Below are 142,393 nucleotides of genomic sequence, written 5' to 3'. Positions count from 1 at the left end.
CAAGCAAATGAAGTTCCCAAGGAGACTAAACACATTCCTGCACCTGCTGCCAAGGACGAATCCCTTAAGAAAATCATGCCTGCTCCAAAATACATGTAGGATGGATCCACTGCAGTGGCGGAAAAGCTTGAAGAGGTAAACCTAAGTGATGATCCCTCTATGCAAAAATTGAAATCTATTATTGTTTACTTATCTGTCAAGGAAAAGAAACAATTAGTCAGTTTGCTAAAGGAGTTCAAAGACATCTTTGCCTAGAGCTATGAAGAGATGCTTGGCCTTGATCCGAATTTAGTGTGCCACATGCTAAATACACAACCTGAGATCAAGCCTATTGTACAACAAAGGAGGAATTTCCATCCGAAAATAGAAGCTAAAATCAAAGTTGAGGTAGAAAAGCTTCTGGCAGCCGGATTTATGAAGTCTATCAAGCACCCTTTTTGGCTAGCCAACATCGTCCCAGCAAAGAAGAAGAACACTGTCCAAATCTGGATATGCATAGACTACCGGGACCTCCATGCAGCATGCCTAAAGGATGAGTTTCCACTGCCCAACATAGACATCAAGATTGATTCTACCTCAGGGTAAAGAAGTGGAAGACTAAGTGGACAACCTCATCGTGAAATCCAAGACCAGGGAAGGGAATTAGGAAGTGCTAAGGAAAGTGCTAATGAGATATCGAGCATATGGATTGAAGATGAACCCTAAGAAATGCACATTCGGTGTTTCCTTGGGCATGTTCCTATGCTTTCTACTACATTAGCACGTCGTCGATGTAGATCCAGACAAGGTGCGCACCATTAGAGTTCTTATGCCTCCGTTAAACGCCAAGAAGCTGAAAAGCTTGATGGGGAAGCCGTCATACATTCAACGCTTCATCCCAGGATTAGCAGCAATAATAAGAGCCTTCGCCCAACTGCTTAGGAAATGGAAGAAATTTGTATGGACCAAGGAATACGAAGAAGCCTATCAACGGGTCCAACAACTAGTCACCAACCTTCCTACCATGAAGGCATCAGTCCCAAGCATTCCGCTTAAGCTCTACTTAGCCGCAACAAGCACTGCCGTTGGAGCCCTACTTGCCCAGGACAATCCAGCATGGAAAGAAACACAAATCTACTATATCAGCAGGTAGCTAAGAGGTGCCAAAACCCGCTATGAAAAGACGGAACGCCTCTGCTTAGCTTCTGTCTACGCATCACAGTGACTACGCCACTATTTCCTAGCCCATAAGTTGCACCTTATGGTAAAGTTTAACCCAGTAAGGTACTTACTCACTAGACCTATTGCACTTAGGTATAGAACTTTAGGCCCCAAAATCTCTTCCTCATCCTCCTTAGGACGGAAGGGATCTCGTTTAGCATCAAGAGTCCGAACGACCATAAGAGTACTTGAAGGTTTTATCCTCATTAAAACATCGCAACACCTTTTGGGTGTAGTTCGATTAATGTACTAGGATTCTATCCGAACAATTCTCGATCTCCAAGCCAAGATAATACCAAGTTTTCCTAAGATCATTCATTTAAAATTCCGATTTCAAGTGAATGGCAATTTCCTTAAGCTCTACAGGAGTTCCGATGAGGTTCATGTCATCAATGTAAACTGCAACGATCATATATCTAGGATGTGACTTCTTGATGAACACGCATAGGCATAGTTTATTGTTCACATAACCCTGACTTGTCAAATATTTACTCAAATGATTATACCACATCCGCCCGGATTGTTTTAATCTGTAGAGTGATCTCCTTAATCTAATCGAAAGAGTGTTCCATTGTCTAGAACTATTTGCACTAGTCAATGAAAGTCCTTCTGGAACTTTCATGTAGATTTTCGTATCTAGATCCCCATAAAGATACATAGTTACCACGTCAATAAGCTGCATATTTAGTTTTTCAAAAACAACCAAACTGATAACTTAGCGGAACGTTATGATGTCCATTACTGAGGAATATGTCTGCTCGTAATCAATCCTAGGACTTTGACAGAAGCCTTGAGTTACGAGGCGTGCTTTGTATCGCACTATTTCATTCTTTTCATTACGCTTCCTTACGAAAACCCACTTGTAGCCCATGGGCTTCATATGTGCTGGAGTAGGAGCTACATGCTCAAACACCTTACGTTTCATAAGCGAATCAAGTTTGACCTGGATTGCTTGTTTCTAGTTTGACCAATCCGTTTAACATCGGCATTCATCAACGGAATGTAGTTTAATGTCATCGCTAAGCATGACGTCAATAGCTACTGTGTATGTAAATGCATCATCGACGATCATCTCATTCTGATTCCAAACCTAATCTAATACTGCATAATGGTCTGAAATCTTGCGATTCTACCAGGCCGTATGGGAGGTGAGGCCGCCCCATATTCGAGGACGATCAGACCTTCCAAGGCAGTATTATGGCATACGTTAAGTATGTACATCCTTGCAGGTGGGTTTGCAGCAAGTATTATATGATCTTGTTACTTTTGCTAGATCATTAAAAGCATCTGACATGCTTTGAGCAATGCCCTGAAGATCTAGAATACATCGCACTTCAGTTTTAGACTGAGAATTGTAGGGATTTAAATGAGACATAGTGGAAGTAATCCACGATAATTCGCAGCGTTCGACAAGAATGTTAGTGATCTTATCTCCTAATGATGGGAAGATTGTCTCATCGAAACGACAATTCGCAAAACGTGCAGTAAAGAGATCTCTTGTCAAGGGCTCTAAGTAGCGAATAATGGATGGCGAATTATAACCGACAAAGATTCTCATTCTTCTCTGATGATCCATTTTGGTATGTAGTGACGACGCTATTGACACATAGACTACGCACCTAAACACATGTAAATTCAAGATGTCAGGCTCGTATCCAGCAACCAACTATAATGGTGAATGAGGTTGGGTAGTGGTGGGCCTTAGGCGGACCAACATAGTTGTGTTCAATATTGCATGGCCCCAGGCAGATACCGGCAATTTGGCTCGTATAACCAAAGTTCGAGTTATCGTCTGAAGGCACTTTATGAAAGCTTCTGCCAAGCCGTTTTGGGTGTGAACATGAGGTACATGATGTTAACTTCAATCCCAACTGACATGCAATAATCATCAAAAGATTGTGATATAAACTCTCCAGTATTATCCAGTCGAATTAACTTGATCGGATAATTAGGGTGGTGAGCCCTAAGCTTAATGATTTGTGCTAGGAGTTTCGCACACGCATCATTGCATGTGGACGATAAGTAGACATGTGACCAATGTGTCGATGCATCAACCAACACCATAAAATATTTAAATGGTCCACATATTGGTTGGATAAGTCCACAAATATCCCTATGAATCCTCTAAAGAAACTTACTCAGGTCGTGAATAAGCTTTGTAATTAAGGGTTGAATGTTCAACTTCCCAAGTTAGCATGCCTTGCAAAGTGAATGACCAGGATAAGATTTAAGGTGATGCCTATGTGATACTTTGAGGATACGACGCATCATATCTCATCCGGGGTGTCCCATTCATTCATGCTAAAGCAGGAGAGTGCTCTGGAACCCAGGCATAGGGCTAACCACATGGTGGGTCTCCACATATCGAATGGTTGTTATGTACAACCCACTCGGGAGATGTTGTAGCTTTTCGTGAATACGCTTCTGGCCATATTCGTAAAAAGTGATACAAAGAAATTCAGAACCATTTTCTTCAGTGGTTTGAACATGATATTGATTATCTAAAATATCTCTAAAACTCAGCAACGTTCTTCATGAATGGGGAGAATAGAGTGCCTCTTTAATGGTTAATTTAATTCAGTACCATTAGATAACATTATACGGGTCTTCCCGTATCTTTCTATCAAGTTGGATAGGCCTGAGAGGATTGTTAGAGGTGCATTTTTAGGTACGAAGTTAGTAAAATAGTGTTTCTCACACAAGATGGTGTGCATGGTAGCAATATCAGCCAGACAACTAACTTCCCCACTAGTCATACCTAGAAATAAATTAATTGAATCGGTCACATGCATAAATATAAATCCATTCATTCAATTAATTAATCGAGAAAATAATGTCCCTAAAAATAATTATCCATAATTCAAAACAAACCAAACCAAACAAATAATTCCAAAGACTTAGAAAAATTGTCTGAAAATTAAACCATAAAACTAAAAAAATTAGGGGGCTTCCACCACTCCTAGTGGGTTCAACCACTAGGGGTAAAAAGCACCCTAAAAACATGTCTAGAAGAATAAAACTTATTCTTCCATAGGAGCTTATGTCTCTTGAAAATCTGATATCTCCATATATGTAGTAGCATCTTCGGGATGTTCCATATGCCCAAAGTTACTCTCACGACAGGAATGATACTTGGCAATAGCCTCGAGGGTAGCTCGACATACGCATGACCAATGATCTTTTGATCCACAATGGTAGCACATGTCCATTTCAGTAGAAGTCGATTCAACGGTAGCTTTTCCCATGTTCTTCAAGTTTGGGGCCTTTGGGGCAAAGGGTTGGCGCTTATAGGTCAAATTTCCTCCCTTAGGTGGGCCTTTGCTCTGTTGACCTTGGACCCGTGGTGGGGCCTGCCTCCCATTTCCATAGCCACGACGGGGTTTCCATCGGTTGTGGCTGCTAGAATTAGTCGCATACGCTTCAGGCGGAGCATTCGAGCTAGTAGGTCGAGCTTGATGATTTCTCATCAAAAGCTGGTTCTGCTTTTTAGCGAGAAGTAAAACAGAGATCAAATCCGAAAATTTGGTGAACTTATGTTCCCTATATTGTTGCTGGAGGACAATATTGGTGGCAGTGAAGGTCAAGTAGGTCTTCTCCAAGAGATCCTCGGCTGTTAAGTCCACTTACAGAACTTGAGTAGTGATCGGATTCTACAAACTTCAGAGTTGTATTCATTCACAGACTTAAAGTCTTAAAAGCGTAAATGCTACCAGCTGTGTCTTGCTTCAGGCAATTAAACTTCTTTCTGGTGATCGAAACGATCGGCCAGAGCAAGCTAGAGGGTGCGTAGGTCTTCCTCAACAAGGTAGTCAATCTACAGTGCATCATGGATGTGTCTTCAAATGAAGATCATTGCAGTAGCTTTCTCAACTTCGTCGATGGGGTTGTCATCTGTAAGTTCTTGATGGTGGCTCTAATACCCTTTTCGGTGAGATGGAGCTTCACGTCTTGAACCCACTTCAAGTAGTTTCTTCCAGATACTTCTAGAGCGATGAAATCGAGCTTATTCAAGTTCGACATGTCCCTAAAATAGAGGGTATAACAAAAACCTGGTTAAGCATATGGAAAGCCATAGACATATATCGTAGAAGAGGTGGAGTCTATAGCATGTGTGTGTTAGTCTATTTGCATGCAGGTGGCAAGTCTTTGAGGTATTTGAAGTGCTTACTCATCAATCTAAAGGAATCTTAATCATTTGGACAATATTCTCACTCCAATACAACTCTATCAAGCTTCCAATTATTCTAATGATATGATAATAAATGAGTTTCAGATGCCAATGGGGACTTAAGCGGCCAAGTAACAACAAGGGATATGATTACATTTTGTATAAATTAAGGAGAAGGTTAGGGCTGTAAGGCTTTTATTGGTCTTACATCTATTTAGAAGTCCTAATTGATTAAGAATACAAGATAGGAAGTAATATTTGATTATCCCAGATTACTTGACGGTGAAGTAAAGCAATAATTAATGGGAATATCTATCCTATTAGGTCTTGGATTCTAGAGGTGCTAAAGATATGTATTGGCTTTTCTTTATGGGCAAGAAACCTAATACTCTCACCTATAAATATAAGGCTTAGGTCCCCACTCTTATACACAATATTCTAGCACAAAACCCTACCCCATATAGGAGTACATAAGGCGTGCAAAGAGAGGGGAAGATCTTTGCTTGTTGCTGCCGTTTGTGATTCATCATTGTGCTTCGATATAATGGCTTCTGAAGGTTAGTACTTTTAGTGTGCATATTATAGATCAACTTACATGTGGTATCAGACCATAGGTTATATGCATCTAGAAATCTAAAATAAAGATAAAAACCGTGAAGCATGATAGTTGATTAAATCCATATCTGCGCATATACCATCACTATAGTTTCTGCAGCCATATGTTCTGATATTATTACAGATTGATATACATGTTCCTTCATCAAAGAGTCTTACGACATGTACTTATTTAATTGCTCTTTACATGCTGGTGATTTTATTTGTCATGAGTTACATAAAATTACATGATTTACTTACTGCCGTTTCTCATATTAATAAGAAGGATTTGTATACTGATTAATCAAGATCTTATACACGCATGAGAATTGAATATTTAAGTTACTACAGAATTGAATATTTGACTTGCTACTTTGCATATGATGATGATGATGATTACTGTTAGTTTGCTAAAGAAATCTAGGCATATTGGCATTAAGTATTCTGCTGCCTTGCCTATTCAATTGCTAAATGTTTGATTTTGAAAAGTTTGTAAAGTTGGCTGCGGCACATACATGTTGAAGTTAATTGAATGACTTAATGTCTTGCACATGTAATTTATCGTTGGGTTTAATTTGTTTGGATTTTGACATAGAGCATGTTTAAACTACTTGCGGCATATATTCATATTTATACATCTAACCTGCGGCATACAATTTCAGTTTTCAATTTTAATAGTGTATGCAATATTATAGTTCTGGTGCGTATGCAATTGAAATTGAATAAGAAACGAAATTAGCACCTTCAAGATTAAATTAGCATATTCTTCCTCTCACCTAAAGTATGAATAGAATTTTACAGGGTAAATTGTCATTGTATTCCTGATTTGAAATATATATATATATATACACACACACACATACAATTCATGTTTCATAAGGAAACAAATAATAAAAGACTATCCTTCCTAATAAAGGACTCTTAGTATTTACAATATTTACGTTCACTTTTTTCCTAACATTGACTCACAATTTACACTCCCCCTCAAGTTGGTGCATAGATATCACACATGCCCAACTTGACAAGTGAGCCAGCAAACTTTCGACTACGCACAGCATGAGTAAGAATATCTGCAAGTTGCTCATCTGAATTCACAAACGGTATGGACACAATCTTCTTCTCAAGCTTCTCTTTAATAAAATGTCGATCAACCTCCACATGTTTTGTCCTATCATGCTGCACTGGATTATCAGCTATATCTCTTGCTGACTTATTATCACAATATAGTCTCATGGTCTTCTTTGGTTTGAACCCCAGACTCCAAAGACATTTTTGAACCCAAAGAACCACACAAATGCTGTGGGCCATGCCTTTATACTCGACTTCAGCTGAGGATCTCGATACAACCTTCTGTTTCTTACTTCGCCATGTAACCAAATTTCTTCCCACAAAAGTAAAATACCCAGAAGTAGATCATTTATCACTTACATTTCCTGCCCAGTCAGCATCTGTGAACCCCTCAACCCTTAAATGTCCATGATTCCCATATAGTACTCATTTTCCTGGTGCAGACTTCAGATATGCTAAGATACACATAACAGTAGCCATCAATATCATCTCCAGTGATAATCATGTCATCTACATAGATAATTAATGCTGTCACTTTTTCCTGTCTTCGTTTCATAAACAACGTGTGATTAGAATGACTCTGATGATACCCAATCTTTTTCATAACTTGAGTAAACCTATCAAACCACGCACAAGGTGATTGTTTAAGTCCATAGAGAGACTTATGCAAGCGACATACTCTGGTATTTCCACTAGCACTATACGCAAGAGGAAAATCCATATATACTTCTTCCTCCAAGTTCCCATGGAGAAAAGTATTCTTCACATCAAACTGTTTTAATGGCCAGTCCATATTTGCAGCTAAAGAAATCAGAACACATACCGTATTCATCTTGGCAGCCGGAGAGAAAGTTTCCTGGTAATCTACACCATATGTTTGGGTGTATCTTATAGCTACTAACCTTGCTTTGTACATGTCTATTGATCTATCGGCGGCTTTGTATTTGATCGTAAATACCCATCAGCATCCAACTGTTCTCTTTCCTTTTGGCAATGACATCACCTCCCAGGTATTACTCTTCTGTAACGCCAACATTTCTTCATCCATTGCTTTTGCCCACTTTGGATCCTTTAGAGCTTCCTCCACACGGGTTGGTACCTGAACAGATTCCATATTGTCCACCAAAGTTTGGCGCTTTGGTGAAAGACCATTGCATGAGACATAGTTGGATATTGGATACTTCACTTTTCCTTCCGAAAAGAACCTGACAGGTGGCACACCTCGATTTTATCTCGATGGCGACTTATATGTACTTACATCATTACTTGCATTAGTTACATAATCATCCATAATATTTACCTCATGTATATCTAAAGAAGACAAATTGGGCAGCACAGTGGAGCTAGAGAGAGAGAGGGGCACATTAGCAGATTCGGTAGGTGGTTGCTGTGACTGCATACTACTCTCAGTAACAATCTGCCGTGGCTACTCTAACAATACTTCAGCAGATGCAGGCTCCCGAGCCCTACTATGTACGACAGAAACTGACTTAACCACTTCAGGTGGCTCGGTAGAAGCCATCTGTAACTCTAAGTCCTTCTCTGCACATGCTTCTTCACTAGGAAGCTCGACACATACTTCTCCACTAGCAGGTGCGGTCTCTGCAATATTATCTCCCCCTAGGTCAAACCATTTCAGATCACCTTTAGCGCTCTCCCCCTGGTAATCTGAAAAGGAAAATACAAGAGCATAAAAATACTATGATTCCAAAAATGCCACATCCATGGTAACATACATATGCCGAGTTTCCGGGTGATAACATTTATATCCTTTCTGGTGAGGTGAGAAATCGACAAACACACATCGTAAGGCACACGGATCCAACTTAGTACGATAGATTTTCTAAATATGCACACACGCCACACACCCAAATACCCGAGGAGTGAGAGTATGAGTAGACACCACTTGAACGTGTTGAGTGAAGACTTGGAGAGGCGTTCGAAAGCCAACAACCCTTGATGGCATACGATTAATCACATAGACTGCATAAGTGACAGCTTCAGGCCAAAACACCTTAGGAACAGATGCCCCAAGAAGGAGAGCACGTGCTGTTTCTAAGATATGGCAATTTTTCCTCTCAGTAACCCCATTTTGTTGTGGGGTATGAGGACATGTCATTTCATGAAAAATGCCTCGATCACGAAGAAACTCTGACAACTCAAAATTAATATACTCACCACCATTATTGGAACGTAGAACTTTAATCACAGACAAATATTATGTCTGAATCATCCGAGAAAAAGATCGAAATACCATACCAACATCACTTTTACACATATAGCCAAGTCATACGAGTGCAATCATCAACAAATGTAACAAACCATTTAATCCCAAAAGAAGTAACAACAGGAGAAGGCCTCCACACATCAGAGTGCACACGTTTAAACTGCAAAGCTATTTTATTCATACTAGGAGGAAACGAAGCACGATGGTTTTTAGCAAGAATACATGCTTCACAATGTAAGTCTGATTCATTTATTCTACTAAATAGACTAGGTAACATATGCCGTAAATATCTAAAAGATGCATGCCCTAACCGACGATGCAATAACCACACTTCTTGTAGATTACTAGAACGAGATCTTTGAATGACATTAGCTCTGCCAGGAACAACGTCATCCACATAGTACAACCTCTCTCTCTTAGTACCATACCCAATTATCTACTTGGTCTGAATATCATGAAGTCGACAAAAAGACGGATACATTAGAACAACATAACTTAATTGTTCAGCCACTTGTGGTATGGATAACAAGTGATGGGATAAACTAGGAACAAGTAAGCAACGATGTAAAGGGAGAAAGAGGGTGAGATACACGGTGCCCGTGCTACACACGGGTGCCATGGTACCATTGGCAGTTGTTATGTTTTTCTTATGAGACGTAGTCATGTATTGAAACATTTTTTTTTATCATATGTCATGTGATCCGTTGCACCAGAGTCCAGAATCCAACCTGTATGTTGCTCAGTTTTGGAGGCTAACAGAGCATGTCCCATAGTACCTGTGTTGGAAGACGAGTCACCCTGAGTACGAGTCAACAAAGTTTGATAAGAATCACCAGAACTAGGCTCGGCTGCCTGGACTATTGGTGTAACCACTGCAAGGGAGGCACGACCTCCACCGGATCCTGCTGCTCCATGTTCTTTGGCACGCAATTTCTTCTTAAATTCAGGGAGCCAATCAGGCACGCCATGCTTAGTGAAACATGTTTCTTCGGTATGACGGGTTTGACCATAGAAAGTACACTTCAAATCATCTTTATTTTCTTGTGTAAAGGGACGAGAATTAAAAGATTGATTAAAAGTATTAGGACGGGAAGTTGCAGGTGGCCGACAAACCATAGCCATGGACGGTAGCCCCTTTTGGTTATTACTCCCACCCATCATAGTGGCATGTCGTTGTGCTTCACGCCTAACAATAGAAAAAACCTCCTCGACAGATGGTAAGGGTTGAGTACGTAGAATATCACTATGTACTTTATCAAAGATGTCATCCAAACTAGCCAGAAAAGCATGCACACGATCAACTTGAATTTCTTCTCGAAGTGTCTTGAAATCAGTAGCACATTCCATCTTGATTGCTCTTCGTTGATCCAGCTTCTACCAAACGGACTTAAGGTCAGCGTAATACATACCCACTGGTCGGCCCTTTTAATGAAGCCTGAATGACTTAACCTTCAATTCCTTAATTTGAGAGATACCCGAACCATCATAATAAGTCCGAGCCACCTCTTCCCAAACTTCTTTAGCAGTACGCAGGTGAATAAAAAATCTCATGATAGCAGGTTCCATGGAATTGATCAACCACCCTTTTACTATTGCATTCCCTATTTCCCACGTCTCATACTCAACATTATCCTCAGCAGGTTCCTTGATACTCCCTGTCACGAAGCCCTTTCTACCAAGTCCAACAATATGCATCTCCAATACCTTAGACCAAAGAGGATAATTTGATCCATTCAACTTCACGGTATTTGGTACGGCAAACGCATCGTTCTAAATAACAACGGGACTCGGTACCGAATTATTGGTTGGTGCGCAGGAACCACCTTCCAACTTCAAAAGTGATTCATCGCCTACATTCGCCATCATGACTTAGTGAGAAGGGGAGGAAAAAACAACGCACAATTACACTAGAGACTCACGGACACAGCAACAAATAACAACAAACTCCTCTGCAAAACACACGACACACACATAGCACAGCAGCAAGACTGTGTGCTGCAATTCCAGGGTGCAGCGTAGACACGTCAAAGGCAGCGGCAGCGGAAGATACAGTTTCTAGGGTTACAATAAGGTTACGGCAACTTGGCATTGATGCCAAATAGAATTTTACGGGGTAAATTGTCTTTGTATTCCTGATTTGAAATATATATACATACAATTCATGTTCCATAAGGAAACAAATAATAAAAGACTATCCTTCCTAATAAAGGACTCTTAGTATTTACAATATTTACATTCCCTTTTTTTTTTCTAACATTGACTCACAATTTACAGTATGAATATGTTAAAATTCCGCATAAAGAATTATGACCCATAAAGATGTCACGATTGAGGGATGACCTAGCTTACCGTCTAGCTACAACTATCCAATAAGAAATACCGTCTTTTCAATCCAACGTTGTAGTGACATAATTGTATTATAGACACTACCAGTTAGAGTTTTCTGTCTACAAATGTAAACTTTTAATTGGGCATAATCTATAATGGAACAAGGTATTACATTGACTTATGTGAAGATCAGGCTCTTTTCAGTCTACAGATATAAAGGGTTTTGATAAAAGTTTTTCATGTTAAGTTCATTCAGTAGCCTTGTGAAAGTATTAAACGCATGTTGATATTCTGTCCCCAGATGTTTATCAATTATGTATAAAGTTTTTGGGGTTAAAGATTAATAAAATTGCATATTCTGTGTTTTCCAGTTTTAAATCCCCTTTAAGAGATTGTAACAAGATATGGGATAAGAAATGTTACGTCTTGTTCAAGTTAAGTGTATTCTAGAACAGTTTATGTGAAGTGTTTGAATGAAGGACTAAATAGATCATGCTATCAACATAATCAAACGGGAAAGAGGTTAAGCTTTTTACCATGGTGCCTGCAAGTGACACTGAAGGAGTTTGAATCTGAAAAAGTGGTTTTGGTTGAATTGTTAAGACTATTAAGGTTTTGCGGACATATAATGACGTTGCGAGTATGTAAGATTGAGTCAATGTGGTAAACACCTGTTTCTTTTTATCTGAAAAATCTTATATGATAAAATAGATTGCATTTCAGACTTTCCATTGGCTCAAGACAGAAAAAATATTAAGATTCTGGATTGATTATGGTTCTTCAAATTCAGTTCGGCGTCACTAATATTTCCTAACAGTTATAATTATAAGGTTTATATTAAGTGAAGGATCAATGTAACAGTTTTTGGAATAACCTGAAATTTAAGTATGAAGAACTTTAATATGTCTCATATTAACCCGTGAAGTTTCGTTGTGATGCACTATGTGGATTGTTTATTTCATTTTTTAAAAATGATATATCTAGGCAAGAGTCAAGTTTAACGGGATTGGTTATATGGGCAACTAAGGATTGTAACGCAGTCAAAGGGAAAAAGAGCGTCCCGCACCAATAAAATTACATAGTTAGCTATCCTTTATCAGGAGGTTCAAAATTACATCTGGAGGTTCCTCAAACCAAATTCATTTGTGATCGAAGGTAAGACCCCATTGCGCCAATCTGTGAGCAACCTTGTTTGCCTCTCTAGGAGCATGTCTTACTCTGACCTGTGGAATAGACCTTAAGGAAAATCTTGCCTCATTAACTATACATTGCCCCACAATGAAGTATTATCCTCGGCCTGCAAGTTTAAAGCAGCAAGGACCAAAGCAGCATCACCCCTAGCTGCTCCTTTTGCATATCTTTCACCAGCGCGATGGCTGCACGTGCTGCCTCCAATTCTGCCAACCATGGTGAAGCTATATCGTCTAGATGCATCGCTAATGCAGCCAAAAATCTTCCCTCGTCACTCCTAAATACTACTCCAATTCCTCCCTTGTTATCCTTATCCTTCCATGTCCCATCAAAATTACATTTGATCCAACCCACCTCCCGTTTCTTCCATTTTTCTACAACCCCCATTTGTGTGCTGCTTTTGATTTGTTGCCCATGCCATTTTTTATATTCTGCCAACCAAGCTTGAGCATTATAATTGATATCCAGTGGGTGCCTTGTCGAGCCTTGCCACACTAACGCGTTCCTTTCCTTCTAGATATGCCATATCGTCATTAGTATGAGATCGAAATTGTCTCATGCCAAAGATCGTGCCAAACTTGCAATCCAATCCACCCATGCAATATTTCTGGCTTCGTGAACTCGAAAGCCCAACGGACTAGAGAACCAAATGCTTGCCGCCATTGTACAATGCCCGCAACACATGCTCAATCGTTTCTCCTCTACCACTGCACAAACTACAAGAGGCGTCTTGAAGGATTTTTCTCCCGATCAGGTTGTCTTTCGTGGGCATTGCATTCATACAGCTCCTCCATACACAGATTTTTATTTTTCCTGTCACACACGCTCTCCACAGTGCCTTCCACAAAAATTTAATCTCATTTTCCATCGACGATCCGCTCGCAACCCGTGCACTCTCCTCTCCACACGAACGTGCCAAATGATATGCACTCTTGGTGGAGAACTTACCATTCTTTTCCGCATGCCAAATGAGCACATCCAGTGGTTTAAGAGAACTAAGTGGGATGCTACAAATTAAGTGGACTTCCTCTCCCAAAAGATATCACATAAAAGAGCCATGTCTCAAGAAATACCTCTTTCGTCAAAAAGCAGGTTGTTTACCGTAAAAGAGTTTATCAAGGTGGTTGTTCAAGCCATCCCTGCATACCCTATGAACATTTTTAGATTTCCAGATACTCTTTGCCAGGAGATTGACTTTGCGGTGGCACGGTTCTGGTGGGGTCAAAAGGAGGGGGAGCAGAAGATCCGTTGGGTGAAATGGGAGACATTGGGAGTGGGTAAAAGTGATGGCGGCATGGGTTTCAAGTCCCTTGGTTAGTTTAACTTGGCTCTCCTTCACAAGCAATGTTGGAGACACAGCAATGAGCCCAACTCACTCTGGGCTCAAGTTCTCAAGGGAAGATATTTTCCTAATTGCTCGTTCTTGGAAGCAAAACGTGGGAGTCGGGCATCTTGGGCTTGGGTTAGTCTCTTGGCAGGAAGAGAGATCATTATCGCTGGATCTCATTGGCAGATTATGAGTGGGGACCAAACGATATTGTGGGTGGATCGATGGATCCCGCCACTTACCCCAGGCCACCCAACCCCCCTGTTGGGCGCAAATACTGATTGTAATCAACTGGTCTCCACCGTCATTTGCCAAACTCTCGCTGCTGGTAGATCAACTCCATTAGGGGTGGTATCTCGAAAGGTGACCGAGCGGCGATTCTGGATACTCCTATCGGGGATGGTGCTAGGAGGGATAGGCTTATCTGCGCAGCGGATTGGCGAGGGCGGTATGCGGCCTCTGGCGGGTTTTGAGTACGGTAACTACCACAAAGCTCGAATCCCATCTTCATCTGTGCGGGTTCTGAACAAAGACGGGCTACCTTGCCCTCCTAGTTAGCGTTTTGTAGATCGTAAGGGATTGGCGTGAATGTGTTTCGTGCCTTTGTACCTTCCTTACTTCCAGTTATTTTACTATGTTTCTACCTTGCCCCCCACACATTCCCACCCCCCCCCCCCCCCCCCCCCCCCCCCCCCCCCCACGGCACCACACCTTTATACTATTGCCATCCCCCACACGCCATATCGCCCCCTTTCGGGTATAACCTTCCGAGCCTCCACAATGCTCCTCCAGCAAAAAGATCCATTTGTTTTCATAGGGGCACTCATGACATCCGTCTTCAGGTAGTACTTGGCTTTGAATAACTAAGCCACTAGTGAATCCGGCTGTTGAAGTAGTCTCCATCCTTGCTTTGCCAATAAAGCCAAATTAAAAGCATACAAATCTTTGAACCCCAAACCTCCCTCACTTTCCGTTTTACATAATTTTTGCCAACTAATCCAATGAATCTTTCGCCTCCCTTGGTTTCGGCCCCACCAAAATTGGACAACCGTTTGGTTCAACTCATTACAAAATGTTTTAGGCAAAAGAAAAGTATGCATAGTGTACAGTGGTATTGCTTGTGCCACTGTCTTAACAACAACTCCTTGCCCGCACTGCTCAACAAGTTGCCCCGCAATCCATTCCATTTTTTCCATAGGCGATCCTTTATGTAAGCGAATGTAGCCTTCTTTGCTTTCCCCACGAAAACCGATAAACCCAAATAGCAGTCATGGTATGCAACTCGAGACACGCTTAGAAAATCGGCAAGTACTTTCCCATCAATCTCCATGAGATTTCCACTGAACGCTACGCAACTCTTTTCATAGTTGATTGCTTGGCCCGAATTCATAAATCTTGTGCAACGCCTTGACCCTTTGACATTCTTGGAGCTAACTTTGAGCGAAAATAAAACTATCATCTGCGAACAAAAAATGGTTGACACTTGTCTGTAGTTTGAATCTATGCAATTTGGGAGTACATATATGTAACTTTGGAACAAGAGTAGGTTGATTAAGAAAAGGACTTACGGTTTGATTAGAAAGTACTTATTCGTTGAATTAGAAGGCAACTTGACTTGAAGATTGAAATGTTGAATCCAATAGGGGAGAAGAATATTATTGCAAAACTTAGGCAAAAACTTACAGTTTGAATTATCTAAGATAACCCTGAAGGTAGTGGATTGTTATTTTATTGGTTACGCAAAACAATTAAGGTTTTATGTTTTTTCGGATCATAAACATACCATAAGTAGGAACTAATTACATAGAATGTGAGGACAATAGTGTGTGAATAAAGAATTTGTTTTGAAGAAGGAGAGGAGTTAAACACACCAATGTTGTAAACCTACAGAAAATAGACCAAAAGATGCTGTAGACGATATCGAATAAGAAGAAGATCAAGATGGAATCTCTATCGAAGGCCCTACAACAGAACAAGAGCCAAAGAGGTCTGAAGGTAATAAAGTCATCTACATGATTCAATTTTGTGTACTAATAAAGAGGTTATTTCTAATTCACATTTTGGAGGAGGGTTGAAGCTATATAAACTAAATTAGAGTTCATGAAAAACAATAAAGCGTGGGACTTAATGGAACCAAAACAAGGTATTGGGTCAATAGGACGTAAGTGAGTATTTAAGTGTAAGAAGGATTGAAGGAGCCAAAAACCTTGAGATATGTATATGTATATTAAGGAGGTTGAGTTTCGATGACAAAATTCTCTTTACAGGGAAAGAATATATGTACTTTTCGGTTCTTGCTTAATGTATGAATTGTTTTGGTTGATTGTCTTGACAGTTGATTCTCTTTTAGAGCAAACTGGGATTGTAAACCAAGAAATTTGGAGGTTTTAAAGAAGTAGGGCTTAGTAATGCTTAAGGGATTATAGTAAGAGAAAAGGTGAGAAAGCTCATTACTGTTAGCAAATTATGACTAAAGTAGTCGTGCTATTAGAAGTTGGACAAAAGAAATTTTAGAGCCTTGAGGTATTCAAGAGATTTGAAAGAGTAGAGATTAAGCATAGGCCATATGCAAAAGAAAATGTTGTGCTATCTCAAGGGTCAATCTAAAAACACATACTAGTTTTCAAGAGGAAAGAAAAGTTGGAAATAAATGGTTTATTCAGATTCCAATTTTGGTAGATTATATATTTCTAAAGTCAATTTCTAGTTTTGTGTTTGTATTAGAAATGGAGGTGCAAAATTATAGACAAATGTTATGCAATCAACAGTTATTTTTCTTTACTATGTATATATACTTAATTCGTGGATGTTGTGGGGCTCTAACGCATGCAGGGTGGTTAAAGTTTTCTCCATACCTGATGCCCTCAATATTTGCTAGAAAGAGGAAGAGTGAGGAAATGATATACAAGTGTTGATTATATTTACACTACAGATATGACTACATATATATTAATAGAGTTATTCCTTACTTAGTTTCTTTAAAGCATGTCACTAGAATGGGAGAATTATCAAGCTTTAAAGATGCCTAAAATTAGTGGGAGCTATTTTGCTTTTCAATTAAAACTTCATGGATATGCATTAAGGATTGATGTGTTTTATTTCTAAATACTAGTCATTACAGCTAGCCAATTTTGAAGATTGTCTTTTCGACATAGGGGCTTATTTTAAGCATTAAGGAAGATCACGTTGTGATCGTAAAGAAGACCATGTATGTGTTAAGTGTGATACTTTATGTTCAAAGAGGACAACGTATCATATATATATATATATATGTTTGTCCACGACTTGTTGGTACTTTATGTGAATGTTGTTGCTTGTATGTGATTATAGAGGTACACATCCGCCGTATTGGATATCGTAGTCTATAGTCCTACGAGCTAATGATATTTGACACTAAGTTTGAATAGATATTGCTATCAAATAATCTTCCAAAGTTGTGCGTATCAAGAAATTTATTCTTGATCCAGAGAGCTTCTTGAATAGATGTCACGTCCAAGTGGAAGAATGTGAGACTTTTATTGGGCTTACATCTATTTAGGAGTCCTAATTGTGAAACAAATTAAGATGTAATTCTTAATTCCAACTGACAAAGGAAAAAGAAAAGAAAAGGCCATTGCGAAGTGAAATTCTCATTCCTACACGAGTTGGTAACGTTGGTAATATTTCTCATTCCTATACAACTACGGGTTGTGTGATGAGCTAGTTTTTTTTTTTTTTTCCTTTTTTTTTTCTATTTTTTCTTTTGTTTTTTTTTTTTAATAAATCAAAACTCTACTATACGAGGGATATTTTATTGATAACGAAAAAAATTTATACCTAGTCAGGGGTTGACATAAACCTTACCCCTCATAATACCAAGAAAAGAGAAAAAGAACATGAATAAGAAGGGGGGACATAAACCTTACCCTCTAGAAACAAAAACAAAAACGATACAAGGAAAAGAGGGGGGGACATGAAACCTAACCCCTCTAAAGCCAAACCTAAAGGGTCTAAAACCTGCAAAACAGGTCAAACAACACCACCACAAGGTTAGGAAAAAACAAGAAATGAAGACATACCTGCATGGTGAGATGCACATTAGGTTGAGAAGTGGAAGCCAGGCACGCCTACATAATCTGAAAACAAAGCATCACGAGCCAACGGCATAGGGGAGTCATGCCACACCAAAGTTGGAGAACACAAGTCCGTGTTAGCAAATTTATCCACAACAACATTTCATTCACGATATATGTGAGAGGTGTAGAAGGTCATATTCCGAATGCGGTCCAGACAAATAGATCATTGTGTACGAAGAGGTCAAAGAGGATCAAAATCGGTTGATTGGATAGCAGAAGAGTCACCTTCCAACCAAAGGCAATGCTATCCCACCTGATATGCAAACTCGACACAATAATAGTTGCTAATAATTTTGCAAAAAATGAGTTGCAATGACCAATCCATTGGCAAAAACCACCAAGAAACTAAACATGGTAATCCCTAAAAACTCCTCCACATAAATTATAAATTAAGTGTGATGAGAATATAAGAATCTAATTAGTAAGGTGATTGGTGAGTTACATTTTCGATTTGTATAACCATCAATGTTTGTATAATGATTTCATTGTTATGTGATTTTCAGTTAAAGACTAATTTTGTTTTCCTATCATGTTCACTTAGTGGTGTTATGCTAGAGTTGGAAGGCACTATAGGGGTAGAATTGCAATCTTCTTGACATGGAAAGGTAGTCTCCGTGCAACCACTCTAACCAAATACTTTACTAATGCTTTTCAACTATTACTATAATATTTGTGATATATTTTTTGACGTCTTTTAGATTTGTTTACCTTACCAATGCAACAATTAAGGTGTTACAAATTTGAGGACGAAATTTATTTGAAAGAGGGTACATTGTAATACCCCGTATTAAAAAAAAAAAATTATATATATATAAATGTGTGTGTGTGTGTGTCTAAGTAATTATTTTTATTTCAAATGTAATGACTTTATTGGATTTCTTTATATACGTTATGAGTACAAAAAAAACCTCGTATTTTTCTCATGTAAGTTAGTAGGAATTTTTCACTACAAGAATAAATTAAAGCTGGCTAGTACTTTTAGGGCCCGTTTGTTTGATAGGATTAAGGAGGACTGGACTGGACTGGACTATAGTCCCTTGTTTGGTCTGCTGCAGGATTTGGTTTAATGGGATTAGGTGGGATTCGCTCGGATTAAAGACCTCCTTACGAGGTCTTAAGCAGGATCCCCAAAATTGGGCGGACTCGTAAGCCCAGAGAAAATCGCGAGGGTGGCTTCCTGCTCGTCCTCCTTGCCGTCACTCATCGTCGTCTTCCCTCATCGTCATCTTGCCCTCGCTCATCGTCGTCTTCCTCACCCTCATCTCTGCGTCTTCCTCATCTGCATCTGCTCGCCCTCATCTGCTCCGAGTTGTCAGGTAAACTTCGAATCTTCGATTTATTTCGTCATTTGTTTTGCAGATCGTGATATTACTGAACTTTATTTGATTTGTTGTTTTGGGTTTGAGAAATTTTGAATCCTAGACCTCTGCACTTGAACAAATTAGGGTTTTGATTTTTAGGTCAAATTGAGATTGATTAGAGCATCTGAACTTCACTAAAATTCACTGTCAATCTGCAACCTTGGTAGAAGTAGCCTGCTTAGCATGTTGGGTATGTTGATTATGATGTTGTTAGGATTCGGAAGTACATTGGCTTTTGTGGGTTTTATTTGGCTTAAGAAATGGTTATCGGCTTGGTAAATGGTTATCTGCAACCTTGGTAAATGGTTGTCGGGGCTTAAGAAATCATATGTGGGTTTTATTTGGATTAAATCCTATTTTAGGAGTTTGCTGCTGCAAAAGCAGATGTAAGTGAGATGAAACATGAAACTGGGTTTGGCAGTTGAGAATTGAGCTGAGAAAATGGGGTAGTGTTTCACTTCATCATCCTTTTGTGTTCAATCTGATGTTGTTAGGATTCGGAAGTACATTGGCTTTTGTGTTTTGGTAGTTATAATGCTTTGATTTGTTCGCTTTAATTTTGGATTTCCATATGAATGTTCATCTGTTGAATGCAAATTATGTTACTTTTGGTAAATGGTTATTGGCTTAAGAAATCAAACTGGCTTAAGGATCAACTTTGTTGTTATAAAATTGCCTTTGCTAGGTAACTCGTGTATACAACTTACAAGTACTCCTATATTAATTTGTTTAGTGAATATGATAAATTGTTGTATATTTACCAAAACCAGCAAAAAATGCCCAATTAGATTCAAAGAAATCCAGCCTTTTTTCAAGACGAACTTCAGAAAAATTCCATTTGTACCTAAAAGAGTTCAAAAGGAGCATTAGCACACACTTATCTAGGAAATTAGATTAAGCCAAAAAGGTATATGCACCACGTACTCGAAACAGTAATAGGCATACATCCAGGACAGAAGCAGAAAATTTACTGCCTTCCCCACATATGGTATATATCCAGTCACATATACCTGCAGAAGCCATCGATTCTGTCATCCAAAAAGTGGCACATAAGCCATGGAGCATATTGCAATTTGAATATAAACTCCTCTCTCTCTATCGTTCTCTAAGTCTAATAAGTATGAAAACTAAATCCTGTTCCTCCCTTTATGAATCCATACACCCAAATAAATAAAGAATAAAAGATATCTATACCTCTAGGAAGAAACAGGTCAAAAGAAGTACTGAATACACCTGCTCTCCTATACCAATCATGACCCTGCAGATTAAACAGATGCATACACAACTCATGAGATACATAAATATCTATTCAACAAGAAATGTCTGAAATAATAAATATATAAAACAATAACAATAATAAAAACCTTAAGCTCTATTTAAGAATAAGTTAATTACCCTTCTACGCCAGCAGGTCTTTCCAAACCAACATCATTTTGTCTGACAGGATCCAATGTGGTTGGCGTGGATCTCCCCATTGCAGAAAATCCATACTTAGCAATGTCATTGTACCTTTAGTTAAAATAAAATTGTAGATTTGGATAATCACATAGTAGAAATTGGAAAAAGAAAGACATCGGGAAGTGGAAATGTCAAGACATGCAGAACTTTAAACAAAATATCATATATTAAAAACTATTGTCACTCCAATCAGAACTTTAAACATTCTGCATTGCAAGAAATAGATGTATACCTTACCTGTGCTCAGTTCATACCTATGGTAATTAAAACAGAATCAAGTAAATAACGTAGCCGAAAACAATTAAGCAAAAGGGGATAATTTGGTAGTACCAGAGGTTGCTCAGGATAATGCTGAATATGTACAGTGGGTAGAACCAAGTTACCTGCAAAGCAAAAATAAATAAATGAAAATTATGTATTCCGTGAATTGAGAAAGGAATTGAATCCCTTCAGTAATTCAGGCATCTATAGTGATAAAGAAATATTTTGTAAGATAACAAACAAACCAAGATTACATACCAGTACAATAATCAGAAACAAGAGAATTAAACATCCAATATTACATGACACATACACTTTCTTTAGCCATATCACGAAGATTACAAAACTTAATGAGGCAAAACATTACACAAAAAATGCATATTCATCCATTTTGCCACTAAGAAATATTCAATAGAATGCCATCCATGCACAAAGTGAGGATCTTAAATTGGCTGCATACTTACATAAAAGAGTTGTACGAGTCCATGCCGCAAGACGGAATAAAATTTCAATGTACCAACAAATGAGCAGAGCTCTTGAGAACTATATTCTGGGCATCTATCAGGTAATATCCAGTGTAGAGTTGGGATGATGACTGAGTTAAGGATAATTATACTGCAAAGAGACAGAATAAGGAATTTGAATGTCAATACAGCATGCAGATTTAGAATGCACTTTGTCCAGCAAAACACTGAAAGCACTTTTATATGTAGCTTCTACGTTATGTGATGTCTATGTAGAGGTAATACTGGGAAATGGAAACTAAGATAACCAGATATAAGCATCTATAAGCATCTAAAAGCTATTATCGATTTTATATTACATATTCATCCATGATTCGTACAATATCAGTACTTGCACACATTCTTTCTTTCACATCGGAGTAAGTTAAGCTTTTGAGAACAGCATGTCATTGAAAACTCATGTTCAGGTAACGTTGCAAGGTGGTGTCCAAACCAGGTTGAACTAAAATTTGTGGTCAGGAGCTGTATCTTTGTCCATTTGTTTTCACCTATGAGGAAATGTATCTGATATTTTGAACATTTCTGAATCTATCAGTGGCTATGATTTATGCATTGTTGGAAGAGATGTTTCTCTTAGTCTAGTTGTGCAACTTCCTTTACTGATATTTGGAAAATGTCTTGAGTTTGAATCTTCATCCCTAGTTTAAAACTGCTCGAATCTTCTGCTTCATATTATCTGACAGCTCTCATTCAGATTTGTTTGACATGTTTTGTTTGAACCTCTCATTCAGATTTTTCGTACATATTTTTTAAAACCCTCTTCTCTACACCCCGAGTTGTATTTTAAACTAAAACACTGCACGATTGATTAGTTCAAGTGCAACTTGTCATTTCCCTACCTATTTTTCCATGATTTCTGTTTTTCTAGGTATAAGTATACCTAGAAATTTTGTACTTGTTTCAGTTTGCTTTTGATATTTGCGGTAATGTTGTTTTATCAGCTGATATAGCATAGTTGGATTATATTATTTGGTTTGTTCTTTGTGCCAGATGGAAAGCATGCAGTAGCATAATGTCCTTAATATTTTTTTCCTTTTTTTTTTTGTTTGGATAGATATGGATCGAAGGAAGCTTTTATTGATCTTATTGTTAGAGAAGTCTCATTTAGAGACGATTTGCATTTGTACGATTCTTGTGTTGCTGATGCTAAAGGCAAAACAGAGACATGTTGAACGACGCACCTTGACTAACCGTTCACTTGTTAGACGAGAGATTAGTTTGTGTTATCTGAATGGTATAATCGGGAATACTGATGTTGAATGTGTCAACGAATTGAGAATGGATAGAAGGACTTTTGGCATATTATGTGACTTACTTCGTCAAGATGGGAGGGTAAAAACGGATGGTTTGGTCTCTGTAGAGGAGCAGGTGTGTATGACTTTACAAATACTAGCACATCATACTAAGATTCGTAGTGTTGGTGGTAGATTTTATAGGTCGGGAGAGACTATAAGTAGGTATTTCAATAGTGTATTGCAAGGAATTTTGCGATTACAAGGTATCCTACTAAAAGTCCCTCAACCTGTGCCTATTGATTCTACAGGTCCTAGGTGGCGATGTTTTAAGGTATGTTGATAATTATTTTCATTTTCCCTAAGCTTTAACTCTTCATTCCCTTTGTATAAATTAACAAAAGCTTAATTTTTTTTTAGAATTGCTTGGGAGCATTAGATGGAACACACATTGATGTGCATGTACCTGAAATTGACAAACCAAGATACCGAACTAGAAAGGGTCGAGTCGCAACTAATGTATTAGGTGTGTGTTCAGGAGATATGCAGTTCATATATGTGTTTCCGGGGTGGGAGGGTTCCGCATCAGACTCTAGAGTGCTACATGATGCAATTACTAGGCCTAATGGTTTTAAGGTACCAACGGGTAAGATTATTAGTTAGTCTCAACTTTGTAAGTTAGGTCTAGTTTTGTTTGTGAACTACAAAATACTAATATAAGGTCTTTTTTTTTATTAGGTTATTATTACCTTGTAGATGGTGGTTATACAAATGGTGAAGGATTCCTTGCACCCTATAGAGGAATACCTTATCATTTATCTGAATGGGAAGGACGAACACCTTCTAATAAGGAAGAATATTTTAACATGAAGCATTCTAAGGCAAGGAATGTAATTGAACGTTGTTTTGGCTTGCTAAAAGGAAGGTGGGGGATACTAAGGAGTCCATCTTTCTATCCGATAAGGACACAAGGTCGAATAATTACCGCTTGTTGCCTACTACACAATCTTATTAGGCAAGAGATGTCTGTAGATCCAATGGAGAATGTGCCAATAATAGAAGATGGACAAAATACAGAAGAAGGTGAATATGTTGGTAGTGTTGAAACATCTGACCAGTGGACTGCAAAGAGGAATGCCATGGCTCAGGAAATGTATAATGAGTGGAGAGCAATTAGGAACCAGCAACCGAACTAGCTATATGTGTTAATGATAAGATTTTATTTTAGTTTTCCTTTTTATCATGCATATGTTGGATATTATTAAAATGATTGGATATTATGCAAATTGATTGGATATTATGCAAATTGATTGGATATTATGCAAATTGATTCTTTGTATTGTATTTTAGTACATTCAAATATTTTTTGTTTAGGTATGGATAACCACAATAATTTGAATGCTTCTCAAGAGCCAAAGGAAGAAGGTGTAAATGGGAAGCATTTGAGGAAGAAGTATTACTATCCGTTCTTGAGGATTTTGTTGCTCGGAAGCAACGATGTGACACAGGTGCTTTCAAACAAGGTACTTTGATTGAAATAGCGAAAGCTGTCAATGTTTTATGTCCTAATTCAAATATAAAGGCAACTCCACATATTGAGTCAAAGTTGAAGAAATGGAAAAAAACATATAGTTTGGTCCTTGACATGATAAACACAAGTGGATTTGCATGGAATGATGTCAAAAAGTGCGTTGAAGTTGACAGTGATGACGCATGGCTTTCTTATGTGCAGGTTCATATCCTATTTTATTTATACATTAATTATATTCTTACTGCTATATTTGTTATGCATGCTAAATTTTAGTTTTGCTATGTTCATATAATTTTAGAAAAATAAAGAAGCTGATGGATGGAGAAGCAAACCTTTTCCACTGTACGATAGATTTGCATATATATTTGGAAAAGATCGGGCTACGGGTAATGTAGCCGAAACCCCTGCTGAAATGATGGAGGAACAAAGTCATGATCAGGTTGGTGCAAGTGATATTGGAGGTGAAAATGTTGTATCTTCAATGAACCAACAAAGCCAACAAAGCACCCCGTCTGAAAATAGCCAAAGAAAGAGGAAAAGAGCTATGGGAAATTCAAGTGATGGAACCGAGGCAATTATTAGTGGACTGAAAGAATTTTATGTTGAAAGTGGGAAGAGGATGCAAATGGTAACTGAAGCTTTAGTTCAAGGTACTGCAAATCATACTGACATAGCTAACGAACTTGAAGCAATGGGTCTTTCTCCTATGGATCAAATTGATGCATTGACTCTTATTTTGGAAAAACCACAAAATGTGGGAGTGTTCAGGGCAATCAATTCGGGACTCAAGAAAGTGTTCGTCCAAAGGCTTTTAAGCGACAAAGCAAGCGGATGAGTATATTATGTGGTGCCCTTAGACATGGATGTATTTTATTAATCGTACAATCTTAGGTTATGGCTTCTAACTTAGCTTTGCACTATGACGTATTTTGGCTAATGTTAACTAGGATTTTGTAAAGTATGGAGATCTACTTTGGAATGCTATACTATAGTTAACTGGCATTTTGTAAAATATCCTGGATGAAAATGTAGTGAATGATGTATTTGTCGGACTAAGAAATCCTTGGATCAAGTTATGTTGATATAAGTATTTGATGGCTAATGACGTTTAATGTGTGATAAGAAGACAAATTAAATCAACTTTTAAGGGCAAGTTGTGGATTGATTACAATAACAATTCAAGAGATTAAACTCAGGGCAATGTGCCCAAATATTTGTAGTAATTTGTAAGATTGTTACTCCCATTTCAATTTCAATGCTGCTACACCTATGCCAACCCCAATTCCAATTCCAAACCCTCCAATTTTTAGGGCGTTGGACACATGTATTGGAGCTATTAAAATAGAACAATAATGTAACCTAGTCTAAGCAAACACAAATATGGTGAATAATCCTGTTTTCATTATCCTGCTTCTTAGTCCGACACTGCACCAAACGCTTCACTAAGTTAGTCCAGCTTAGTCTAGTCTAAGCCAGTCCAACTTAGTCCCTGCAGCTAGTCCAGTCCGAGACAGTCCGGTGCAACAAACGCACTTAAGGTTTTGCGGACATATAATGACGTTGCGAGTATGTAAGATTGAGTCAATGTGGTAAACACCTGTTTCTTTTTATCTGAAAAATCTTATATGATAAAATAGATTGCATTTCAGACTTTCCATTGGCTCAAGACAGAAAAAATATTAAGATTCTGGATTGATTATGGTTCTTCAAATTCAGTTCGGCGTCACTAATATTTCCTAACAGTTATAATTATAAGGTTTATATTAAGTGAAGGATCAATGTAACAGTTTTTGGAATAACCTGAAATTTAAGTATGAAGAACTTTAATATGTCTCATATTAACCCGTGAAGTTTCGTTGTGATGCACTATGTGGATTGTTTATTTCATTTTTTAAAAATGATATATCTAGGCAAGAGTCAAGTTTAACGGGATTGGTTATATGGGCAACTAAGGATTGTAACGCAGTCAAAGGGAAAAAGAGCGTCCCGCACCAATAAAATTACATAGTTAGCTATCCTTTATCAGGAGGTTCAAAATTACATCTGGAGGTTCCTCAAACCAAATTCATTTGTGATCGAAGGTAAGACCCCATTGCGCCAATCTGTGAGCAACCTTGTTTGCCTCTCTAGGAGCATGTCTTACTCTGACCTGTGGAATAGACCTTAAGGAAAATCTTGCCTCATTAACTATACATTGCCCCACAATGAAGTATTATCCTCGGCCTGCAAGTTTAAAGCAGCAAGGACCAAAGCAGCATCACCCCTAGCTGCTCCTTTTGCATATCTTTCACCAGCGCGATGGCTGCACGTGCTGCCTCCAATTCTGCCAACCATGGTGAAGCTATATCGTCTAGATGCATCGCTAATGCAGCCAAAAATCTTCCCTCGTCACTCCTAAATACTACTCCAATTCCTCCCTTGTTATCCTTATCCTTCCATGTCCCATCAAAATTACATTTGATCCAACCCACCTCCCGTTTCTTCCATTTTTCTACAACCCCCATTTGTGTGCTGCTTTTGATTTGTTGCCCATGCCATTTTTTATATTCTGCCAACCAAGCTTGAGCATTATAATTGATATCCAGTGGGTGCCTTGTCGAGCCTTGCCACACTAACGCGTTCCTTTCCTTCTAGATATGCCATATCGTCATTAGTATGAGATCGAAATTGTCTCATGCCAAAGATCGTGCCAAACTTGCAATCCAATCCACCCATGCAATATTTCTGGCTTCGTGAACTCGAAAGCCCAACGGACTAGAGAACCAAATGCTTGCCGCCATTGTACAATGCCCGCAACACATGCTCAATCGTTTCTCCTCTACCACTGCACAAACTACAAGAGGCGTCTTGAAGGATTTTTCTCCCGATCAGGTTGTCTTTCGTGGGCATTGCATTCATACAGCTCCTCCATACACAGATTTTTATTTTTCCTGTCACACACGCTCTCCACAGTGCCTTCCACAAAAATTTAATCTCATTTTCCATCGACGATCCGCTCGCAACCCGTGCACTCTCCTCTCCACACGAACGTGCCAAATGATATGCACTCTTGGTGGAGAACTTACCATTCTTTTCCGCATGCCAAATGAGCACATCCAGTGGTTTAAGAGAACTAAGTGGGATGCTACAAATTAAGTGGACTTCCTCTCCCAAAAGATATCACATAAAAGAGCCATGTCTCAAGAAATACCTCTTTCGTCAAAAAGCAGGTTGTTTACCGTAAAAGAGTTTATCAAGGTGGTTGTTCAAGCCATCCCTGCATACCCTATGAACATTTTTAGATTTCCAGATACTCTTTGCCAGGAGATTGACTTTGCGGTGGCACGGTTCTGGTGGGGTCAAAAGGAGGGGGAGCAGAAGATCCGTTGGGTGAAATGGGAGACATTGGGAGTGGGTAAAAGTGATGGCGGCATGGGTTTCAAGTCCCTTGGTTAGTTTAACTTGGCTCTCCTTCACAAGCAATGTTGGAGACACAGCAATGAGCCCAACTCACTCTGGGCTCAAGTTCTCAAGGGAAGATATTTTCCTAATTGCTCGTTCTTGGAAGCAAAACGTGGGAGTCGGGCATCTTGGGCTTGGGTTAGTCTCTTGGCAGGAAGAGAGATCATTATCGCTGGATCTCATTGGCAGATTATGAGTGGGGACCAAACGATATTGTGGGTGGATCGATGGATCCCGCCACTTACCCCAGGCCACCCAACCCCCCTGTTGGGCGCAAATACTGATTGTAATCAACTGGTCTCCACCGTCATTTGCCAAACTCTCGCTGCTGGTAGATCAACTCCATTAGGGGTGGTATCTCGAAAGGTGACCGAGCGGCGATTCTGGATACTCCTATCGGGGATGGTGCTAGGAGGGATAGGCTTATCTGCGCAGCGGATTGGCGAGGGCGGTATGCGGCCTCTGGCGGGTTTTGAGTAGGGTAACTACCACAAAGCTCGAATCCCATCTTCATCTGTGTGGTTTCTGAACAAAGACGGGCTACCTTGCCCTCCTAGTTAGCGTTTTGTAGATCGTAAGCGATTGGCGTGAATGTGTTTCGTGCCTTTGTACCTTTCTTACTTCCAGTTATTTTACTATGTTTCTACCTTGCCCCCACACATTCCCACCCCCCCCCCCCCCCCCCCCCCCACGGCACCACACCTTTATACTATTGCCATCCCCCACACGCCATATCGCCCCCTTTCGGGTATAACCTTCCGAGCCTCCACAATGCTCCTCCAGCAAAAAGATCCATTTGTTTTCATAGGGGCACTCATGACATCCGTCTTCAGGTAGTACTTGGCTTTGAATAACTAAGCCACTAGTGAATCCGGCTGTTGAAGTAGTCTCCATCCTTGCTTTGCCAATAAAGACAAATTAAAAGCATACAAATCTTTGAACCCCAAACCTCCCTCACTTTCCGTTTTACATAATTTTTGCCAACTAATCCAATGAATCTTTCGCCTCCCTTGGTTTCGGCCCCACCAAAATTGGACAACCGTTTGGTTCAACTCATTACAAAATGTTTTAGGCAAAAGAAAAGTATGCATAGTGTACAGTGGTATTGCTTGTGCCACTGTCTTAACAACAACTCCTTGCCCGCACTGCTCAACAAGTTGCCCCGCAATCCATTCCATTTTTTCCATAGGCGATCCTTTATGTAAGCGAATGTAGCCTTCTTTGCTTTCCCCACGAAAACCGATAAACCCAAATAGCAGTCATGGTATGCAACTCGAGACACGCTTAGAAAATCGGCAAGTACTTTCCCATCAATCTCCATGAGATTTCCACTGAACGCTACGCAACTCTTTTCATAGTTGATTGCTTGGCCCGAATTCATAAATCTTGTGCAACGCCTTGACCCTTTGACATTCTTGGAGCTAACTTTGAGCGAAAATAAAACTATCATCTGCGAACAAAAAATGGTTGACACTTGTCTGTAGTTTGAATCTATGCAATTTGGGAGTACATATATGTAACTTTGGAACAAGAGTAGGTTGATTAAGAAAAGGACTTACGGTTTGATTAGAAAGTACTTATTCGTTGAATTAGAAGGCAACTTGACTTGAAGATTGAAATGTTGAATCCAATAGGGGAGAAGAATATTATTGCAAAACTTAGGCAAAAACTTACAGTTTGAATTATCTAAGATAACCCTGAAGGTAGTGGATTGTTATTTTATTGGTTACGCAAAACAATTAAGGTTTTATGTTTTTTCGGATCATAAACATACCATAAGTAGGAACTAATTACATAGAATGTGAGGACAATAGTGTGTGAATAAAGAATTTGTTTTGAAGAAGGAGAGGAGTTAAACACACCAATGTTGTAAACCTACAGAAAATAGACCAAAAGATGCTGTAGACGATATCGAATAAGAAGAAGATCAAGATGGAATCTCTATCGAAGGCCCTACAACAGAACAAGAGCCAAAGAGGTCTGAAGGTAATAAAGTCATCTACATGATTCAATTTTGTGTACTAATAAAGAGGTTATTTCTAATTCACATTTTGGAGGAGGGTTGAAGCTATATAAACTAAATTAGAGTTCATGAAAAACAATAAAGCGTGGGACTTAATGGAACCAAAACAAGGTATTGGGTCAATAGGACGTAAGTGAGTATTTAAGTGTAAGAAGGATTGAAGGAGCCAAAAACCTTGAGATATGTATATGTATATTAAGGAGGTTGAGTTTCGATGACAAAATTCTCTTTACAGGGAAAGAATATATGTACTTTTCGGTTCTTGCTTAATGTATGAATTGTTTTGGTTGATTGTCTTGACAGTTGATTCTCTTTTAGAGCAAACTGGGATTGTAAACCAAGAAATTTGGAGGTTTTAAAGAAGTAGGGCTTAGTAATGCTTAAGGGATTATAGTAAGAGAAAAGGTGAGAAAGCTCATTACTGTTAGCAAATTATGACTAAAGTAGTCGTGCTATTAGAAGTTGGACAAAAGAAATTTTAGAGCCTTGAGGTATTCAAGAGATTTGAAAGAGTAGAGATTAAGCATAGGCCATATGCAAAAGAAAATGTTGTGCTATCTCAAGGGTCAATCTAAAAACACATACTAGTTTTCAAGAGGAAAGAAAAGTTGGAAATAAATGGTTTATTCAGATTCCAATTTTGGTAGATTATATATTTCTAAAGTCAATTTCTAGTTTTGTGTTTGTATTAGAAATGGAGGTGCAAAATTATAGACAAATGTTATGCAATCAACAGTTATTTTTCTTTACTATGTATATATACTTAATTCGTGGATGTTGTGGGGCTCTAACGCATGCAGGGTGGTTAAAGTTTTCTCCATACCTGATGCCCTCAATATTTGCTAGAAAGAGGAAGAGTGAGGAAATGATATACAAGTGTTGATTATATTTACACTACAGATATGACTACATATATATTAATAGAGTTATTCCTTACTTAGTTTCTTTAAAGCATGTCACTAGAATGGGAGAATTATCAAGCTTTAAAGATGCCTAAAATTAGTGGGAGCTATTTTGCTTTTCAATTAAAACTTCATGGATATGCATTAAGGATTGATGTGTTTTATTTCTAAATACTAGTCATTACAGCTAGCCAATTTTGAAGATTGTCTTTTCGACATAGGGGCTTATTTTAAGCATTAAGGAAGATCACGTTGTGATCGTAAAGAAGACCATGTATGTGTTAAGTGTGATACTTTATGTTCAAAGAGGACAACGTATCATATATATATATATATATGTTTGTCCACGACTTGTTGGTACTTTATGTGAATGTTGTTGCTTGTATGTGATTATAGAGGTACACATCCGCCGTATTGGATATCGTAGTCTATAGTCCTACGAGCTAATGATATTTGACACTAAGTTTGAATAGATATTGCTATCAAATAATCTTCCAAAGTTGTGCGTATCAAGAAATTTATTCTTGATCCAGAGAGCTTCTTGAATAGATGTCACGTCCAAGTGGAAGAATGTGAGACTTTTATTGGGCTTACATCTATTTAGGAGTCCTAATTGTGAAACAAATTAAGATGTAATTCTTAATTCCAACTGACAAAGGAAAAAGAAAAGAAAAGGCCATTGCGAAGTGAAATTCTCATTCCTACACGAGTTGGTAACGTTGGTAATATTTCTCATTCCTATACAACTACGGGTTGTGTGATGAGCTAGTTTTTTTTTTTTTTCCTTTTTTTTTTCTATTTTTTTCTTTTGTTTTTTTTTTTTTAATAAATCAAAACTCTACTATACGAGGGATATTTTATTGATAACGAAAAAAATTTATACCTAGTCAGGGGTTGACATAAACCTTACCCCTCATAATACCAAGAAAAGAGAAAAAGAACATGAATAAGAAGGGGGGACATAAACCTTACCCTCTAGAAACAAAAACAAAAACGATACAAGGAAAAGAGGGGGGGACATGAAACCTAACCCCTCTAAAGCCAAACCTAAAGGGTCTAAAACCTGCAAAACAGGTCAAACAACACCACCACAAGGTTAGGAAAAAACAAGAAATGAAGACATACCTGCATGGTGAGATGCACATTAGGTTGAGAAGTGGAAGCCAGGCACGCCTACATAATCTGAAAACAAAGCATCACGAGCCAACGGCATAGGGGAGTCATGCCACACCAAAGTTGGAGAACACAAGTCCGTGTTAGCAAATTTATCCACAACAACATTTCATTCACGATATATGTGAGAGGTGTAGAAGGTCATATTCCGAATGCGGTCCAGACAAATAGATCATTGTGTACGAAGAGGTCAAAGAGGATCAAAATCGGTTGATTGGATAGCAGAAGAGTCACCTTCCAACCAAAGGCAATGCTATCCCACCTGATATGCAAACTCGACACAATAATAGTTGCTAATAATTTTGCAAAAAATGAGTTGCAATGACCAATCCATTGGCAAAAACCACCAAGAAACTAAACATGGTAATCCCTAAAAACTCCTCCACATAAAATTATAAATTAAGTGTGATGAGAATATAAGAATCTAATTAGTAAGGTGATTGGTGAGTTACATTTTCGATTTGTATAACCATCAATGTTTGTATAATGATTTCATTGTTATGTGATTTTCAGTTAAAGACTAATTTTGTTTTCCTATCATGTTCACTTAGTGGTGTTATGCTAGAGTTGGAAGGCACTATAGGGGTAGAATTGCAATCTTCTTGACATGGAAAGGTAGTCTCCGTGCAACCACTCTAACCAAATACTTTACTAATGCTTTTCAACTATTACTATAATATTTGTGATATATTTTTTGACGTCTTTTAGATTTGTTTACCTTACCAATGCAACAATTAAGGTGTTACAAATTTGAGGACGAAATTTATTTGAAAGAGGGTACATTGTAATACCCCGTATTAAAAAAAAAAAATTATATATATATAAATGTGTGTGTGTGTGTGTCTAAGTAATTATTTTTATTTCAAATGTAATGACTTTATTGGATTTCTTTATATACGTTATGAGTACAAAAAAAACCTCGTATTTTTCTCATGTAAGTTAGTAGGAATTTTTCACTACAAGAATAAATTAAAGCTGGCTAGTACTTTTAGGGCCCGTTTGTTTGATAGGATTAAGGAGGACTGGACTGGACTGGACTATAGTCCCTTGTTTGGTCTGCTGCAGGATTTGGTTTAATGGGATTAGGTGGGATTCGCTCGGATTAAAGACCTCCTTACGAGGTCTTAAGCAGGATCCCCAAAATTGGGCGGACTCGTAAGCCCAGAGAAAATCGCGAGGGTGGCTTCCTGCTCGTCCTCCTTGCCGTCACTCATCGTCGTCTTCCCTCATCGTCATCTTGCCCTCGCTCATCGTCGTCTTCCTCACCCTCATCTCTGCGTCTTCCTCATCTGCATCTGCTCGCCCTCATCTGCTCCGAGTTGTCAGGTAAACTTCGAATCTTCGATTTATTTCGTCATTTGTTTTGCAGATCGTGATATTACTGAACTTTATTTGATTTTGTTGTTTTGGGTTTGAGAAATTTTGAATCCTAGACCTCTGCACTTGAACAAATTAGGGTTTTGATTTTTAGGTCAAATTGAGATTGATTAGAGCATCTGAACTTCACTAAAATTCACTGTCAATCTGCAACCTTGGTAGAAGTAGCCTGCTTAGCATGTTGGGTATGTTGATTATGATGTTGTTAGGATTCGGAAGTACATTGGCTTTTGTGGGTTTTATTTGGCTTAAGAAATGGTTATCGGCTTGGTAAATGGTTATCTGCAACCTTGGTAAATGGTTGTCGGGGCTTAAGAAATCATATGTGGGTTTTATTTGGATTAAATCCTATTTTAGGAGTTTGCTGCTGCAAAAGCAGATGTAAGTGAGATGAAACATGAAACTGGGTTTGGCAGTTGAGAATTGAGCTGAGAAAATGGGGTAGTGTTTCACTTCATCATCCTTTTGTGTTCAATCTGATGTTGTTAGGATTCGGAAGTACATTGGCTTTTGTGTTTTGGTAGTTATAATGCTTTGATTTGTTCGCTTTAATTTTGGATTTCCATATGAATGTTCATCTGTTGAATGCAAATTATGTTACTTTTGGTAAATGGTTATTGGCTTAAGAAATCAAACTGGCTTAAGGATCAACTTTGTTGTTATAAAATTGCCTTTGCTAGGTAACTCGTGTATACAACTTACAAGTACTCCTATATTAATTTGTTTAGTGAATATGATAAATTGTTGTATATTTACCAAAACCAGCAAAAAATGCCCAATTAGATTCAAAGAAATCCAGCCTTTTTTCAAGACGAACTTCAGAAAAATTCCATTTGTACCTAAAAGAGTTCAAAAGGAGCATTAGCACACACTTATCTAGGAAATTAGATTAAGCCAAAAAGGTATATGCACCACGTACTCGAAACAGTAATAGGCATACATCCAGGACAGAAGCAGAAAATTTACTGCCTTCCCCACATATGGTATATATCCAGTCACATATACCTGCAGAAGCCATCGATTCTGTCATCCAAAAAGTGGCACATAAGCCATGGAGCATATTGCAATTTGAATATAAACTCCTCTCTCTCTATCGTTCTCTAAGTCTAATAAGTATGAAAACTAAATCCTGTTCCTCCCTTTATGAATCCATACACCCAAATAAATAAAGAATAAAAGATATCTATACCTCTAGGAAGAAACAGGTCAAAAGAAGTACTGAATACACCTGCTCTCCTATACCAATCATGACCCTGCAGATTAAACAGATGCATACACAACTCATGAGATACATAAATATCTATTCAACAAGAAATGTCTGAAATAATAAATATATAAAACAATAACAATAATAAAAACCTTAAGCTCTATTTAAGAATAAGTTAATTACCCTTCTACGCCAGCAGGTCTTTCCAAACCAACATCATTTTGTCTGACAGGATCCAATGTGGTTGGCGTGGATCTCCCCATTGCAGAAAATCCATACTTAGCAATGTCATTGTACCTTTAGTTAAAATAAAATTGTAGATTTGGATAATCACATAGTAGAAATTGGAAAAAGAAAGACATCGGGAAGTGGAAATGTCAAGACATGCAGAACTTTAAACAAAATATCATATATTAAAAACTATTGTCACTCCAATCAGAACTTTAAACATTCTGCATTGCAAGAAATAGATGTATACCTTACCTGTGCTCAGTTCATACCTATGGTAATTAAAACAGAATCAAGTAAATAACGTAGCCGAAAACAATTAAGCAAAAGGGGATAATTTGGTAGTACCAGAGGTTGCTCAGGATAATGCTGAATATGTACAGTGGGTAGAACCAAGTTACCTGCAAAGCAAAAATAAATAAATGAAAATTATGTATTCCGTGAATTGAGAAAGGAATTGAATCCCTTCAGTAATTCAGGCATCTATAGTGATAAAGAAATATTTTGTAAGATAACAAACAAACCAAGATTACATACCAGTACAATAATCAGAAACAAGAGAATTAAACATCCAATATTACATGACACATACACTTTCTTTAGCCATATCACGAAGATTACAAAACTTAATGAGGCAAAACATTACACAAAAAATGCATATTCATCCATTTTGCCACTAAGAAATATTCAATAGAATGCCATCCATGCACAAAGTGAGGATCTTAAATTGGCTGCATACTTACATAAAAGAGTTGTACGAGTCCATGCCGCAAGACGGAATAAAATTTCAATGTACCAACAAATGAGCAGAGCTCTTGAGAACTATATTCTGGGCATCTATCAGGTAATATCCAGTGTAGAGTTGGGATGATGACTGAGTTAAGGATAATTATACTGCAAAGAGACAGAATAAGGAATTTGAATGTCAATACAGCATGCAGATTTAGAATGCACTTTGTCCAGCAAAACACTGAAAGCACTTTTATATGTAGCTTCTACGTTATGTGATGTCTATGTAGAGGTAATACTGGGAAATGGAAACTAAGATAACCAGATATAAGCATCTATAAGCATCTAAAAGCTATTATCGATTTTATATTACATATTCATCCATGATTCGTACAATATCAGTACTTGCACACATTCTTTCTTTCACATCGGAGTAAGTTAAGCTTTTGAGAACAGCATGTCATTGAAAACTCATGTTCAGGTAACGTTGCAAGGTGGTGTCCAAACCAGGTTGAACTAAAATTTGTGGTCAGGAGCTGTATCTTTGTCCATTTGTTTTCACCTATGAGGAAATGTATCTGATATTTTGAACATTTCTGAATCTATCAGTGGCTATGATTTATGCATTGTTGGAAGAGATGTTTCTCTTAGTCTAGTTATGCAACTTCCTTTACTGATATTTGGAAAATGTCTTGAGTTTGAATCTTCATCCCTAGTTTAAAACTGCTCGAATCTTCTGCTTCATATTATCTGACAGCTCTCATTCAGATTTGTTTGACATGTTTTGTTTGAACCTCTCATTCAGATTTTTCGTACATATTTTTTAAAACCCTCTTCTCTACACCCCGAGTTGTATTTTAAACTAAAACACTGCACGATTGATTAGTTCAAGTGCAACTTGTCATTTCCCTACCTATTTTTCCATGATTTCTGTTTTTCTAGGTATAAGTATACCTAGAAATTTTGTACTTGTTTCAGTTTGCTTTTGATATTTGCGGTAATGTTGTTTTATCAGCTGATATAGCATAGTTGGATTATATTATTTGGTTTGTTCTTTGTGCCAGATGGAAAGCATGCAGTAGCATAATGTCCTTAATATTTTTTTCCTTTTTTTTTTTGTTTGGATAGATATGGATCGAAGGAAGCTTTTATTGATCTTATTGTTAGAGAAGTCTCATTTAGAGACGATTTGCATTTGTACGATTCTTGTGTTGCTGATGCTAAAGGCAAAACAGAGACATGTTGAACGACGCACCTTGACTAACCGTTCACTTGTTAGACGAGAGATTAGTTTGTGTTATCTGAATGGTATAATCGGGAATACTGATGTTGAATGTGTCAACGAATTGAGAATGGATAGAAGGACTTTTGGCATATTATGTGACTTACTTCGTCAAGATGGGAGGGTAAAAACGGATGGTTTGGTCTCTGTAGAGGAGCAGGTGTGTATGACTTTACAAATACTAGCACATCATACTAAGATTCGTAGTGTTGGTGGTAGATTTTATAGGTCGGGAGAGACTATAAGTAGGTATTTCAATAGTGTATTGCAAGGAATTTTGCGATTACAAGGTATCCTACTAAAAGTCCCTCAACCTGTGCCTATTGATTCTACAGGTCCTAGGTGGCGATGTTTTAAGGTATGTTGATAATTATTTTCATTTTCCCTAAGCTTTAACTCTTCATTCCCTTTGTATAAATTAACAAAAGCTTAATTTTTTTTTTAGAATTGCTTGGGAGCATTAGATGGAACACACATTGATGTGCATGTACCTGAAATTGACAAACCAAGATACCGAACTAGAAAGGGTCGAGTCGCAACTAATGTATTAGGTGTGTGTTCAGGAGATATGCAGTTCATATATGTGTTTCCGGGGTGGGAGGGTTCCGCATCAGACTCTAGAGTGCTACATGATGCAATTACTAGGCCTAATGGTTTTAAGGTACCAACGGGTAAGATTATTAGTTAGTCTCAACTTTGTAAGTTAGGTCTAGTTTTGTTTGTGAACTACAAAATACTAATATAAGGTCTTTTTTTTTATTAGGTTATTATTACCTTGTAGATGGTGGTTATACAAATGGTGAAGGATTCCTTGCACCCTATAGAGGAATACCTTATCATTTATCTGAATGGGAAGGACGAACACCTTCTAATAAGGAAGAATATTTTAACATGAAGCATTCTAAGGCAAGGAATGTAATTGAACGTTGTTTTGGCTTGCTAAAAGGAAGGTGGGGGATACTAAGGAGTCCATCTTTCTATCCGATAAGGACACAAGGTCGAATAATTACCGCTTGTTGCCTACTACACAATCTTATTAGGCAAGAGATGTCTGTAGATCCAATGGAGAATGTGCCAATAATAGAAGATGGACAAAATACAGAAGAAGGTGAATATGTTGGTAGTGTTGAAACATCTGACCAGTGGACTGCAAAGAGGAATGCCATGGCTCAGGAAATGTATAATGAGTGGAGAGCAATTAGGAACCAGCAACCGAACTAGCTATATGTGTTAATGATAAGATTTTATTTTAGTTTTCCTTTTTATCATGCATATGTTGGATATTATTAAAATGATTGGATATTATGCAAATTGATTGGATATTATGCAAATTGATTGGATATTATGCAAATTGATTCTTTGTATTGTATTTTAGTACATTCAAATATTTTTTGTTTAGGTATGGATAACCACAATAATTTGAATGCTTCTCAAGAGCCAAAAGGAAGAAGGCGTAAATGGGAAGCATTTGAGGAAGAAGTATTACTATCCGTTCTTGAGGATTTTGTTGCTCGGAAGCAACGATGTGACACAGGTGCTTTCAAACAAGGTACTTTGATTGAAATAGCGAAAGCTGTCAATGTTTTATGTCCTAATTCAAATATAAAGGCAACTCCACATATTGAGTCAAAGTTGAAGAAATGGAAAAAAACATATAGTTTGGTCTTTGACATGATAAACACAAGTGGATTTGCATGGAATGATGTCAAAAAGTGCGTTGAAGTTGACAGTGATGACGCATGGCTTTCTTATGTGCAGGTTCATATCCTATTTTATTTATACATTAATTATATTCTTACTGCTATATTTGTTATGCATGCTAAATTTTAGTTTTGCTATGTTCATATAATTTTAGAAAAATAAAGAAGCTGATGGATGGAGAAGCAAACCTTTTCCACTGTACGATAGATTTGCATATATATTTGGAAAAGATCGGGCTACGGGTAATGTAGCCGAAACCCCTGCTGAAATGATGGAGGAACAAAGTCATGATCAGGTTGGTGCAAGTGATATTGGAGGTGAAAATGTTGTATCTTCAATGAACCAACAAAGCCAACAAAGCACCCCGTCTGAAAATAGCCAAAGAAAGAGGAAAAGAGCTATGGGAAATTCAAGTGATGGAACCGAGGCAATTATTAGTGGACTGAAAGAATTTTATGTTGAAAGTGGGAAGAGGATGCAAATGGTAACTGAAGCTTTAGTTCAAGGTACTGCAAATCATACTGACATAGCTAACGAACTTGAAGCAATGGGTCTTTCTCCTATGGATCAAATTGATGCATTGACTCTTATTTTGGAAAAACCACAAAATGTGGGAGTGTTCAGGGCAATCAATTCGGGACTCAAGAAAGTGTTCGTCCAAAGGCTTTTAAGCGACAAAGCAAGCGGATGAGTATATTATGTGGTGCCCTTAGACATGGATGTATTTTATTAATCGTACAATCTTAGGTTATGGCTTCTAACTTAGCTTTGCACTATGACGTATTTTGGCTAATGTTAACTAGGATTTTGTAAAGTATGGAGATCTACTTTGGAATGCTATACTATAGTTAACTGGCATTTTGTAAAATATCCTGGATGAAAATGTAGTGAATGATGTATTTGTCGGACTAAGAAATCCTTGGATCAAGTTATGTTGATATAAGTATTTGATGGCTAATGACGTTTAATGTGTGATAAGAAGACAAATTAAATCAACTTTTAAGGGCAAGTTGTGGATTGATTACAATAACAATTCAAGAGATTAAACTCAGGGCAATGTGCCCAAATATTTGTAGTAATTTGTAAGATTGTTACTCCCATTTCAATTTCAATGCTGCTACACCTATGCCAACCCCAATTCCAATTCCAAACCCTCCAATTTTTAGGGCGTTGGACACATGTATTGGAGCTATTAAAATAGAACAATAATGTAACCTAGTCTAAGCAAACACAAATATGGTGAATAATCCTGTTTTCATTATCCTGCTTCTTAGTCCGACACTGCACCAAACGCTTCACTAAGTTAGTCCAGCTTAGTCTAGTCTAAGCCAGTCCAACTTAGTCCCTGCAGCTAGTCCAGTCCGAGACAGTCCGGTGCAACAAACGCACTTAAGGTTTTGCGGACATATAATGACGTTGCGAGTATGTAAGATTGAGTCAATGTGGTAAACACCTGTTTCTTTTTATCTGAAAAATCTTATATGATAAAATAGATTGCATTTCAGACTTTCCATTGGCTCAAGACAGAAAAAATATTAAGATTCTGGATTGATTATGGTTCTTCAAATTCAGTTCGGCGTCACTAATATTTCCTAACAGTTATAATTATAAGGTTTATATTAAGTGAAGGATCAATGTAACAGTTTTTGGAATAACCTGAAATTTAAGTATGAAGAACTTTAATATGTCTCATATTAACCCGTGAAGTTTCGTTGTGATGCACTATGTGGATTGTTTATTTCATTTTTTAAAAATGATATATCTAGGCAAGAGTCAAGTTTAACGGGATTGGTTATATGGGCAACTAAGGATTGTAACGCAGTCAAAGGGAAAAAGAGCGTCCCGCACCAATAAAATTACATAGTTAGCTATCCTTTATCAGGAGGTTCAAAATTACATCTGGAGGTTCCTCAAACCAAATTCATTTGTGATCGAAGGTAAGACCCCATTGCGCCAATCTGTGAGCAACCTTGTTTGCCTCTCTAGGAGCATGTCTTACTCTGACCTGTGGAATAGACCTTAAGGAAAATCTTGCCTCATTAACTATACATTGCCCCACAATGAAGTATTATCCTCGGCCTGCAAGTTTAAAGCAGCAAGGACCAAAGCAGCATCACCCCTAGCTGCTCCTTTTGCATATCTTTCACCAGCGCGATGGCTGCACGTGCTGCCTCCAATTCTGCCAACCATGGTGAAGCTATATCGTCTAGATGCATCGCTAATGCAGCCAAAAATCTTCCCTCGTCACTCCTAAATACTACTCCAATTCCTCCCTTGTTATCCTTATCCTTCCATGTCCCATCAAAATTACATTTGATCCAACCCACCTCCCGTTTCTTCCATTTTTCTACAACCCCCATTTGTGTGCTGCTTTTGATTTGTTGCCCATGCCATTTTTTATATTCTGCCAACCAAGCTTGAGCATTATAATTGATATCCAGTGGGTGCCTTGTCGAGCCTTGCCACACTAACGCGTTCCTTTCCTTCTAGATATGCCATATCGTCATTAGTATGAGATCGAAATTGTCTCATGCCAAAGATCGTGCCAAACTTGCAATCCAATCCACCCATGCAATATTTCTGGCTTCGTGAACTCGAAAGCCCAACGGACTAGAGAACCAAATGCTTGCCGCCATTGTACAATGCCCGCAACACATGCTCAATCGTTTCTCCTCTACCACTGCACAAACTACAAGAGGCGTCTTGAAGGATTTTTCTCCCGATCAGGTTGTCTTTCGTGGGCATTGCATTCATACAGCTCCTCCATACACAGATTTTTATTTTTCCTGTCACACACGCTCTCCACAGTGCCTTCCACAAAAATTTAATCTCATTTTCCATCGACGATCCGCTCGCAACCCGTGCACTCTCCTCTCCACACGAACGTGCCAAATGATATGCACTCTTGGTGGAGAACTTACCATTCTTTTCCGCATGCCAAATGAGCACATCCAGTGGTTTAAGAGAACTAAGTGGGATGCTACAAATTAAGTGGACTTCCTCTCCCAAAAGATATCACATAAAAGAGCCATGTCTCAAGAAATACCTCTTTCGTCAAAAAGCAGGTTGTTTACCGTAAAAGAGTTTATCAAGGTGGTTGTTCAAGCCATCCCTGCATACCCTATGAACATTTTTAGATTTCCAGATACTCTTTGCCAGGAGATTGACTTTGCGGTGGCACGGTTCTGGTGGGGTCAAAAGGAGGGGGAGCAGAAGATCCGTTGGGTGAAATGGGAGACATTGGGAGTGGGTAAAAGTGATGGCGGCATGGGTTTCAAGTCCCTTGGTTAGTTTAACTTGGCTCTCCTTCACAAGCAATGTTGGAGACACAGCAATGAGCCCAACTCACTCTGGGCTCAAGTTCTCAAGGGAAGATATTTTCCTAATTGCTCGTTCTTGGAAGCAAAACGTGGGAGTCGGGCATCTTGGGCTTGGGTTAGTCTCTTGGCAGGAAGAGAGATCATTATCGCTGGATCTCATTGGCAGATTATGAGTGGGGACCAAACGATATTGTGGGTGGATCGATGGATCCCGCCACTTACCCCAGGCCACCCAACCCCCCTGTTGGGCGCAAATACTGATTGTAATCAACTGGTCTCCACCGTCATTTGCCAAACTCTCGCTGCTGGTAGATCAACTCCATTAGGGGTGGTATCTCGAAAGGTGACCGAGCGGCGATTCTGGATACTCCTATCGGGGATGGTGCTAGGAGGGATAGGCTTATCTGCGCAGCGGATTGGCGAGGGCGGTATGCGGCCTCTGGCGGGTTTTGAGTACGGTAACTACCACAAAGCTCGAATCCCATCTTCATCTGTGCGGGTTCTGAACAAAGACGGGCTACCTTGCCCTCCTAGTTAGCGTTTTGTAGATCGTAAGGGATTGGCGTGAATGTGTTTCGTGCCTTTGTACCTTCCTTACTTCCAGTTATTTTACTATGTTTCTACCTTGCCCCCCACACATTCCCACCCCCCCCCCCCCCCCCCCCCCCCCCCACGGCACCACACCTTTATACTATTGCCATCCCCCACACGCCATATCGCCCCCTTTCGGGTATAACCTTCCGAGCCTCCACAATGCTCCTCCAGCAAAAAGATCCATTTGTTTTCATAGGGGCACTCATGACATCCGTCTTCAGGTAGTACTTGGCTTTGAATAACTAAGCCACTAGTGAATCCGGCTGTTGAAGTAGTCTCCATCCTTGCTTTGCCAATAAAGCCAAATTAAAAGCATACAAATCTTTGAACCCCAAACCTCCCTCACTTTCCGTTTTACATAATTTTTGCCAACTAATCCAATGAATCTTTCGCCTCCCTTGGTTTCGGCCCCACCAAAATTGGACAACCGTTTGGTTCAACTCATTACAAAATGTTTTAGGCAAAAGAAAAGTATGCATAGTGTACAGTGGTATTGCTTGTGCCACTGTCTTAACAACAACTCCTTGCCCGCACTGCTCAACAAGTTGCCCCGCAATCCATTCCATTTTTTCCATAGGCGATCCTTTATGTAAGCGAATGTAGCCTTCTTTGCTTTCCCCACGAAAACCGATAAACCCAAATAGCAGTCATGGTATGCAACTCGAGACACGCTTAGAAAATCGGCAAGTACTTTCCCATCAATCTCCATGAGATTTCCACTGAACGCTACGCAACTCTTTTCATAGTTGATTGCTTGGCCCGAATTCATAAATCTTGTGCAACGCCTTGACCCTTTGACATTCTTGGAGCTAACTTTGAGCGAAAATAAAACTATCATCTGCGAACAAAAAATGGTTGACACTTGTCTGTAGTTTGAATCTATGCAATTTGGGAGTACATATATGTAACTTTGGAACAAGAGTAGGTTGATTAAGAAAAGGACTTACGGTTTGATTAGAAAGTACTTATTCGTTGAATTAGAAGGCAACTTGACTTGAAGATTGAAATGTTGAATCCAATAGGGGAGAAGAATATTATTGCAAAACTTAGGCAAAAACTTACAGTTTGAATTATCTAAGATAACCCTGAAGGTAGTGGATTGTTATTTTATTGGTTACGCAAAACAATTAAGGTTTTATGTTTTTTCGGATCATAAACATACCATAAGTAGGAACTAATTACATAGAATGTGAGGACAATAGTGTGTGAATAAAGAATTTGTTTTGAAGAAGGAGAGGAGTTAAACACACCAATGTTGTAAACCTACAGAAAATAGACCAAAAGATGCTGTAGACGATATCGAATAAGAAGAAGATCAAGATGGAATCTCTATCGAAGGCCCTACAACAGAACAAGAGCCAAAGAGGTCTGAAGGTAATAAAGTCATCTACATGATTCAATTTTGTGTACTAATAAAGAGGTTATTTCTAATTCACATTTTGGAGGAGGGTTGAAGCTATATAAACTAAATTAGAGTTCATGAAAAACAATAAAGCGTGGGACTTAATGGAACCAAAACAAGGTATTGGGTCAATAGGACGTAAGTGAGTATTTAAGTGTAAGAAGGATTGAAGGAGCCAAAAACCTTGAGATATGTATATGTATATTAAGGAGGTTGAGTTTCGATGACAAAATTCTCTTTACAGGGAAAGAATATATGTACTTTTCGGTTCTTGCTTAATGTATGAATTGTTTTGGTTGATTGTCTTGACAGTTGATTCTCTTTTAGAGCAAACTGGGATTGTAAACCAAGAAATTTGGAGGTTTTAAAGAAGTAGGGCTTAGTAATGCTTAAGGGATTATAGTAAGAGAAAAGGTGAGAAAGCTCATTACTGTTAGCAAATTATGACTAAAGTAGTCGTGCTATTAGAAGTTGGACAAAAGAAATTTTAGAGCCTTGAGGTATTCAAGAGATTTGAAAGAGTAGAGATTAAGCATAGGCCATATGCAAAAGAAAATGTTGTGCTATCTCAAGGGTCAATCTAAAAACACATACTAGTTTTCAAGAGGAAAGAAAAGTTGGAAATAAATGGTTTATTCAGATTCCAATTTTGGTAGATTATATATTTCTAAAGTCAATTTCTAGTTTTGTGTTTGTATTAGAAATGGAGGTGCAAAATTATAGACAAATGTTATGCAATCAACAGTTATTTTTCTTTACTATGTATATATACTTAATTCGTGGATGTTGTGGGGCTCTAACGCATGCAGGGTGGTTAAAGTTTTCTCCATACCTGATGCCCTCAATATTTGCTAGAAAGAGGAAGAGTGAGGAAATGATATACAAGTGTTGATTATATTTACACTACAGATATGACTACATATATATTAATAGAGTTATTCCTTACTTAGTTTCTTTAAAGCATGTCACTAGAATGGGAGAATTATCAAGCTTTAAAGATGCCTAAAATTAGTGGGAGCTATTTTGCTTTTCAATTAAAACTTCATGGATATGCATTAAGGATTGATGTGTTTTATTTCTAAATACTAGTCATTACAGCTAGCCAATTTTGAAGATTGTCTTTTCGACATAGGGGCTTATTTTAAGCATTAAGGAAGATCACGTTGTGATCGTAAAGAAGACCATGTATGTGTTAAGTGTGATACTTTATGTTCAAAGAGGACAACGTATCATATATATATATATATATGTTTGTCCACGACTTGTTGGTACTTTATGTGAATGTTGTTGCTTGTATGTGATTATAGAGGTACACATCCGCCGTATTGGATATCGTAGTCTATAGTCCTACGAGCTAATGATATTTGACACTAAGTTTGAATAGATATTGCTATCAAATAATCTTCCAAAGTTGTGCGTATCAAGAAATTTATTCTTGATCCAGAGAGCTTCTTGAATAGATGTCACGTCCAAGTGGAAGAATGTGAGACTTTTATTGGGCTTACATCTATTTAGGAGTCCTAATTGTGAAACAAATTAAGATGTAATTCTTAATTCCAACTGACAAAGGAAAAAGAAAAGAAAAGGCCATTGCGAAGTGAAATTCTCATTCCTACACGAGTTGGTAACGTTGGTAATATTTCTCATTCCTATACAACTACGGGTTGTGTGATGAGCTAGTTTTTTTTTTTTTTTCCTTTTTTTTTTCTATTTTTTTCTTTTGTTTTTTTTTTTTAATAAATCAAAACTCTACTATACGAGGGATATTTTATTGATAACGAAAAAAATTTATACCTAGTCAGGGGTTGACATAAACCTTACCCCTCATAATACCAAGAAAAGAGAAAAAGAACATGAATAAGAAGGGGGGACATAAACCTTACCCTCTAGAAACAAAAACAAAAACGATACAAGGAAAAGAGGGGGGGACATGAAACCTAACCCCTCTAAAGCCAAACCTAAAGGGTCTAAAACCTGCAAAACAGGTCAAACAACACCACCACAAGGTTAGGAAAAAACAAGAAATGAAGACATACCTGCATGGTGAGATGCACATTAGGTTGAGAAGTGGAAGCCAGGCACGCCTACATAATCTGAAAACAAAGCATCACGAGCCAACGGCATAGGGGAGTCATGCCACACCAAAGTTGGAGAACACAAGTCCGTGTTAGCAAATTTATCCACAACAACATTTCATTCACGATATATGTGAGAGGTGTAGAAGGTCATATTCCGAATGCGGTCCAGACAAATAGATCATTGTGTACGAAGAGGTCAAAGAGGATCAAAATCGGTTGATTGGATAGCAGAAGAGTCACCTTCCAACCAAAGGCAATGCTATCCCACCTGATATGCAAACTCGACACAATAATAGTTGCTAATAATTTTGCAAAAAATGAGTTGCAATGACCAATCCATTGGCAAAAACCACCAAGAAACTAAACATGGTAATCCCTAAAAACTCCTCCACATAAAATTATAAATTAAGTGTGATGAGAATATAAGAATCTAATTAGTAAGGTGATTGGTGAGTTACATTTTCGATTTGTATAACCATCAATGTTTGTATAATGATTTCATTGTTATGTGATTTTCAGTTAAAGACTAATTTTGTTTTCCTATCATGTTCACTTAGTGGTGTTATGCTAGAGTTGGAAGGCACTATAGGGGTAGAATTGCAATCTTCTTGACATGGAAAGGTAGTCTCCGTGCAACCACTCTAACCAAATACTTTACTAATGCTTTTCAACTATTACTATAATATTTGTGATATATTTTTTGACGTCTTTTAGATTTGTTTACCTTACCAATGCAACAATTAAGGTGTTACAAATTTGAGGACGAAATTTATTTGAAAGAGGGTACATTGTAATACCCCGTATTAAAAAAAAAAAATTATATATATATAAATGTGTGTGTGTGTGTGTCTAAGTAATTATTTTTATTTCAAATGTAATGACTTTATTGGATTTCTTTATATACGTTATGAGTACAAAAAAAACCTCGTATTTTTCTCATGTAAGTTAGTAGGAATTTTTCACTACAAGAATAAATTAAAGCTGGCTAGTACGCGTGACGAGTTTTGCCCGACTATTCTTTTCTGACGAACCTCTGTTGGGTAAAGTTTCCAGCAATAAGTGCTCCTTTTATCCAACAAAGATTTTCCCTCTGGCAAAGTGTTTTGTGTGTGTGTGTGTGTGGTGTGTACTGGAGATATGCATGCAGCTGCTTGAATTTGGTTGATTGTTGTTATCATTCATTATTGTGTTTACACCTCTTGAGAAAAATAATTTCTGCAGGATTTTTGCCAAAACGATGTGTGAATTTGCATCACATGTCAAGAGACATGCTAGTTTGATCAAAATAGGGATTAGTAGTGGGGCTCACTTCACATCGAACATCACCGATCGAAACCGTTTATTTTTCAAGTTGCATTTTATAGATTGTCCTTGAAAAATATTAGCCAAATCGAAGATGTTCGAGACATCTAATTGAGTTCAAAGAAATTGACGAACACTATGTTCCAAGAAACATTTAAATTTTATTATGACAATAAAATTAGTAAATGGTTTCGGATTGAATTGATTTTTTTTCAAGGATGATCTATAAATGAAGACTTACAAAATAGACGTACGGATTGTTGAAGTTCGTTGTATAATTGACCCTATAACCAATGGCGGATTCAAGATTCGAACATCGGGTGGTCCTAATCAAGCTACGCTAGGTCTAAGTCGGGCGGCGGGGTGGGGCTTAGTGCCTAAGCGCCTTGACAAGGCCTAGGCAGGGGCATAGCCATGTATTCGGCGGATTTAAGTAAATTATTATATGTCACATATAAATAAAATGCCTATTTACACTTAAAAACTGTACTTGTATTGAGAATTTGGGTTTATCATTTTGATTAGGTTTATTATTTAACATGTAACATACAAAATATCAAAAAAAAAATTCTTTAGTATTTTTGTGAATTTGATGGTACGAGATGAATGTTAAAGTGATTACGAGTTCATAATACTTGATGAAATAGTTTTCAAAGTTGAATGTTAGCTTTGGGCCAGAAGTTATGAGTTTCCGTTGTGGGCGAGAGCCCAGAGACTTCAGCCGGTTCGTTCTTAACAGAAAGGACGACGTCGTATCGCCCTCCTCTTGTACTCTGTTCTGTTGGTCTTTCCCTCCATTTCCCACTTTCTACTTTACGAAGCAAGGAGCAACGCTGCTGAGAGAGAGAGAGAGAGAGAGAGAGAGAGAGAGAGAGAGCTCAGGAGTCGGAAGTGAGGATTCGTAGTCGCACCTCTAGAATTTCGTCCCGAACCGAAAACGATCAACATCTGTAAGCTTCTTAGTCCTTATCTCAGATTCATTAATTCCTGATACAGTTTGTTTATAGTTTGATTTTTTCTTGGAATTGAATTTTCTTGATGAGAATATTTTCAAGAATCGAATTGCTTGATTGATTAGGAGAATCTGAGTAGGTAGTATAATGTACTTCCCTTGTGTTTGATATGATGAAGCATTTCTTGAACCGGAGGAAATTGTTGCGTTTTTTTTTTTTTTTCGATTGCAGCGTTGCAATTTTTATTTGGGGCAATTCTTCTTTAATTTAGGGTTGAAAATTTATGCCTGCACTATAGCCTCCCAGTTGATAACATAAAATCTTGTATAAGTAAGATTAAAGAAAACTTAGAAAACGACCAAGAATGGGGTTTGAGGACCACTCATTTATGGAATATATGTGTATACTGTATTTGTAGACTAAGAATTTGCTCCTGCACTTTCCTAAAACCGCATACATTTTGGGGATTAATTATAAAATTCCTCTTATGGTAGTTAATGATTAGAAGGGCAAGGAGTTGATAATGTGACTGTATTTATCTTGAGAGCATGCTCGAAAGGAGCGGGATGTCGAGGGAGTAGAAAGTACTCGGCTCAGACTTGTCCATTTTCATGGTTCATGCATATGTTTATAAAATGGAAGCCTATTGGAAGGCTGGAGAACCTAGGAGATCCATATAAAATGAAAGCCTATTAGAAGCTTTTTACGGGCATATCAGATCATACATAAGATTTTTTTTTTACTCTTGCAGGTTTTGGTTCAATATGGAGGTGCATATTCAGCCCATAACATGCCCCATCACAAATATCGTCATTTGGGAGCCTAAGATTGAAGAAAATGCTAAAAAGTTCTCAAGGTATCTCTCAGATTATGAAGAGTTGCAGATTCTTGGCGAAGGGTCCTATGGGGTTGTAGCGCGCTGCAGGAACTTATTAGACAACAAAGTCTATGCGGCAAAGAAAATTACTCTAGGGGTTCATTCTTTGGACTTTGAGACCATCCAACGGTAAGAAAATAAGAATTTGGAATTTACCGTGAAATTATATTTGTATTTTTAGGCTATTGTATTCTTCTCGTTTAACTAAAAAGGCATTCTATGTACGTATGCAGCGAGGTTGACATTGTATCGGGATTAAAACACCAAAATGTGGTGCAATACTACACCTCTTGGACTGATCTGACTTTTGCTGGTGAGAAAAGTCAACTTGAGCTGGAAGAAGGCCGAAATATGGATGATGATGGAAGTAACAGTTCCCTTGAAGAAGGACCTGGGAATACGAACAAAGACAAAGAGAAGCAGCAACTTCCATGCTTGTACATTGTACAAGAATGTTGTGAAAGGTACCAGATTGAGACTACCTAAACATATGTGTTCTGTATTTTTTTTCTTATGTTAACTTTGTTTGGTTAATCCTCTTTTGCAGAACTTTGAGTGAAGAGCTATTGAAGAGGGGGGTTAACATGACATGGGATGAGGCATCGACTGTTTTCACAGACATAACAAGAGGGTTGCTGTACATCCATGGAAACAATATAGTGCATGGAGATCTGAATCCGTTAAATATACTGGTAAAGGACAACAATTGGAAGATAGGAGATTTTGGGATTGGTAAGTGTTTCGAATTTGTTTATTAGTAAAAGTAAAAGATTGTGTAAACTTTTGGAAAATAATGTAACGCACGTGTTTATGCAGCACGAAAGCTGGTGGGTAATTGTTTCGGGGATGAGGAGATAGAAGAAGCATTGAAAGGTCGGACGTATGATGCCCCCGAAGATAAAGTGGATTTCAAGAGGGACATTTTCAGTCTCGGTATGATTCTCGTGGAGCTGATTGCACAACCAAGGACCCTGCAAAGAGGCCTTCGGCGGTAGAGGTTTTGGGTCATATCACTGTTTAGGACGCACATGGACATAACTGTTTTGTAGTTGTATAGTGCTACTCCACACATTCACTCACTCGTCCACAGCATGCTGAAGTAGATATTCAATGTCGTGATATCAAGGAGTTTCTTGTTATTCAAATGTTTCATGTTTTGGTTATATACTTGATTGGTTGGTTGAAATTGATCACAATATATAGAATGAAATTGATTGGTTGCATGTATGGTGAAGGGCAGTACACATATATATAATCTTGTAGAGTGTTTTGACGTCCATGATTAAATGTGTTTTTAGTATTCTATCGTTTGGGATACTCGTCGTATGAAATTAGCAATCTAAAATTAAGCTATTAATTACATGTTTTAAACTCGCAAGTACACATGATCAAACACATAGTATAGAAACCAAGTATGAGGTCATTCCAACGAGGATTGCACTAATATGTTTGCACTAATATGTTATCTACCCAACAATTTAAATTAATTCTTTCACAAAAGCTATCAAATATGCACAAAAATGATTTAACAAACTCGTTTGAGATGACTTGAATCTAAAAGTATAAAAACACAATTTTTACAGAACTAGGCAAAGAAAAGTTGGCAACAAGGGTTTTGAAAATAAAGTCTGAAGGGTTTTAGGTTTCAATCACTTATCTTTTTCACCTAAGCAATCGACACATACAATGACACAAAACAAATTTAGATGCTTAACGTTTATCAACCTAAAGGCATGATTGATTTCCCTAAACAACAAAGTAGGCATTGGTGTCTACACTAGCTCTTTTCATTCTCGAACTATATAGCATGGTATCTACTAAGTTGCACTCTGAGAAAGTATAATACAACGGAAATCGACAAACACACGAATCGTAGAACATGGTACCTATTCCGGTTATTTATGATATTTAATTTTAGGAAACGTAACTAGTTCTCTTGTTACTTGGCATAGGTACAAGACTCGATCATCCAAATTTGCTTATGTAACGAACTCAAATTACAAAGCTATCCTATGGTAACGAACTCAAATTTTCAGTGTATAGAACATGTGTGCTGGGTGGGCCTAAGATCCGATCACCACCTTTGAGAGAGAATATTTTATTTTAGTTTCCACTTAATTTCAAACAAATGTTAGTCATTCACACAATCTAACGGCTTTGAGAGTTCCGCATAAACTTCCATAGCCATCCTTATTTCTCACCCCCAAACTTAAATCACACATTGTCCTCAAGATGTGGAAATAATAGATCCAAATTATTATAAGCTATATAGTCGATAAAAAAAATAAAGAGATTATCATATCAGTCATCTATGCATAACTCGTGGCAGCAAACGCTGTCTAGGTTGATACGGACTCAGGTCTTTGCACTGGCGGTGATAATTGAGTCTAGAGAAGGAAGCTACGAACCTGTTGTTGTGGCTTGGGTAATTCCATCTCCTCCATCCCTGCACATAACTGCATCTCGCTAGGATAAAAAAAGGGTCTTCTGTCTTTATGTACAAAGTAAGAGTCCACATGCCCAATCCAGGAGTCTTTTTCTGTATCACACTGGCATGCTCTTTCCGCACTCAAAATCTTTGCTCCCTTGGAAACTTCTTGTGCTGCTGGAAATGGAGAGCCAACACTCTTCTGAGCATGATCCAGACCATAGAAAGGCATCAAGCAAGCACGGAGCGTGAAGCAAGGAAAGTGATAACCCGGTACAGCTATGTTCAACCCTGTCTCAAGAAGGAGTTTCAGCTTTCTTCTACTTTCTAAGTCATAGCGAAAGATCAGCTTTCGAGTGCCAAAGAACAGCACATGAGAATTTGGACTTATTGCAAACGGTACCAGAGTATCAAGGTGTTCATTGTACTTGACATCCGAAGGGGAACGCACTTTCATGCTTAACGTCATGCCACACACACTATATCTGAGAGTCCATCTATCACCAGATTCACATCCTGGTCGATCATCATAAGACCAAAAATAAAAATTATCTGAAGCATCACGGTTTACATAACAGACAAGGTCCATTGACACCCCAACAAGACATCCCACCATTGTTTTGTCATCATCGTCATGGTCCTCCTCCTCAAGGACAGGATGAGGAGGGAGTTGAAGGGCACGAGCTTCAACAGTATTGAGATCAATACACAAAATTTTCCCTGAGGTAGCTAAGCTGTATAACACCCCACGCAAGTAGAAAAATTTCCTGCAAAGTTTGAACCTTTTGAAGCCCTCAACAAAAGTGGGGTCAAGTCGCAACCCATGTCGAACCCACTGTCTAGAATGCGACGAGAAAATGTCCATTGGGGTGGTTGTGGTTATGGAGGTTGGTTGTTGCTGGGAATGGAAATAACTAATTCGAACAACTCTGTAGTGATCTGACTCGACAGGGTCATAAGCCAAGGCAGCACAGAAATCGGCCTCCTCGGCTTCGACTACAGGAAGAGGGATGGAGGCGTGTTGCTTAGTGATGGGGTTGCTCACACAAAACTGGTAAGTTGTTGGGTTGAACAACAGAAGTAACCCATTACAAGAGTCCCTGAGATTGTCAGAGAAGTCACGTCTCTGCCACCGACACAGTTCACCGCCCCAATCCAGAAGCGGTGGCGACGGTTCGGGGGACTTGAAGAAGGGATAAGCATATAAATAGACCAAGGAGAGTAACTGATACATACCGTCGCAAGGGTGGATCGTACGGTAGAAAAGACCCACGGTAGGAGACCGCGGCCAAAACATCCGCAGCCACACACGGGAGATTATTCGGTGCCATTGCCAGGACTTGGACACCATCTTGCACTTTACCAAATCCCTTTGTGATAATCTACACAGAACATTAAACAACGAATCCTCGCACCAACATAATAATAATGATAATAAATTGCTCCTCCTCATAACTCCTGAATCTGAAACTGTATTTGAATCTGAATCGTTAAGATTAACACTCAGATTCAGGTCAACGGCAGCCTCTGCCGGAGCCGGAGAGGAAACCATTGACGACGACGACTACCCCGCCGCCACCGCCACCAGCTTTGACAGCAAAACCCAACCCTACCCTACCCTAGAATGAATGAATTCTGAAACTAAGCAATTAAAAGAACAGAAACGTCGTCACTGTATTTCTTTCACGAGTAACGTATTTGTAATGTTTTGTGAGAAGCTGTAAAGGGAAGTAGATCGTCGATCGATCTAGTCTCTAGATATAGCTCTAAACTCTTTTTCAGTTTGCAGAGCCTCCGGATGAGTTTGTTAGCCGTTCGGTTCGGTCCTGTTTCTCCCTGCGTCGTTCACCAAATATAGGGTAACCTGCATGCTTTTATTTTTAGTTTTCAAGTTGAACAATTAAGTAAACAAAAAAAATTAAATTAAATAGGAGTATGTGATTGTGATAAGTTGAAAGAGTGTGTTTCTCTTTAATTTTAGTCTTTAGATTAAATAAATAAAAATAACGTTACAAATTAAATAAGTGTATATAATTTGTTAAAAGATTTTATGTTTATCATCTTTTTATTTATCCCTTCTCTCTATTCGTCTTTGGATTTACACGAGGAGTTTACTTTCCTTGTTTTGGTATGACTACATTGACTAGGAATAGGAAACTCACGATTCTCTTCGACTCTTTTCCCCTTTGGGTTTGGGGAAATTAATAATTGTCCGTCGTAACATTCGTGTGAGTGATTAGACAAGAAATCCAAATTTAAATCGTTTATTTCATAGACAAAAAAAAAACAAAAAAAAAATTGTTTATTTCATAAAGAGTATCACATTCAAAGAAGAAGAAAAAGTAAAAAAAAAAAAAACAAAAAAAAAAAATCAAAATTTGGTTAATCAAAACAGATGTACAGTGGGGCAGACCTAATGAATATTAGATGCATAATGGACTCAGTGTATAAAATACGTGTGCTAGATGGGCCTTGAAAAAGCACGCATGGGAACCTTTAAAATCATATCTTAGAAGTAAAGAAATTATTTTTGGGGCCGAAAATCTCACATGCAAGCACAATTATACTTTGAAGCTTGAGTACCGAGAAAGTGCCACGAGCTGAGCCTAAATTCATGCGAAGATACTGAATTAAAGGTACGTAACTAAATTTACGATCGCATCACGCTAATAAAATATCAATTTATAACTTGAACATTTGTATAATCATGCCAAGCCTATACAAATTCATGCAAATTTATCATGCCAAAGTCCTGTTATGACGTTCACATCATAGACAAATCGTGCCAACCACGTTTTATGCTAAAATGAGCCTAAGCCACATGTAGGGGCTTGTCAAGTGGATCGTGGTGTAGATGGCTATAAAAGTTTATTAGGCCTACGTGAAACTAAGGTTGTGGAATATTTTGGGTCTATGTCTTAGTTGTCCAATTCAAACTAAAAACATCTCTAATTAAATATGAAATAATACTAGCTAGTTTTGTAATAATTTTGTAGAAAAAGATCTTACATTAAGACTAGTTTACATATCAAAAGTATGAGTTCTTATATAAACGTAGTGTAATAAAGAAACCCAAAGAAAAGAATTTATACTTGAAATAAAAATAATTACCACATACACGTGTGTGTGTGTGTGTGTGTGTGTGTGTGTGTGTGTGTGTGTAATTTGTTTTTAAAATACATAGTATTACAATCAACCTGATACACTCCGACCGGAATCAAGGCATGCTGGCCGTCACGTGAGTGTGACGTAGCCATGTGCACAGTACGGAAACAAAAGATAATAATAAAAGTATGAATAAATAAAAACCAAACTACTAAATAAACTAGTTAAAGTAACACACTAGTGTGAGACTAAGTCGGATAAGCATAATCAGAGCACAGAAAGCCTAAGTGCAATCCAGAAGAACGAATACTAATTACACAACACCCAAAGGTGATCCTACATTTGTGATGTTCTGTCAAAACCACCGTCAAGTCCTCGTGAACCACCAAAGCTACTTCTAACTAGAACTTGGAGGGGCGCAAAACAGAAAGTGTGAGGAGGCAAAAACAAAGCTTTTCAAAATTATTTCATTATCAACAGTTCTAACCCCTCGCCGTAAAACCTGTATAGTTTCCCACATAACAAAATAAACACATATATCGAAAACATGTTCAGAAATATGCCATGACAAATGCCTCCACATAAACTGTAAGTAACCCTGGTAATGTCAATCAATGCAAGTAACATGTCAGCCGAAGTCACTTAACGTGACCTGTACGGCTGAATCTAGAGCTCAAATCCCCAACTCACTAACTATACCTGCACACGACTCAGAACCACCTAAAGTGGTATGTATGACAGGATTGGGTGTAAATAAATACGCTCAAGTGCTACGATCACGTGAAGACTGGGCGAATAATCGCGGGTCACCTACGAGTCGGAACCACCTATAGTGGTCTGACAGGACTGTGCACCTAACTTGGATCCAAGATGAGCGTGTGGTGCAGGAGGTGAACATCACGTGAAGGACTGCGCCCTACTCTAGGCGGGAGCACTAACATCAAGGGTGCAGGTTATGAGCTCTCTATGCATCTTACATAACCACTAATTCACAATCATAAACCGTAAACTTATATGGCACTTACCTGTGCGTCCATAGCACTAAACATACATATATGCAACTACGAATGCATAAATAAATAGGCAAACACTATGCATGGCATTTAAAACATATAAACATTCCATTTCATTTTCTGGGAAAAACCACAAGTATATAGGTATATACGGAAAACCAAAAGCCTACTTAGCAGTATGTGGAAGGGTCGTAACCCCCTTGCCTCGAGTGACTGTGCTCCTCCTCAGGATGAGTCTCACCTATATGCGAAACAATTGTTTAAAAACGTCAATTTAAAGCACATAACTAAAACTAGGTAATAACTTCTCATACAATGCTCAAATGGGATGTTTGGATATACCAACGTGATCTACTCAACCTCACAAACAACCCCATAATTTTAAACTAATTTTCCGAGGCTCTACGCCCCGCCACGCGCGGCCACATGCCAGTCACACTGACGGCATCAGTTAACGCCGTCAGGAATATTCCGTTAAACCCTAACAGATTTCGTTAAAACTGACTGACGGCGTTAAGAATATTCTGTTAACTTGACGAAATATTCCCTTGTCTTCTCCGGCACACCTCCGGTACCGTCGCCGTCGCCGAAAAACTGGAAACTTTTCAAATCTTAATATCTCACACGTTTTTCAACCAAATTTCATGAAGCCAGTACCAAATTGAAGCTGTTAACTTGTAGAACATTTCCTTACCTGTTTAAAGCCCCAAATATCACGAGATGTCGTCGGAGAATTTAAGAAAAGTCGACCAAACTCGCAACTCATGATCCCAACGTCAGATTCCACCCAACGACCACCCCGAGCTTCCTAAAGACCTCACTAAGCTTCCTAAAAGCTTCAAATTCCCTGAAAGTCAATAATTCACGTGTGCATGAACAGTGACCAAATCAGAGATTCCTGGTTCGACGTGAAATTGAAGAATTCCTTACCTGAAATTGGTATGGTTGAACTCGTATGATCCTCACAAACGCAAAGGCACCATTTTCCACTTTGATCTGTGACGGTTGCAAGGGTTTTGAATCTCGTCCGTACAAGTGAGAAGGAGAGAAAGAGAGAGAAAGAAACACACAGGAGAAGATGATGTGGGTGTGGGTGTGTGTGTGGTCCAAATGCAACCAACAAAACAACAAAACCACCCAAAATGACAAATAACCACCAAGGGCAAAATTGTCATTTCACACCTATGGTACGAATAATTCGGGACGGGCTGTCACAACTTATCCCCTTAAGAAAATTTCGTCTCGAAATTCATAATAACAACTCAAACAAACCACTAGTAATCATAGAACAACCGAGGATACAAATCTCTCATCCGGTCTTCTATCTCCCAAGTAGCCTCCTCCGCTGAGTGATTCTTCCACAAAACTTTCACTAAACTCACAGTCTTGTTCCTCAGAACTTTTTTCTTCTAATCCAGAATCGTTATTGGTTCCTCGTCATATGTCAAATCCGGATTAATTTCCAATGGTTGAGGAGGTGTCACATGTGACGGATCCGCAATGTAATGACGAAACATGGACACATGAAAAACATTATGCACTTTAGCCAGCTCAGAAGGCAACTCAAGCTTGTAAGCCACTTCACCAACTCACCCGGTGATCAATTATGGTCCGATATACCTGGGACTTAACTTACCTTTCATTCCAAACCGTACTACACCTCTCCACGATGAAAGCTTCAGAAACACCCAATCACCAACTTTATACACGCTGTCAGTGGCATGCCTTTCTGCTAAGCTGTTTTGTCGATCCTAGGCCACTTTTAGGTTAGACTTAATTACCTGAATATTCTGAGTAGCCTCATCTACAATCTCGGGGCCCACCAAAACTCTTTCTCCGACCTCTGACCAACATAAGGGTGTACGACAAGATTTACCATACAGTGCCTCAAATGACGACATGCCTAAACTCGAATGAAAGTTGTTGTTGCAGGAAAATTCCATTAAATCCAACCGCTTGTGCCAAGCATTGCCAAACTGCAACACCGAAAATCTCAACATATCCTCCAACGTCTGAATGGTCCTCTGTGAATGTCTGTCTGTCTAAGGATGATATGTCGTACTGTAGAATAACCTCGTACCCAAAGCTTCTTGAAAAGCCACCCAAAATTTAGAAGTAAATATTGGGTCACGATCCAAAAAAAATACTCACTTGAACACCATGGTACTTCACAATCTTCGAAATGAATAATTCAGCTAATCGGCTTAAAGAATATTTTTCCCTCACTCGAATAAAATGCACTGACTTAGTAAGCCGACCAACTATCACCAAATGCCGTCAAAACCATTATGTGTATGCGGAAGCTTGTACACAAAATCCATCGTAATAATTTTCCCATTTCCACTCTGGAACGAAAAGCGGCTGCAACAACCCAAACGGCTTCTTCCTTTCAGCTTTAACCTATTGGCAAATGGCACACCTACTTATATACTCAGCTATCTCTCTTTTCATACTTGGCCAATAATAGAATGGTCTAATGGTATGATACATTTTAGTACCTCCTGGATGCATCGCATAAGCTGAGATATGCGCTTCATCAAGAATTGCTTTCTTTAATTCCAAATTATTCGGCACAAACATTCTATTCTCCTGCATAAGCATGCCATCCGATTCTTGAACTTTGAAGTCTTTCTTTTTCCCCTGATTCCTTGCTTGAATTATTTCCTGGGTTTCTTCATCAACCATTTGGGCTTCAAGTACACGATCAATTAAAAATCGACCTAACTTGAAAATTAGCAAGTAAGGCTATCTCCTGATCTTCTACCTCTAACCACACTCCAGTTGATCTCAAGTCTGCCAGAAGAGGAACATGACTAGCATACAACGTGTTAATACGGCCCTGAGATTTTCTGCTAAGTGCATCAGCTACCACATTCACACGACCAGGGTGATAATCAATTGTGCAATCATAATCACTAAGCAGTTTCAACCATTTCCGCTGACGAAGATTAAGGTCTCTCTGAGTGAAAAGATATTGAAGACTCTTATGATCCGTAAAGATCTTACATTTTCCCCCATAAAGATAATGTCTCCACATCTTCAAAGCAAAGATAATGGCTACTAACTCCAAATCATGCGTAGGGTAATTCAACTCATGAGGCTTTAATTATCGTGAAGCATAAGCAATCACCCTACCATGTTGCATCAGTACACATCCCAAACCACTCAAGGAAGCATCACTGTAGACTTCGAAATTACCATTAACATCCGGGAGTGCCAAAACAGGTGCATGAGTGAGACAATACTTCAATTGCTGGAAACTCTGCTCACATTTATCATCCCACTCAAATGTAACATCCTTCCTCGTTAACCTCGTCAGTGGTAAAGCAATCACGAAAAAATCCTTTACAAACCGTCGGTAATATCCTGCTAAGCCAAGAAAACTCCTCACCTCAATGACAGTCCGTGGTTGCTCCCACTTCTCCACCGCTGCTACCTTTTGAGGATCCACCAAAATACCTTGAGCAGATATGACGTGTCCTAAAAATGCCACTTGATCTAACCAAAATTGGCACTTGCTAAACTTAGCATATAGTTGGTGTTCCCTCAACCTCTTCAACACCAAAGTAAGATGTCGAACATGCTCAGATTTAGACTTAAAGTATACCAGGATATCGTCAATAAAGACAATGACAAACCTATCCAAATACAGCTGGAATACTCGATTCATCAAATCCATAAAAGTTGTTGGTGCATTCGTTATTCCAAATGGCATTACCGGAAACTCATAATGACTATAACGAGTCCTGAAAGCTGTCTTAGGGACATCCTCACTACTAATCTTCAACTAATAATAACCAGACCTCAAATCAATCTTAGAAAATACACAAGCACCTTGAAGCTGATCAAATAAATCATCTATTCGTGGCAATGGATAACAGTTTTTAATTGTTACCCGATTCAATTGCTGGTAATCAATGTATAGCCTCAAGGTCTCGTCTTTCTTCCTCATAAACAACACTGGAGCTCCCCAGGGTGAAGTACTAGGCTGAATAAAACCTTTATCCACTAATTCCTACAACTGGATTTTCAATTCCGTCAACTCAGCAGGGGCCATTTGATAAAGAGTTAAGGATATAGGATTAGTACCTGGAAGCAAATCAATGGTAAACTCCACATCTCAGTCTGGCGGCAATCCAGGTATATCGTCAGGGAAAACATCAGGAAAATGCCTGACTACCCTTACGTCCTCCATGCTACTAGGAACAACATCGTTCAACACTACATGAGCTAAGTATCCTTGACAACCTTTTGATAACAACCTTTTTGCTCGCACAACAGAAATAACGCTATGTCTCACCCCACTCTACTCACCCACAAAAGTAACCACAGGTAATCCAGGACGATGGAAGGTAACTGTTTTCCCGTAGCAATCAATATTGACACGATTAAAATGCAACCAATATGTGCCTAAAATCACATCAAAATCAACAATATCCAACGAGATAAGGTTAGCTGGCATAACGACATCCTCCACCATCACTGGACATCCTGGATACACACAATCGACATAACATTTCTCCCCTCTAGGCATAGCAAACTCTAAATCATACCCTGGAGGTGTAGGGTGAGGTTGCGTCACTTGAGCAAATGTATGAGAAATAACAGAATGTGTCGCATCACAATCAATCAATACTCTAGCAAAATAACCAAGGATATTTAACGTACCCATAATTAAGTCAGGATTATTCTGAGCATCCTACAGAGAAATATTATGGATGGGCCCCTAGGTCTGCTGTCGTCCACCACGACCTCTACTAGTCTGACCACCTCGACTCTGCACATTACGCCCATGACTAGGCTGACCAGACTGCCTTGAAGATCCCGTACTACTAGTAGCAATCTCTCCCTGCTAAGGCTGTCCTCCCTGGTACCACTGAGATCCACCCGCTGGAATGGGAGGATACGGCATATTACCTCCGGAGTACTGAGGATACCCACTCTGAGAATAAAGATATTGGGGATACGGATATTGCCCTGAAGCATAAGGAACGGCATCACTCTGATAATAGTAAGCACCACCATGACCCATCTGACCATAACTACTAGGCTCTGGAACCTGCTAGATCGGCGCAGGTGGTGGTAGGAAAGACTGTTGGGGCCTCTGCTGACTCTGGGGACAATTTGCAGCTCTATGTCCTATTTGCCCACAAGTAAAACATCCACTGCTACCTCTCCTGCACTCTCTAAAATGCCGATTGTTACACCTGTGGCATAACGGAGCTCTTCCTCTACCAGTATCGCCCTGTTTCTGGCCTTTAGGATCCCCAGAAAATCTACCACCTTTTCCCTGACCAATGTCACTAAAACCTCCGCTGAAAAAACTGGAACTAGTCCCACGTCGCTTAAAACTCTAGGTCTTACGAGGTCCTAGATATGCATGACCTTTGCCTTTATCGTCTTTCCTCTTATTGCCATCTTTTTCTTCTTCCTCACTCTCGCTAGGCATATTCTCAGAATCGTCAATCCTCAAAAAAATCTCATAGAACTCCTAATAAGAGTCTTAAGGGGTAGTGGTCACCAGAGAACGCCACTTCTTCTTAGTACACAATCTGAAACAACGAAGCATCTCACCCAGATTGGCAACAACCTCCAGATAATAACGAGATAAATCAATGAACCTCCTATAATATTCATTCGCCGTCAACTTCCCTTGCCTCTACTCGGTAAATTCTTGCTTCTTACGATCAATGTACTCATGAGGCACAAACTTTTTCCGGAACAACTGCTTAAACACTTCCCAGTCAGCCCTTTCCTCTGGGGTCAAATGACGGATCTCTTGTTCCCACCAAGATGACGATTCCTTACCCAAGAACCATAAAGTCGTCTCTACCCACTTCTCAACAAGAAGATTCCCCTGATTATGCAACACTCGAAAAGTCTTTTCAATATGCTCAAGCCACAGCTCAGCTTCCTCAAAACCCTCGTGGCCCTCAAACTTATCCAACTTTAAATTATACATGGTCTCTAGAAGAGTCATCTGGGGAGGGTGGAGTGCCAACTGAATAACAGTAGCAATAGCTTCCCGTAATTGAGCTACATCGGGGAAATTAGGCTCAACAGAGCGACGTGGTTCCCTACGAGGTGACATAGTTTTGACAGAAGACACCAAAACAATTAGAACACTCACAAAATATGCAGGACTACCAAACCTAGGCTTTGATACCAAATTGACACACCCCGACCGGAATTAAGGCGTGCTGGCCGTCATGTGAGTGTGACGTAGCCATATGCACAGTGCGGAAGCAAAAGATAATAATAAAAGTACGAATAAATAAAAACCAAACTACTACATAAACTAGTTAAAGTAACACACTAGTGTGAGACTAAGTGGGATAAGCATAATCAGAGCACAGAAAGCCTAAGTGCAGTCCAGAAGAACGAATACTAATTACACAACACCCAAAGGTGATCCTACATTTGTGATGTTCTGTTAAAACCATCGTCATGTCCTCGTGAACCACCAAAGCTGCTTCTAACTAAAACCTGGAGAGGCGCAAAACAAAAAATGTGAGTGGGCAAAAACAAAGCTTTTCAAAATTATTCATCGTAAAACCTATATAGTTTCCCAGAAAATAGAATATACACATATATCGAAAACATGTTCAGCAATATGCCATGACGAATGCCTCCACATAAACTGTAAATAACCCAGGTAATGTCAATCAATGCAAGTAACATGTCAGTCGGAGTCACCTAACGTGACCTGTACGGCTGAATCTAGAGCTCAAATCCCCAACTCACTCACTATACCTGCACATGAGTCGAAACCACCTAAAGTGGTCTGTACGATAGGACTGGGTATAAATAAATACGCTCAAGTGCTACGATCACGTGAAGACTGGGCGAATAATCGTAGGTCACCTATGAGTCGGAACCACCTATAGTGGTCTGTAGGACAGGACTGTGCACCTAACTTGGATCCAAGATGAGCGTGTGGTGCAGGAGGTGAACATCACGTGAAGGACTATGCCTTACTCTAGGCGGGAACACTAACACCGGGGGTGCAGGTTATGAGCTCTTTATGCATCTCACATAACCACTAATTCACAATCATAAACTGTAAACTTACCTAGCATTTACCTGTGCGTCTGCAGCACTAAACATACATATATGCAACTACTAATGCATAAATAAATAGGCAAACACTATCCATGGCATTTAAGACATATAAACATTCCATTTCATTTTTTGGGAAAAACCACAAGTATATAAGTATATACGGAAAACCAAAAGCCCACTCACTAGTATGTGGAAGGGTCGTAACCCCCTTGCCTCGAGTGACTGCGCTCGTCCTCAAGATGGGTCTCACCTATATGCGAACCAACTGTTTAAAAACATCAATTTAAAGCACATAACTAAAACTAGGTAATAACTTCTCATACAATGCTCAAATGGGATGTTTGGATATACCAACGTGATCTACTCAACCTCACGAACAACCCCATAATTTTAAAATAATTTTATGAGGCTCCACGCGCCCCCCCCACTCACCGGCGAGGGCACGGCTCTACGCGCCCCCACGCGTGGCCACATGCCAGTCACACTGACAGTGTCAGTTAACGCCGTCAGGAATATTCCATTAAACCCTAACAGATTTCTTCAAAACTGACTGACGGCATTAAGAATATTTTGTTAACTTAACGAAATATTCCCTTGTCTTCTTTGGCACACCTTTGGTACCGTCGCCATCGTCGAAAAACTGGAAAATTTTCAAATCTCGATATCTCACATGTTTTTCAACCAAATTTCATGAAACCAGTACCAAATTGAAGCTCTTAACTTGTAGAACATTTCCTTACCTTTTTCAAGATAATAGGAGCATATTTATGCTACCTAGTTATGTTGTTTCCCTGCATTTAGTTAGTTAATTACTACTTATTTTAGTCTTTTAAGCTATTTTCGTATGTTTGTAGGTCCTAATGGCAAAATGAGCAAGAAAGTGCATTTTGAAGCTATTTGGAGCAGTTTTGGGCATGGATTGGATAGCTTAACTATGGAGCAAAGTGGATGCACGAAATTGAAGTCAAGAGAGGCTAGGAAAGGCTACAAATCTGGAGAAAGAAGTTCAAATGCAAAGAAGATAAGGAAATAGCAAGAAATAAGGAACCTTATCCAACCTTACCTTACCTTATCTTAACCAACCTTATCCTATCCTATCTTATCTTATCCAAATCAGGTTGTGCCTTAATTCTAGCTATTTAGAAAGGATTAGTTATACATTTAAACACCTAATGCAGATTCTAGAAGCCTAATCCCTTTGTATGCCGCATGTAGACCATTCCTTGGGAATTTAGGAGTTGTAATCCCTTTTCTATACCTCTGCCGTGAGTCCTTGTCCATTTAGGCCTAGAAATCTATCTAAAATATCCTTTCTAGAAGTCCTATCTTCCTCCTACAAAGGTGCCGCACCTATCCTTCTAGAAACCCCAAGTCTATGCCGTGTATTCTTTATCCCATTCCCCTTTGGTTTCTGCCAAGTCTTAGTCTTTTTCCCCTAGGATTGTGCAAACCTTTTCCCACCTAAATTCTACCACACCTTAATCTGATTTTGAGCCCTATAAATAGAAGCCTTTGCCGCACCGTTCAATCATCCATTCACTCATTCATTCATTCATACTTTCAGCCATCAAACACCACAAGTCACACCACATCACCCTAGTGCCGCAAGCAAGGAAGGAAGAAGAGGAGGACTTGTGCAATCTACCATCCAAGGGAGTGCTGTGCATGCCATTGGAGTGTGGAGCGTTTCTTGGTTCTTTCTATCCTTAGTTTTAGTTCAATGTTTATGTTAATTTGGTTTTCAATTATGATGAACATGTGGAACTAATTTCTTTTTAGTTAGAGGTGAATTCGAAGCCATGATTATTATGTTTTATATGAATTGATTACGTCCAATTATTGTTTCTTAAGCCTTGAATGTGATTTGCTTATCTAAGTTATTAAAACTTGTTTATGTGTGTTGGTTGAGGGTCGACACTTAATTTGCTTGCATGAATTTGATGCTAGAATATAAGGGAGTTTCGTGTAATAGTTATTCACTTATATTCACAAGTAGTGGAGGTTGCTAGTCACAATCATGTTAAGTAAATCCTTGGTATGAGTCTCATGCATTTCATAGTGATAAATGTCTTGTCAATGCTTGTGGTTTTCACAAAACTTAATGACTAGTGATATGTATCTTTGTAATGCATTTCATATAAAGAACTTGAGAAAGATAATTTGATTGTAATGCGCATTCATTCAATTCAATGAAATAAGGAAAATCTGATGGTTAATTGTGCAATGCAACTAACTTAGGGCGTTGTCATTCATAGTCTAATGGAATAGTAACTGAAAATTGGTTTATATGCATATATCATGTGTGGAGAAGGACCCTCTAACTAGCCTTTCACCCATTTATTTCACACAATTCGTTTTTACAAAGTATTTTCTACAAGGTTTTTGTTTTAAGTTTTAAATTCGTCAAAAACAATCCCCCTTTCATTTAGTCTTGTTATTTGAGTCAAAATCTATTTTCTTTGAGTCTTTTGAGTCAAGTTCAGTTTTATTTTCGTCCAAATCACTTGTTAGATCTAGAATTGAGTCTTTTTGATTGTTTGTTGTTGTTTTAAGTTTGTTTTGAGTCTATAGAGTCTAGTTTAGTGTTTTTGAGTCTTATTTGTGTTGATTAGCATCCCTAGTTAATCCCCGGTCTAGAACGATCCCTACTTACATATCTACTACAATTGTCATCAATAGGGTTTAATTTGTGTGTCAAGTTAATTTTCACATCAAAAGCCCCAAAGATCACGAGATGTCGTCGGAGAAATTCAAGAAAAGTCGGCCAAACTCGCAACTCACGATCCCGATGTCCAATTCCACCCAACGAACCACCCCAAGCTTCCTAAGGACCTCACTAAGCTTCCTAAAAGCTTCAAATTCCCTGAAAGTCAATAATTCACATGTGCATAAACAGTGACCAAATCGGAGATTCCTGGTTCGACGTGAAATCGAAGAATTCCTTAGCTGAAATTGGTATGGTTGAACTCGTATGATCTTTGCGAACACAAAGGCACCATTTTCCACTTCAATCTGCGACATTTGCAAGGGTTTTGAATCTCGTTCGTACAAGTGAGAAGGAGAGAGAGAGTGAGAGAGAGAAACACACGGGAGAAGATGATGTGGGTGTGGGTGTGTGTGTGGTCCAGATGCAACCAACAAAACAACAAAACCACCCAAAATGACAAATAACCACCAAGGGCAAAATCGTCATTTCACACCTACGGTACGAATAATTCGGGACGGCCTGTCACACAACCCCCTTTAAAATAAATTTCGTCCTCGAAATTTGTAAAACCTTAATCATTTTATAAATAAGGTAAACAAATATAAAAGATGTAGAAAAATATATTACAAAAATATAGTAACAGTTGAAGAACATTAGTAAAGTATTTAGTTAGAGTGGCTGCATGGAGACTACCCTTCCATATAAAATGGATTGCAATTCTCCAATTACTCTGTCTCCCCAACTCTAGCAATAGTGATAGAAGTACTGCAGGTTCACAAACTAATCATGAACATCACCTACATCAGATTACTACTGGTAGTTAGTTAGTATTGTTAGAGTTAGTTTTATGACCGGTTGTTGCTAAGTTAAAATGTTGAGTCAGCATTCATTTGATGTATGTATAAATACTCTCTCGACATATGATTCTGATTCATTAAAATGAAAGATTCAGTTTTTTTCACTTTCTATCATGATCTCCCTCGTTGGTGTCTAACAGCGCATCAATCTTACACTTCCCCTTTCTCATACTTTCTTGTATTTTCTCACATTTTCTCGTCTCCCAAACAGATATCTGCTTCTCCAATTCTTTAATTTCTGCTGCAATAAGTCTGATTCCTCTCATGACGACAACTCTGAATTCTCCTAATTCCTATTTTCCGAGAAATTCTTCTGGTAATACTCATCACAATGAGGTCCCTAATCCTTCGATTGTTTCTCTCGAATCGATTACTGTTTAGAATATTGCGGGCATGGTACAACGAAGCTCAACCGTCACAATTTCATCACCTGGAGCAACCTCTTTCTTCTTGTTTTGATAAAAATTCAAGCTTTTAGGGCTTGTAAATGGCGAAGATCCATGTCCTTCTCAATTTGTTCTTGATTCAGCCGGATCTCGAGTTGTCAACGCTGCTTATAAAATCTGGTGTAAGTGAGATCAAATCCTGATGATTTGGATTAATTCTACTCTGTTTGAAGATCTGCTACCTTTGACGGTTGGTATGGAGGATTCTCGATCTCTCTGGCAATCTCTCGAGCGTCGATTCACTGGTGTTTCGTGCGCATATGTTCATAGCCTTCGCTCCAAGCTTTAGACAATTCAGAAAAGTGATTCTTCTATGACTGACTATCTTAACTCAATCAAGGTGATCTCCGATAAACTTGCCGCAGCCGGCGAACTGATCTCTGAATCAGATCTAATAGCCTATATACTTTCTGGTTTACCTGATGATTACGTGTCATTTATTGACTCCATTAAGACCAGACTTGAACCTGTGCATGCTGATGAGCTTCACAACCTGTTATTGGGTCGGCCAAAATAATGCCAATTGTGTTTATAATTTGGACACTTTGATTCTACCTGCCGATATTTCTCTCAGTTTGCTTCTAGTATGGCTAATGGCATGAATTTTTCTACTGCACCTCCTGCAGCAATGTCTGCTATGACATCATTTACACTAAGTTATTGGCTCACAGATAGTGGCGCTTCACATCATGTCACACCTAATCTTGCTTCATTGAACTCAGCTATACCTTATTCTAGAACTGAGCAGCTCTTTGTTGGTGATGGCAAAGGTCTGTTTATTTCTCATATTGGTTATGCATTATTACGTACATCTAATGCTACTTTTCGGTTGAATGATGTGTTATTGATTCCTAAAGCATCACATAACTTGTTATCTGTTTACAAGTTTGTTACTGATAACACATGTTCACTGACATTTGATACTTTTGGATTCTATATAAGGGACCTAAGAACTAGGAGGATGCTTTTTCAGGGCCCCAGTGAAGGTGGCCTCTATCCTTTCTATTGGACAACCTCTAATGGTGTTTCTGGCATCACCATTTCTCCTACAACCCTCATGATTACTAAAGATGATGTTAAGTTTGGTATTGTAGAAAATACTACCTAGTGATGGTTAATACAAGAAGGAATTCATTCTTATCTTTTCTTTTTATAACTTGTTTTATCTTTTCTTTTTCTTAGCTTTCCAATCGCAAGGAATTCATTCTTAGCTTTCCAATCGCAAGGATGTTAAATAACTTGTTTTATCTTTTCTTTTTCTGTTGGTCTGAAGGAATTATCATTTTACACAGGTGCTAGGTTATCAAATTGGGTTTAAATTTTATGTCTTTTAGAAGGCGTATTGATTGCTAATAGCAAGTTTCTGTACATGAACTTTGAGATTACCCTACTTCGTCTTTTCCTTTCCTCTCTTCTGTTCCTCTTTTCCTTGTTTTTCAGTTCGTCTTGGTTCTACATCACCTTTCTACTGCATAATGTATCCTGGGTTAATTTCTGTTATCATGCATTCTCATCAATATCACTCGAAATTGTACTTCGGCCAGGCTGGGGGCATTTGATTTTCAGATCATAAGCTTTTTGTCTGTAGACATTCCGGCTTCCTTTTCCACGCAAAAGAAAAGAGAATAGAAAGACATATGGGCCCGGACTATACATGTGAAAGTGTCAATAAACCCCTTAATCCAAGAAGGATATTTTTTGGTAGCATCGCTGCAATACAGAAGGAGATTTGCAATAGGGAAATGAGGAGAATGAACTGTAATGTCGTTGCATGTTAATCTTTAAATATGCATTTTTCAATAATTTTAGTCCAGTGTCCTCATCAACTACTTTCAAGGATTGATCTTTTAAAATGTATAATTTCTTCTCTCATATACACTTTTTAACTGCCTCTGTTGCATAGGTAGTTAATTACTGCTGCTTTTGTGTAGGGGGAAGATGATAAATTCTTGCACGATCAGTTGATGCCACACAAGTTTGAAGAGGCATGTCGGAGTGTTGAAGTTCCACTCCTTTTGCGATTGCAGCCCGGTTATGATCACTCATACTATTTTATTGCCACCTTCATCGATGATCACATCCGTCACCATGCTCAAGCTCTTAATCTACCGTGAATATTTTGTAGCTTGTGAATTCGGAACTGTAGAATCCTTAATGCACTTTGTCTGAACTATGGATTGTATCTGCTCTCAAGTGGTCTCTATTTCGGTTTTTCATGTTGTGACTGGGTAAACATGTTGATCCTAGGAATATATAAATTATGTTTCCCTAATATGGTCTGTGTTTGTGCCAGTTTCCTTGTGATCCAACGAGTAGGTGAAATATTGCACTTCAGTTAACTTGTTATTAAACTTTGCTTAGCCGAACTTCCCTTCCCTTTAGTGTAAAAATATCGATGTACTTAAAAAAAAAATTGAATTTTTATAATTGTAAGATTACTTGAAATCGGATTTTCTAACTGGGTTTTAACTGTATCGAGGGGCATTGTGATCAGGGCTGACATGCCGCCCCCCCCCCCCCCCCCCCCCCAACGGCTGTACTAACTCCATCAACTGCCATGATTGTTTTCGAATCCGGTGTATACGTGTTGACTCCATTATCGTTGGTCAAATGACCTTTATTACCAAAGTAATACCCAACTCCACCCCGAACCCTTCTTTGAGCGAGAGAGTAAGATGCCCACCAAATTGCACATGACAGTACATATGTCACAATCGATGGCCCAAACCCTCGAAACAATCTTCTTGGCCCCGCAGTCAACATTTTTTTGTTTATTGGGACCCGCAATCCTCGTTCTACTACTGGACCACTTGTTATGGTTTATTACTGCACCTTTGAAATTAAGTAAAATAAAAAGGACAGTCAAAATTATTGAAATACTTCCTTTAATCGTATTCTTTCACTAAGAGGAAATATATATACATGAGTAGAAGCCTAATTACAATCAATTACAGAAAATTTGGGAAACCTAATAAGAAAAGGAGTCTCTAAATACAATATCACATATTCTAAACAGAAAATGCGTGCAAAAATTATCTTATTTGATGTAATCACATTTGGTTTTGGTTGACTCAGTTTTCTTCTTTTAGTGGAAGTTTTTTAGGAATTCTAAAGAATCTAGAAGATATATCCTATTTGTATTTGTATTACTTGGGTGGCAAGTTTAGGGATTTTTTTTTTAAAAGAATCCTAAGAGATTTAGAAGATTTATCCTATCCTATTTGTATTTGTATTACTTGGGGACAAGTTTACTTTCTCTAAATTTTGGCCTACAACATATATATATATATCCTTTTTGTCCTGATCGATTATCGTGAATCCCTACTCATATCAAACATCATGGCAAATAATTCATGGTCCGACCTTTCAATTCCCATTTTAAACCTAATCGCCGAACGTCTTTCTCACCATGATTATGTTCGATTCGGTGCGGTATGCAAGACTTGGCAGCGAGCTTTTCTCGATGGGGTTCAATTTCGACGTGAAAACAACAGTACATATGGCTAATGGAATACGGCTGCTTCGACATTTGAGGAGAAATCTTCAGCATACTGGAACTCTCTGATCTTCGGACCAACCAGAATTACTGCCTCGGACATCTCGTAACGCAACAAGTAAAAGAATTATTCGTCGACGCAAAACCTTGCGCTTCAAGATTTGGTTGGTTGCTTCTGTCACAAAAGCTAGAAGTAGAAGATGGTAGTTCGACTTTTCTTTTTCTATAATCCTTTTTGGAACAAGGTTGTCGAACTATCATCTCCCTTGAGTTTTAGAAACAAAGTCCCTCAGCATACATCTACGGAAGTATAAATTGTTATATTCTATGCCTTAGGGAAGACCACGGTTGTCTTTCAAGTTGTGTTTTGGAAAAATATTTAGGTTTACAGTTATATATATATATGTTCTTGAGTCGGGAAAAGACCATGTTCAATAAACTATTTGTGTATTTTTTCTTGTTTGAAAAGTAAGTGAAACTTTACAAATTTCTCTTTAAACTAATATTTCTTAGCCTCGTCACAACTAGAGATTTCATGTCACAATTTCTGACAATTGTTGGAGTAATGTGAACAGGACGCTGCTAAACAAATATAGAATATCATATGTGTTGAAAAGTAGTTGGACTAAGGTTGTTTCCAAAAACAAGCTAGTTACAGGTGACAGTTGGATCATTGAAATACAATTGAAATACATTTTGGAATGAGCAGTACAAAATGTGTCTCAAAAAATGGGTGTCTCTTGTTGATATTATCTAGAAAATGAACTGCCTTCGGGTTTAGACCTTTTTTCCCAGGTTTGGTTCTGCTTTGAAACCACCAAATCCAGACTAATTCCATGGTGGATATTTGGCTTGCTCTGGAACCACACCGAGTGTGGCAATAGATGCCAGATCAAGATTTTTCATTCACACGCCTCTTAGGCCTCTTGGGTTTCTTAGCTCGTTGATCAGTATTTTGTAAGGTATCATTCAAATCATAGCTCAAATCATAGCTATCGGGTTCGTCCATGCTTTGTGGATTTTTCGACCTTCGAGTTCGTGCCAGTTGCAGCTTTCCTCTTTGCATGATACACAGAAAGGAACAAATATAGATAGCACTTATTTATGCACCAAGCAGAATACAACATATTCTGTCACAAAATAAGTTAAAATTTGAAGGAATTAAAGATAAGCAACATAAACTGTACCTGTGACGTAATTTATCTTAATTTCTGCTACAACCGGGCATCAATAAAGCTATTGGACAGTATTTTTCTGATTAGTTCTTTGCAGAATCTTCTCTTCAACTGTTTGTTTACAAATTAATCGGTATATGTCAACCTGTACGAGGAGAATTTTTATTCATATTAAAAGAGCTAAAATTATTCAATAATAACTAAGTAGAACACGTTTCAGTTAAACTAAAAACTTGATTAAATTAGTATGTAAAGAGGGAACAAGAGAGATACCATACAAGCAAGCAAGGCGTCTCCAAAGAACCAAGCAAACAAATGGCTCTAAAGAAGCCAGAAAGTCTGTGGTTGGAGTAAAGCAGCACCAAGTACAAGTAGTGATGAAGTTGTGGACACCAAATTGATCATTCGTTTATCACACAAGAAGGAAGATGGACTGCAATTATGATCGTTCCACAAATTCTTATGTAAAACTTTTATTTTTACGAGCTTTTTGGCCAGGCTTGATTTGTTTGCAATTGTAAATGTTTAGTCAGCCTTGCCATATTGTTTGTTGTTGTTGATGAGTTAATCAGTTCAACTAGCGGCTGTAAAGCAGCATTTGACTCTCTGCATTTAATTTTACGATGCTGCTCTACAGCCGCTAGTTGATCTGGTGGCATCCGAAAATTAAATATATCAATAGTTTTCATATTTAGGCATCCTCATCAGATTTCCTCACTTAACCCTGTCGCAGCCTTTTGTTATTTTCTTTGTCCTATAGGTGTTGAGGCCTAGTGCATCCAATGTATGTCATATGAACAGAACCTACAAATTGTTTTCTGCACTGCAGGTACAGCTATTCTGTTGTTCTGTTTTCATATAATTTTCGAATTTTACATAAATGCGAAAACTGGAGATCTCCTCTTGTGAATGTGATGCATAATGTTTGTTTCAGCTAACTGATACCAAATGAATTGGCATAAAGATGTGGTTATGATGAGAAACTTACACAAAAGAGAGTTAATAGATGAGGTTTTGCTCAAACAAGATTTCGTTTTCTGGTTTTGTTGTGAGAGCACGCACTCGACTCGATTTCTATTTTGATTACTCAACTTTATACGATGAGTGGGCGTGGGTTAGTTTGGGTCGGTTTTGGGTCAAAATCGAAACCAAATCAAGCCGTCGGTGCTGTTTGGTTTAACCAAAGAGAACTAAAAAAACAAAAGAAAACCAAACCGTCGGTATGGTTTGGGCGGTTCATCGGTTTTGTTTTTAAAAATGCCCAGCCCCTACTTTGTACTATGAAGGTCGGCTTGGAGTTGGCAATACAAAGTTGATTAGCATAAATATCTAATGTGTCAAAGAATATGATTAGCTTCTCGAATGCGTACTTGATGATTGATAAGCCAAGCTGTTCCGGGGTTGGATTGTTGTAGATTCCAGTGATTTCCAAACACCCAAATCCCAACCGTGAAAGCTGCCAGAGAATAAAGTGAGATGGAGAGGGATAAGTCTATGAGAAATTATTACATGGATAGAGGGTCAAATATGAGTGTAGAGGAAGGAGGAGGGAGTACAAGCTACCCATTCAACTATGGCTAATGAGATAAAAACAAAAAAAACAAATAAAGTCACTTGCTAAAATACAAGTGCGTAAGTTCGAACCCAACACATTTGCCGCAAATTAAGTCAAAGGGACACGTGTCACTCAAGTAAATAGGTCATAGAGAGGCAACATAAGATTTTAGGTGCGAAAGATTTGAACTCAAGATTTTAGAACTCTGAAATTACATATTTAAATTGGGTAAATCAATGCGTACCAACTTTTTCTTTAACAGAAAAGATACTTATTAATTACAACCCGTAGTTTTAGGGTAGTGCCATAGTGTTATGCGCCAAAAAGTCATTTTAAACTGGACAATTAGATATTTGACACGAGTCTCGTTTAATCTCATTAAATTTAATCTCTACATGTAACAAAAACTGAACTAGACTAATAAGTAGTCTAGTCTAATCCATTGAAGCCTAGCAACGCCGAACAAACACCCCTTAATGTATACAAAATCACTAAAAAATGAACAAGATTATAAATGAGAAATTAGAGTGAAGTGAACTACAAACATTGGTGAGACGAGGACAAAAGAAAATAGTAATTCAAGAAAGGACAAATTGGTAATTTCCCAAAGTTTCAAATCGGAGGTAAAAACCTAACGCGCCAAACGGTAACATAAGCTGTGGGTCTCCTCCTCCATCTGGGATTCGATGATTTAACCTATTACGGAAAAGAGAGGTACCTTAAGTCGGTAAGTACCGCAGCCATTTTAACTAGATATGTCCCAAGTCCATTACCACAGGCATTGAAGCATGTTCTTCAACCTTTCATTCATGAATACTGGGAAGAAGAAAAAAAGATCATGGCTGAGCACAGCATGTCTGTAACTGCATAATTTTTGCATTGAAGCCATAAAACTAGGGAGAAATGGAAAGACGCAAACCTGAACTTTTAAATTTTGTATCCTATTCTCTTCATGATGCAAAGAAACATTTTGAACAACTTTGTTTTCTCAAGGAGAGATACCTTGTCCTTTGGCCTCCCACTGCCTAGCACTTTCTGAATCTGACATTTTCTTTAACTCTCGTCCTATTGTTTCCAGCAGCAACGAGGCCTGATCGTGACTTGAAAGTAATGCTCAATCTCATCAACGAAATACAGTCTTCTCCATGACATGATGATATTATCAAGAAAATGAATTACCTTTGGATTTAGATCTTATGCCCAGGTTCGGCTCTACTTTTAACCACCAGATCCAAACTGAGTGCGGCAGTGAATACCGGATGAAATTTTTCATTCACACTCTTCTTGAGCTCTTAGGCCCCTTGGGTTTCATACCCTTGTGGATCGGTATTTTGTAAGGTATCATTCAAATCACAGCTATCGGGTTTGTCCATGCTTTGTGGGTTCTAAAAGTATATGATACTAACTTAATTCAACTAAATTAAAATTTTGATTAAATGATTATGTAAAGAGGGAACCGAGAGAGATGCCATACAATAGCAAGCAATGCATCTTCAAACCACCATACAAACAAATTGTTCTAAAGGATTCAGCAAACAAAAACTTACAGATTCTGCCTGACCCAACCGGGGATGAGCTCCATCCGCCTGTAGATCTGGTGTTGGATTCCAATCACTTCCGTAAAATATGACTCCTACAGGAAGAACAAAAATCTAATGTCAATCGCTGGAACATAAGAGTTGAGAAAAGACAACTCATATGTTGCTGGAAGTGTCTCATCATGTCTTGCCTCCATTATCCATCAAGAGAATACAGGTAAACAGTTGGAAAACAAGTAGTCAAGTACTATATGGCGGGGTAAAAGTTTCCGAAAGAACAAGCTGATTAGCGAATTACTCAATTAACTTAAGCTGGCATGACCGAAATCGTGTAATTCAATTTTGTCAAAACATCTTACTTGACTCAATCAACAGGTACAATACTAAAAGGCTTCAACTATAACTAACCTAAATAAACATTTACTTGAGGTACAAAAAGAACGCTTCACGTCACACAGTGGCGGAGCCAATGCGGGGGCATGGGGCTTCCTTGACCCCAATAGATTTATAAGTTAGCCCTTTATAAAAATATTTGACCCTTTAATAAACTTTCAATTTTCCAATCCTGCCCTTTTCTATTAGAAAATTGACTTTTCCCAGAACTCATTTCTCACACTATCAGAAAAGTGACTTTTCCTAGAACCCAGTCCACACCAGAACCCAGCGCACACCAGAACCCAGCAATCTCTCTTGTTCTCCAGGTGCGTTCTTCCGACCCAGCGATCTCTCTTGTTCTCTAGGTTGCATTCTTCCGGCTCGGCATCCTTCCTCTAGTAAGTTTCTCTAATTTGAAATTTCATATTTATTTGTTTGAGTTTTTAAATTTGGAGAGGGGGGAATCTGAGTGAAAGAAGGGTGAGAAATTTGAAACCATCACAAGAAAAATTGAATCAATTCACTCATGTTAATTAATTCATGTATTGTAATTCTAAACCAAAATGAATGATAACAATATAAGATTTTAGCATACGATGATGAAGTTGTAGCAGGAAAAAGATAAGGCAATCAAATGGAAAATAAAGGAATAAGACAAATTCAATCACATGTAAAATGAAATCTGAATTGCATAATAAAATGGATAAGGGAAGGAAAAGGTCTGGGTATTAGACTTAATATATTTCATAAACAACTAAAAACACTAACTTGAAAGAATCCATAAATTATGCTCAATTGATATAGTACTTGAAGTCAACATGGCATGTAGGAAACTGATTATGCAGAGTGATGCTGCAAACTGATTCTGCAGAGTGATGCTGCAAACTGATGTTGCAAATTGATACTGCAAACTGATTCTGCAGATTAATTGTGGGGTTTATCTTAAGGTTTGTGGGGTTTGTATTGGTCTGTGATTATGTGAACTCTGCTTCTGTTAATTTGATCAAATTTATATTATGTTGTTGACTCTTTTTGGTATTATTTAAAACAGTTATGGGGAGGTATTTTAAGAGAAAATCAACCGAAGATAACCTCTCACCCTTTACAACGGATATTCCTGAAAGTTCAAATGAAAATAACATAGAAAGTATACTGGCAAATCTTCCAAGAGATCTTGGGCTTCGACTGCGGATATTAGAATATGATCCAAATATTAGAGATCAAGTCTGAAGAGCTTATTTACAAAGGGAATTGTTTCAACCTCAAACCCATCAATTTCCATATACGTCATTTGCAGGAGTACAATGCCGTTTCAATCTGCAATGGTTTGATGACTTTCCTACTTGGTTGGAGTATAGCATATCCAAAAATGCTGTTTTTTGTCAAAGCTGTTATCTCTTCAAGCTAGAGATTCCTGAGCAAGCAAGTAATGATAATTTTACTAGCAAAGGGTTTCATAATTGGAATAAAAAATGTCGACTTCAAGTTCATGTTGGAGGTCCTAATAGTGCTCACAACCAAGCTTTACTTCATTGTGAAGCTTTAATGAATCAGAATCAACATATTAAAACAATTGTCCACAAGCAGTCGAATCAAGCACGTATTGATTATTGCACTCGTTTAAATGCATCAATTGATTGCATTCACTTGTTATTGCGACAAGGTCTTGTTTTTCGCGGTCATGATGAAAGTGAAGATTCAAGCAATAAGGGTAATTTTCTTAAGCTTTTAAAGTTTCTTGCAGATCATAATGAGGGTATTAAAAATGTGGTGTTTAAAAATGCTCCTGAAAATCTCAAGTTAACATCACCTGAAATTCAAAAAGATTATGTGTATGCAGCAGCATGTGAAACCACCAATGCTATCATGTTTGATATTGGTGATGATGCTTTCTTTTCTGTTTTGGTTGATGAATCGCATGATATATCAGTCAAGGAGCAAATGGCAGTTGTACTTTGCTATGTGAATACCAACGGACAAGTAGTTGAAAGATTTGTGGGCATTAAGCATGTTCCTAATACCACTACTTTTTCACTTAAAGAGGCAATTAATCAGTTCTTCTCTATAAATGGATTAAGCATATCTAGATTGCGTGGACAAGGTTATGATGGGGCTAGCAATATGCAAGGTGAGTTTAATGGCCTTAAGACACTTATTTTGAAAGAAAATGAAAGTGCATTTTATATTCATTGCTTTGCACGTCAACTTCAACTTGCTCTTGTAGCCGTGGCAAAAAATCATATTCAAATTGACTCTTTTTTCTGCTTGGTTAATAATTTGTTACTATTGTCGAAACATCATGTAAATGTCAAGACATGGTTAGAGAAAGACAACAAGCCAAAGTTATGGAAGCTATTCAAAATTATGAGCTTCCAAGTGGGCAAGGCTTGAACCAAGAAACTAGTCTTAAACGTGCAAGTGATACACGTTGGGGCTCACACTATGGTACCTTGGTAAGCTTGATTAATATGCTCTCTTCTGTAATTGAGGTGCTTGAGATGATTGTAGATGATGGTGTAAGTCTTGATCAAAGAGGTGAAGTGGATATGTTGTTGAATCTTTTGCAATCTTTTGATTTTGTCTCTAGTCTTTTTCTGATGAAAGATATATTAGGAATCACAAATGTGTTGTCACATGCATTGCAAAAGAAAGATCTTGATATAGTGAGTGCTATGGCTTTAGTCAAAGCATGTAAGCAACAACTACAAGCAATCAGGGATAATGCATAGGATGCTTGGCTTGATAAAGTTTCTTCTTTTTGTGGCAAACATGATATTGATATTCTTGATATGAATGATATCTTTGTAGCTTGAGGGAGGTCACGGCATAGAGTTGAAAATTTGACAAACCTTCATCACTACCATGTTGATCTCTTTATTGATGTTATTGATAAGCAACTTCAAGAGTTGAACAGTCGTTTTAATGAGACAAGTACAGAGTTGCTTCTTTGTGTAGCATGCTTAAGCCCAGATGACTCATTCTCAACTTTTGACATTGAAAAGTTAGTTCGACTTGCTCAATTTATCCAAAAGATTTTTCTGATATGGAGCTCACACTTCTTGAAGATGAACTGAAGAATTATATTTTTGATATACGTTTGCAAATGAATTTTCTGCGTTGAAAGGAATTAATAGCCTTGCACAAAAGTTGGTGGAGACAAAGGGGGATAGACAGTATCCCTTGGTGTACTTGCTAGTGAAATTAGCATTGATTTTACCTGTTACGATTGCTTCAGTTGAAAGAGCTTTTTCGGTGATGAAAATTGTGAAGAATCCACATCGTAATAGGATGGGTGATCAATGGTTGAATGATAGTTTGGTTGTGTACATTGAGAAAAATGTATATGATTCTATTAATAATGATGTTGTAATATGACGTTTCCAAAATATGAGAACACGTCATGGACAATTATAAATGAAAGTATATCAATTTTTGAAAGCTAGTTTTTGACCCCATTGTCTTAAATTCCTAGCTCCGCCACTAACATTACATATGGCGAGTGACATGAGTCATGATCACACGCACTAATCAATCTCAATATTACTGACTTACCGTGTAATGACTAATTACCACAAGAATGTTCCAACAATATATCAATCAAGTGTCCGAAGTTTCCCAGAATTGATCCTATATATTTAACTAGATAAGCTCATCTTTCGACATTTGAGTATAATTCAAACACAGAAAAAGGAAAAAAGTTCCGAAATTTTCCAATTCAAATCAACACTTGCAATGGCACTTACACCTTCAACGACAGTATATAGCGTGGTTGGCGGCGACAATGTTTACATTGTCGTTTCCTTCTGTAGCTCACCGGGTACTGGAGCAAACCGGACGCAACCTAGTTGAGAGCTGGAGACAACGCCCTTCTGTTTTCTGGTTCGGAAGGGGCTGGGTGAAATACGCGAGGAGGGATGGAATTTTAAATTTCTTATTTAAAAGAAAGCAAAAAAAAAAGGTTTTTTTGTTTTTTTAGAGGGGGGACCCAACATTTCAAATTAAAAAATTTTCTTATTTTTACGCAAGCAACATTGGGAGGATGGAACTCAACTCGGGTGAAGAATAAATACTCTTGATCAATTATTTTGTGATGTAGAGCAGCTAGCGAAAAAGGTAAAAAAACAATTGGAGTGCTGCAAACTTGAGAGCACAATAGCAACCAAGTCTAATAGTTTTTTATTTTATATTTTTGTTTCCCTTCTTAGCCCTTCTAGAGTTTGTTTTATTGTAAACTATAAATACACCTTCTTGGCGTATTGTTAGGGGCCTTTTGATTTTCCATTGAATAAAAATCAAGATTAATTTGCTCAAGCTTCTGGTGCTCTAGATTCTATTTAAGGGTGACCGTTCGTGATCCCTTTTCTTTTAACTTCCGCTGTGTCAAATGGCATCCGAGCCTAGGTTTAATCCGATCGATGGTGAATGATCATGGTAGAGTTAACCTTATAAGTTTTGTAGATGTGAGTCGGGAACTTATTGTCATGGAGGGACGTATGCAAGGAGATATGGATGAAATACGACAGATGATTGCTAACCTCGTTGTGCATAACGACAGGGACAATATGAGAAACAATAACGATCGACAACTCGTGGCTAGTGGTGAACGGGCAATATGAAGGCCTTGTCCTTCTAATAAAGTAGATTCTAGTTAAGAAGATGAAGAAGTTATGGATCAACTTAGAAATATCATAGAGGAAACGAAGAAAATTGAGATCTCAACTTTCAGTGGGACAACATCCATCGAAGACTTTCTGGATTGGTTGTCTGAGTGTGAGAAGTTCTTTGCTTATGCAGAAATTGCAGAAGCACGACAGGTAAAGGTTGTGGCTTGGAAGTTAAAAGGAAGTGTCATTGTGTGGTGGGATAAGCAGCAAGCCGCCAGTGTTCGACAAGGGAAGCGACCTGTACAGTCATGGCGTGAAATGCAATCCATGTTCAAGGACCGTTTTCTACCTAGAAACTATGAGCAAGTTTGTTTGAAAAGTACCATGGATATGTGCAAGGAACTCATTTTGTTCAAGAGTATTCTCAGGAATTCTTCAATCTTGCTGCAAGGAATCGGCTAACTGAGTATCCGGTGTAACAAACAGCAAGATATCTTCATGGATTGAAGGCCAATATACGTGACCGCATAGGCCTGCAATGTGTGAACACCCTTGCAGAAGCTAAAAAGTTAGCTGTTAACGCTGAGTTGTTGGAGAAAAATAAGAGTAATTAGGTTCGCTGGGTACAGAAAGAATTGGTGAGATTCGGCCAATGCAGGCAGTTCTAACAAGGCCAGGGAATGAGAGCAACATACCAAGACACCCGAAAATTCAACAGAAACTGTCCCTCGAAGCTCCAACCGTTTTCAAAATTATTCTCGTGGACCGATAATATAAACAACCCCTATACCAAGTTTCGGGGAGAAAAGTGCTACAAGTGTGGTAGCTTTAAGCATGCCACTAGTGTTTGTAGGGGACGCAAGACAGTAACCCGAGTGGAAGAAGAGCTGGAGATGGTAGAAGGGGGTGTGACTGAAGAAGATTATGAGGAGGAAGGTGATGAACTTGCCCTAGTGCTTCAACATGTCCTATACTCAAAGCCTAATGAAAACACTCAGACACCAGATTTTATGATCCAAGTGCACGGTTAATGATAAAGTTTGCCAATTGGTGTTAGATGGCAGTAGCTGCGAGAATTTTGTGTCACGAAAATTGGTGAATCACTTTCAGTTATCAACCGAGAAACATCCTCACCCAAATCTTGTGGGTTGGATTAAGAAGGGACCGAGTCAAAAGGTGACAGAAACTTGTAAAGTTCCCATATCAATCGGAAAATACTACAAGGATGAAGTAATTTGTGATGTTGTAGACATGGATGGCACTCATGTGTTACTAGGCAAGCTGTGGATGTGGGATAGAGGCGTCACGCAGTGAGGTAGAGAAAATGTTTACAGATTCACATGAGGAACGCATTTGATTACTATGTCTCCCAATGGCCGGTCTTCGGTTGCAGAAACTAAAAGAGCTGGACCAAAGTTGATTACCTTAATCAATTATGAGCGGGCAGTAGTAGCAGAAGTCAAGGAAACCAAGCAAATTTGCGTGGTTGTTATGAAAGGTTTACTACTAGCTGAACCTATTTTTAAGGCTTCATTGGTTCCTCCACTAGTGCAAGAAATACTGCAGGGTTTTGATGATTTGCTTTCGGAAAAGCTGCCAAATGAATACCACCTATGCGAAACATCCAACATCAAATTGACTTAATCCCTGGGGCCAATTTGCCCAATTTGCCACATTACAGGATGAGCCTAAAAAAGAATGAGATTTTGCATGAGAAATTAAAGAGCTATTCCAGAAAGGATTTATTTGGGAAAGTCTAAGTCCTTGTGCTATTCCCGTGCTTCTTATCCCAAAGAAAGACAAGTCATGGAGGATGTGCATTGGTAGCAGGGCCATTAACAAGATCACGATCAAGTATCGTTTCCCTATTCCTCGTTTGGACGACACGTTAGATAAGTTATACGACATAATGATATTCTCCAAACTAGATTTGCGAAACGGGTACCATCATATTAGAATTAAACAAGTGGATGAATGGAAAACGACATTCAAAAGTAAGGATGGATTGTATGAATGGCTAGTTGTGCCGTTCGAACTATCAAACGTATCTAACACCTTTATGCAACTCATGAATCAGGTGCTATGACCTTTTATCGATTCTTTTGTTGTTGTTTACTTTGATGATATTCTCATTTATAGTAAATCCGAACTTGAGCATTTGGAGCATTTGAGGATAGTGTTGGAAGCGTTGCAGAACAACAAGCTCTTTATTAATCTGAAGAAATGCAGTTTTCTCACTTCCAAGTTGATATTTCTTGGCTATATTGTGAGTTCTGAAGGAATTCATGTTTATGAAGACAAAGTAAAAGCGATCCATGATTGGCCAGCTCCCAAAAATGTCTCCGAACTGCACAGTTTCCATGGGCTAGTAACGTTTTATCGGTGTTTTGTGCACAATTTCAATACCATGGTAGCCCCGCTAACCAAGTGATTGAAGAAAGGAAAGTTCCGTTGAGAGAAGGCCCAAGAGAAGAGTTTTGGACTGATCAAAAAAAAGCTCAGCACTACTCCAATTCTAGCCTTGCCTAATTTTGATAAAGTTTTTGAAGTTAAGTGTGATGCCAGTGGAGTGAGAACTGGTGTTGTCATTTCTCAAGACAAACGGCTTGTAGCCTTTTTCAGTGAGAAGCTTAGCAACGCTCATAAAAAATGGAGTACATACGCTCAGGAATTCTATGTCATCGTCCGCACCTTACGCCAATGGGAACACTACTTTGTGGGTAAAGAGTTTGTCCTTTACACAGATCATCAGGCTTTAAAATGGGTTAACAGTCAAAAGAGTGTGGACAAGATGTATATGCGGTGGATGATTTATCTCCAGAAGTTTCCTTTTGTTATTAAACACAAGTCTAGAGTCATGAATCGAGTGGCCGATGCGTTGAGTCGTCAGGCACAACTTCTAATAACATTACAACAAGAAATTGTTGGGTTTGAGTTTCTGGCCAAAATGTATAAGGATGATGAGGACTTCAAAAGTATTTGGGCTTCTTGTCTACGCAATCAACCCATTTCAGATTACCATGTAGCAGATGGTTTTCTCTTTCGCGGCAACGCTTTGTGTATCCCACGGTGCTTCTTGTGAGAAAAACACATCCGTGATTTGCATGATGGTGATTTAAGCAGACATTTGGGGCATGACAAAATGATCGCAAGCTTGATTGCACGTACTATTGGCCTCAACTCAAGAAAGATGCTAACAATCTTGTTTGCAGGTGCTATGTTTGCCAAACTTCTAAAGGTCAGTCTCAAAACATCGGTCTTTATATGCCTTTGCCTATTCCTGAAGATATATGGCTAGACTTCTCTATGGACTTCATGTTGGGACTCCCTCGCACCTAGAGGGGTGTTGACTCTATCTTTGTGGTGGTTGATCGTTACTAAAAAATGACTCACTTTATATCCTGTCAAAAAACCTCCAACGTTGTCCCACATCGCTCAACTTTTCTTTCGCGATATTGTGCGACTCCATGGAGTGTCGTAATCTATTACTTTTGACCGTGATACAAAATTTCTTAGTCATTTTTGGATTACCTTGAAGAAATTAATTGGTACCAATTTACGGCGTAGTACTACGACTCACCCACAAACGGATGGTGAAACCAAGGTTACAAACCGCACCTTGGGTAACATGGTTTATAGTGTTTGTGGCGATAAGCCAAAATAGTGGGACCTTGCTCTTTCTCAAATCGAATTTGCCTACAACAATGCTGTTCACAGCGCAACTAGCAAGTCTTTTTTCTCCCTAATCTATACTTCTGTCCCCAAGCATGTAGTGGACCTCATCAAGCTCCCTAAGGGTCCAAGTGTGAGTGTGATAGCTCAAAAGATGGCAGAAAACATCTAGGCTGTTAAGGCAGAGGTTCGTGAGCGTCTAGCACGGACAAATGCAAAATACAAAGCGGCTGACCAACATTAGCGTCCCCATGTGTTTCAGGTCAGTAACGTTGTCATGGTGTTTTTTAGGAAAGAAAGATTTCCAATCGAGACTTACAGCAAGCTCAAGCCTTGCAAGTATGGACCCTATAAAATTGTACAGAAGATTCATGATAATGCTTATGTTGTGGATCTTTCTTCTTCTATGGGCATTTCTCCTACCTTCAATGTTGCTGATTTATTTGAGTTCCATTCGGATGATGAGCCGTTGTATATGAATGCTAACTCGAGGATGAGTTCTTTTCATGAAGGGGAAACTGATGTAAAGCAGCTAGCGGAAAAGATAGAAAAACAATTGGAGTGCCGCAAACCTGAGAGCACAACAGCAACCAAGTCTGATGGTTTTTTATTTTATATTTTTGTTTCCCTTTTTAGCCCTTCTAGAGTTTGTTTTATTGTAGACTATAAATACACCTTCTTGGCGTATTGTTAGGGGCCTTTTGATTTTCCATTGAATAAAAATCGAGATTAATTCTCTCAAACTTGTGATGTTCCAGATTCTATCTAAGGGTGACCGTTTGTGATCCCTTTTCTTGTAACTCCCGCTATGTCATTTTGTCAATCTAACTTGTTCAGGCATTTTTGGCATTCGCTTGATTGCAAATTTTAAGCCATAACTATTAGAGATGGTTTTACTGTGAGATTGTCACTCACATATCAACAAGGTTTGCCTTTTTCTAGAACTGCTTCAACTATTTTATTTCTTTTGTTAATTAAAAAGAATGTAATGAACCAAATTAAAAAATAATAATAATAATAAAGGGAATGAATGGGACTTCCTTAGACTTGGGTTTAAAAACTTTTATTCCTCCAATTTTTTTTATTAAAGAATAGCTTTTTACTAATAAAATGCAATTTCTTAGAAATTTAGTTATCTAAGGGCATTTTTGGTATTTTGAATAGATAGATAACGCCATCCATTAGTTTTTATTTTTATTTTTTATACACAACACCTAATTTGCAAACTTTGTTTCATTTTATGGAATTGACTACAATACTTAAATTTATTTAAGGATAAATTACATTTCATCAGGTTTGGGGTCGATTTCAATTCCTTACAACATCTTTAAAACATTTCAATTTCATACATTTACTATCATTTTATTTCAATTTCATACATACATTAGAAAATCTGTTAAGTAAACCGTTAAGTGATGATGTGGCAAATAAGGGATCTCCATTTGTGTTGACACGGCTGCCATGTAGCTAAACACTTAATAAAAAATTTAAAATTTAAAAAAAATTAATTAAAAAAAGCCCATTCGTCTTCCCCACCTTTTCTCCCCACCCGAGCACACCCTCCTCTAAGTTGTTTGACCGTGCTGGCCTCATGTCTTTCATCTCTGCCAGGCTACTATTGAGACCATCATTCTCGGCGGTACGCTCCGGTCGATTCCCGAGCTTCTCAGTGGAGCGTCCACTCCCGACGAGGCCTCCAAGGACGATGTCGATAGCGTCACTATCTCTATGAACATGTGGAGGCTTCAAGATCTAAGTCACAACTCTGGTTCCTCCTCTCGGTTCACCAGCTCCTGATCCGCCAGGGCCTCCTCGCTGAAATACAAGCGATCCATCGCAGCCGACGAATCCTCCACCAAGTTACTTCAGCTCCAACAACACGCAGATCTAAATCTCTGGTTAACCCCGACCCCATCTTTTAAACCCAAGCCCAATCTAGATACCCGACGACCGGGAACCCTGTCCATGAACTCGGATGAGTCCGACGTCACCACGTGCTTCGAGAGTGGTTTGAAGATCAACACTCGTACTCTTACGCCGTTGTTCCCCTGAGGAATTTTCCCATCAGCCAATTTTTTGTTGGTGAATCTGAGGCGACCATATGAAATTGAAATACGGGGTGTGCTCGGGTAGGGAAGATGAACTGGGTTTTTTGGATGGGAGGAGAGGAGAAGACAGTGGAGGAGGGTGGAGGAATGGGATTCTGGGTTAGGGGTGTGCTTAGGTGGGGAGAAGGGGTGGGGATGACCAACTGGGTTTTGGCTTTTTTTTTTTTTTTTTCTTTTTTTTTTTTGAGAAAATTAGAATTAGATGCTTCATTTTAGACTTTTGTAGATTAAACATTTATGCTTTTTGAGTTTTTGATTAAGCTTTTGAAACATTTGATTAAGATACTTAGACTTGAACTACTTCAGATTAATTGAAATCAATTTACATTTAAATATCTGCTATATATTTTAAATAATTTCAACTATATTTAAGTTTAAAAATTTAAACTTTTCAAATCTAAATGTACACCCACGCCAAATGGAAATGTACCAACATTAAACGAAAAACGTACCAACGTCAAACAAAAACGTACCAACCCGAATTAAAACGTACCCAATTATAAACTATATTAAAATAAATATTCATCTTTTTGGAATGTTTTAAAATATGTTTGATTTATACACAATGCTCTAGATAGTCTTGTTTTTTGGTAGATAAGTCTCTAGAACAACTTTTAGTTGATCGGAGATAAATCCTTATTATTGTAGATAATGCTAAATAATAACGATAAATCATATAATTTTGAATTAACAAAAAGGTTATTATTCGTTGATTAATAACTCTTTCTAGAAAGAAAAAAATAATTAATTAAAGTAATTTAAACTTTTACATTGTTAACGACTCTTTCTATAAAAAAAATAATAATTAAGTAAAGTAATTGCTCATTATTAGAACAAAAAGTAATAAAACTTATGTTTTGAAAACAAACGTACCAAAAATTCAAATGTACAAAAAGCTAAATGTACAAAAAATTGAAATGTACCAAGAAGCCAAATGGACCAAAAATTGAAATGTACCAAGTAATTAAATGTACCATTATAATCAAACGTACCTAACAACACATTTTGTTACATTCTATTTAATTTACTAAAATAAATATTTTAATAAAAAATAAAAAAATCTTAAATTATTATAATAAGAGATGCATAAAAATAGGAGGAAAAAAGGGACTACTAACGTGAATAGACTTCTAATGAAATAAAATTAAAGTACTAAAATTGTAGGGAAAATGTTTAATCAAATTTTCAAAAAGAATAGATATTTAGTCTATGACATTTCAAAATGAGGCGTCTAATTCAAAACGTCCCTTTTTTTTAAATTAATTATTTTAAATTTTAAATTTTAAATTTTTTATTAAATGTTTAGCCACGTCAGCACAAATGGATCCGCTTATTTGCCACGTCATCACTTAACGGTTTATTTAACAGATTTTTTAACGGATGTATGAAATTGAAATAAAATGATAGTAAATGTATGAAATTGAAATGTTTTAAAGATGTTGTAAGTAATTGAAATCGACCCCAAACATGAGGGGGTAAAATGTAATTTACCTTTTATTTAATGAATTACTATCCGACAATTATATATAATTCACATGAGTATATGTATTTAATACAATTACTGTCTAATCGTCAATATGGTGGTTGTATTAAATACCTGTAAGTATGGTAGCTAGATTAGATCCTTATTTTTAATACATGGATAATCATTGTGAAATTGTGACTTGTTTTAATATTAAAAATAAGGGTAAATATCAATTTACTACCCTCATGTTTCGTGGTTTTCAACATTTAGTACATCTAATTTTTTTTGTCCCAGAGTCATACCTAAAGTGTAAATTTTGGGACTCTCATACATCTGTTAGTCAAACTGTTAAATCTCCCGCTAAGTGCTAACATGGCGCCCATATGGACAATGATTAGACGCTACGTGAAAATTTTTAAAAAAAAAAATTTGTTGTCTTCTACCTCCGGCCCTTCCTCCCTTATCCCTCCATTCTTTCCTCTACACCAACCCACCAAACCCTTCCCCATCCATCTTCGATTCCACCCATCCACCCACCTATTAATTCCAAGGACAATCGCCCAGGGACAGATTTAGAGAGGGAGAGAAGACCACCACCCTAATAAACAAGCTTGGGAAATGGACACTGGAGCGACGGGAGTGGGTCTCGCCACAGCAGCCGCCGACGATCCGTTCAAGGGATAGTCGTTTGCCGCCATTTCGAATTGGAGTTAAGGCATTTCGCAGCGCTACCAGCACGTTCTATACAGATGGTTGGCGTGCCTGGTAGTGGCCTTAATCTACGTCTTGCGCGTGTACCTGTTCCAAGGCTTCTACATGGTGTCGTATGGCTTGGGGATCTACATTCTTAACCTTTTCATCGAGTTTCTCTCTCCTCAAGTCGACCCGGAGATCCACGGCCTTTCCTCTCCCGACGACCCCTTCCTCCTTACCCGCGGATCCGATAAATTCTGCCCCTTCGTCCGCTGTCTCCCCAAGTTAAAGTTTTGGTAATTTCCCCATCTCACTGTAAAGTTGTTGCCTTTGCGTTCAATTCGTGATTGCCCTGTTTGTGTTTGTCGAAATGCATTCAAGTTTTGTGAATCTGTCTCTGGGCAATTGTCCTTGAAATTAATGGGTGGGTGGGTGGGTGGGTGGATGGGTGGAATCGAAGATGGAAGGGGAAGGGTTTGGTGGGTTGGTGCAGAAGAAAGAATGGAAGGATAAAGGAGGAAGGGCCGGAGGTAGAAGACGACCATTTTTTTTTCTTTTTTTGGTTCCCAAATTTTTTTTTTAATTTTTAATTTTCACGTGGCGCCCAATCATTGTCTACATGGGTGCCATGTCAGCATTTAACGAGAGACTTAATAGTTTAACTAACAAATGTATGAGACTGTCCTAAAATTTACACTTTAAGTATGACTCTGGGATGAAAAAAAATTGATATACTAAATGTTGAAAATCACGGAACATGAGAATAATAAACTAATATTTACCCTAAAAATAAATACCACTAAACTAGAAGGTAATCGAATAAAGAAATACAATGATCAACCAAAAGTAGCTATAAATATTAAATTTAAGAAAAAAGGTAGTTGGTAAATCCATGTGACTCTTGCACCAAATCCACAACTTGCCGAATTTCTAGGTAATAGCAAAACGTCAACCAGCTTTAGTCGCTAATATACAACTCATAAATTTTTATTAATAAAAATTCATATTCCAAATATTTCACTTTTTTTTTTGAAGAGTACGACAATTCATTCATTGATAAAAGGACATTATAAATAATATCAAACTCGGCTCAAAAGGATTCTTGCAAACTAGATCTAAAAATATTACAATAAAACATTACTAATCACAAAACAATAAGGAAACTTAATGCACTTGTCGAAGCTCATCGGAACCGCACAATGTTTCACATTTAATATATCATTTGTGCATATCATGATAAATCATGCAAAAGATTATATGGGTCAATGCCATTTTTTCCCTTGGCAGAAGGAGTCAATGGCGTTTAGAATCAAAAGGAAAAGGTATTTGACTGACGATGGAGGTCGTCGTCGGTGCACAGTTGAAGATGAACACCGCGTTCCAATGCAACTTGTAATTCTATGAGCTCTATGAAATCTTCAACTTAGTGCAAAATGCTCCATCTCTATGGTTCACACTTCTCAATTTGATCCCACGTTTTTGAAGACAAGATATTTCTATGCCGACACTTATTCATTTGATTTTACTCTTAACTAAAAAAGGAAAAAATTAATTAATTTGCTTATTAAGGAGGTCAATCTTCTAATGTTTTTTTGTTTTTTTTTGTTTTTTGTTCACAGTTTTTTAACCCCGCTAGACAAGAGAACATGTTAAATTTGAAATCCAATGGCAGTGCTGTAATTACCTCGCCGTTCCAGGTCCGAACTTGAAACTTTAATCATATACACACGCACACACGCGCGCACACACACACATCCAACCCTATCGGTTCCAAAAATCTGCAGCCACTCCCCAAAACAAAATTTTCGGACCTTCCTCAAGAGCAAAAGAAAATGTCAGGGTACCCACACCCTCCTCCCGGCTACGGCTACGGCAGCGCTCCACCACCAGGCCAACCTTACGGCGCCCCGCCCCAAGGCCAACCCTACGGTGCGCCGCCCCAAAGCCAACCCTACGGCGCACCGCCGCAAGGGCAGCACCAGCACCAGACAGCCCAACCCTACGGTGCTCCGTCTGCACCGTACGGGGCCCCATCCTCCGCACCGTACGGCGCGGCCTACGCGCCAGAGAAGCCGTACAATCCAGATAAGCCGTATAATCCCGACAAGCCTCACAAGAATCAAGGTGGAGGAGGCGGAGGCGGATACCCGAATCAAGGTGGAGGAGGCGGAGGTGGATACCCGCCACCTGCTCATGGTTACGGGAGCCCGTTTGCGGCTTTATTGCCATCGGTGTTCCCGCCGGGCACAGACCCGAACGTCATAGCTTGCTTTCAGGTGGCGGATCAGGACGGCAGCGGCTTCATCGACGACAAGGAGATGCAGAGAGCTCTGTCGTCGTACAATGAGAGCTTCAGCTTGAGGACTGTTCATCTTCTCATGTACACCTTCACCCAGACCAACGCCAGGAAGATCGGTAACAATTTTCAAACCCTAACACTCCATGCACTCCTATCTGTGTAATTTTCTCGTCCAATTTGGGAATTTATGCCCTAATTCTGCGATTTTGATCGGCGTACAAACGGTGTCGTCTGGGCTGAGCGCTGAGTCGCTGTTAGAATCATGTTGCGTAATGTCCGTCATGCCCTCAGTCTCTATTTGCGTGTCCGCGTTGTGTAGTTAAGTCAAACACTGGGGCCCACCGTGTGATTCCGAGTGTGGCAGGCGTGGTCAGTGGACCGTTAGATACTGATGGCATCAATCATTATGCTATGCGGGAGGGATCCACTGTTTTGATGCACAACTTTTTCCTGTGTTTGGAGAATTAGAATTACTTAAGAGTTGGCCGTCATCTAGGCGTCTCGGTCCATTTTTCTACATGGCATGACATTTATTCTTGGACCGGGAGCACCTGGAGAATTAGAATTACTTACATGGAAAGAGTTTCACTGTGGCGTCTCAGTTCATTTTTCTACATGGCACGATTGCAGTGAACACGTTCTATGCAAGTTACCCTCCTGTTTTCGTGTTTATGAAATCATCGCCATTGCTAATTTGCTACAATATATCTTTGTAGCTTTCAGTGTCGCTCAATTCACTATTAATTCAATGAAACAGTTGATAATAATGATATTTATTGTGTGTGTGGGTATATTGTGAAAACAGGGCCCAAGGAATTCGCTGCACTGTTCTACAGTCTTCAAAGTTGGAGGGTAATCCCCAGAATCCCTTTCTATTTCTTTTTATTTTTGTTTTCTAAGTTTTTTTTTCTTTTTCTTTTTGTGGGAAATTAACCCTTTTGTAATTGTTGTGGTTGATCAGGGAATATTTGAGAGGTCGGACCGGGACAGAAGTGGGTTCATTGATTCAAATGAGTTGAGAGATGCACTGCTGAGTCTGGGATTTTCTGTGTCACCTGTAGTTTTGGAACTGCTGGTCTCTAAATTCGACAAGTCTGGAGGCAAAAAGAGGGCCATTGAATATGACAATTTCATCGAGTATGTTTCCTTTTACTTTTTTTGTTTTTTTGTCCTATTTTGCGGGTTTGGTTTGAGGATCAAATCTTTATGCGTTAGAGTTGGAGATACTTATTGCATTTCGTTTTGGTGTATTTTGTATTATGTTTTCTTAATGATATCTGATTATGCATTGTTCTTTTGTTTGTTTTGGTTAAATGCAGGTGCTGTCTGACTGTTAAGGTGAGTTTGATTTTCACTAAAGCTTATATTTTGTGCACTTAATTTATAGTTTTAATTGGAGAACTTTTACTTGGTCCTGTGCTTTAAATTTCACTCCTACTTTGATATTTGAGCATTGTTTATAAGTTTTTGCTATCTAGCATATCTTAAAAGCCTCGATGTGCAAGTGTATTCCAATTTGTACCTAGTTTGCATGGTTGAGTATTCAAAACTTCAAATTATTGATGCAGTTAGCTGACAACCATTTCAAAACGAGAACAAACACCCCTTTATTCATTGCTAAATTTCTTTGCTCGGAAGCCATAAAATCATTGTTCATCACTGAGTTGTAGTTTTCACAACATTAATACCTTACAAAAAGGGCTTTCATTATCTCAAGTTAGCTCAAAAAAAGGGGGTGTCTGTGTGCAGTTTTATGCTGTTGGATGTGTACAGGATGTAATTTAGCGGATAAACTGTTATACTTAATGGAGCGTTTTCTTTTGTTATTCTTGTGTCTTTCAGGGATTAACTGAGAAGTTTAAGGAGAAGGACAAAGCGTACACTGGTACGGGAACTTTCAGTTATGAGGAGTTCATGTTGACCGTCCTGCCATTCCTCATTGCGTAGGTTGTTCGTTGTTAAAAGGCTTTATGAATTCGGGTTTTTACAGTAATGTTGTAATATCTAGCTCCTTTTTTTTTCCTGTTTCTGCGTGGTGTGGAATGCTGTAGCTGTAATTTCTCCCTATTTAGCTTTCATAGAATAATGCTTCAGAGTTTGGTTTTTGCATCATTTTCCTATCAAAGGTTAATGCTTGGAAATAAAAGTTCATTTGTGGTGATTTTCTTTGCTGTTATGAAGGAGAAAGACTTGTGTAAGGGAACTGACCACTACTGCATTACGTATGACACTTATCATATGAGTCTTTTATTTTGGTTCCACCCGGGATCTCACCCGATATAAGAGCTGCCTAATCACCAGTCCAACTCACTTCTCGCTCAGTATGAGAGTTACTCTAGTTAGTGAGGCATCACGATAATGCAGATAACAAAAAGGAAAGCCAAGAAGCGTCCAAAACCAAATTTGATTTGGGTGACTTGATCTGTCATGTGTTCGAAAAAGTCAAGTCCGGTGGACATCAGATCCAGATCCGTAGCTTGCGTAATATTTTTATATAACTCTGTTGACAAACTCATCTACCTTCCCCAAAATCAAACCTAAAACCCTACTTTGATGACGATTATCCAAATATAGTCATCATCCTAAAAGCATTTCCACCCAGAGCTGTTGGTTCCATAACCGAATTTGTGAAGTATTTGTATTCCCGTTCGCTTTACTCTGGCTCTAGGAAACTCTGGTCGCACTCTTTGCATGTATACTGGATTAGATTCACCTTTTTGCTTTTTAAATGGAAAAGGATCCGGAACGGTCACGATCGCGAAATCCTCAGGATCTCCAAGAAAAAAATCCGGTGAGAATCATTTTCCTTTTTAAATGATCATTTTGCTACCTAGCAAATATTTTTTTATTTCACATAAATTTTTTCTTTTGAATTTGCGTGGATTGATCAGTAGCTATTATAATACATGCACCAAATAAAAATATAAATCTAAAATAAAAAAAACTAGTTTAAGTTACATATATGACTCTTTTGGAAATACTTTTAAAATGATTGAAACCGCTTTTAGAGAAAATGTTTTTGGGTCCGAAAGCACTTCAAGTGCTCTTTCAAGATTCACTTGCATTTTTATCAAAAATTGGTTCCAAAAACATTTTTACCAAAACCGTTTTCAGCCATTTTAAAAGTATTTCCAAACAAGTCTTATAATCTACCTACCTAAAAGGTGAAATGAAAAGCACATACATCCCTTAAATTATCTTATTACTTGCTACTAACGAGATTATATTACCTTGCTAAAACACACATAAAGATTAGATTACCGTGTTACCCGAAAAAAAAAAAAAAAAAAAAAAAGAAAAAACAAAAAAAGAGATTAGATTACCTTGTTAGTCGATATAATTAATGGGCCAATTTTTTTGTGATTTCTATGGTGATATGGTACTTTCAATGTTACTCCTGTAGCGAGCCTCGTTAGCAATTAAGGTCCAAACCTAGCCTCCTGTTAAATAAGACCACATGACTATCACATGGTGTCATTTATATCCAAATTAAGAAAGCCATGGATATCTGTCGTTTGATTTGGTGATGGATCCCTTGAAATTTGAAGGACGACCTCTTTCTCCTCCATCACCTAGCGATTGATCCCACGGCAACAAAATCAAACAGCTCCTGTGGCTGCGTCCTTGGCAAACACGAGGAGTGAGACTGATGTGTTGGGTGACACAACCCTCCTCCTATTTTGGGATATATATTGTTTGCACATGAGTTCAACCCCTGATCAAAGATGTGGTAGGCAATGCAAACAATAATTATTTATCACAAGCATCCGTATTTTCAAAGCAAACTATACCTAAGAAATTAGGTGTGACTTCATCTTCACCTCATCTCCTAGCCATTGACGTGGATTTTCAGGATTAGCTTCACCTTGTCCAAGCTTCTTTTCCATGAAATCCAATTCCATACTAGATGTCCATGGCCTTCTTAATCTGGATTGAAATGACAAATGTAACCTCACCGTGTGATGATCATATGGGTTTATTTAACGGGAGACTGATGAAAGTTTAAGTTTGGAAGCTAATGGCACTCACCAAGGAGGTACAATTAACAACTTTTTCAACATGAGGGTCACATTGAAAATGTCATGTCACCACAAGGAACATGAAAAAGTTTGGCCTAATTTAGGGTTGAAGTATAATACGTGTATGGACGTATCCAGATAGATATATCTTAATATAGAGTAGGGAAACGACATTTTTTGTATCACATTGATGTACCACGTGATGTGATAACTGATGCATATAACCAACATTCAATAAGTGGGAAACTATTAAACTTCAATTTCAATATATATGGGTAAAGAAGAAAAAGCACGCATATCCCTCTCTAATGTAATTAGACACTAATTAAGCAGAACCTCCATTGTCCCTTGGAGTGTATAACAGCACTGGTCTTCCATCCAATTCTTGAGTCGGCCTTGCATTCATCTCGAATCCCTGAAAACGACACACACACGGTTAAACTTCAACTGCGCAACACAGATTGAACGAGGAAAAAGTGTCTGCATCAATGCCTCGGTGTTTTCTTTCACACGCTTTCAACTTTTCCTCAACCCTATAGCTATTTATAGGCCCCGAGATCGGATATCTGAACTCGAATATCCAGTTGCCGGAAAGTGTCTTCTTCCATCAACTTCTTTGGTTTTAAGATTGTTTAACATTATAGATGAGGTATGGAATCTATGGACCAACGATTTCAGTGGTTTAAACGAGCAAGTCTCACATCGGATAGGTAAACAGTCTCGCGTTTAGAGTTTTCAATTGGGATATATATTTTCCGAATTCAGATATACTTACATCATGTACAGCCTCCCTTAGTGCATGCACTTGCTCCCTTGAAACTGTCCTCACCTATAAAAAAAACAACGTTGGCAACCAGGTTGTTGGAGTAAAGTGAAAATCTATCATTGCAAAAGGGTAAGGAGTGAAAAACCTTTTTGACGATTGTCCAAATTACTCCCTCGGTGCACGGAGGAACGGTAAGAGAACCGATATATCTGTAATACTTTCTGCTTCCGAACTTAATATCCCCAGGATTAATAACCCCTATGTCAACCTCCTCTTCTTTCCCAACCGATTTTATGTGGTGGAATAGCTGCCAGAATGGATAACAAAATTAACAAATAAGTGTATAAACCTGGAAACAATCTGGCATTTAAAGTATGAAATGATATAGCAGCTTAAATGTTAAAAGTCCCGTAGCTTGTTGTATTTTCGCTTCATGAGAAAATTTATACCTTTTGTTTAGCAAGGAAATGGAGGTTACACATAGAAAACAGGAAATTATGCTATGGGATTACATGCTACTCTTTCTGATACGTGTTAAATGATAACCAAGTGTTTTTCTCAACTCCAAAACGTCCCACAGCATGATACAACGGGTCTGTTTAAGTTTTATCACTGCATCTACATATCCAGGCAATATCACCTAATTAGTTACCTAAGTTTGCATAGCTGATACGATAATTGGTTTGTTGAGCAAAGCGTGTTTTGTGAATTGTGATCGAGCAACTGAATTTGGAGATGATTTCTCTGTGTCGCAAGTATAAATAGATAAGGTTTTTCTACATTATTGCATTGAGTTTACGTTCATTACCTTAAACTCATGAAAGTTTAGAGGCAAACAGAGAGAGATACCTTTGAAAGGAGGGGATCAGGTCGACCATATTTGTACACAATTCCAATTACAGCAATCTTTCCGGTAGAGCTTAAATGAATAACATGAAACTCCAAAGCATACCTATGAAGAAAATTAGAGGAAGAAATACATCGACAGAAAATAGAAATGGTTATATACTAATATAAATTAGCATGGTAGCTGCAACATTAGATTATATATTTCACAGAATAAAAATTGCGAAAAACTGGTAAAAAAAAAAAAAAAAAAAAAACCTTGTTCCATTAAACGTATGTTCAGAGGGTGAGTGCCAATGACATTGTAACAGTCTATAATCAGTCCCATTTATGTTGATTTTTCCTGCATCTCCGTTCCACCTCATCTGATAAAAGCCTCATGTTAAAAACAACTAAAAACTGTCGCATATTAACATATTCAACTGATTGGATTCAAGTTCAATATGATAGACAAATATGGAAGAGAATAGAAAGAGTAGACACTTGGGAGCGGTGTAGCTCACCGTGATGTCATGACCTCGGTTCTTCACAGTAGCAGGAGCTGGTTTGTAATCCCTTATCAATTTCCCCAAGTGAGGGAAAACTTGCACCCTTTGGTCAAGAAGATCGATTGGAGACTGCAATTTTCCAGTATCACAAACTTTCCAATGAGGGTCAATTTGTCCCCATTTCTTTGGTCCTTTACCAGTTCCTTCAAGATAAGTAAATGGAGTTTCATCACCTGCCCCATACATGAAAAACTAGGTTAATTACATCACAAGGTACGGTTATCCAAGCGTCTTATTTCCTATATCTACATGTTATTTCATGACAATATCTTCAATAATACGTAGCATTGAGTGATACTGGAAATGAAGGGTTACGATTGAAATAGAAGATCTAATTGTGGAAATCAAATCTACTTTCATAAGATAACCAAAGTCTAAATGTACCACCCTATTTACAGTCTCTCTGTGTGTGTGAGAGAGGGAGAGAGAGAGAGAGAGAGGATATTTTCTTTCTCAGACAAAGAAAAGATTGGATGGTGTACATTAAAACCAAAAACAAGGACTTGAATGAGAAGAAAGAAAAAGTTAGAAAGAAACCAAGAATAATTCAACCTGTGACAGACAGTAAGAAGCTAAGTAATACTTTATTCCCAAGCATACCAAAAAGAACTCATATGGTCTAAAAATGTCTGTCCAAGCACGTGACATTGCTACCCAATTAAACTTAATTCCATAAAAATACTAAGTATATAATGCTTCTTTCAAAAAGTCAGTCCAAAGTGGGGTACCCAAAAATTTAAATCACCTAGATCTGAATCACATGCATAATTTCAAAATTGGTCCTACGTGTTAAACATGCATTGTTAGCTTGATTTAGCTAATTATACTCAGCAAAGTTGTCGAGTTGATGATAATTGTCGTACGTTTAAATTTTCTCACTCTTGATTCGTCATCTTGCCATTTTTAAAAAATAACAATGCGTTTGAACTTTCATTTTCTCACATGACATTGTAGTATTAATTTGGATGGCATAATGATGTAGGGGGAGTGTAGGTAAATCTCTCTGCCAAAAGGTAAAGGAATAATAAGAATGGTAAAATGTTGCTGTGGGTGCATTAGATCCTTAGATTAATGCTAGAATCAGAATCAAAATGATTTATATTGTCAAAAGGACCTCAATTTCAAATTGTTTGTCTTGATTTTTGATCCTGGGTTTCTTATGACTTCACAGAACACAATATTTAGGAAAATGGAGCTGCCATTTCCAGCATATTCTTATATAATTTGTGTAATTTGTGTAATTTTTGTGTGTGTGTGTGTGTGTGTGTGTGTTGAAAGCATAACAAACACCGTAAACAATGTGGTGTTCATCAGGAAACATAATGGTTTGACCAGAAAAATCAGGAAATATAATGGAAAATAAAGAAAATGAAATGTTGGAAGAGGGAGAGAATAATTACCAACTTCATCAGAGTCCTTGACTGCTGCACTGCAAATGGTGAAGGAGGAGTGATGAGACGAGAAGAGGAGAGACGCAAGAAAGAGAAAGAAGAAGTTGGGTTTGGTCATGGCGACGTAGAACAAGCTCATGAATTTGGTTTTGGTGATTGGATTGGGAGGAGTCGGAATGAAACGGCATGTCAGAAGAAGAGATATAAATATGTGAGAGAGAGAGAGAGAGAGAGAGAGAGAGAGAGAGAGAGAGAGAGAGCAGCGTATTGATAAGACAAAGCATTTTTCAGACCAGTAGAGCATTTCTGTAACAAGTAATTAAGCGGCTTTTGCTTAATTAACCCACTCTCTATTAATGTTATGAGGTAACGGCTACTCCTGCTTTCATCTCTTGGCTTCCCGGCTCCCACCTGCTTGAAATTAAATTTAGTGACGGATCCAGAAAATAATATTAGGGGGTCAGTAAGGGTAGCGCGCAAATTTTTTTTTTATTAGAAATAACATGCGTATCGTCTTTTCATCGAGTCTTGGTAAGCTTGAAGTCATTTGGAAAGGCATACTACACACCTGTTAATTCCTCATTTGCGTGGGTAACTAACATGTTCCAATACTGCTCCTATATGAATGCTTAATAAAGAAACACACTTATCTTGAACACACTAACAATGCTTGATATCATTGCATCCTATCCAAGAATGATGATGATGCTTTGTTATTCTCTGAGATCACCGTTTCATTTACTTTGCATTTTTGGATAGTTTTTTACTTGGTTCTTTTTTGCTTCCTACAATTGTAATCACAACTAACAGACAAACCATAGGTAAATAATATTAGGACTAGACTGTAATGGGGCAACAATTCTCTAATGCATTTTATCAAGCAGTTGAAGGGCATATATGAAGGACAACTCCAACCTTCAAAGAAACAGCACCCAAGTCATCTATGGAGATTCACTGGAGTTTGGAGGGTCAGCTGACCCCCCTTGCCTCTAAGTCGGTCTGCCCCTAATTAACGCCGTAAGTAATAGTAACTTGGTAATTATCAAAATATTTATTCTAGATGTTGTGTGTTTACAACTTTAAATATTTACCAGAGAATAGCCGATTGTGAAAGCGTAATATTGGGAGTAGTCTAATATCCTATACAGTCCTTGTATGATTTGGTTCCTCAAATCATGCATGGCTTATAAGTCTTTGTATGGTTTGGTCCCTCAAGCCTTTGCATAGTTTGGCCGCTTAGGCACTTGCATGGTTTGGTCCCTCACCGATGTGGGACTTTGTCTTCATTTTCTTACACGTCCCCTCACATGTGGCAAATTCAAATTTTCAAGTCTGACACATGGACAACACAAATGGGGTGATGTGGAGCACATGTGGTTGTTGGACTTCACACATGGAGCAGTCTGCTCTAATACTATAAAAAAGTTGAGGTTCCATCAAAGAACCAATTGGTAATATAGGGAGTAGCCCAACCTCTTATAAACCCTTACAATGTTTCTCCTTTAACCGATGTGAGACTCTTTTATCTTTACAATCTCACTTCGAACACTAATTGGGTGCATTGTTGAGAGTATAAATGTTATATTCAAGGCCATTTAGTATTATGATTTAATATTATTTATCTTTATATGTACGTGAGAGGTATTAGTTTCGAATTTCGAAAATGAACAATTCACATCTTATAATTTAATTCATTTGTAAGTAGAAATGACTCCTTACAATTTTCTTAATTGTCCAAATAAATAAGGAAAAGAAAAGGTAGTAAATGAGGAGAGTGTAACTTTGAAAGTTTGCTCATACTTTTTCATATTACCCATGGGTTAAAGATTAATGTTGAGTTTAGGGTTTGATTCTCTTTCATTTTACAAAGAAAGGAAAAAGGATTAATTCCAAGTCCAATTCTTTGTCTACTTTGGGTATCCTTTGGATGTCTTTTGTCTACTCCATGTCACATGGCTTTTGTAAGCAATGGGAAAAGAATAATTCGAACTTATATCACTAGATTATATGTAGTTGGTATAATTAAAAGTTAAGGTGCAAATGTAATTTGCATTTTCAATTAAAGTTTCGAAACCCTCTTAATGAAGGGCAATTTGTATGAAACGGATTCACTGCTATTGTGGCATTCCTCCAATAATTTCAAGTCGGGTGTAAGTTTCTTTTCACATGACATGACATTTTAAATCAAAAACGCCATATAACGGTGAACCCATTTATGAAAGTCATTCTCCTCTTTGTAGCTCCAAGATATTATTTGGTCAATTCGTTGGGCACTGACTTGGGATAGATGAGAAACTTTATTGGCGTTGGATTAGCTTTTTTGGGTTTGTCAATCTTGGTTCGTGATTGATCAATTATCTATTTTTACGTGAGCAGAAATATGCAAGTTAGACATTGATTTTTTAATATAACATTAGTTGAATGTAGCGAACCATCCCCACCTAATCCTACACTAGCAATTAGAATCCACACTTTTTTTTCTATCCGCCTACACATCTTTCTGTTTAATCTTGATTGTATTAATTTAGTTTGATTTATTCAATTTGATGATCATAAATAATAAAAAAAAAAGTGTGTAAAAAATTAAAAACGATGTGGGAAAATCATTTCTCGACAAAGTTTAAGACCTTATTCAATTACGATTACATATAAGTAAACATGATTGATTGAGAGGTATGTAAGTTGGATTCGGAGAAGGAACGGTTTTGGGGCCGACGAGTCTTAGTAAATGGGACTCGGCCCACCTCTTCTCAAAAGAAAAGCACAAGTTGCTAGAACAAAAAGAAAAACGACAAGTTAAACCTACAATATCAAAACCCTTCTCCTTCTTTTTACCCAAAAAAAAAAAAAAAAAAAACCCTTCTCCTGCTACTTGTTTCTCTTCGACGCTCTCCGTCTCCGCTTGCCGCAAAAACCAGGAGCTCGCTCACTGACCATGGCGGAGTACGACCTAACTCCGCGCATCGCGCCCAACCTCGACCGGCATCTGGTTTTTCCCCTCCTCGAGTTCCTGCAGGAGCGTCAGATGTACCCAGATGAGCAGATCCTCAAGGCCAAGATTGAGCTCCTTAACAAGACCAACATGGTTGACTACGCCATGGATATCCACAAGTCCCTCTATCACACCGAAGATGTTCCCCAAGGTGAAATATATACACACCCATTATGTATTTGTAGTTGTATATGTGTTTGTTTGTGGGAATTTTTGTATATATAGGTCTGTGTGTGTTTGTATATGCGCTTCCCATTAGGTGTTTGACAATTTGTCTCTGTGGATGTTTAGATATGGTGGATAGGAGGGTAGAGGTCGTGGCTCGCCTCAAGGCTCTGGAGGAATCGGCAGCGCCCCTTGTTAATTTCTTGCAGAATGCCGCCGCGGTTCAGGAGTTGAGGGCTGACAAGCAGTACAATCTCCAGATGCTTAGTGACCGTTACCAGGTTGCCCCAATTTCTTTTTTCCTATTAACTTTTAAAACCCAGGAGTAGAAGCAACCAATTTGATATGGGTAATAGCATATGCAGCTTAATATTGCAAGTATTTGCAGATGTTATCTTAGAAAATATTGCGTATTTAAATGTAAAAAGATCTAATTTTTGTGCGGTTAACATTACTTTTATTGGACAAAGAGATTTTGTTTGTGTTTTCTTTTTGGTTTTTTGTTCTTTTGGTTTGGCATTAGTTTTAACTTTCATGGCATGGCTGTATGAACAGATTGGTCCACAACAGATCGAGGCGTTATATCAGTATGCAAAATTTCAGTTTGAATGTGGTAACTACTCTGGTGCTGCTGATTATCTATATCAGTACAGGGCTTTGTGCACAAACAGTGACAGGAGTCTGAGTGCATTGTGGGGAAAGCTGGCGGCTGAGATATTGATGCAGAACTGGGATATTGCCCTTGAAGAGCTTAACCGCTTGAAAGAAATCATTGATTCAAAGGTTTGTTATTTTTTCACTTATCGACTTGTTTATTTAAAGGTGTATTATTTTTTTCTTTTGAGTTCCATTATAAAGGTGGATGATTTCTGTTGCAGAGTTTCAGTTCACCTATGAATCAAGTGCAAAATAGAATATGGTTGATGCATTGGAGTCTCTTCATATTTTTCAACCATGATAACGGGAGAACACAAATCATTGACTTGTTTAATCAGGACAAGTATGTCATCTGCCCTTACTGATTTGACTGTTTTGGTTTCACTGTACATTTACCTCTTGCTTTACCAATTGATAAAACAACCCGGAATTCATGCGCATCTCTTTTCTTATCACTGTCTACCCCTGAAAAGTTAGAACCTTCGAATCATCTTTGGTTCTAATTGATGTATTTATACCCTTGATCATTCATTTGACACTAACGGTGCTGCTACTTCTGCTCTGGTATTGAGCTGTAAATGTGACACCCCGTGCTTTTGCTCTCGTAACATTGATAATCGTTTGCCTCTACCATGTGGATGGTGTCAGCATATTGTTCTGAACAAGAATGCATTCTTGAAATGTTAGGAAAAAGAATATGCTTATTACAGTACAATCCTAGTAGCCTACATAGTTGAGATGCCATTAAGTTAGTGGTTTTATCATTGTATTGGACAGTAATAGTATGGATATACTTTTGAGCTTCATGGTATGAAACATAGACATTCCCTATGGAAAATTGAGTTCTAGTGAATACCAAGTGACTTGGTATTTTATACTTATTTCGTGATAGAAATGTTTGATTTTTTTTTACAGGTATCTGAATGCCATTCAAACCAATGCTCCCCATCTTGTGCGTTACTTAGCCACTGCATTCATTGTCAATAAGAGGAGGAGACCTCAGTTCAAGGATTTTATAAAGGTTATTCAACAGGAACAACATTCTTATAAAGATCCCATCACCGAGTTTTTGACATGCGTTTATGTTAATTATGACTTTGATGGTGCGCAAAAGAAGATGAGGGAGTGTGAAGAAGTAAGTGCCTGATAACCCTTGAGATGTTTCAGAATTCAAATTCCACTTTTTCCAACCCTTGCGTAACAGAGCTGACCATTTCATTGTAAATTTGCCTTCTGCTATATCTCAATTCCTGCTTGAAAACTTGATTTGCATTATCTCTGTCATCTAGGCCCATGACTATTGATTTGACAATGTGGGTTGTCTGGCAATGTAGGTAATTTTGAATGATCCTTTCCTTGGAAAACGAGCAGAAGAAGGGAGTTTCTCTACCGTACCACTGAGGGATGAGTTCCTTGAAAATGCTCGTCTATTTATCTTCGAGACATACTGTCGTATACATCAGCGCATTGACATGGGGTAAGTAATTTCTTCTATGAGTTTGGCTGTGCCCTTTTTCTTTGTTAGACATCATTATTCTGATTTCTATATAAGAAAAGGAAAATAGTAGAAAAGTTCTGTAATTCACCATGCGAAGTGGTGTATGATTAAGTCATATGTCAGAGTACACTTTCGTTGGTTCTTTTTATCTTTATTAAGACTTTCATAGAAGTATTGTGACTAGGCACATTTAAAGTCATATTCCTTTAGATTTTTAGGCGCAATTTGACCGGTCTGTCAACATATTTATTTGTTCTTGTTCCAGAGCTTGGGAGATAAGAGTCATGTGTGTAAGGGTTTTTGCTGGGTTCAAAATGTTAGGGCATTATTGTTCAAAATGTTGGTGCATGTTTTTTGTTTTTCATATGTGGTGTGTACGAATGATATCTTGTCTTTTATAGTTTCGTAGAATTTTTCGGGAACCTAATTGACTTTATTGTCTATTACTGGACGTATTTCTTTTTTGTTCTTAGGAAAAAAAAAAAAAAACACGTTCTTCGCTCTTTTCAGATACTAAATCTAATAAAATCGTGGTTTGGCAGAGTGCTTGCGGAGAAATTAAACTTAAATTATGAGGAGGCTGAGAGATGGATTGTGAATCTAATTCGGAGCTCAAAGCTTGATGCCAAGATTGACTCGGAGTCAGGAACTGTTATCATGGAACCTAACCATCCGAATGTGTAAGTTAATTGACGTAGACTGAAATTTATAACCATTAACTGCCTGTTTTTGTTCTTGGATCAGTTGCCTTTATGCTTCATGCCCGTTTTTAATGTATTACTCAAATGGTTTTCAGGTATGAGCAACTGATAGACCACACAAAGGCATTATCGGGGCGTACTTACAAGTTGGTTGGTCAGATTCTGGAACATGCACAGGCACAGATTGCTCGTTGAATGTTGATGGTGAATTTTATCTGAAATTATTAGTTTTCATTTCCTTGATATCCAGAAATTCTCCGAGATTTTGTTGACCTGTAACTGAAGTCTGAGTGACTTGAAAAATTTTGAATTTTAGTAATGAAGCTGTGCTCAGGACATGTCGAGATTTGTTGGATCAAAATGTAATTTCATTTCGAGCTTATGCTCCCGTTTGATCTTGTTTGCTATTTTCCTTGTAAGGATGGTTGTAGTTTATTAAGAAATTCGATGCCCTTATTCGATTTTCGTGGAACGAAGATATTTATATATATAAATATGTTATTCTTATCATCTAGTTGTATCATCTCTTTAATAGAGATGGAACCCGCATGCTTTGGCGGGTCATATCTCTATTAGAGAGATGGTACAAGTGATGGTACAAATAGATGGTAAGTATGACATTACTCATATACATCAAATTAAGTGTGGAATAGCATCAATAGAATTTTGAAAAACGATGATTTTACGTTGTTTATATTTCCATGATTTGCCATTTATAATCAATTTTGAATTGCCTTCAATCGTATTCCTATCTTTTTGTATTGGAAACAGATTGGAGCAGTTGTCCCTGATCTTTTACTTTGAAAAAATTGGAGTAGTTGTCCCTTGTGAGTACTAGTTCTTAAACTTATCACAAAGCGGAGCAATGGTCATTTTGAATAATTCTATTGGAACTTTTGTCACTTTTCCTTGGGCTTTACTTAGTTTTCGATGTCTCTCTAAACTTTCGTATTGGAAAATTAAGGACTCAAATCAATTTTTCAGCCGACTATCCCCTATCGTTAGTTTTCCATATGTTCCTTTCAAATCTTTGTTAAATGAAAGCATGTGAAAGTGGTTAAGTCGTTTCAGTCTTATAAATAAATGAAAACCTGACAAATAAAATAATAAGAAAATTTTCCCTCTCTTTCTTCCTGCCAACTTCTATCCTTAATTCTACCAAACAACCACATTTACTTCGACAACCATACCATTTACTCAACTAAGAAAAACACTTGCAGACAAAAGATAGAAAGTATTACAGTACAATGATATTCCTTTTCATTTATAAATGAAAGGTCTTAGGTTTTATTATCATCAAAGGCGAATTTGAACCACATGATTGCTAACCCATTATGAGGTTAAACTCATCGCCTAGTAAAGATAATATAGTTTGTTTCAAAAAAAAAAAAGAAAAAAAAAAGAAAAAGGAAAAGGAGGATAAGAAAGTGCACATGCTTTTCTTTGGGACGACATATACATTTAACTACCATTGGAAAACCAAAAAGAAATCTCAAACAAAGCTACAGAAGAGAGAAAAAGCCATGTAAAACCGACAGCCATGTAAAACAAAGCTACATGAGGATAAAATGTAGACTTCCGGTACTTTGGACGATTCCCCCAGATTCGCACCTAATCTTTCTATAATCTTACTAATTTTGTCAAATCCACGATCAACTAACTATTAAATCGACAGAGGTAACATCAATTTTTCTAACTCTTGCTGAAGACACGTTTTGCAAAGCAATTGAAAACCTTAAATTTCTAAAATGTCGACTTGTGCAAATCTATGCAATTCAACATGTTGTGTTTGAAAGCCTAGCAAAGTGACACTTCTACCCTCAAAGGCTTGTCATGTGATGTGCATGTGACAAGAATTAACGTCAATTTGGATGGAATATATGAAAAAATGATGATAGGGGGGGAATCGACAAAAGAATAATTTTAAGTCCTTAATTTTCTAATAAAAAAATTTAAGAGAAAAATTGAAAACCAAGTAAAAGTTTAGTGAGGAGAATCGACAGTCTACTCAAAGTTCTAATAGTGTAGCAAATGCTCCAGTTGAGCCAAACACAAACAATGCTCCAAATTTCTCCTACTTTCGTGATACTTTGATGCCCAACTAATGAAACCACTAAATTTGGATTTGACAAAATTCTTAACCCAAGCTTTCTATTTCATATTCACATTTTGTTTACAATTTTAAAGTTGTTTTGTTTACAATTTGCACAAAACTCAGCCGGTAAAGTATAGTAATAAGGGGAGTGGTAGCAACAATTGTCCTAACCTCTGCATTTGGACTTTCGCACTTTTTCAAATGTCACGTGTCATTATTTACACAAAAATCATGATACTTTTTTGGATAGGAACTAAATACGGAAAACAAAAAAAATATAATTTCAAATGCATTAAATCTCTTTCTCTCTCTCTTTTTTTTTTTAATGAAAAAAATGACACATGACACTTTTAAATCAAGAAAGTCCAAATCCAAAGGTTAGTGCAAATGTTGGCTCGATATCGCAAGCAGAATGACTTAGAAGGACAAAGCTACAGCATTGTTTTATAACACCTTTCAACAAGCATTTATAATATTGGGCTAATCATTTGTAAAATTGCTACGAACAAATACAAATGTTACAATTACTTATGCTCACTGTTATTTGCTTCCCACCAAAGTGGGATGGAAACCGAAGAATTCCAGCTCTTCTTCCGTTATCGCCAGCACTCGCTGAGTATCGTCGGGGCAGGGTCAAGGTGTTGCGTTTTTGTATTTGGAAGGTAGTAAATACATAGACATTGTTGCTGTGTACCTGGCTCAACATCGCGCTATCCATTTGTAGCTGGCTTTCAGTTCGAAGACTGCGGCTATTTCAGTTGGATCCACTCTTATGAAAGTCATTACCCGAGCACTCGCAGCCAGCACATTTCCATTGATCCTCTATGAAACTAGGGCCACTCGAAACACGCACTCTGAACTTGTATAACATTCTCAAATCAACGAGTTGCCTTCTACCATCGAGGATACGAATTTCCATATGTCCTCCAACTCTCCCTGCCATAGTTTCGACCACCAGAGCTTCTCTCAAATGGAGAGCTACGGAAATCAGGTCTTCTATAACTGCTGCAGCCAGGACTCTGAAAACCTGAAGCTTTTCTATGGATGCTGCTTTCCTTGCATTCAATATCTACTTTTCTCATCTCCTCCTCGAGATCATACTGTGACCGCTGTTGGCAGAAAAAAAACACAAGGAGATCTTGATTTAGTAAAATGCTTGGTTTAAGTCCTAGTTGAAGCATCTACTGATACTTCACACCAAGTAGCTGCTTCCAACTAGATATGTTACCAACTATAATTTCATCTAAATGACTAAAATTTACAAAAAGCAAGGCATGTCATAAAAAATGAATGTTGTTTCAGTCGTCATGCTCGACAGGGATCTTCAAATGTCAAAGTATGAAACTTAGCTTCAACTGAGTATCAACACTTCACAGCAAAACATGAAAATTTTGAAAGGGAAAAAATATGTAAAACAAATAATCTTCAAGAGTGATGTCACAATTTTAAAACTGCAGTTTCTGTATCGGTAATTCAGTATGTATGAAGTTTTCAAAATAAGCTTTGAATTTTTTTTTTTTTATAAAAGGAAGCTAGGGCCAATTTTTATAGATATGGAAGGGCAGAATATGTCTATGATAAAAGCAAATAATAAATATTGTAGGAGGTGGTAAATCAATAAGTATCCTAAATAAAATGATTCAAATTCAAATTTGTAGTGCAAAGATCAATATGTTTCTCTTAAAAGTAAATAACTATCAATTAGCACACATCAGGGGGGTTAAAAAACCTTCGTAGGGTCTGAAAGTACTGCATATGCCTCTCCAATCATTTTAAAGAGCCTGTCAGCATCCTTGTGAACCTCCGCAGAGATTTCTTTCCAGAGTTGCCCTTCATCTCCACTCTCACTCCTTGCTAAGAACTGGCCAGCCTAACTCCGACCAAAAAAGTAAAAATACGACAGAATGGGATGTCAGAGTAAAATGTACAGAAAAAAACAGCTTAAACAAGAATGGGAGGTATAAAAGTTTAAAACCTTGTCAGGATGATGCTTCAGCGCTGCCTTACGGTAAGCCTTCTTAATTTCAGAACTCTCATCAGATGGTTTAATTCCCCTGGCATTGAGATTTATAACAAGAACTCATTGGAAAAAAAGTCGCAGGAAAATAGGCATAACATTCTAAACTCATAGCCTTTATAGAAATTTGACCATAAATTTATTAGCGCCATAATAGACTCCAAAATCTGGGCATGGGATGACACACAATCAAAGACCAAGAAGGCCTAAAATGTAAATTTCACAATATACAAACTATTCGTTTGGAGAGCTTTGGCCGTTGGAGCTCTTTCTGACAGATTTCCTACAAAACTCTAGTATAAAAAGCTTCGTATTGTATCACTGACAGTGACATCATTCTAATTAGTGTACGTACAGGAAAACTTTGGTCCACAAGCCGATAGCAAAGTATGACTTTCAAACCACTAAAAGATTTTTCGCAAAAACATCAGAGACAGCAGTCTAGACATGCAAGAATACTAAGTAACCTACAAACTATGATACCTAAGTTCTGTTTTAAACCAACTTGAATCACACCTGTAACATTTTTTTTTATTGCACATGAATGCACAGATACCATCTGATGTAGTACAAGTTCGCTACGATTCCAGTTGATGTATGCTCAGCAAATATAATTGTTCTTGTATCCATCGTGTCTTTGTTTTCTTTTTACTGAAGCGTCCGTGAAGTATGTATCAAAATGCTTTCAAAACTGCCCATGAGTTTCCCGCTATCTATAACTTTTTCCTTGTTATTAAGGATAATGAGAGATTTCTTATCCTAATTACATTTGACATCTGTCTTATCTTTTCATTATCTTTTAACACCCTAAATTTGTTGAAAGCCATCCATATTTAATGAAATGCTAACTCTACTGTAACTGATTCAGGAAGAATAAACAAGGCTTCTAGCATCATATATGCAAGGTACTAAATTACTAAGCTGTGAAGGCATTACTATAAGAGGAACTTACAAAATAAGATAAAAATCCAAGGAGATTCCTTTTTTAGCTTCTTCTTCCATCAAAGGCACACGTCGACGAGCATTGCGTAATTCTTTTACGCTGCCATTGGATCTACCTTGTGAGCCAGGCTCTTTGGCCATGTCATTAGATTGGTTTTCTAGAATGGATACAAGTCTTTGGAGATCACTAGACGCTTGTCCATAGTCTCGTATCATCTCATGTAAGGTGGCTCTTCTAGAAACTGCCTGTTAGAAGAAAATCACAAACAAAACTACTGAGGATCTAATTCAAGTTAAGAACAATTCAGTGCTCTGAAATGAAAAAATTACATAAGAAAATTCAGTGCTCTTAAAAAATTACAAAAGAAAATTCAGTGCCAAAAGAAACTGAGAATACAGGTAACATTTAACAGAATACCTTGATTTCTTGAGAAAAATTATGATAGCCACTATCAATTGGAATATCAGATATTTAACTAGTAGGTCTCAGGACATAAGTTGCACCCATTGTAGATTGTACAGATTACGTTTGGCACTATTAATTGGAATATCAGATATTTTTGTGAGTTCAAGTAGTCACCCATAAAAATGAAAAAAGAACTACAGTTTTTCTTTCTTTTTTTTCTTTTAAAGTAAAAAGGCAAATGAGTACAATGATTTTTATTTATTTTTTGAAATATTTCCAATAAAAATATCAGACTTTACTGACTTTGTCAAATTTTAATGAATTGGTATATTGATATCTACTAATTAGAAATAGGGTAAAAGAATGTCAGACTTTACTGACTTTGTCAAATTTTAATGAATTGGTATATTGATATCTACTAATTAGAAATAGGGTAAAAGAATGGGTCTTTGTGACAAGAAAGCCTATCATCCCCTAATAGAGCACTTGACAGAGGCTTTTCCCATCATTAAAGAGGAAAGAGCAAATTCATTCTTAGTTTACCCACACATGCTTATGCCGTATTCACTTTGAAATGAACTTTCATGGCGTACCTTTACATAATTGCCATCAAGAGCTATGGCAAGACTGCAGTCTGCAATAGCATCAGTAATTTGACCTAAAGCTTGGTGTGCTGCAGCGCGGTTGCACAAACAGATAGCTGAAAACGGACGAGATCCCATATTGCTAGATAAAGCAACAGTATAATGCTCCACTGCTTCTGTATAGCTTCCTGATCTAAATGCTTCATTGCCTGCATTCTGTTTTTAGAAGAGCTGTGATTAACTCAAATGCTCAAAACTATCGGCATTATCATCATACTGATAGCTAACTCAAATGATCACGAACAGGTATGAACAGTAGGCCAGAAAAAAAGAAAGAAAAAAAAACTTAGTTGTAAGTTAAAAATCATTTAAATAAAAGATGACTAAACTGCAACCAACCCGCACCAAGAGTAAGCTTCAACCAAACAAAGGACTAAACCATTTGATGAACTATCCACAAAAATTACTGCATTTTAGGAACTCTCTGACCACACATAGCGTAAGCATTTACTTCCTTTCCTACTTTGGATTTCAGGGGACATAGTTATGCTCTGCATGGTCAGAGAGGTTCCAAACTGCAATGATATATTAAATTCATACCAAACTTCGATCATTACTGGAAAAGACTTAACTTAGTTTACTATATTCACATTTCCAGTATTTAGAGAATATCGAATAACCAGAAAATTTTTCTGCCATGTCCTTTCAGGTAAGTCTCCCTAGTGACCCTAATATTTATAATTTTCGTCTTCCAGAATGAGGAACTCTTGTCATTGTTGATCAACTTGGACTAATACAAATATAAACTATCAAGTGAGAGTTGCTAAATACATATATGGGTTAGGATCCGAGGCACACAATTTTGACACACATTTTTGTGGGGCGCACTATGTAATGTACTTCAACGATCAACTGTCTATCTTTTCTCTTACCTCAATCAAATGGTAGAAAATTTGTGGCTGAAGTTGTGTCTAAAATGTAGTGCCATGGATCCATCCCGTGTGTGTGTGTGTTGTGAATGGAATTTATCCTAATGAAGGTTTGATATCAATCTTCTGTTTTACACCATTCAGAATATGCTAAAATTGCATGTTTCACATTGAGACTACTCATACTATACATAATCACTACCAATATTTCATTTCTGCTTAAACAAATTAAAAAAGAAAAAAACATTCAAGAGATGTTAAATGTGTATTTCATAATTGACTCAACACATACTATACATGATAAGTTAAGCACAAACCATAGATAGCATCTATCAGTTGTCTACCAATCCTCCATCCAAATGAGAAAATAAATTAAAGCAAGACTGCATACCTTGTGGTGTAATAGTTCACGTATTGTGACAGCCAATGACACGGATGATTCCAGTTTCTTACTTGCATACCTACATAATTAAAGTTACATTCAGTAACTTAAATTTTAGTAAAAGGAATGCCCTGAAAAATCTGGAAATTTCAAAAGTTAAGCTACATGGAAACTTGTGTATTACATCTCTTTGGTAGATCCCACTTTCTCTAGCTTCTCAAGTAAATCAAGGGCTGCCTCAAGCCTTCCCAAATGAAAGTGAGACTTGGATATGAAGAACCACCTCCATAACTTAACTTGATAAATTTCACATCCAGAAAAATTCCTTTCAGCAAAAACCATACTCTGCTCACACAGACGAATTGCCTCTTCATACCTCCGCAACTGCAAAATGCCACAAGATATATAGACTCAGACCAAAACTTGGGTTTGAGAGAAGGTAACCACCACTATTGGGGGAAAACGCCAAAATAGTGGTAACAGAAGGGGACAAATATATAATGTACACAAGCACCAACCACCGCAACTCTAACTGATTTAGTAAAAGAAACTAACTAAAATACATGCAGTAATATGGCACTAAGCACATACCAAACACAAAGCCTCTGCTTTCATTTCAAGTAATGTCTCTGAGCATGAGCTAACTGACAAGGCCTCAGAAATTAGCTCTAATGCGGTGAGAGCTGCATCAGTATTTCTCTGGTCCAGCAGCTTGATAGAACGATTTGTATACTCAATCACTTTCTGCATTGAAGGAAACCACATAACTTGCTGTCACATTGTTTTGTTTATAACAAATGCTTGAGAATCATAAGACTTCCTATGCATGCGAATGCATGATATTCGTTAAAGTAGATACAAAGGATACGATCAATATAATACTAAAAGATATAAAACTACATAAACAGCAATGTAACATTATGACACAAAACAAATGCAGTACCTGAATCTTTTGTAGGCCATCAGCAGAATTTATTACAATTCTTCGGTCCAAACAGACACCATTTACTGATTCGGAACACTTACTGAAGTACTGCTTTGCATTTTCGACTTCACCGAGCAGAAGATGGCAACTAATACCAAAAATAGGAAGCATATTCAGACCATACAACACATTAAAGTAGCAATGCATTTCAAGAGCAAAAGCACACTAATAATGCAGCACTATATACATTGAAATACACATATATGAAAAAAATTAGCAAACAATGTAACTAATACCAAAAATAGCAAGCATATTCAGATTATATAACATATTAAAGTTGCCATGCATTTCAAGAGTAAAATAACACAGCACTATATACATTGAAATACGCATATATGGCTTATTTTTTACCAATGTAACTATAACCTTGGGACAATATATATTAAGTGAAGGGTAGGCAAGCCATAATCCATATCTACATATGGCTTGCAAAAAAAAAAAAAAAAAAAAAAATCAGATCACCTGGAAAAAAAAAAGAAAAGAAAAAAAGACGAACAGAATAGAAATTCAACAAGGATGAAAGGCTAACTGAGCTCAACCAGAGACACTTAAGTCGCGTTTTAAACCTGGGAACAACCCACTTAAGTTGGGAAGAGCTCAATGTAATCTCAACTCATCAGTAAATTTATGAGCTAGGCTTGCAGTAAGTTTAACACAATGCAAGTTCATAAAAGCAGACCAATCTTTGAAAACATTTGGGAAAACATAAATCAACAAAATCAAGAGTAAAATATGAACTCATATTCATAAGCTTACAAATGGAATACTTACTTTGCAGCTCTCATTTGAGCTTTGAGAAAGTTGGGATCTAGTGCAGTAGCCATCACACAGTCCCCTAAAGCTTCCCTTATCCTTCCAAGGCACATTCTCGTTGCAGCACGGTTGCTATAGCATAGCAAAAGAGGCTTCAGAGAGAATCCTGCTCTTTCATTAGAAGGTATAGAAATTATTCCCTGTGTGTAAAATTCTTCAGCTTTTGAATGATCTCCATTTTTATAAGCTTCATTTCCCCTGACAGAAACCAAAACCTTACACATGAGAGAAGCACATGAATCATCTCCAACAACACATATAACTAATAATAATCACAGTAAAACAACCAAGGATCCAAGAAACCACATGAAAGATAATTTGTTTAAAAAAAAAAGAAACTAGCTGTTAAATTATAATGCAAAGAGCACCTGATCCGCCATTTCTCACAGGTTTCATGAATAGCAACACTAGAAGAGACATGCACTTGCTTAAATTGTTCTTTTGCTTCTGATTTACCAACTACCTCCGTACATAAAGGCATGCTAGAGTGAGGGGTAAATAGGCCAGAAGATCCAAACTCAACATTTGAACTAGGAGTAATAACAAATGTTGCATGACCAACTTTTATCTTGTTTTTCTTTCTACGTTGTTGGCGCTTACCCATCACTGAACTACCTTGCACAGAAGATGATGCCAAAAACGTAAAGCATTTATCTTTTTCAGAACCCGAAGCAAAAAATGGTGATCTACAATCACTTTCTTGTTTCTCTATAGTTAATCCAATACCAGCTCTAGCTGTTTCTGAATCAGAACCTTTCCACAAACCATCACAAAAAAAACCTCCCTCACCATGATACGTCGAATTCTTCTCAATGGGCTCTTTACATATCTGATCAACTGTATAACCTAATCCACTTGCAGTAGCAGCCAAACCTTCACCTTTGGGATCTACAGGAACTGTTTCACAGGGGTCAGCAGATGTCACAGAATGTCCCCTTGAATGTGGATCAGCAACTCTTGTTTCCTCATAGGGAGAGAAATCCATGGGCGAGTAGCATCCAGAAGGTTCTGGGTTTTCTTGGGAACCACTTTCCTTAGGCACATGATCTTGTCCGGGCCATGGCTTACTCATGGAAGGTTTCTTTGACTTTCCCCTTTGTTTCCTTGATCTTTTGTCCCTAAAGGACCTACCCTTCGCACCACATTTTGAAGTTTTATTTAATTCAGGAAATAAATTTTCTCTGAGACAGGAAGGATCACAAAATGACCTCTTAAAGTCTTCAAAGCACACTCCAAATCCTTCTGTAGTGCCAGTAAAAGTCAAGTCGTCTTTCTTTTTTACGCCATCCACAGAAGCTGCTTCAGAAGCACAACCGTTGGGTTGGAAGCCAAGACCAACTGATGAAAATGAACATGTTGCTGCTGCTGCATCTATATTCGGGAGTGTATTATGATTGACTTGACATTTGGTGAATTGACCTGCCTCATCACTCTCAGCACTTCCTGCAGATTTAAAATTTTTGGAACTAGAAATTCCTGTTGTGGCACCCTCCGTGTTACCATCACTTCCAAATAAGAAATGGTTCGGGCCACTATTTTCATGATTATCTTCATTAGTTCTCTCAGAGGCAACATAAGGACCTCCCGAACACTGACAGAAAGGACTACTGTCCGAATTTGTCTTGAAACCTCCTAAATTTTCACTACTCAGTTTCATTGTATCTTGACACTTGGGTTCCATGCATTCAGTATAACTGCTGCTTCTAAATACAAAAAAGGCATTCTCTTGATCCTTATTTAAGATGCAACTCTTCTCAGCATGAAATTCAAAAGGATCAGCTTCCACCTTCTCTAAGTCTGTTTCACTCTCTACATTCAGCTTTCTGCCAACATCAGAAGCCAACTTGTCCAGATTTCCACTAGGTTTTTGCTTTTCCATATTTGAATTTAAATTCGAAATCAAACTAGAACAAAACACGAAAGGAGCAGAGCCCACATTGTACTCTACTTCACTCTCTAATTTCATTCCCCCCCTATTATCCATGCTCGGTTTCTCCACATTTCCATCATACTCTTGCATTTCTGGATTTGAATCCAAATTCAAATGCATACCCAAATCACTGCTATTAGAATCAAAAGCAAAACCCATGTTATCAACCTTCTGACATTCTGTTTCAGTATCTGTTTTTGCATTCCACTTATCTTCAGAAATCTTTCCTCTCACATTTTCATAAAATTCCCTCTTCTCACCGCACAAAAGCGATCCCAGATCATCGTTCTTTGCACCGCACTCAAAACTATCACTCTCAACCTTATCAAACTCTCTTCCATTTCCGACATCCATCTGCCGCCTCTCATCACAATTCAAAGTTTTCACTCCTTCACCCTTATCCAAATTATCACCACAACTCGAAGTTCCCGCTACCCCATCACTTCCTCTTTCCGCATTATCCACATTTCTCACTATTCCATCACTCTCTCCATCCCCATTATCCAAATTCTCAACCCCACTCTTAGCACCAAACACAAAACCCACACCCCTACAATCGCCAGTCGAAAAATTAAACCCATTAGAAGCACTAGTACCATCACTTACCGAGCAAAACGGGTTGACCCCCGGCCCGCTCTCGGCCGACCCAGTTCTGGACCTCGAATGCTGCTTCCTCAGCTTCACCAACCTCGGCCGCGACCTAGTCGATCGCGACGGCACACTCGAACCGAACTGACACTTACTCCCATTGCCGTCTGAAGCACCGAGATTGAAAGTAGAAGAGGAAGGCATGTCGGACGCAGGAGCAGAATTTTGAGGAGCAGATGAGGGTTTGGGTTTGGGCGGCGGAGAGATGACCGGAGGCCGGACATCAACTGCCGCCGGCGACATTTCCTGGGAGGTGGAAATTAAGGGTTTCTGGAATTGCCAGAGAGATTCGTTTCGTTTGGAAATGTATATAACTAATTATGTTAATTTATTGGAAATTTACGGTTTTATAGAGTGAGATTTGTTGAGAGAGAAAGACGAGGGTTTTTTCTGGTCGGTGTTTTCTCTCGAGTGAGTCGTGCGATAGCTTCCAGGAAGGAATTTAATTTTGGTGACGTGGTGACTTATCTTTGGCCTTGGAATTTGGTTGAAATGGCCACGTTTAATACTTTTTATTTTATCTTTTTTTTTATAAAAAATTAATATAAGATGTTGACGTGGTTTAACGGTGACTGTTCAAGTTCAAATAAGAAGGGAGGGAAGATGAGGGAAAAAAAGAGAGGAGAGAATCCTACTCCTTTAATAACATCATTCAATATGAGAAATTTTTAGTTGTGATACGAACATGAATAATACATTACGTGTTTTTATATAAATGGTGAAAAATTTTAAATTTTAAATTATTAACCGTTTAACATATATATCCTACCATTTATATAAATACATATGATGTACCACCTTGTGTGACGATTCTTCCCATTCAATATGGCCCCAAACGGGAAAATTATATTGACTTTTAACCACAATTAATGAATGTTTATGTATTTTTAAATTCAATTCTAATAGCCCTCACGTGCGAGGCACGAATAAAGGAGTGGGGCGAGGATTTGAGAGCGGATAAATTCGAAAACGTAATAGCTCAAATAATCCTAATTTGGGAGCGGCAAGAATTCACCTATTTGAAAAATATTATAAATGTTGAAATATATTACAAATAAGTAAATGTGCAAATAGTACGTAAATTATTAATTTTGGGGCTTACTTTAAGAGATTTTTTTAATTAAAAGTAAGAAAAAAAAAACAAAATGTTAAGTGTCGGTTTACCCAAATATGAAAGATCTAAACTGGTGAAGGGAAGAGGATTATCTCCCTTCTTATTTGAACGGTTACAGTTTAATCACGTCAACATCTTATATTGATTTTTTTATAGAGACAATAAGACAAAAAATAATATGTGAGAGAAGGGGAGGGAAGGGGATGAAAATAGGAGGAGAGAGAATCATACTCCCAGGTGGAGAGGGAAGGAGTCTGGCAAACTGGTGCTCCAATGTTGGTGGTGGCGACCTTTGGTTAGCTGGGGTGGGTTAGGATGGGATGGGGAAGGGAATGGGATAGGCTGATAGCCAATTAAGAATTAGTTTTGGTAAACTGAAATGGAATTAGGTTGGATGAAGATAAATTGGAATTTGAGCTCTGTAGTGGAGGCTACCGTTGCTGGTGGCATCGTTGCTCTGTTTATTCAGCTCTGTAGTGGAGGCTATTGAGTCCATGACTAGATTTCTGAAGTATTAGTACTTCGATATGCCTTACTCTAACCCAGAAAAATTGTGGTTTACAATTGCCCTTAACTATGTATCTGAAAAGACTTATTCCCCTTGAAGAGTGATAGTTATCCAAAGACCATGCCTTTTGGAGTAAGTCAAATGTGCAGTTTCGAGATTTAGATGTGTGGTTTCGAGAATTGTGGCGTGTAGGCAGCAATGATGAGGAATGTCATGTTGTTTGTGCACATTTAAGAAGGGGCGGCTTTTTGCATCACCGAGTGACTTTAACTCTCGAACACACAAATCTCCAGACGAGACTTCTCAAATTCGGCTATGAGATTTCTTAACAACTTCTCTTTAAATAGCTCACACTTGGTTCTATTTTTCCGAGTCATTCCTTCTTAGTTCTAAGCTTCGACATAGAGCCTTCTTGCTTCTTTCATGCCTTAGACTGCCAACCCAATCTCCACTTTAAACCTTCGATGATTAGGATATGTAACCAACAAAATTTCCACATCCACATTTACTCTTGTCGAGAAAGATCAAGTGAGATAGGGATGACCCACAACCTTTCAATAGCTAACCTTGTTTCCCTTAAAAGGCTGTGCAACCTCCATACTTTATTCCATAACCAAAAGCCACATCCCTTTGCTATCTTCATGTGTGGGTTCAAGTTGAGAAAAATGTTTTAAGATCCTTGAAATGATTCTTCTTCATTGGAGCCTTCTCAACTCTATCGATGCATTGTTCTTCTTTATTGGCCTTACGACATATTGAACCTCATCATAATTGATAATCCTAGCCAAGTTAGCCCCTCTAGTATCCTTAAAGCAGTTTTAGTAAGTAAAGGCTCCCCATGGCAATAGGCAATTCAATCCCCTTAAGTGAATATTAATTGTCTTTAATGAACTATAATTGTTATTGCATTTCCACCTCTATACTGAATAGCCTAGGCAATTTGTATTAAAATATTAGTATTTTTTATTATAAAAAATAATATATTTTTAATTTCGGATAGGATTTTTAACCAATCTCGTCACGCCACATGTCATTATTCGAAAGTACATTTTTTATAGATTTCGATAAGATTTCTATCTAATTATGTTGCGCCACATGTCGTTTTAGAATCGTTGAGTATACATTTCTGATAAGATTTTTAACCAATCCTGTTGCACCATTTATCACTGTCTATTTAGAATCTTTGAGGATAGATTTTGATAATATTTTTTACAAATCACGGCGTCCCACGTGGCATTATCTACAACCTAATCCTTTCTTTTTTACCACTTCATCATAAATGATCCACTTGCCCCGAAATGACCTGACCCAATAGGGAAATCCCAATTCATTGGGCCTTTCAATACAATCAAATAAAAAGCCCCAAGGGCGCCATATTCTAGGAGCCCAAACTATGTGATTGAATAAATCTTCCTCTATCCGTTGCGGGTCGATGACTCCTTCCCCTTCTTCAAACTCCGATTCGTATTGTTCATAGAGAAATCTCTGATCAACGATAGAACAAGATCCATTTTACATCATATCTAAGGGATTCCTTGGTTCGGGCCGAAGAAGCAATGTCACTCGATCATTATCAAACTGACTGCAATCTTTTTTTGTCCGTGAGGATCCCACCGGAGCGCATTCTGCTTCTATTAGGCCATGAACTAGATCAGAATCATTCTCAACGAGTCCATAAGAAGTGATCCCATTTTTTTCATCGGGTCGGGGTAGAGACCAAAGGTCTTGAGCGATCGATCTAGCAGAACAACTCAAAAGATAAAGAAGTATCGTTCATACTTACGTGCATCATTAACTAATGGGATTGGAGAGCGGGTACTGATATCGCGGATTGGTACATTTCAGTTAAAAGACCCGAAGTAGCAAGACCTTGAGAAAAAATAGCACTTGGCGCGGTTATTGCGCTTACATGGTTTTTATGTTTTTTAAAATACGGAATAATATGAATAATGGAAAAACTGCACGAAAGAAAAATTAATGATTCATAGGAGGCTAGGTTAGCCGAAAGATGGTTATCGGTTCAAGGACGCGGGGTGCCCCTGATTTTTCAGGGTAAGAAGGGGTAGAGAAAATGCCTCGAGCCAATGTTCGAGTACCAGGCGCCACGGCGCTGAAGTAACCCATGCCATACTCCCAGGAAAAGCTCGAACGACCTTCAACAAAAGGGTACCTGTACCCGAAACCGACACAGGTGGGTAGGTAGAGAATACCTAGGGGCGCGAGACAACTCTCTCTAAGGAACTCGGCAAAATAGCCCCGTAACTTCGGGTGAAATATAACCCACCATCACACACCAAAATCAAAATCTCTCAAAATCTCTATCCTTCTTCATAGTTTATAAATCATGAGTTCTTACAATATCTTCTTCAAGGATTTGTAGGAAATCAATGAGTAAGAGAAAAAATTGTTTAAACAAGAGGAAGAAATGTTCAATCTCTAGGAGAGAGAAAATGAGATGGAAGAGGATGAGGATGAGGAACGTAGAAGGAGAGATGACGAAGCAAGGAGCGAGAGAGCCTCACATTCTCGTCGAGTCATCCAAGGCTGAGATCTCTAGGCCTAGGCATTCTGCAAACATTAATAGAAGTAGGCAATGACAAGGTAAGAATCTATTGGACAATTATTTTGGTCATAACAGTGCATTCCTTGATGTGTAACATCGTTTTGGAATACAACAACATTTGTTCAACAAATTCATGATTGATGTTTGCAACCATGATTATTACTTTGTGCAAAAGAGGGATGCTTATCATGCTTTTAGTGTCATGGATCTCCTTCCTGAGCGAAAAATTATTGTTACCTTGCGGATGCTTACATATGAAGCATTTGCAGACCAAGTGGATGAGATAGCATGGATAAGGAATCAACCATTCTTAAGTCGATGATGAGGTTTTGCTTTGCAATCGAAGCCATCTACACCAAAGAGTACCTCCCGAAACCCACAACAATGGACCTACAAAGGCTTCTAAAGAATGATGAGATGCAAGGTTTTCCTAGCATGATTGGAAGCATCGATTGTATGCACTATACCTGGAAAAACTGCTTAAGTGCATGGCAAGGAGATTATGGAGACAGAAAAGATGCCAAAAGTATCGTTTGGATTGGCATGCTTTTTTTTAGTGTTCTAAGAGCTCAAAATTACCTCAATGTCCTTACCCAATCCCCAGTGTTCAACGATGTCCTACAAGGAGGAGCTTCTCAAGTCACATATACAATCAATGGAACCGTACACTCAGGAGCATACTACTTAGCAGACAACATCTACCCAATGTGGACATCATTTGTCAAAACAGTGTCACTTCCACAAAGTGGAAAAGAAAAACAGTTCACAAGATGTCAAGACCCGTAAGAAGGATGTTGAGCATTGTTTTGGTATCCTCCAAGTTCGTTGGGCGATTGTTAGGGGTGCTGCCAGATTGTTTGATATAGAGGCGCTTCAATTCGTCATGATTATGTGTATCATTCTCACAACATGATTGTGGAAGATGAGTAATATTATGATATCATTGATGAATTTGAACCTAACACGATGAACAATTCCAAAACACAGATATATTGTGCTAATGACGCCACTGAAGACTCGTGTAACACGAGCCTTTGGAAAGGGATGAATTTTACAATCAAATGCTTATTCAACAATATACTGCATTCCAATCTCCATACCATTACAAAACCCAGCAAAGTGACTTGATAGAGCACTTGTAGAGATTGAAACAAGCTTAATAAACTTAAAAACAAGCTTGTGGTGGAAGAAGAATGCTCCTAGTTTGTTTGGTGTGTTTTATTTTATTTTATTTTTATTTTATTTTTATTTTTATTTTTTGGAAGTTCATTTGGTGCATTTTTTCATTTTATTTGGTGTTTTTTTTTAAGTTTATTTGGTGTGTTTTTTTATGAGGTTTATTTGGTGTGTTTATGTTGTTTGAATAACGATGCTCTTAGTTTAAATGAAGTACCAAATTAAATAAAGATTCTCTTGGTTTAAATAAAGTACAAAATTAAATAAATACGAAATTACATAAAGTACTAAACTAAATAAATACGAAATTATACAAAGTACTAAACTAAATAAATACGAAATTACATAAAGTACCAAATTAAATAAAGTACAAATTAAATAAATACGAAATTACATAAAGTACTAAACTAAATAAATACGAAATTACATAAAGTACCAAATTAAATAAATACAAAATTACAACCCAAAGTAAATGAAAAATTATGGGGCTCCGATTTTACAATAAATTCCCTAGTCATCACCTAACCAATTTGTGGTGCTAAGACCATCTCCACTTGCTTCCTTGTCTCTTGCACGCCTCATTCGCACCACGTCTGCCTTTTCCGAATCCCAAAAATATTTAGAATTCGGAGATATTTTTTTCTACAGGTGTGTTCATAATGTCACGATCTTATTAAGCCATTCTTTATTCTCTAAGCATCTCATTTTCTTGCCTAAGTAGCTCTCTTTCTCTCTCATTAGCTTGAAACAATCTCCCAGTAGCCGCAACTTTTACCTCATCTCTAGCCTTATCAACCTCAAATTTAGCCACTTCCCAAGCCAAAGTCAATTCACCTTGGCGCTCAAGTTCTTCCATATATTTTGCATGATTATTCTTGAAAGAACTCCTTTTTTTCTTTGAAGCCTTCTTACCTTGAGGCATGAGTGGATGACGGGTTGGCCCCGACACTTCTTCAGGGGTAGCTTCCGACACTTGTTATGCGAGTCGTGAATATGCGAGTCGTGATCTAGTGTAAAGTGTACAGGGGTACTGTTCATGATAGCTTCTAGACCGACAGACACAATTCTGTATTTAGGACAATCTTTGACAATATTCCATCATTCTCACCGGTTGAATGATTTGTTTTTGTTTTTGGCATTACACCAAGCTTGTGCTTGAAGTGTCTACAAAATGTAGGAGAAGGAAAAATTATAACCAAAGTAGTTAATGTAAATTGGAGTATAATCCAAACAAATAAATAATATATTGTTACCTGATTTGCTAAATTTTCACCACTTCGAATATTAGTACTAGATTGTGCCAAGGTGTCTCTCCAAAAAGTAAACGATTGGTTGAGTATTCTCCAACGACTTGTGAGAAATTGTTCCGTTCTTCTGCCACCAAGCTTCTCGCAAAAAAGGGAATGAACCCAACTAGAACACAACGTAACATCTTCAATCATCTACTGATTCAAATCTGCATCATTAGTAGCTTGAACCCAACTAGAACACAACGTAATCTGATCATGAGTAGCTTCAAGCACAAGCTAGAACACAACTTATTTTAGCAGTAGTTAGTATATTGTTCCATGGAGCTAAGGTCTAAAATATGGAAGAACTATTTGCTGCCATTCCATCTATTTATGCATTAAGTTCAAAGACATCTTCAATCATTAACCGATTCAAATCTGCATCATTTGCCATTTTTTTGCAAACAAAAGTATATGAAAACTTTGAGAGAAAGATTGGAATGTGGTTGAAAGTATTTTTTATTTTTCTTATATAAAAAACATTCATTAAAAAGAAAAGTCTCTTGTACATCCGTTACCAATACAATCAAAATGGAAAGCAGGTAAAGCACTCGAAGGCAGACAATGGTCCCAAATGTGAGGTGAAGTAAGAGAAGCTCCAAAATGCACCAAAGCATCCATGACAAAGTTGGTTTCACAAGAAGTATGCCTCCACTCAACCCACCAGAACGAAGCATTAATAAACCGAGCCTTGTGAAACCCCAATAATTTATTATAGAAGAAGAGAAATATTTGGAAAAAATATGTTGTGCTTATTTATCAAAAAGGTTTTCATATGAAGATAGTGAACATTATTACGAGTTCATAGCACATTTCGGATTAATTTTCGGGGCTCAAATGAACTTTCTGTGGAACTTTGAATTTAACGGATGAGAAAGTGCCACATGGCAGATGAGAAGTGGCTGATTTTCACGTGGCAGCAGCTAAAGACGCCAACATTTGGATGAGATGCTGAATTGTGGGAACATGCTAAGCTTGGAATCCAGGTAGCGGATATTCTCGAGGAACCTTTATATATGTATATTACTTGGCTTCATATTATGTGTTACATGTTAATTGGTGGAATTGTATCACTACTTCGTAACGTGATTCAAATGCTTAATTTTGTTAATATTTCTGCAAGAATATTATTCGTTTGAAATGTCATTTGAATATTGTTTCATAATTATCATGAACAATAACTGTATCATGCATTGTGTACTCATTGGGAAATGATCGGTGTAATTGAATAACTATGATCATTACACGATCATTTGTTGAAGTCCCAAATTGGGAAAGTATGTGATTTAAGAAAATATGGAACCAAAAGTAGTTAAGTCCACTATCGGGGCACCAAGATTTATATTAAACCCAAAGTGCACAAAATAAAGGAAGCCCTTTTGGTTAGAGTCAGATAAAACCATCTATTTGGATTTTGAATTTGGGGCTGAGAGTTTGACAAGACAACTAATGAAAAGAAACGAGATTATCTGTTAACTGGGTTAACATAATAGAATGAAGAGGAAACATTACGTTCATGCATCATCATTGCTTCCAGTGTGTTAAATGCATTGTGGTTATTGCCCTATTGAGCTAGTAGCTCACCCCTTTATGAATTATTTGACAGGTGTTGAACTAGAGATTTGAAAATGTAGTCAACTTTCATGGAAAGTGATAGAGATTTTACCGCTTGCAAACATAGGAATAAAAACACTTAAAAATACTTGTAAGAAAACAAGGTAGTTGTAGTATAAATGGCTCAAGTAAGGTCGTTTTCCGCGGGAATTGAATGAATAATTTATGCAAAACCAAATTCTTAGTTAATTATTTAAAAACAAGGATTGGAAAAAGTTGATTTTGAATTTAAAAATAATAAAAACGAATTTAATTAAAATGAATAAAGAAATTAGAAAAGTAAAGAAAACAAAGGAAAACGTTTTGAAAACCAAATTGTAAAAGCCTACGGTTCCTCCGTCACCTTGACAATCCTATGTAGATCTATCAATTACTTATGAATTACACGTGCAACTTTGAAGGTTAGGTTTTCGTAATGCATATTCTACTCGTGGTATTCAAGCTAGAACGTATATCAAATATGCAATCCGTTCGTGATATTCATATCAAATATAAACATGCATGACTCATTACGCTGTGTAAAAACCCTTTGAAAAACTATGCAACCCCTAAGACGTGGTATTCATCCTAGGTGAAATTACAACTATCAATCACAAGAAGCAATACTCAATTCCCCGGTGGTATTCCGACCGAATTGCATTCGATTACTTATATAAACATCATAATGGTAGCTAAGCATTAAGATATAGAGACAATTTAAAGCACAGTAATTAATAATTCAAAGCATGCATGCATAATACCATGAGCAATTAAATAAAAACTACATATTCATGCTAAGGCTCAAGGCATCGCCCTAGCAAACGAAAATTAGCTACTAGCAACCATAAAACAAAAGGAATTTATTGAAATGGAAAAAGGATAGAAAACACCTTCAAAATACAAAGTGTCAAAGCCTAGCTAAATTCTCCACGTACGTTCCCCCTTCTTCTAATGGCTAAAAAGTCTTATTTATACTACTAGAAAATAAAACCCTACCTTGAAAAGGTCTTAGAATAAAACTAGGAAACATAATTAAATGATAAAATAGAAAATAAAAGGTTTCCTATTTGAACTAGAATTCAGAGTTCTCAAAAAATCACACTTTTGACTGACCAAATCAACTCTGATTTGGTCCTAAAAGGTTTCTTTTTAAAGCTGAAGACGTCCCCTACAAATCCTCATAGCAATCTTCCTCAAAATATGCCATTTTGACCTCCAAAATACTCAAAACGTCCAAAAACGGCAATTTGGGAAAGCTGCGCGCTGGCCTTTATTTCATTGCCCCTGCCAAATGGCTTGGTAGAAAAATCTGGATTTTTGATACAATCATCTTGAAAGACTCACGAACATCCTTCAATTGAAATCACTCCAAAATTCATCCGTTTGAATACTTTTTTCTTTAGAGGAAGTCTAATGTCCTACATTGAAAATATATAACAAAATATCAAAATTCTACCAAAATAACTAATAAATTAATACTAAGATTAGGGTAAAATATATGGTATAATATGAACTCATCAGAAAGTATAGAGGACTTTTTGTAATGTAAGTTAGAGTGTGACTAAAAGGTTCTGATGTAAATTAAGAGATTTTCAAGTAAATTATTTCTTACTATTTTCACTTTTATTCGTGCACCGCGCACAAGTTTATTTATTCCATGGACCTCGAATCCAGGGCTAGACAACCCTCTTCAATGAGAGTTTTAATCTTCCTCGAAACATCCCAATTACCCACCACTACTTCAATCACCACTTTGGAATCTCCTCCACGGTTAACTTCCGAAAGCCCTTAGCCTTAGCGAGATTGAGACATTCCTTTAGGCCCATTTCCTCTGCAAAAGTAATAGTAGCTCCATCAAGGTTGAAGGATCCTGCTCCCACCACCCGACAACCACAATCTCTAAAAACAAAAGTCACCGACGCTTTGTCATTGCACACTGAGCCATCAAAGTTTTGCTTAATCGTATCCGTTTCTTAGGAGGCATCCATTTGATGTAACTATTAGCATGACTCGAATCCACTCTAGACTTCTTCTTGTTGGCGTTCGAAAAGGCCTTCCTAACACTATAGACAATGACAGCCCCCTTGACATGGTTCGAAGAAACTCCCCTAAAACTAGATTATTCCTTTCAAACCAAATTTGCTAAAAAATAGAACAACTTTACTTAAATAAGATAAACCATGATCCTCATTATAATTAAGAGTTTCCAACCAATGTTGGAACTGATTATTCTTAAGGTGGAAGATAATGTTGTAAGGTATTTATGGAAAAAAATTATAATTTTTTTATCGGATTTTTAATTAATGTTTAAATTTTTAAATTTTTTATTAACTTAATTAATCTGGATCATTGGATTACAAAAAAAATTTGAAATCCAACAATCCAGATTGTGACACATGGCCTAACGGTAACATATCAGATTTTTTTTGTTTTTTTTTTATAAAAAAATTAAAGCTAAAAACCGCGGACCGTTGATTTGAAAATCAAACGGTTCAGATTATGCCACGTCATCTATCCGTTAGGGGAGGTTTGAATTTTTCTTGACCGTTGCAAATCCGACGGTCCATATTAAAGGGTAGTTGGAAATCCAAAGGTGTAGAATAAACTATGTTGCTCCCAGCAACATTAACTGAGTCTGCTAGCTATTTAAGAGTCTGTCATTTTTAGTTTCTTTTTTTTTTTTTGGTAAAATGTCATTTTTAGTATTTGGTTGTTTCTTTGTTCACTTTTGTTATAAATATGTAAAAGTTAGAGAGATAATCTATACTAATGACATGAGCGAGGCTGATGTAAAATATCACACTGTAATGATAACTCAAGTGAACAACAAATAAAAATGGGAGGAATGGATAATGTTATTGATCTTTCTTTCTTTCTGTTTGCTGTGTCTTGAAAGCATATGAAGCACTTTATTTATAGAGCAGCTCTGATCAAACAAATTAATTATACATTTGAAATTTACAACACAACTTTTGAACCTGCATTCCCAAAGTCAATTTAGATTTGCATGGGCATTAAAAACTTCTACCAAAGTACTATGGGCATTCACTACCCACCAACATTTTCAACACTCCCCCTTGGATGCCCACATATTAACATCAGTTGCCTCGTTAAAACCTTGCTCGGAAAAACCCAGTGGGAAAAAATCATAACAAAGGAAAAAGAGTACAACTTTTCCTCGATTGTTGATATAGGGTTAAATATGCTTATGTTGTCTCGTTAAAACCTTGATAGGAAAAACCCAGTGGGAAAAATCCTAATCGAAGGAAAAAGAGTACAACTTGCATGTATCATGGATGCTCCCCCTGATATATATATCTCTCCCTGATTCTACATTCTCCAAATGTAGCTGTTTGGTAAGTCGACGTAATCTGATACTTTACACTAACTTTTGAAACGTGCATTTTGGTAGAGATTTGGTGAACAAATCTGCCAGATTTTCACTAGAACGGATTTGTTTGACTTCAATAACTTTAGTCTTCTGAAGCTCATGTGCACTGAAAAACTTGAGAGATATGTGTTTAGTCTTATCGCCCTTGATGAATCCTTCCTTCATTTAGGCAACATAGGCTGCATTATCTTCATGAATGATAGTTGGATTGTCTTTCTTTGAAGTTAGAGCATATGAATTCCGGATATGATGGATCATTGATCTTAACCAAGAACATTCACGACTTGCTTCATGTAAAGTAAGTATTTCTGAATAATTTGAAGATGTAGCAACTAATGTTTGCTTGGTTGAGCGCCATGAGATTGTTGTATCTCCATTCTTAAACACATATCCAGTTTATGAGTGGGCTTTATGCGGATCAGAGAGAAAACCAGCATCTGCATATCCAACAAGGACCTGGTCATTTGTGGAGTTCTTTGAGTAGAAGAGACCCATGTCTATTGTCTCACGAAGGTATCGCAATACATCTTTGACACATTTCTAATGACAAATTGTTGGAGTAGAGCTATACCTTGCTAACAACTTGACCGAAAAAGCTATATCTGGCCTAGTACATTGTGCTAAATATAACAAAGCACCTATTGCACTCAGATATGGTACTTCTGGACCAAGGACCAGCTCATCATCTTTTTTTGGATGGAATGGATCTTTCTTAATGTTCAAAGAACGAACGACCATTGGCATGCTGAGTGGATAAGCCTTGTCCATACCAAATCGCTTCAGGATTTTTTCAATATAAGCTGATTGGTGGACCAAAATTCCATTAGCATAATGCTCGATCTGCAAGCCGAGACAATATTTTGTTTTCCCAAGGTCTTTCATTTCAAATTCACTTTTCAGATATTCAACAGTTTTATTGAGCTATTCAGGAGTTCCAAGTAGATTCATATCATCAACATATACTGCCACTATAGCAAATCCAGAGTTGGATTTCTTAATGAACACACAAGGGCAAATGACATTGTTGATATACCCTTCTTTGATCAAATACTCACTGAGATGATTATACCACATTCGTCCAGATTGTTTTAGTACATATAATGATCGGCTTAATTTGATCGAGAGCATACCTCGTGGTTTGTTACTTGTTTTAGGCAACTTAAGTCCTTTTGGGACTTTCATATATATGTCAGTATCAAATTCTCCATATAGATACGCGGTGATGACATCCATAAGTCGCATGTCAAATCTTTCTGAAACCACTAAACTTATTAAGTAATGGAACGTAATTACGTCCATTACATAAGAGTATGTCTCCGCATAATCAATTCCAGGTTTTTGTGAAAAGCCTTGTGCAATGAGTCGTGCTTTATATCTTGCAATCTCGTTTGTCTCATTGCGTTTCGTTGTGAATACCTATTTGTAACCTATAGGGTTTACACCAGACGGGGTTTGGATTACTGGTCCAAAAACATTCCGTCTTTCCAAGGAATTTAATTCTGCTTGGATTGCATCTTTCCTCTTAGGCCAATCTTGTCTCTGTTTGCATTCATCAATAGAACGAGGCTCAATATCATCACTTAATACGATTTCAGTGGCTACTGCGAGTGCGAACATATCATCGATGATTATTTCATTTTGATCCCATAATTCATTTGTACATGTATAATTTATAGAGATTTCTTTACTTTCATGTACCTCTGTTTCTTCAGGTACATGTGTCTTATCAAGGACATTTTCTTTTTCTGAAAGTACAGAATCATGAATTGTGGATGTGTCATTCATTTTTTCTTCTTGAATAATCTCATTTGGATTCAATTGTGCTCTCGTCTTTCTCTTTCGAGAGGCTGAATCTTTTGAACCTAGTGGTTTACCACGCTTCAGGCGTGCACCAGATGAATCATTCGTTACCAATTTATTTTGTCCAACAGGGACATCAATTCTTGTAGGTGCATTTGTAGCTAGTATGTGTGATTTTGTCACTTTCATAGCATCATTAAATGCATCTGGCATTTGTTTAGCAATACTTTGAAGATAAACGATCATTTTCACTTCATTTTCACATTGAATGCTTCGAGGATCAAACTGAGACAAGGTGGGAGCAACCCATGTCAGCTCTTTCTGTTCTTCTGGAACGGTCTTTTCTCCCCCTAACGACAGGAAGATTGTCTCATCAAAGTGACAATCAGCAAAACGAGCTGTAAACATATCACTTGTCAAGGGTTCCAAATATCTAATGATAAATGGTGAATCCAAACCCACGTAAATTCCTAGTTTACGCTGAGGTCCCATTTTAGTGTGTTGCGGCAGTGCAATAGGTACATAAACAGCACAACCAAAAACTCGTAAATGTGAAATGTTTGGCTAATGGCCAAACACGAGTTGTACTGAGGAGTATTGGTGGGTGGCTATAGATCTCAATTGAACCAATGATGCAGCATGTAAGATGGCATGTCCCCATGTAAAGACTGCCAATTTGGTTTTCATAAGTAGAGTACGAGCTATTAACTGAAGCCGCTTGATCAATGCTTCTGCTAAACCATTTTGAGTATGGATATAAGGAACGGGGTGTTCAACATCGATGCCCAATGTTATGCAGTAATCATCAAAGGTTTAAGACGTAAATTTACCAGCGTTATCAAGTCGGATTGACTTAATGGGGTAATCTGGGAACTGTGCTCGTAACTTAATTATCTGAGCAAGAATTCTTGCAAAAGTTACATTCCAAGTAGAGAAGAGACAAACATGTGACCATCGAGTAGGTGCATCAACTAAAACCATAAAATATCGGAATGGTCCACATGATGGTTGAATAGGTCTACAAATATCACCTTGAATTCTTGGCAGAAATGATGGGGATTCAGCATCAATCTTTAGTTGTGATGGTCTAATTACCAACTTTCCTTGAGAGCAAGCTTTGCAAAGGTTATCATTTGAGATAGCAATGTGTCTGCTCACTAATGGATGTCCACTAGAGTTGGTAATGATCCTACGCATCATGGTAGATCCTAGATGACCCAAACGGTCATGCCAAAGCATGTAAACTTTTGATCAATGAACTTCTGGTTCATGACAATATGTGATTCAACTGTCTTTATGTATGTATAATACAATCCACTCGACAAACCATGCAACTTCTCCAATATACGCTTCTGGTTATCATTGGAGGTAATGCATAGATACTCCACATTTTCTACACTTTTCGTTTCAATGTGGTATCCATTTAAATGTATGTCTTTGAAACTCAACAAATTTCGAGTAGATCGAGTAGCGTACAACGCATTCTGTATGGACAATATTGTTCCATTTGGAAACATAATCTGAGCTTTCCCTGAGCCTTCAATTACATCTGAAGGTCCTGATATTGTTGTTACACTTACTTTTGTAAGCATCAATCTTGAGAAATACTTTCAATTTCGAAGTATTGTATGCGTTGTTATGCAGTCTGCAAGACAAATATCTTCGCCATTTCTCATGTTTTGAGAATGACCATAGTTTTTATCCATGCTCTCCAAGCAAGAGAATCAAAGTTAAAAGCAAGTTATAACAAGAAATTTACATGCCACTTTTATTGAATCTGAAATGCTTTTAAACTACAAGTCAGCATAATAAAAGTACATCAAACATCAATGATTCAATTGAACCGGTATACTTCATTTCCCATTTCCACAATAAAGTCTAAAACATCTAGGTGGGTTGTGTTCAACTATCATGATAAGTCACACTAGATCAAGTATATCCATTGGTCTAGCCTGATCGAGGAAATTAGTCTCGACACCTTTCTCCTTAAGGGATGCTTGATACAGATCCACCAGATGTTTTGGGGTACGACAAGTACGCGCCCAATGCCCATCGCCACCACACCTATGGCAGGCTCTATTAGAGTTCCTGGGAGCATTGTTCATATGAGCTTTGCCTTTGTGGAGATTCACATTTTTAAAGCTCAGGCCTGAATTATGCCTCGGAACCTGGTTGTGAAACTGAACTCCATGGTTCTTACCTTTCCTGTTCCACCGACCTCGCTTGTGGCCACATCCTCGTTTATGATTATCACCACTAGAGGATGTGGCGATCACTTCGAGGGAAACATCATTCACTTCAGGGAATGGTGCAGATCCAGTAGGTTGGGAATTATGGTTTTTCATCAGGAGCTCATTGTTTTGTTCGGCTACCAAGAACACAGATATCAGCTGGTTGTATTTAGTGTAGCCTCGTGCTCTATATTGCTACTGGAGGAGCACGTTAGAGGCATGAAATGTGTTGAAAGTTTTTCCAGCATATCTTCCTCAGTAATGGTATCCCCATAAAGCTTCATCTGAGAGGTATTTCTAAACAACGCAGAATTGCACTCAGCCACTGACTTGAAATCCTGGATCCTTAGGTGAGTCCACTCACAGCGAGATCTTGGAAGAATCACTATTGTTTGGTGATTGTATCTGTTTCTTAAGCCTTCCAGAGAGCTAACGGATCTTCAACCGTTAAGTACTCACTCTTTAGTGTCTTATCAAGATGGCGACAAATAAAGATCATAGCCTTCGCTTACTTTTGAGAGGATGAGTTGTTCTTTTCCCTGATGGTATCTCCAAGATTTCCTGCTTCCAGATGGATCTTGGTGTCCAGTACCCAGGTAAGGTAATTTTTCCCGGTAATGTCTAGGGCAACATAATCAAGCTTCGTCAAGTTTGCCATTTTCTTTTTTGAAAGAAAATGAGATGTGTAAGAACTTGCAATAATATGTATTCCTGGAGGAATATAGTACTAGAACTTCTGGTTCTTACAAATTTTTCATTTTGATCTTCAGGTCAAAATGATAAGCACTCGAAACTTCTGGCTCAAGATTGTCAAGGTGAATGAGGAGGGCGATTGTACTGCACCATTCTCATTGAAATAATGTAACATAGAATGGGCGATTATTCCACACCACTCAAGTAGCAGGAAAATTTAAATACGTAGAGCAGGCTGGGCGATTATACCACTCCACCTAAAATTTGCAGTAAGGTTAGATCTGCAGTCCAAGATAGGCGATTATACCGCACCATCTTGGATCGTAGTAAGAATAAATTTGCAGTTCAAGATGCGTGATTGTACTGCACCATCTTAGATTGCAGTAAAATTAACATAAATAAATATTGGGTTAGTAATCAATCTCTACACCAAACAAGAAATCAAAAATATATTTAACTGTTAGGTTGAGAACTAGAAGCAGGCATGGAGCAAACAGTTCATCGCGAGGGTATACTGCGCAGTTGAGGCAAAGGAAGAAGATGAACAGTAAAGCCTTAGAGGAAACATTTTTTCTTTCTTTCGTTCGACGAAGAGAAATGAGAGAATGATTATATTTTAGAGACTCGTGCTGATAACGTGTTATAAATATGTAAAAGTTAGAGAGATAACCTGTACTAATGACAGGAGCGAGACAGATGTAAAATATTACACTGTAATGATAACTCAAGTGAACGACAAATAAAAATGGAAGGAATGGATAATGTTATTAATCTTTCTTTCTTTCTATTTGATGTGTCTTGAAAACATACGGATCGCTCTATTTATAGAGCAGCTCCGATCAAACATATTAATTATACATTTGAAATTTACAACACAACTTTTGAATCTGCATTCCCAAAGTCAATTTAGATTTGCATGGGCATTGAAAACTTCTGCCAAAGTACTGTGGGCATTCACTACCCACCAGCATTTTCAACAACTTTGTATTTTTCTTTGACATTGACAAATATATGGCATGAGAAGTTAGTTTTTTTTTTTTTTTTTTTTTTTATAATTTTTTTTTTTATAGATATTTTTATACATGCACAACTTGGTGTAAACTAACATCATGTCTATTACCTTTTTCACTCACTCTTTTAAAATGTCCACATGTCAACAATCTTAAGTTGCTATCAAAATCATATTGAATGTCTACTTCTCCTTTAAGATTTTTCATATTTGTTGGGACTTGAAATAGCTTTTTGCTGTTAAAAAAATTTCATGTCCTTTAAACATCAATTATGTTCCATAAAAATGATTAAAATCTATTTTCTGCTCCACTTTAGTAGTATTCAGTCTATTTCGTCAAAACGACGTCAAATGTACAATAATTTTGTCTATTGGCAACAATCATCTCGCGAATGCGCATCTAAGTAATCATTGGTCGCTTCGTAGATCCAGTAAACAACATCGTTGTGACAATAAATGTTGGTCAGGCACAATTTTAACGGCACCGCTCAAGTCATGCAGGGTCGCGCATCCTTTTCGGTTTTGATGAGCCAGTACAATGAGCCACGCAGATGAGAAATTTTTCATTGTGACGGAAATACATGTGGTATACCATATATTTTTATGTAAGTGGTGAAATTTTTTATTTTTTAAGTTATTAACTTATTAACACACATATCCCATTATTTATATAGTGGCACGTGGTATACCATCCCATGTGCCAATCACACTGAATAATCTCTCCATGCAGATCACGCAGTTAGTACTCATTTGTACATTGTACGAGTCAACGCATTGTCCTGGTTTGATGGACAAAGAGTATCCCTTGGTTGTTTTGCTTGAACAATTGACAATGATCCATAAAAGTTTATGTGTATAAAGTTTATTGTGCAAAAAGTAACGATAGTTTTGTTTCCTTAAAAAAAATAAGATTAAGTTCGAGTTTTAAATGACATTGCAAAAAATAAGCCAAATATATAAAATAATTGTTGAGCCACTAACGCATGGTGTAATTTAAGAAAATGCTCATCACCTAGTAAGAGTGGCGAGCAAATTCGAACTCAAATTGAAAGAAAGAAAGTGTGATTGGAGTTGATTTTTTCTTCTTCTTATTTTCCTTCAATTTTACTAGAGAGCCATTAAAATGCATCCTCTAATCAAATCCAATGGTATCAAACCAACCTAAGCAACGTATATCTAGTTCAATTCACGTCACTTTCTAGTATCTATAAATATCTTGGGCCAGCCGGAACCAAATCTGTACCCAAATTTTAGCAGAACCGTCGAGTCTCGACTACCAATGATTTCTCACCAGCTGTTGTCAACCACTCGAAACGTGTCCTATAAGGGAGATGACACGTTGAATTCAAGTTCTGACGCTGATCGACCAATGTTATTCAAAACAAATATCAGACAAACAAGGCCCTCGATAAGTCTATAAACCATCTCTTTGCTCCCTTGTCTTAGAACAAGAAGGTAGTGAAAAACCAGACCAAAAAGCGGATCTCCTCTCTTCCTTCAAATTCCAGGTATCATATATATATATATACACACACACACACGTGTTCAATGCATATGTGTAGTGTGCATATAAAAGCAGATGAAATGTACCCTCTGTTTGTTTGCTGAGAAAATGAATGAATCTTCCAGAAACATATGATTGATGAGATTTCGCAGTTACTTGGGTTTTTGTTGTTTGGTAAGTTATTTGGTTCTAGTATTTGGATTTGTTATTTTTTTTTCTTTGATTTCCAGTCTTGTTCTCTGTTTTTTTGGCAGCCAGACAAACCATGATTGTGAGTTACCTCATCTGGATTTCACAGGATGCAGGTTGTAAGAGAATTAGGGGAAAATGGAAAAAATTTGGAAAAGGGTAGGGAGTTAAGAAATTTAATTCTAATAGGGGTTCAGTATTTCTCAAAGGGTTTAGGGTTTTTCAAAACTAACATATGTTGCTTAGGGTTTAGGATTTAGGGATTATCAAATTTGAAATTAAATTTGTTGCGCACCGGAGTTCAAAAGTAAAGTCCTTGAAAATTTTATGAAGGCCGTTTATAAAAATGATAGAATATCAAAATAGTACTACAAACAAAAAAAGGGTACTTCGTCAGGAACGTAACGATAACCATAACAATGTTCCCTTGGGTACGATTCATTTGACTGCATAGGCGTTCTGTCTCAAATGCAGTTTTTTTTCCCTTTGTTTTAGTCGGAGTTGTCCACTTATCTCATGTTATGTTTAAAACTCTTATTTTTTAATCTTCCTCTTGCACTTAATGATACACTAATTCATGCTTTATGCATATTTTTTTTACCATTTGGACTTCCATTCTATCTATTACACTTTGATCATTTTCTCTGTGTATTCATGTAATTCTCCCATGCGTCTTCTGACAGTAATGTATGCCACCCTTGATAAAGTTTTATCGTGGATTATTACACAACTGTGAACTTACTTGCTTCAAGACATATAACTCCGCATGATCCTCCAGAATATCCTTGGACATTTCGTCCTCCTTTTATAATTCAATGACTGAATAATTCTCTTGTCATCGTGGACTATCAGAATAACCTCTGAAATCTCCACAACTTGTTTTTACTTGTTACAGTATAAGTGGAGTACTACACCACTTACTAATAGGATACTTCGAGGTAGTTTACCAGTAATTCGTTGTGCTCGACTATTATGGTTTGAAGAGAATATGGTGTTTGGATTATGGTAAAGAAAAGAATGCTGCTTAACAATGTGAGACCTTCTAGCCAGCTGTCTGTGGCTATAACAGTTTTGCTCGCTTACAATGCTCTGGTGTTTAGATTAGTAATCTGTGCTGCAGACTGCTACTTTGTTCGACATAAAAGACTAACCATGGTTCAGATGGATCCTGCTGCTAACCTTGTCTGCAAAATGGTGTAGGAGTTGGTCGGTCTGCCAAGTTGTTGTGTCCTTCTACCTATTTAAAGCATCTACAATTTCCATGCCAATTCAGTGTGAAGTTTCAGTTTTTTTTCATACTTGCAAGTGTTTTTACTTCTCATGTGCTTGTAACTGATGTGTGGCCATATCTTCTTGCATAAGAAATTGTTGGTAATATGAGAAAACGTTTTTTTTGGTTTGCTACACGTCTCCAGGTATTAAGGTTAGTGTATACTTCATATTGTTCATTGGAGCTTCCCAATAACCGTTCTTTTATTAGGTTTCAAGAACTAAACTAGAAGAAGAATTGCAAGATTTGATCCATCATGGAGTCCAAGCAAGATGAAGTTGTACATGGTATCTGCTTCCTTATCATGCATATTTCAAGCAATTCTCGTATGTGATTGTTCTCCAAGCATTAACATAACTAATAATAATGTTAAGCATGCAGTTCTGTTCAGGTTGCCAGCATCTGTCAAATTCCGGTAATTACTAACATCTGAAGTAGGATTAGAGGAACTGACTTAAGACGGGCTGTCCTATATTTCTGGTTCTGCTTTTAGATAAACATTATGGAACTATGTCATTAACATTACAAAATAAGATCATGACTTTCCTTATAGATTGTTTCAACAGTTCAAATAGGATTAATTGCCTCATGTGACAAAGAATTGCACATTTAAACTACTCACATAGTAATGCCGCCTCTGTAGATATTTGCAGTTTGGTCATATTCGTCTTCCATGTTTCCTTTTTTGGTATCTGTTTGGACCAAAATTGAGGGAGAGTTGTGTGAGGCACATTCCAGGCCGAACAATATCGTATGATAATTTCCTTTTAAATCTGTCATTTTCGCATTTGACATTAGTTCCATATTAACCTTTGGTTGTTATTTTATAATATAGGATGACACTGAATTGTCTTTATTTTACATACCGTTGCAATTGTCTTTATTTAGGCTATGCGTTCTAGGATTCATACAGCCAACCCCACTTAATGGGATAAGGCTTTGCTGCTGCTGTTGTTGTAGGCTATGCTTTCCTGAATTGTTATTGAACTGTTATTATGTCTCTATTGGATTTTCTCGCCATATATAATACTATTAGGCTTTTAATATTTGATTTCTTTTTCATGTAACTAGACTAATAAACATGCTAGCTTTCTTTGTTAAGGGTTTTTGAGATTTGACTCCAGATAAGAACGAAACCAAGACAAGGAATGAAGTAGCTGATTCCAATCTTTCAAAGGCCGATGGAAGAGATGTTTTGGAACCCTTTGCTGGTTCACCAGATAATAAAGTACAGCCTAACTTGATTGATTTGGGAGGTGGAATTAATCTCACACATGATGCACCTTCTGTTTATAAGGATACCGCTGTTGAAGTGAATATGGAGGCATCGATAACATCTGATGATGTTATGCGGGCTGGAGGCTTTGGTGCTAGAGATGATATTAGTAGTTTTCTTCCCGTTGCAAGTGATTCTACTGACTTTGAAGCCACAATACGTGATGCTCGAGGTTATGAAGAACCACAGGGAAATATCTGCAGGCCAGGTCTTGGCTGGAAAGAAGCTAAAGAAACAGAATAACTGTGTTCTTGCTACTGCTTGCCTACGCGCATGTAAGTTTGTTACACTTTACATTTTGGTACTTTTTTCTTGTACTACTGAAGGACTAATATCTTACTGAACATGTTACATAAATTTCAGTGTATTTAAGTTTGAGATTTTTATCCTTTTACTCTTTTAATTCTCTGATATTTTGTTCGACTTGGAACCAACCAAGGAACAAAGCATAGATAGGTTTCATAGTATGCCACGAACACGGTTCATTGGGCTGAATGCATTGTTCTATATACAACATGCAGTGACTGTATATTAGATGCTTAGAATTTAGAACAAAATTTTATCGGACAACGAAAAGGTTCCCTTTGTTGCGTACTATGGAACTGGAAATCTAAGAAGACTAAACAGTTCTGTACATTATCGATCGGCTCTGAACATGTGAGGCACTTCCTGTGTGGGGTGGCTCAATCATTTTAATACAGTGTCATAATATTAGTGTTTTAAAAGGCTCGCCTCGGGGGGCGCCTAGGCAGCCTCGAAGGTTAGGCGGGTAGCTTGCTTCCTCTGTTTTCCAGGTGTGGTGTAAGGCGTCGCTGGAGCGCGCCTAAGGGAGTTCAGGTGTTGTATTTTCCCATTTTTGCCCTGATATATATATATATATATTTATTTATTTATTTATATTTTTTGTAAAAATACCCAAACCAAAGCCATGCCCAGCCACGAACCTGAGTTGCAAAACCGTACCAGGAAAGAAGATGAAGAAGACAGACGGTGAGGGTTTTATATTTTCTAACTTTTCGTTTTTCAATAATTTTTTTCTCTTTAAAATTTAAATAGTCCCTACTATGCTAACATTTATTACCTCGCTATCTTTTTTTTATTCACTTTTATTTTTTATATTATTTATTAGAAAGATAGATAAGCATCTTTTGGTGTTTATTATTTATAGATAAGCATATTTTTATGGATATTCTCATAACATTCCAACAAAAAAAAGAATAAACATCATATTTCTCTTTTATTTGTCCACAAATTCCCTATAATTGCTCCATTTAGTCATTCTATTCCTTTTCCTATAGTAGTTGCTTTACTCAACATTTACTTCATTTTAAATTCCCTATAATTCCTTTATTCAACATTTACTTCATTTTAAATTCCCTATAATTGCTCCATTTAGCCTTTATTTCATTTTAAATTTCCTATAATTGCTCCACTCAACCTTTATTTGATTTTAAATTGCCTGTAATTGCGAAATTCCGCCTTTATTTTCATTGAAATTCCCTATAATTGTGGCCACTTAGCCTTATTTCTCTTGAAGTTCTCTATAATTACTAACAATAAAATAAATAATTACAACATTTTTAGACTATATGACATAGTTTCTAAGTATAACTAGACTTAATATTGAAGAAGATATTATCTTTGATTTAGTTAAAATTATATTTGTTTTACAAAGTATTCTATTTAATAAATATAATTATATTAAAATTTTAGGTACCATGAGGCATCTCGCCACGCTTAGGCAGGGCTATCCATAGAACACCTCGCCTACGCCTTCACCTTTTAATACATTGCATGATATTGGCCTTCCCTTTTCAAATATCCTCTGCCCGGGAGCAAGAATTGCCAATGGATCATAAGAAGACTTCCTCTGTACAAAAACTTTCCATCGAGGGCCGAAGTGAGCTCGCCAGTCTCCTTGGGTTTTGTAATGAGGTAAGTATTGTTTGACACCAAGGTCGGCCCTAGCGCAGTATTCTAGTATTCTTTTATTTTGTTTTAGAATGCGTTCTAGGCCGTCTGTTGCTTTCGAAGATACTGCAGAGGATAGCAATGCCACTAGGTAGAATACATCTTCATCCGGTGTTACCATAGATGTGTTATTGTTCCACCTGAAACAGAATATTAGGATTGAGAATTTGAGAATTTTAAAGTACAAGTCATAAAACTGTAGAAAAGTTACTTGGTTTTGTTGACCGGGTACATAAGGATAGGACCATTGATACTGTCTCTGAGAATATTGCCAAAGACCTCATCAGCAAACTCATGTATCTTGCTTTTCGGAACAAGTAGGTTCATCCACGGGTGGGGAACGTCCCATAGTCCGTTCGCTCGGAGTTTTAGCTCCGACACATGCACTCTATCAAGGAATTGCACATACGAAACTTCGGACAGGAAGAGGGTCATTGGGATATAGTGCAATTCTAACAGTAAGCTTTCGGTTATCTGCATACATGAAATATTTCAGTGTTCGTAGGATGAACTCAGAAATGTATTTTTCGTTTCTGTTAGTGTCACCTGATCTATGACATTCGTTTCGTCGGGGTTAAAGTATTTGGCCATTTCTAGGCAGTATAGTGTTTTTCCATCCGAATCGAATTGGCTGGCTTGCATTGGATCCTTAGGATTGAAAGAAGATCTCCAGTTATTCAGAAGACCTGTTCTGTTAATTATTACAAATCCTTCAATGTAGTCAAATGAATTTTCAGATGCTATGAGATACTCTTGGTCTTTGGAAAATGCTAAGAAATCTGAGTACAACACTCTAATCCATTTCACCTGTCAAAATTAACTAGATGATTAGAATTGATGTGTTTAAAAAACTGTATAATTATAATTAGGGAGTTCTTGTTAGCGCTTCGAAAAAGTCCTCCCGCACGCTAATTATGTGCAACATTAGAGAGAAGTGCAGAATGATTTATTTGGAGTGCCAATAACGAACTCTTATAAATAAACAATATGATTTAAGCGGATTGTATATTACCATCTTTGGTGCTGGTTCAAGAGAGATTCTGGCTTGTGTAATTATGCCAAACTGACCTAGCCCTCCAAGAACACCATAGAAAAGGTCTGGATTTTTGCTCTTTGAGCACATACGTACTTCTCCTTTTCCTGCAATCGAAACTCTAATTATAGCACTCGCACATTTTTTCGCCGGGTAAATTCGAATTGTTGCAATTGAGTGAGTATGAAGTTCAAAAAGAAAGAATTTTAGTCATGTTCCACTTGGTTCTTAACACACCGATACTTCATCAGCTACTCATTATTTAATCTACTTGTCATGTTCCACTTGATTCTTAACAGTGAAATTTCTTTTGAGCTCTTCTTTTATTATAATGTCAGATGAGTGCAACAACAGGGCAATCAGGAACGTTGGATTCTCAAAAATTTTCCCAGTTCAACGGTTAGGATTAATCAAATTCTAAAAAAATTCAAAAAACCGTAAAAATTGCCAAAAAAATTATTTAAAAAATAAAAAAAAAACTTACAAAGTTCACACTATAAAAATCTTACAAAGTTTGCTACACTTGCAAATTAAACATTTGAAAGTACCCCAAAATCTACGGCAATAATAATATGTGGGGACAAGACGAAGAAAACATTAAAAAAGAATATATTTATTTGTGAATAGCAATCGTCTTTGCCTTTTTCCTTCCTCATTCTAAACAAGTGAACTTGCACAAAGGCAATTACTATTTTGATTGTCCTGCTCTTCAATTACCACTATCTTTCACCAACTGATAGAGATGCTCTTAAAAAACAAAGAACAAAACAAAATTTTGAAAGCAAAAACGACTTAAAATAGTTTTTAATTTCATTTTTTTACGTCTCGACGGGATTTCTCCCACCTTTATTCACTCTTCTTCATTCACTTTTTTCTCTTTGTTTTCCTCTAGTGTTTAGTGTAAGACCAAAACATTTTATTTGACTACTTTAATGCCAAACAAGAGTACGTTAGATCGCGAAAATCCCCTTTGCGTTTTTCTGAAATGATGAGAGATGAGTGCTCTGTGTGTTTTGCCAAACAAGAGTAGGTTAGATCGCGAAAATCCCCTTCGCCTTTTTCTGAAATGATGAGTGATGAGTGCTCTGTGTGTTTGTTTGTGCTGCAATTTCAAGTAACTCTGTACTGTGAAAACATTCTTAGGAGGGCATAAATTCGTTTTGCGTACCTGTGACAACCTGCAGCTGGTAGACGTTATTGATCTGGGGACCATGCCGGAAGGCCTGACCACTGATGCCCGCGTATGATAAAGTCCCGCCGACCGTGAGATGAAGGTAATCGGTCCAAGATTTGGGTGCCAGCCCATGTTTGAGAGTCTCATGTAGAATATTTATCCACAACTCACCACCTGAAACGTCCACAAAAGGCTGCTCTCCAGTGTGAACCTGCATTTGCGGTCCCATCAGCGATTCCATGTTGACGACTACACCTCTATGAGTTTGTGCTTGGCCTTGGAGGGAGTGGCCATGGCCCCTGGCGGCAACAGTAAGCTCCGAAGTGGAACCCATGTCGAAAATAAGTTTCACCATTGAGGAGATATCGGAAACTGATTTCGGATGTAGGACTGCTAGTGGGAGGAACTGGTATGTATTGCCAAAGTCCTTTGCTGCATGATTGTTGTTGTTGAAACTAAAGTAGCCATCTAGGCTCAGTGCCTCCAAAGCAGAAGTAACATCTAAGTGAGTTGGAGTAGTTGGTGTGGCAATGAGTTGGTTGGAACAAAGGTTGGTTGTTCTATGTGATATGCACCCCATGAATAACACAATCAAGAAAAATTTGAGGCAAACAATGTTACTCTGCCTGAGGAAGCTGTAAAATGGTGAGCCCATATAGCAAGTATTTTGAGGATTTTTAGAGAGAGAGAGAGAGAAAGGTTTTCTTGCTGATCTTTTGGGAGGCTAGGCAAAACAAAATGATAGGTGTAAAGAGGAGCGTAAGAAAATGAGAGGTTTAGAAGACAATTTAAAGGGGAGGTTTTAGGCGGTATAGTCAAAACATAGTTGCAACAGAATATATATAGACTATATACTAGTTTGTATTAGGTGTATTTAGGTTTGAGTAAGGAAAATACTTAGGTCAGGTCTAAGGAGCTTAATTATGAGGTCATGTATAACTTGAGTCAAGTACTGTCCTTAGCGTAATGGTACATGTACCAACTAATGTCCCAACTTTTTTGTATGTAACACATAACATGAAGTTTCTTGTTGATATGGATCAAAGTTGGTTCATCAATAAACAAATGAGACGTTTACAAATCAACTGCAATCGGATAAATGTCTTTTAGGACTTGTTTGGCAACGCTTCAAATTTTGTGTTTTGTTTTTATTTCAGTAAAAGAGAAAGGGGAGATGTATGAGAGAAATGATGAGGAAGAAAGAGGTATATATGTGGTAAAATGTGAAAGGAACCCTAAAGCGAAAAACAAAACCATAAAAACTACCAAATTAAGTTATGGTTTCACATAATTTTCTTCATTTCTCCTTTATTCCTTCCTCCAACTAAAGAATAGAAACTAAAACCTAAAAAAGGAAGTGTCTTGAAAAAGTAATTTTACATCATCAAAATTGTTTCCACCAACGTATAGTAGAAAAGGTTAAAAGCTTTTTTGTCTCAAAAATATTTAAAAAGCCCGATCTTCATATAAACATTTGCTTCAGGAAGCATTACAAGTAATTTTTTAAACTTCAAATAGTTGTC

At 37.7% G+C, this 142,393-nt stretch overlaps 14 protein-coding genes across 17 annotated transcripts; 8 read left to right on the top strand and 6 right to left on the bottom strand.

Moving 5' to 3' along the window:
* Nucleotides 1-20,293: 20,293 nt before the first annotated feature.
* On the bottom strand, nt 20,294-22,133 carry LOC103931541 (protein EI24 homolog). The gene is made up of 7 exons (XM_018643496.2): nt 22,122-22,133; nt 21,763-21,972; nt 21,368-21,420; nt 20,975-21,088; nt 20,774-20,837; nt 20,504-20,589; nt 20,294-20,423 (listed from the first exon to the last, which is right to left on the bottom strand). The coding sequence occupies exons 1-7, from the start codon at nt 22,131-22,133 to the stop codon at nt 20,309-20,311; spliced, it is 654 nt and encodes a 217-aa protein (XP_018499012.2). The 3' UTR covers nt 20,294-20,308.
* A 1,317-nt stretch (nt 22,134-23,450) lies between these two features.
* LOC103931524 (protein ALP1-like) lies at nt 23,451-24,437 on the top strand. Its single transcript, XM_018643054.2, has 2 exons — nt 23,451-23,700; nt 23,793-24,437. Exons 1-2 carry the CDS (start codon nt 23,598-23,600, stop codon nt 24,248-24,250), a joined length of 561 nt encoding a protein of 186 aa, XP_018498570.1. The 5' UTR covers nt 23,451-23,597; the 3' UTR covers nt 24,251-24,437.
* Nucleotides 24,438-24,475: 38 nt separating this feature from the next.
* Nucleotides 24,476-25,503, top strand: LOC125473343. The gene is made up of 2 exons (XM_048576022.1): nt 24,476-24,786; nt 24,884-25,503. The coding sequence occupies exons 1-2, from the start codon at nt 24,700-24,702 to the stop codon at nt 25,418-25,420; spliced, it is 624 nt and encodes a 207-aa protein (XP_048431979.1). The 5' UTR covers nt 24,476-24,699; the 3' UTR covers nt 25,421-25,503.
* Nucleotides 25,504-34,210: 8,707 nt separating this feature from the next.
* Nucleotides 34,211-36,050, bottom strand: LOC125473350 (protein EI24 homolog). Its single transcript, XM_048576031.1, has 7 exons — nt 36,039-36,050; nt 35,680-35,889; nt 35,285-35,337; nt 34,892-35,005; nt 34,691-34,754; nt 34,421-34,506; nt 34,211-34,340 (listed from the first exon to the last, which is right to left on the bottom strand). Exons 1-7 carry the CDS (start codon nt 36,048-36,050, stop codon nt 34,226-34,228), a joined length of 654 nt encoding a protein of 217 aa, XP_048431988.1. The 3' UTR covers nt 34,211-34,225.
* A 1,338-nt stretch (nt 36,051-37,388) lies between these two features.
* Nucleotides 37,389-39,422, top strand: LOC103934505. The gene is made up of 3 exons (XM_048576089.1): nt 37,389-37,618; nt 37,711-38,705; nt 38,803-39,422. Exons 2-3 carry the CDS (start codon nt 38,292-38,294, stop codon nt 39,337-39,339), a joined length of 951 nt encoding a protein of 316 aa, XP_048432046.1. The 5' UTR covers nt 37,389-37,618; nt 37,711-38,291; the 3' UTR covers nt 39,340-39,422.
* LOC125473349 (protein ALP1-like) lies at nt 37,516-38,168 on the top strand. The gene is made up of 2 exons (XM_048576030.1): nt 37,516-37,618; nt 37,711-38,168. The coding sequence occupies exons 1-2, from the start codon at nt 37,516-37,518 to the stop codon at nt 38,166-38,168; spliced, it is 561 nt and encodes a 186-aa protein (XP_048431987.1).
* Nucleotides 39,423-48,172: 8,750 nt separating the features above from the next.
* On the top strand, nt 48,173-50,397 carry LOC103927149 (probable serine/threonine-protein kinase ifkC). Its single transcript, XM_048575984.1, has 5 exons — nt 48,173-48,294; nt 49,049-49,303; nt 49,408-49,638; nt 49,722-49,906; nt 49,991-50,397. Exons 2-5 carry the CDS (start codon nt 49,062-49,064, stop codon nt 50,167-50,169), a joined length of 837 nt encoding a protein of 278 aa, XP_048431941.1. The 5' UTR covers nt 48,173-48,294; nt 49,049-49,061; the 3' UTR covers nt 50,170-50,397.
* Nucleotides 50,398-51,338: 941 nt separating this feature from the next.
* On the bottom strand, nt 51,339-53,427 carry LOC125473336. Its single transcript, XM_048576011.1, has one exon. It carries the CDS (start codon nt 53,152-53,154, stop codon nt 51,562-51,564), a length of 1,593 nt encoding a protein of 530 aa, XP_048431968.1. The 5' UTR covers nt 53,155-53,427; the 3' UTR covers nt 51,339-51,561.
* Nucleotides 53,428-89,245: 35,818 nt separating this feature from the next.
* LOC125473360 (probable calcium-binding protein CML49) lies at nt 89,246-91,933 on the top strand. Its single transcript, XM_048576046.1, has 5 exons — nt 89,246-89,888; nt 90,578-90,624; nt 90,734-90,909; nt 91,092-91,110; nt 91,615-91,933. Exons 1-5 carry the CDS (start codon nt 89,306-89,308, stop codon nt 91,717-91,719), a joined length of 930 nt encoding a protein of 309 aa, XP_048432003.1. The 5' UTR covers nt 89,246-89,305; the 3' UTR covers nt 91,720-91,933.
* A 2,070-nt stretch (nt 91,934-94,003) lies between these two features.
* Nucleotides 94,004-97,546, bottom strand: LOC125473359 (alpha carbonic anhydrase 4-like). Its single transcript, XM_048576045.1, has 7 exons — nt 97,352-97,546; nt 95,907-96,124; nt 95,662-95,768; nt 95,407-95,509; nt 94,703-94,864; nt 94,567-94,620; nt 94,004-94,206 (listed from the first exon to the last, which is right to left on the bottom strand). Exons 1-7 carry the CDS (start codon nt 97,479-97,481, stop codon nt 94,117-94,119), a joined length of 864 nt encoding a protein of 287 aa, XP_048432002.1. The 5' UTR covers nt 97,482-97,546; the 3' UTR covers nt 94,004-94,116.
* Nucleotides 97,547-100,162: 2,616 nt separating this feature from the next.
* LOC125473371 (eukaryotic translation initiation factor 3 subunit E) lies at nt 100,163-103,816 on the top strand. The gene is made up of 8 exons (XM_048576101.1): nt 100,163-100,485; nt 100,626-100,780; nt 101,055-101,282; nt 101,378-101,499; nt 102,072-102,291; nt 102,491-102,633; nt 103,197-103,334; nt 103,451-103,816. The coding sequence occupies exons 1-8, from the start codon at nt 100,278-100,280 to the stop codon at nt 103,548-103,550; spliced, it is 1,314 nt and encodes a 437-aa protein (XP_048432058.1). The 5' UTR covers nt 100,163-100,277; the 3' UTR covers nt 103,551-103,816.
* Nucleotides 103,817-105,863: 2,047 nt separating this feature from the next.
* LOC103940784 lies at nt 105,864-114,814 on the bottom strand. The gene is made up of 11 exons (XM_048576010.1): nt 112,877-114,814; nt 112,467-112,706; nt 111,654-111,783; nt 111,302-111,454; nt 110,895-111,094; nt 110,720-110,789; nt 109,409-109,615; nt 108,420-108,655; nt 107,426-107,504; nt 107,180-107,320; nt 105,864-106,559 (listed from the first exon to the last, which is right to left on the bottom strand). Exons 1-11 carry the CDS (start codon nt 114,790-114,792, stop codon nt 106,344-106,346), a joined length of 3,588 nt encoding a protein of 1,195 aa, XP_048431967.1. The 5' UTR covers nt 114,793-114,814; the 3' UTR covers nt 105,864-106,343.
* Nucleotides 114,815-133,683: 18,869 nt separating this feature from the next.
* Nucleotides 133,684-137,086, top strand: LOC103929165. Of its 4 annotated transcripts, none has more exons than XR_007255254.1 (3): nt 133,684-133,961; nt 135,627-135,703; nt 136,505-136,548. XR_007255254.1 is itself a non-coding variant. In XM_009338310.3 (3 exons), the coding sequence occupies exons 2-3, from the start codon at nt 135,673-135,675 to the stop codon at nt 136,933-136,935; spliced, it is 426 nt and encodes a 141-aa protein (XP_009336585.1). In that variant the 5' UTR covers nt 133,809-133,961; nt 135,627-135,672; the 3' UTR covers nt 136,936-137,086. The 4 variants fall into 4 exon arrangements, 2 of the variants coding, with proteins under 2 accessions (XP_009336585.1, XP_048432005.1); XR_007255253.1 differs by having other exon boundaries at nt 133,696-133,961; nt 136,519-136,548; XM_009338310.3 differs by having other exon boundaries at nt 133,809-133,961; nt 136,541-137,086.
* A 1,223-nt stretch (nt 137,087-138,309) lies between these two features.
* Nucleotides 138,310-141,677, bottom strand: LOC103929171 (cytokinin dehydrogenase 1-like). Its single transcript, XM_009338316.3, has 5 exons — nt 140,865-141,677; nt 139,676-139,803; nt 139,210-139,470; nt 138,875-139,137; nt 138,310-138,803 (listed from the first exon to the last, which is right to left on the bottom strand). Exons 1-5 carry the CDS (start codon nt 141,523-141,525, stop codon nt 138,440-138,442), a joined length of 1,677 nt encoding a protein of 558 aa, XP_009336591.2. The 5' UTR covers nt 141,526-141,677; the 3' UTR covers nt 138,310-138,439.
* Nucleotides 141,678-142,393: the final 716 nt, after the last annotated feature.

This window comes from the organism of the source record quoted next, unplaced genomic scaffold (assembly GCF_019419815.1).
Source record: "Pyrus x bretschneideri cultivar Hongxiangsu unplaced genomic scaffold, Pyrus_bretschneideri_v1 Contig83, whole genome shotgun sequence".
NCBI classification, from domain to species: domain Eukaryota; kingdom Viridiplantae; phylum Streptophyta; class Magnoliopsida; order Rosales; family Rosaceae; genus Pyrus; species Pyrus x bretschneideri.
Note: the sequence above shows the minus strand (reverse complement) of the source record. Positions and strands in the feature narration are given on the sequence as shown.

What these genes read in the sequence shown, in the direction of transcription:
- LOC125473350 (XM_048576031.1), bottom strand. An exon ending in ATTATCCTGAGCAACCTCTG is followed by an intron (nt 35,006 to 35,284) that starts GTACTACCAAAT and finishes TTTTAACTAAAG; the next exon opens with GTACAATGACATTGCTAAGT. An exon ending in AGACCTGCTGGCGTAGAAGG is followed by an intron (nt 34,755 to 34,891) that starts GTAATTAACTTA and finishes TTTAATCTGCAG; the next exon opens with GGTCATGATTGGTATAGGAG.
- LOC103931541 (XM_018643496.2), bottom strand. An exon ending in TGACCTGTTTCTTCCTAGAG is followed by an intron (nt 20,590 to 20,773) that starts GTATAGATATCT and finishes TGGCTTCTGCAG; the next exon opens with GTATATGTGACTGGATATAT. An exon ending in TATGCCTATTACTGTTTCGA is followed by an intron (nt 20,424 to 20,503) that starts GTACGTGGTGCA and finishes GAACTCTTTTAG; the next exon opens with GTACAAATGGAATTTTTCTG.
- LOC103934505 (XM_048576089.1), top strand. Translation starts at nt 38,292, where the DNA reads ATGCAAATTGATTCTTTGTATTGTATTTTAGTACATTCAAATATTTTT. An exon ending in CATGGCTTTCTTATGTGCAG is followed by an intron (nt 38,706 to 38,802) that starts GTTCATATCCTA and finishes ATATAATTTTAG; the next exon opens with AAAAATAAAGAAGCTGATGG.
- LOC125473349 (XM_048576030.1), top strand. Translation starts at nt 37,516, where the DNA reads ATGCAGTTCATATATGTGTTTCCGGGGTGGGAGGGTTCCGCATCAGAC. An exon ending in TGGTTTTAAGGTACCAACGG is followed by an intron (nt 37,619 to 37,710) that starts GTAAGATTATTA and finishes TTTTTTTATTAG; the next exon opens with GTTATTATTACCTTGTAGAT.
- LOC103940784 (XM_048576010.1), bottom strand. Translation starts at nt 114,792, where the DNA reads ATGGATGTCGGAAATGGAAGAGAGTTTGATAAGGTTGAGAGTGATAGT. An exon ending in ATGGCCTACAAAAGATTCAG is followed by an intron (nt 111,455 to 111,653) that starts GTACTGCATTTG and finishes CCTTCAATGCAG; the next exon opens with AAAGTGATTGAGTATACAAA. An exon ending in AAGCAGAGGCTTTGTGTTTG is followed by an intron (nt 111,095 to 111,301) that starts GTATGTGCTTAG and finishes GGCATTTTGCAG; the next exon opens with TTGCGGAGGTATGAAGAGGC.
- LOC103931524 (XM_018643054.2), top strand. Translation starts at nt 23,598, where the DNA reads ATGCAGTTCATATATGTGTTTCCGGGGTGGGAGGGTTCCGCATCAGAC. An exon ending in TGGTTTTAAGGTACCAACGG is followed by an intron (nt 23,701 to 23,792) that starts GTAAGATTATTA and finishes TTTTTTTATTAG; the next exon opens with GTTATTATTACCTTGTAGAT.
- LOC103929165 (XM_009338310.3), top strand. Translation starts at nt 135,673, where the DNA reads ATGGAGTCCAAGCAAGATGAAGTTGTACATG. An exon ending in GCAAGATGAAGTTGTACATG is followed by an intron (nt 135,704 to 136,540) that starts GTATCTGCTTCC and finishes ATTTGACTCCAG; the next exon opens with ATAAGAACGAAACCAAGACA.
- LOC103929171 (XM_009338316.3), bottom strand. Translation starts at nt 141,525, where the DNA reads ATGGGCTCACCATTTTACAGCTTCCTCAGGCAGAGTAACATTGTTTGC. An exon ending in TTGAACCAGCACCAAAGATG is followed by an intron (nt 139,471 to 139,675) that starts GTAATATACAAT and finishes TAATTTTGACAG; the next exon opens with GTGAAATGGATTAGAGTGTT. An exon ending in TACCCGGTCAACAAAACCAA is followed by an intron (nt 138,804 to 138,874) that starts GTAACTTTTCTA and finishes ATTCTGTTTCAG; the next exon opens with GTGGAACAATAACACATCTA.
- LOC125473336 (XM_048576011.1), bottom strand. Translation starts at nt 53,154, where the DNA reads ATGGTTTCCTCTCCGGCTCCGGCAGAGGCTGCCGTTGACCTGAATCTG.
- LOC125473360 (XM_048576046.1), top strand. Translation starts at nt 89,306, where the DNA reads ATGTCAGGGTACCCACACCCTCCTCCCGGCTACGGCTACGGCAGCGCT. An exon ending in GACCAACGCCAGGAAGATCG is followed by an intron (nt 89,889 to 90,577) that starts GTAACAATTTTC and finishes TTGTGAAAACAG; the next exon opens with GGCCCAAGGAATTCGCTGCA. An exon ending in ACAGTCTTCAAAGTTGGAGG is followed by an intron (nt 90,625 to 90,733) that starts GTAATCCCCAGA and finishes GTGGTTGATCAG; the next exon opens with GGAATATTTGAGAGGTCGGA.
- LOC125473343 (XM_048576022.1), top strand. Translation starts at nt 24,700, where the DNA reads ATGATAAACACAAGTGGATTTGCATGGAATGATGTCAAAAAGTGCGTT. An exon ending in CATGGCTTTCTTATGTGCAG is followed by an intron (nt 24,787 to 24,883) that starts GTTCATATCCTA and finishes ATATAATTTTAG; the next exon opens with AAAAATAAAGAAGCTGATGG.
- LOC125473359 (XM_048576045.1), bottom strand. Translation starts at nt 97,481, where the DNA reads ATGAGCTTGTTCTACGTCGCCATGACCAAACCCAACTTCTTCTTTCTC. An exon ending in CAAGGACTCTGATGAAGTTG is followed by an intron (nt 96,125 to 97,351) that starts GTAATTATTCTC and finishes TGTATGGGGCAG; the next exon opens with GTGATGAAACTCCATTTACT. An exon ending in ACCGAGGTCATGACATCACG is followed by an intron (nt 95,769 to 95,906) that starts GTGAGCTACACC and finishes GGCTTTTATCAG; the next exon opens with ATGAGGTGGAACGGAGATGC.
- LOC103927149 (XM_048575984.1), top strand. Translation starts at nt 49,062, where the DNA reads ATGGAGGTGCATATTCAGCCCATAACATGCCCCATCACAAATATCGTC. An exon ending in GTACAAGAATGTTGTGAAAG is followed by an intron (nt 49,639 to 49,721) that starts GTACCAGATTGA and finishes CCTCTTTTGCAG; the next exon opens with AACTTTGAGTGAAGAGCTAT. An exon ending in GATAGGAGATTTTGGGATTG is followed by an intron (nt 49,907 to 49,990) that starts GTAAGTGTTTCG and finishes GTGTTTATGCAG; the next exon opens with CACGAAAGCTGGTGGGTAAT.
- LOC125473371 (XM_048576101.1), top strand. Translation starts at nt 100,278, where the DNA reads ATGGCGGAGTACGACCTAACTCCGCGCATCGCGCCCAACCTCGACCGG. An exon ending in CACCGAAGATGTTCCCCAAG is followed by an intron (nt 100,486 to 100,625) that starts GTGAAATATATA and finishes GTGGATGTTTAG; the next exon opens with ATATGGTGGATAGGAGGGTA. An exon ending in TGCTTAGTGACCGTTACCAG is followed by an intron (nt 100,781 to 101,054) that starts GTTGCCCCAATT and finishes CTGTATGAACAG; the next exon opens with ATTGGTCCACAACAGATCGA.